The sequence below is a fragment of the Phyllobates terribilis genome, unplaced genomic scaffold (genome assembly GCF_046119375.1).
Source record: "Phyllobates terribilis strain yellow unplaced genomic scaffold, ASM4611937v1 Scaffold_1__5_contigs__length_1240528914, whole genome shotgun sequence".
In the NCBI taxonomy this organism is placed as follows: domain Eukaryota; kingdom Metazoa; phylum Chordata; class Amphibia; order Anura; family Dendrobatidae; genus Phyllobates; species Phyllobates terribilis.
Window position 1 is genome coordinate 549,225,534 of NW_027362761.1, and position 144,179 is coordinate 549,369,712.

The following is a 144,179-nucleotide window of genomic DNA, read 5'->3' on the forward strand; positions in this document are numbered from 1 at the left end:
TAGGCCATCTATACTAAGCTCCACCAGCTTTCAAATTACTAATAATTTTTAGCTGCATCTTGCCTGGAAAATAATTTTGGGCATAGTAGCAGTGTGTGGTACTCATTCTATTAGGCCATCTATACTAAGCTCCACCAGCTTTCAAATTACTAATAATTTTTAGCTGCATCTTGCCTGGAAAATAATTTTGGGCATATTAGCAGTGTGTGGTACTCATTCTATAAGGCCATCTATACTAAGCTCCACCAGCTTTCAAATTTCTAATAATTTTTAGATGCATCTTGCCTGTAAAGTAATTTTTGGGCATAGTAGCAGTGTGGGGTACTCATTCTTTTAGGCCATATATACTAAGCTCCACCTGCTTTCAAATTACTAATAATTTTTAGCTGCATCTTGCCGGGAAATTAATTTTGGGCCTGTAGCAGTGTGTGGTACTCATTCTATTAGGCCATCTATACTAAGCTCCACCAGCTTTCAAGTTACTAATAATTTTTAGCTGCATCTTGCCTGGAAAATAATTTTGGGCGAAGTAGCAGTGTGTGGTACTCATTCTATTAGGCCATCTATACTAAGCTCCACCAGCTTTCAAATTACTAATAATTTTTAGCTGCATCTTGCCTGGAAAATAATTTTGGGCAGAATAGCAGTGTGTGGTACTCATTCTATGAGGCCATCTATACTAAGCTCCACCAGCTTTCAAATTACTAATAATTTTTAGCTGCATCATGCCTGGAAAATAATTTTGGGCCTGTAGCAGTGTGTGGTACTCATTCTATTAGGCCATCTATACTAAGCTCCACCAGCTTTCAAGTTACTAATAATTTTTAACTGCATCTTGCCTGGAAAATAATTTTGGGCATAGTAGCAGTGTGTGGTACTCATTCTATTAGGCCATCTATAGTAAGCTCCACCAGCTTTCAAATTACTAATAATTTTTAGCTGCATCTTGCCTGGAAAATAATTTTGGGCAAAGTAGCAGTGTGTGGTACTCATTCTATTAGGCCATCTATACTAAGCTCCACCAGCTTTCAAATTACTAATAATTTTTAGCTGCATCTTGCCTGGAAAATAATTTTGGGCATAATAGCAGTGTGTGGTACTCATTCTATTAGGCCATCTATACTAAGCTCCACCAGCTTTCAAATTACTAATAATTTTTAGCTGCATCTTGCCTGGAAAATAATTTTGGGCATATTAGCAGTGTGTGGTTCTCATTCTATTAGGCCATCTATACTAAGCTCCACCAGCTTTCAAATTTCTAATAATTTTTAGCTGCATCTTGCCTGTAAAGTAATTTTTGGGCATAGTAGCAGTGTGTGGTACTCATTCTATTAGGCCATCTATACTAAGCTCCACCTGCTTTCAAATTACTAATAATTTTTAGCTGCATCTTGCCGGGAAATTAATTTTGGGCCTGTAGCAGTGTGTGGTACTCATTCTATTAGGCCATCTATACTAAGCTCCACCAGCTTTCAAGTTACTAATAATTTTTAGCTGCATCTTGCCTGGAAAATAATTTTGGGCATAGTAGCAGTGTGTGGTACTCATTCTATTAAGCCATCTATAGAAAGCTCCATCAGCTTTCAAGTTACTAATAAGTTTTAGCTGCATCTTGCCAGCAAAATAATTTTGGGCTTAGTAGGAATGTGTGGTACTCATTCTATTAGGCCATCTATACTAAACTCCATCAGCTTTCAAATTACTAATAGTTTTTAGCAGAATCTTGCCTGGAAAATAATTTTGAGCATAGTAACAGTGTGTGGTACTCATTCTATTAGGCCATCTTTACCAAGCTCCACCACCTGTGTAGTTAATAAAATTGTTTTACTGCTTCTAACCCAGCCAATCCTTTTGGGCTAGTACCACAACTTGGCCACTATGCTCTGCTCGGTTTCCATCCATCGTTTTTTGTGCAAACAACTCCAGAGTTGTCAATTAGTTTACCACCAAAATGAGTGGAAAAAGGCCTGCTGCTGGTGGAATGGGGAATAGGCGTGTTGGGAAGGGAAAAAAAGGTTGTGTCCGTGGGGTAGGTGTTAAAGCAAAAGTAACATCTGCAGAAGAAAGACCATCTTCCAGCCAAACTAAGATGTCTAGTACTTTTAGCGGACAATGTGATACGATCCCTTTCTTACGGCCACGAAAATCGCTACAAATTCCAGATGAGGCACATAAACAGCAGGTGCTTCAACGGATATCAAGTGCTCCTTTAAGTGGGCTCTCCTCCACCTCAACTTCAACATCACAAATACTCCAGTCCTCAAAGGTGTCACCCAAATCGCACTTGCTTCCTCACAGCTCCCAAATCTCCAGCTGCCCGTCTGAGTATGAGGTAGAACAGATGGTTGAGTCTGCAGAGCTGTTTACTCATACTATAGCCTGGGAATCAGAGGTCGACTCCAGCGCTTCTGTGAATCCAGACGAGGAAATGATCTGCACTGATGCCCAGAATCTTTATGAGTCGGATCCAGGACCAGATGAAGAAGGTTCTGAGCATAATGTAGACCCTCATTCCCAAACTGTAACTCCTGTTGGTGGAGAGAATGAGGAAGACGATGATGAGACTCAAATACCTGATTGGAGCTACAACTTGAGTTTTTTGTCAGGGCAGGAAGAGGTTGGCTCTGAGAACGATGGGGTGTGATAACACACAGGGTGATGATGATGAGGTTGCAGATCCCACTTACTGTCAACCCACAGACAGCCAGTCGATGAGGTCAGCAGATTAGGTGGAGGAGGATGCTAGTGACGATGAGGTCAGGTTGCGCCTTCCTGGACAGAAACGTAGTACTGGAAGCACGTCAACAACTGCATCCTCAAACACAACTCTGCCTCTGACCACAAGTCGTGGTGGCTCTTCAGGTCGCATGGGTTCTAAGCGTTGCATAGCCTGGGCATTTTTTCAGATCGATAAGGATGACCCAACTCATGTTATCTGTAACATTTGTCACCAAAAGCTAAGTAGAGGCCAAAAAATCCATAGTTTGAGTACTTCATGCATGAACCGTCACATGGATATGAAGCATAAGTTGCAGTGGGAAGCTCACTGTGCTACAATGCGGCCTAGCGGGCCGGGCCACACACCGTCTGCCCCATCTTGTGCATTCGCGGCTTCTTCAACCTCTGTAACTGGGGGGACAGCAGTCACACCTGTTTTGGGACTCAGACCTGCCACCTCTTTACCCGCAACAGCCAGTGTGATTGGCAGGTCATCATTTCATTTGAAAGTGGAAACACCAGCTGGTGTTGAGCGCTCTCTGACATCGAGAGCACCACCTTTGGATGAAGGCAACCTAACTTTCTGCCTGCATCTTCCTCACAGACCGTCAGTTTGCCGGGGACACCCTGCTCAACCCCGTCTAAGCACAACAGCCAGCCCTCGGTCCCTCAGATGTGGACAAGTAAAAGACCATTTCCTCCTAGCCATGAGAAAGCTAAGAGGTTAAATTTCACCATCTGCAAGCTCTTGGCTACCGAAATGCGGCCTTTCCGCCTGGTGGACACAGAGTATTTTCGAAACCTTATGTCCGTTGCAGTGCCCCAGTACCAGATGCCGAGTCGGCACTACTTCTCAAAGACAGGTGTGCCTGCGCTCCACCAGCATGTCGCACACAACATCACCGCTTCTTTGAGAAACTCTGTGTGTGACAGGGTGCATTTCAACACAGACACTTGGACGAGTAGTCATGGACAGGGGCGTTACATGTCGCTGACGGGGCACTGGGTAACTATGGTGACAGCAGGACAAGGGGCTGCTTTCCAAGTCTTGCAGTCCCCACGAGTATTGCGTCAATCCTCTTTATCTCGAAGTTCCTCAACTGTTTCTGCCTCCTCAACCTCCACTCGGTCCTCCACCTGCACCCAAAGCCTGTCTGGTCATGCCACCCGCTTTCTAACTGCTTAGAAGGGATAATGCACACCTCCTTACTATGCTGGCAGCAGGGCTCAACGTCATCAGGCAGTTTTTACTTTGAAATGTCTGGGAAATGTGAGTCACACAGCTGAGGAGTTGTGGTCAGCTCTGGAGAACCAGTTTCATGACAGGTTGTCTCCACTGGACCTGCAACCAGGGAAGGCCGTGTGCGACAATGCTGCAAACCTGGGTGCGGCCCTTCGCCGGGGTAATGTCACACACGTGCCTTGTATGGCTCATGTGTTGAACCTGGTTGTCCAGCAATTTTTAGCCCACTATCCCGGACTAGATGACCTTCTGCAGAGGGCTCGGTCACTGTGTGCTCACTTCCGCCATTCGCATCCCGCAGCTAAGGACTTACATCTCCACAGAAGTCGTTTTGCCTGCCACTTCACCGGCTAAAATGCGATGTGCCAACATGGTGGAATTCAACTCTGCACATGTTGCAGCGACTGTGGCAGCACCGACAAGCCCTGGTGCAATACGTTCTGACTTATAGCCTCGGCCAGCGAGAAACAGAGGTGGGGCAAATCACGCTGGAGGAGTGGTCTCAGATCAGGGACCTATGCACCCTTCTGCACAGTTTTGAAATGGCTACGAAGATGTTTAGTGCTGACGATGCCATTATCAGCATGACTATTCCGGTGATTTACATGCTGGAGCACATGTTAAACAGAATTCGGTGTCAGGTGGTGGGACAAGAGGAGGTGGAGGAAGTAGAGGAGGAGAAGTTGTATGCGGAAGGGCTAACATCTGCAAGGTCCAGACGGTCGGCAGCACCAAGACGGCAGGCATGGGAGGGTGGGGGAGAGAGATTAACCAGGGCGCATGGTAGCAGCCAAACTAGTGAGGAAGGTGCTGGAGCCCAGGAAAAAGTGGAGGACGAACTGGCAATGGGCATGGCAGACTCATTAGATGAGGGAGACCTTGATCACATTTCCGTTGTGCGAGGTTGGGGGGAGAGGGCAGAGGAAGGAAGCATGATTCTTACCTCGCAACCAACACAACAGGGACTTGGTGCTCCTGGGTGCGCAAGACTCATGATTGCCTTCTTGCTGAACTACCAGCAACATGACTCTCGAATTGCAGGAATTCGAAAAAATCCTGACTACTGGGTTGCCACACTCTTACATCCCCGGTACAAAAGTAAATTTGCCGAAATAATTCCTGCCATAGAAAGGGATTCACGCATGCAGGAGTACCAGCAGAGACAATTGCAGAATCTTACATGTGCTTTTCCACAAAACACCAGTGGTGCACGTAGTGAATCTCACAGTTCTAACTTGCCAACCGTGGGACTGGCGAGTCTTCAGCACTCAAACCATAACAGAAACACAGTATCTGCTGGTAACACCAATTTTGCGGAATCCTTTCACCACTTTTTTAGCCCTTCCTTTGCAAGGCCACAGAAGACAAGAAGTCAGACACATAGTCAACGCCTAGAGACGATGGTACAGGAGTATCTGCAAGTGAACATTGAAGCCATGACTGTGTCACTGGACCCTTGCTCTTTTTGGGCTTCCAATCTTGATAAATGGCCGGAGCTCGCCACTCACGCCTTTGAGATCTTGTCATGCCCCGCAGCCAGCGTTCTCTCTAAACGTGTGTTCAGCGCTGCTGGTGGTGTGCTGACATATAAGCGCACGCGGCTGTCCACTGACAATGCAGACAGACTCACGTTCATAAAGATGAACAAATCATGGATCCGCAAGGACTTTTCTACCCCTGTGTCACCCTGGGGAGAGTAAAAGCTTGAAGATTTGTTAAAATCACCTCACCAACCGTTTTAAGCAACTCTGGGGCAATTGATGCCACTTAAGTGGTGTCTGTGCCCCAAATTTTTAGAAAAAATGGAGACTCTTTTTGGAGTCCCCTTGCTGTGTTTTACGTGATGTTGGCATCGTCAATTACAGGTGGGTTGAGTCTTTCCACCCCCCCCCCCCTTTTAACCGTAAGAAACTACATACACTATGGCTTGGTTTAACACAGATGGTTGAGTCTGAAGAGCTGTTAACTCAGAGGTCTGCTCTAAAGCTTCAGTGTCTGCTAGTCAGCGTAGTAACCCAGCTGCGAAGCAAGCTGCACCGCCTGTGTATCTAATAATGATTTTTAACTGCATCTAGCCTAGGCAGACTGTAGTGACCCCAACCAAACACATACGCTCAGCCCCCTATCGCCCCCCTTTCATTGACAATACAATCATGTAACTCTTACAACTGGATGGGTGAGGATCAGTCACAGCTTTATTAACTGTTTATATTCATTACACTAGAAAGGCATTTTATTTCTAAAATAATTCAGCTTGTTGCAGCATGCACTGTGTCTCCAGTCTCCACAATGGAAAGTTGGCCAACAAGTGTAACTCTCCAACATGTCCTTTCTATTTCCAGGCCACGGAGGATCCTGCGTACTCGTATGCAGGACTCTGACCCCCATCCATCACTCTTAACGCTTGTTCCACTCCGTCCTGGAGTCCTGACAGGAATATGTCCAGTCCAATATCCATTAAGGGAACACAGTCGGCCCGTATGAGGCCTGCTTTATCTCTTTCCAGTTGTCCACCTCTGTCTCTTATAAATTTTGGCATCCAAATATTTATTAGCCGCCTTGTCCGTTCGATGGCCGTGATGTCTCGGGCACCTTAACATACCGCGCTCGGCACAATCTCTGACTATTTTTGTGAAAAATTCTCTGAAGCGCTCAGTGTCTAGTTTCATTATTGCCATTAGTTATGCGCTCTTGTGATAACCTAGGTCATTTCCCCCGGCCTGTATAACTAAGATGACCGGACCTCTTGCCTCTCTCCCTACCTTGATTACCTCCATTAGTACCTGTGGCCATTGCAGGCCTCTAATAACTCTCCAGTTCAAATATGTGTTATGAAACTCTAATTTCCTCTCGCCTGGGCGGACTTTCGCCCTTTTTTCTGCCCAATATATATATACATACGAGTGGCCTATCACCCACACTGTTGGCTTAGCGTCACCTGTAAAAGAAACAAACCATGTTAGATAACAAGTTCGGTCTTATGTATCTCGCCAAACACGTGGATCGCCATCTCCCTATCCTCTGAACTTCCATTTCTGACAGTCCTGCTCTTGCTGCTTCCGTGGCCGTGCCTATGCGGAATGAGTGGGTCCCATAATCTTTGGGGTGGTTCCCTGCCGATGTTATGCATTTATTAAATATAGCTTGGAACTGGTATCTTGATAATGGCGTTCCATCAATGTGTGATAGGAAGAAATTAGTTTGTGATCTGATGGTTATATATGTTTTTACTATTGTTACCCGACTCAGCGTACCATTTGTGGGTTGTAGAAGTACCCAAGTGCCCCTGCCCGCTGGAACCGTTTTCGATTTGCGTATGCGTAGACGTATTGCATTATTGGCTATGACTACGTCCGGTAGTAATAAGCCTCCACTGGAGTTAATTTTGGATTGAGGGACTAATTCGCTTATGCATAGCGCCCCGAAGAAGGCGATCGCAAATACAGTAGACAGTAGTGTTGCTTTGAATTCTGAGTATCATGTTAATGGTGTTAGGGATATGATGTGAGAAATCAGTTTTAGTGACACGGGACGGGACGGGTACACTCCTGACTTGGCTGACCACTTTTCCACCCTTTTATGGATTGTCTGATGATGAATCTCTTTGTCACATCTCCCCAATTCAGTAGTTGGAAGTGAAATGCTACTCCGGTCAGCCACCGCTGCGCTGACGCCCCTGATATGCCCCTCATCATTAGCTGGTGGAGAAATTCTATGTTGACTTGTAATCTGGCTTGTTCACATTGGTCAACCCGTCTGCCTGCTACTAGTCGTGTCCACTGTTTCCATGCCTTACCGTATGCTTGTCACATCGACGGGGCAACTGACGCTCTGATTAATGGCATCAACTATTCTCCACTAGATCCCATAGGGAGGCTGGTCAACTGTTGCCCGATGGGTGGGCGATGGGGAGGAGCGCTGTGAAAATCTGCCAATTGAATTGTGATAAAGCGTTAGCAGCAACGTTAGACCCCTCAGCATCGTGGCTAGCGCGGACCCATACATTGAGTTTTAGGCACAGGAATGCTAGCCGGAGTAGTAGGCCTAGCACTGAGAGAGACGATGATGCCATATTATTAATGAAGTGCGCTAGGCTGGTGTTTTTTGTTATGAAAAGTATATTTTTGTTAGCCAAGCGCGCGCCCCATATTTCTATTGCTACCACTATTGGAAACAGTTCCAGGACTGTCTGTTTTTTTGTCAGCACTTGTTCTGCCCAATACGGAGGCCATAAGCTTGTGCACCATTGGTTATTTAGTATCACTGCATATCTGCCTGATTCTGTCACTCCGGTGAATAATCTTAGTTGAATGTAGAACTGACTGTTCTGCTGACATAAATAACGTGTGACCATTGAATGATTATAAGAAAGTTTTCCACACCTCTAAGTCCGCCCGTAGCTGCCTACTGATTCTGATTGTATGACTCGGTTTAGATGCCCCTTTTGTTGCGGGCGAAAAATGAAGAGAAAAAACCCTTCCGACTGGCATCATCCGGCTCGCAAACACGAGGAGACCTAGTAATACTTGCATCTGCTGTAGTGTTACTTTCCATACTGCGCAAAAAACCTAGATCAGGTGTAATGTTTTGGTATTTTTTCCCATGGGAGGCGGAACAATCTTGCTGTGGTGTCGATTTCGATGCCTAAGAAAGATTTTTTTTAGTTATGGGGCCTATGTTTTTGGTTGGGCATAATAGGACTCCAAACCGACGGGAGATGTTTGTGAATTCATTGAGTAAGGGGCAACGAAAGTGGATGACCAATCGCCACATGGCAGAAAAAGAAAGGAAAAAATCTGCTCACCCACCTAGAAGATCAACAGCACGGAGCCAGGAGTGCTACCAGACGAAGATGAGGAACCTGGAAGATCCAGCTGAACAAATCTTCTAAAATTCACTTTTTATTGGGTCATACAAAAAATATTTTAAAAGTCCACCTTGGAGAAGAACAGCAAACGTGTTTCGAACTAAAGGTTCTTAATCATTGCATAGCAAAAAAACAGCAAGGGAGTGGTATTTATATGTCATGTCCTGCTATGTACCTGTTCAAGGCTGAGTTTATCAGAAATTTAAACACACATACCATCTTAAAATCATATAGCATAGAAACAACGCATATAAATGTAAATAATCCAAAAGAAAAAGAAAAGAAGAAAAAAGGAACATATATAATAATAATCTATAAATGATCATTCATAATGATACATAAAATCATGTCTGATGTTTAAACCCGCTGGTACACGTGTATTTAAAGTATAAATTCACCAACTTTCTCTATTAAGGAGCTTTCTCCTATAATCATCCACCAAATCTCCACCAATCGCCATGGCCCACGGTGGGGCCACCACAGTCAGTGAATCCTTCCTTATTTAGTATAGAGTCTACCAATACTTTGGGCTTATTAGCCAAGCTGCGAAGCAAGCTGCACCGCCTGTGTATCTAATAATAATTTTTAACTGCATCTAGCCTAGGCAAACTGTAGGACCCCCAACCAAACCCAGACGCTCTGCATCTAACCCAGCCAATCATTTGATAGTATTGCTAGTAGCAGAGTCGCATGGGCTCTAAACCTTGCATAGCCTGTGCATTTTTTCAGATCGATAAGGATGACCCAACTCATGTTATCTGTAACATTTGTCACCAAAAGCTAAGTAGAGGCCAAAAAATCCATAGTTTGAGTACTTCATGCATGGACCGTCACATGGATATGAAGCATAAGTTGCAGTGCGAAGCTCACTGTGCTACAATGCGGCCTAGCGGGCCGGGACAACCACCATCTGCCCCACCTGTGTCATTCTGGGGAGACTAAAAGCTTGAGGATTTTGGAAAATCACCTCACCAACCATATTAAGCAACTCTGGGACAATTGATGCTACTTAAGTGGTGTCTGTGCCACAATTTTGGGAAAAAATGGAGACTCTTTTTGGAGTCCCCTTGCTGTGTTTTACATGACATTGCCATCGTCAATTCCAGGTGGGCCGGGTCTCTCCCCCGCTTTTAACCGTAAGAAACTACATACACTATGTCTTGGGGTAACTCAGATGGTTGAGTCTGAAGAGCTGTTTACTCATACTATAGCCTGGGAATCAGAGGTCTGCTCCAAAGCTTCAGTGTCTGCTAGTCAGCGGAGTAGCCACCGCCTGTAGATCTAATTACAATTTTTTTTTCCAAATTCAAGTTTTTTTAAATTTTTTTGATGAAAAAGTACAAGAAAATACAATATACATAGTAAAAGGGGTAGTATAAATATAAATCTATGCATAACGACAGTACATTGGGGGTACAGGGAGGGATTTCCATCAATATCCAGATCAAGCATGTATTTTTCCATATGAAAGATAGAGAGAGAGGGAGTGAACCACGGCAGACCAACAATCAATAGAGTGCGATTATGATCATTGTTGTGCCGACATCACGGATTACTTTAGTTGGGGGATAGATGGTAGGCGTCAGAGTTTTGCAAATCAATCCAATCCCTCCAAATCACACAGTATCTATCAACATCAGCCGGTGAGATGGCAATCAGATGCTCCATCCTATTAAGGAGGGAGATCTCCGCAAACCATTCCTCCACAGTGGGTGGGTCTCTGCTTTTCCAGTGTTGTGGAATGACATTCTTAGCCGCCTGTATTAGGTAGCCTATTGATGACCTTTTATAACTACGTTTACTTATTGGTAACATTGATAAAAGGAGGGCTTCTGGCGTATTAGGGATAGTCAAACCAGTTATTTTCTCAATCATGGGAACCACTTTTCCCCAAAATACATTTATTATAGGGCATGCCCACCATATGTGTGACATTGTCCCTTCCCCCTCCCCACATCTCCAACATCTATCTGAGACCACTGGATACCATCTATGAAGGACTGCTGGTACCCGGTACCATCTAGAGATAATTTTGAAGGAGGTTTCCTGAGCTTTGGACCCTATTGAGGTTTCATGTGTTAGGAAGAAACATTTATTCCTTTGTGAGTCAGAGAAGGACTTCCCCAGTTCCCTTTCCCATGCACCGCAGATTCCTGGCCTATTGTCAGTTACCTGGGCAATGAGGAGATTATACAGTAGGGAGATGGAGTGTTTAGGGGGTGACAATGATAGGCTCAATTTTTCAAAGTTTGTGAGATCTCTATGAAGATGTGTGCGCTTCTTCACAGTTGAATAGTAGTGTTGCAACTGGCCATATTCAAAATTAGCCTTCGGGGAAGTGGATCTTCCCTGTAACAAGTCATTGAGGGGGAGCAGCGAAGTATTGGAGATGACATGAGAAAATAATATCGGATGGGATTTATTTGAACAGAGAAATCTATTTGCAGATAGTCCTGGTGGGAAATCAGGATTATCTGAAATCGGGAGCAAGGGGCCCTGGGGGTCGATTGAGGATAAGCTTTTTTTTGGGGATCTCAAAGCCAAAGCAGTGGCATAAGTACTATATGACATGAGGCCAAGAGAAGGGACAATTAAATGGGCGCACCATGGGAGAGTGGTAAGAGCTTTAGGACAAATGGATTGAGCTATTTTGACCCACAATTTCCCCTCCGAATGATGGAAGAAGTCCAGGATTCTAGCGTGTACTGCTGCCATGTAATACCTTCTACAATCCGGAAGGCTAAGGCCCCCCTTTTGTTTGTGTCTGATCAGAATGTCCCCCCGAATGCGTGGACGCCCACTTGCCCAGATAAATCTGCAAAAGCTACTGCGTAGTCTTTTCCAAAAATTTGAGGGAATTACCACGGGAATGGTTTGGAAGAGGTATAAGAGTTTAGGTAGGACATTCATTTTTAGTATATTTATTCTGCCGAACCAGGAAAAATCCTTCACCGGCCAAGAAGTAAGATCTCTATGGAGTTGTTCAATAAAGGGCCCAAAATTAAGATAAAATAGATGAGAGAGGTCTCTATGAATACAGATTCATAAGTATTTGATACCCTGTGAGGGCCAGGCAATGGGAAAGTTGGACTGGATGGAATCCTGTATGGATTTGGGAAGGGAGACATCGAGGGCCTCAGACTTCACTGCATTGATTTTAAAATTTGACCATGTAACAAAGTGATCTATTTCAGCCATAACAGCAGTGATGGATATATGTGGTTGAGTGATATATACTAGGACATCATCAGCAAATGCAGAGCACTTGTACTCGGTGCCTCCCACCTCAATCCCCCTAATATTGGGGTTATCGTGAATTGATGAGAGCAGGTGCTCCATCACTAGGATGTATAAGAGAGGGGACAGAGGACATCCCTGCCTTGTCCCATTGGTGATTATGAAAGGTGATGATAATGTTCCATTTATCTTCAGCCTAGCTGACGGATTGCGATACAGGGCCGTGATTTTAGCTATAAAAGGGTCCCCTACCCCAAGCTTTTTAAGAGAATAATATATGGCGTGCCAGGAGACTCTATGGAATGCTTTCTCAGCATCCAAAGAGAGTATCTAGTTACAAATTTTTAACTGCATCTAGCCCAAGCAATACTTTGGGCCTAGTAGCAGTGTCTGCTAGTCAGCGGATTAACCCAGCTGTTAAGCAAGCAACACCACCTGTAGTTTGGACACTTAATTTTTTCAAAGGAAATGGTTCAGGCCCCGGGACACTCAGTGAAGAGCATCGGGGAGCACCCCAAGGCACAGGGGCTGGGACTGGCGGTAGGACGCCTTGCAGTGGACCGCCAAGGTCGATCCTTATAAAAGCTTTTTAACTGCAGCAGCTGTAGTGGACACTACTGGAGCTGGAACTCTTTTTTTATTTTATATAAAAGTACAAAAACACAAAAACAAAACACAAATATAAACCACAAATACAAACATTATACAAGAAAAACAAAAAACCCCAGCAAGACATAGCCCAAATCCAAAATTATATAGAGTCCAACAAACTAACACATGACACTTGACACGAAACACAAGACACAAAACGTCTTCGTTGTTTCCAAAAGACCTCCCAGCAAGGGAAGACCTTCCGTACCTACCAGCCAGGCCACGCCCTAAAGCACACAAGACCCCTAACATCCACAACATTCATACCTGCACATTCACACCTAACCCCAAAAAGGAAAACTACATAACTGAACCACCGCCAAAAATAAGAGATGGGCCACCTGGCCAAAACTAACTCTCTACAACACAAAAATGATATTTTTTTTTTTTTCAATTTTTTTTCAAATTTTTTCTTTTATTTTTTTATTTTATTTATTTATTATTTTTTTTCCCCACCACCATTTTTAAACACCCAAGGTCCCACGAAAGTCTGTGGCCTCTTAACACCAACAAGGTCCCACGAAAGTTTGTGGCCATTTATGCGCAAAAAGGGTCCTTTTTCCCGCATCCCGCAGGATGTCCATTTTTCTTTTTTTTTACAAAAACACCCCTTCCCCCTCCCCCCCTGAAACCACCCACCCAACCTAAAACTACACCCCCCCACACGCAATACACATATATATACATACAATACACATATACATACAATACACAACATAAAAAGTCTGTTTTAACACTTAGCAGTAACATGATAATTTCAAACCACAAAGCACCAACCATAAATCAAAAATCAGACCCAAGTTCAGTGCTTGCAAGCCCTATATTCCAATTCCAATACCGCAAAACAAAAAACTACAATGTGAGGGGAGCAGCCCACCACCAGGAAACTGGAGACTACAGAGGCTCTCACCCTAATCTAACACACAACACCCTGTCCCTCCCTATAAAAAAAAAACACCTGTCCCTAACTCCCTACCAATCTTTCCCTACCTGTCCCTACCTGTCCCTCACTGACCCTCACTACCAACCTAATACTAAACTACCTATCCCTGATGACTGTCCCTGTCTGTCCCTCCCTGACCCTACACGACTACCTGACCCTACAAATAAATATAAAGTATAGAAGGAGACTAACTCACCCTATCACAGACACGCATAACCTAACTCTCCCTAGGGCACATTGAATGAGAACCCCCTCCATAGAAGGGAAGCCCTCCCTGCACCCAGCCTCTCATACTCCAGCGAGCGCACTTTTGCCAGGTCACCCAGGATGTTCCTAATCACCTCTTCCCGGGGGAGGGCTTTCTGCTGGGTGGACACTAAGCACCGTGCGTTCCACGTGTAAAACCTGGTCACTAAGCTAACTAAGAAAACAGTGCCCCGATCTCGGCCACCCAGGGACCTGAATGCCCCATAGGCCCACTCCGCATAGGAAAGGCCTGCCAGCCTGGGCCAGCCAATGGAAGCACCCACCCTACTGTAGACCTCTGTATTAAAGGGACACCGAAGCAGGAAGTGCTCCATGCTCTCAAGCATGCCGCCACACTCCTCGCGAGGACAATCCCGGTCATCAGAGTTCCTGTACTTCAGGTTGTCCCTCACATACAGTCTCCCATGGAAGCAGCGCCAAGCCAAGTCCCAAAACTTCAAGGGGATCCTTTTAGAGTTCAATAACCCAAGCCCTACCCCCAGATCCCGGCTTGGGCAATCCTTGAGCACCAGGGGCTTCTGAAAGTGGGTCAACAGGACCCTATTGTCAAGTAACCTCCTTGACAAGGTCCTGATCTCCCACACTCCCAGACCCCACCGATGGATCACCTTCAGAACCGGGGTAGCATAAGCCGGAAGATGCCCATGAGGCGTTCGAAGGTCCTTCACCTGCCCTCCTGTCTCCCATTCCTGGAAGAAAGGCTGAAACCACCCCCTACAGGAGAATACCCACGGAGGAGCCCTATCTAACCAGAGGTTGGCGATGTTTGCCTTAATAAAAGTGTTTACTAGGAGCACCACTGGGTTGACCATACCCAACCCTCCTAGTCTCCTCGTGCGGTACGTGACCTCCCTCTTGATTAGGTTTAGCCTATTCCCCCATAATAGTTGAAAGAACAGGCTGTAGACCCATGTCCAAAGAGGCTCTGGCAAGATGCAGACACTGCCCAGGTATATTAGTAAAGGAAGCAAATACCCTTTGGCCAGGCTAACCCTTTCCCTCAGGGTCAGGGACCAGCCCTTACACTGATCCACCTTCTGGGCGGCAATCTTAAGTCTGCCCTCCCAGTTTTGCTGGGGGTAGTCCCCCGGGCCGAAACTGATGCCTAGTATTTTTGCTGTGGCCTGAGGCCCTGGAAGAGTGTCCGGGAGATCAAAACTAGGATCTCCCCCTCCCAGCCAGAGACTTTCACACTTATCCCGGTTGATCATGGACCCGGATGCCACCGAGGAGCGCTCAACCTCAGACATGACCCAATCTGCCTCCCCTCTTGAGGTTACAAAAAGGGAAAGGTCGTCGGCGTACGCCACTACCCTCAAGGTGGCATCTGGCTCCGCCTGGTCCATCCCGACTCCCACCAACGGTCCGCGCTCCACCCTCCTTAGAAGAGGGTCAATCGCAAACACGTATAACAGTGGGCTCAGAGGATAGCCCTGGCGGACACCAGACTTCACCTCAAAAAGGGGTCCGACCCAACCGTTCACAAGTGGAAAAGTCTCCGCCCCATTGTATAAAACTCTCAACCAATCAACAAACCTCCTGGGCAGACCGTACCTCAGAAGGACGGACCAGAGGTACTCATGGTTAACCCGGTCAAAGGCTTTCGCCTGGTCTAAGGACAGCAAGTACCCCTTCCGTGACCTGCCCTGCTCTGCTCCACTGCCTCTCGGACACCGAGCACAGCACTAAAAGTACTGCGGCCTGGAACAGAGCAGTGCTGGGCCCCCGAAAGGAACCGGGGTGCAAACTTCACCAACCGATTAAAAAGCACCTTTGCCAGAACCTTTCGGTCCGTATTGAGAAGCGCTATGGGATGCCAATTCTCAATACGGGACGAGTCTTTACCCTTTGACAGAATAATCAGGGCTGACTTCCTCATTGAACTGGGCAGAGCGTCCGAGGAGAGACACTCATTAAACACCTCAGTCAAGAGGGGGACCAAGGAGTCCCTAAAAGTCTTGTAAAACTCCGATGTTAAGCCATCCGGACCAGGCGACTTTTTTGGCTGGAGCCCATCAATCGCCCGTCTCACTTCCTCTTCCCTGATTGCTTCTGACAAAACATGAAGAGAGGGGTCATCCCCTGGCTCAGGGATGGTTTCAGCCAGGAAAGTCGACATCTCATCCCGATCAGGTTCCCTCCCCCCCAAGAGGTGCGAGTAGAAGGATCTGACAACCTCCAGGATCCCTGATTTGGATCTGTTCAGGGACCCCGTACTGTCGATCAGTCCTGTTACCACCTTACAACTCACTGACATCCAGCAGTTCCTGTAAGGGTCGGGCGAGCGGTACCTCCCGAAATCCCTCTCAAAAACCAAGGATGTGTGCCTATCATACTGGCACCCCTTGAGCAAGGCCTTCACCCTAGAGATTTCCTCGGGGTCCCCTCCAGTCGAGACGTGCTGCTCGAGTTTCCTCCCCAGATCCCGATACAGGCGGTGCCTGTTCAGGCCCCTGAGGCTCGAGAGCTGACGGAAGAACCTTGCAACCCTTCTTTTGAAGATCTCCCACCACTCAGACTTAGTACTACAAAGACCCAAGAGAGGTACCTGGCTCTGAAGAAATTCCTCAAAGGATTGTCTTACATCAGCTTCTTCCAACTGGGATGAATTCAGCTTCCACAGGCCTCTCCCCATCCGGGGGGTCTCTGTAACATTCAAGGAAAAGAAAATGAAACAGTGATCGGAGAATTCCACCTCAACAGCAGACACTGCAGAAGAGATGGCCTCCTCCTTTAAATAAAACCTATCTATCCTAGACCTACTGCTACCCCTATGAAAGGTGAAACCCCCGTGACCTGGGGTGTGCCGGATGTGGACATCTGTAGCACCCTGAGGATTCGGCTGCTACAGGGGTATTGCACCTCAACCCAGAGGTGTGATATTCCACTCCCGGGTAAGGATGGAGTGTGGAACTGAGCTCGGTAGGCTGCATGCACTACACACATCCCATTTCCGAGGAGCAGACCGACGGTACTCCCACTTAGAAATGTGCAGGTACGACCGAGTCTGTTCCTGGCTGGAGTGGGAGGGGGGTGGTACATCCCAAGTAGTGTAGGGGCAGATAGGGGGAGCAGCCTGGGTAAAGTTAGGAGCTCATTGGGTGCTGGTCACCTGAGCTCACACATAGAGGGTGTATATAAGGTGGGCACCAACTAAGAACAGGGTCAGATGCAGAGAGAAAGTCAGGAGCAGAGGAGAAGAAAGACCCAGAGTGAGAGAGGAGAGAGAGAGAGACCCAGAGGCACAGAAGAAAAGGACTCTAAGACCCCAAACTAAATCCCCGGGTGAAGAGTCGGCACAGGGTACCGGAACCCAAGCTGGTGGGGGTAAAAACATTCCCCAGCCAGAGACCGGAGACCGTGGGCAGCGTTTGCCACGGTCACCCACCACATCCACCCCGAAGGCACACCACATGAAGGGTCAGGGAACCCAAGGCCAAGGGTGTCCCAACAGAAGGCCCGAGGGAGCTGGACCTAGGTGGATCACTGGTGGGGACGGCCAGAGAACGGGACAGAAGGAGAGCTCAGGGCCACGCTCCGGACTTGTTTGGGGGTTGGCTGGATCCAGGACCTGGTGGACGCAGCACGGCTCGGGTGGTCACTCGAAGCTGGAGTGACCAGTACAACATCTGCAGTAAGTAAACACCCTTAACTGCACAACCCGACTCTGTCTTCACTGCCGTCTGCACTGCACCACCACAACCCCCATCCTCTGCACCTGTCCCCTCTGAGGCTATACCCCACCCGTTGGGGGTTATATCACCAAAGCTGCACCTACACCACCAGCCTCAGCGGACCCTGCTGCAGCGGCGGCCACAGTGACCGCATCACAACGGGTGGCGTAGTCGACACAAAAGAACTCTTAATAACATCTGTAGGACTGCCACATAACACTGAGTTTGACGCCCTGGGCACGGGCCGGGTCACAGCCGCTCGGAGACTACAACCCCCCATCTGATCCGGTGCCGGGTATTCCCCTCAAAAAGGAATATGTCCCAGGGGGCGCGTCAACTTTGGCGTAGTCGGCAGGATTACGTGCCCGCAACACCCGGGTACTGCGTGCCTGAAGAAAAGAACGAGTTTACCTCAGAAAGAAGTCTCCCGCCGGTTCCGGAGGGTCCACGCCATCGGACCCCATCACAGGTCGTTTCCCGCCGATTGTCCGCCATTTCCAGCTTGTTCCCGCCATCTGCAGAGTTTCCCGCCACTGGGCGACGCTTCCCGCCAAATCCGAAGATTTCCCGCCTTGGAAGAGCAGCGGACGCCATTATGGGCGTGCCAAAGGAGGGCAAGAGGCCGCCTCCCATCGTGGGCCAGGACAGAAAATGGCGCCAAAAGTGGAAACCGCCCCCACCAACAGAGACTGTGATGCTAGAGGTGTCTGTCAGCGTGAAAGAACTGCCCCTGGAGCTGACAGTCACCGAGTTGCCCCGGGACCGCCCTCGAAGTGGGAGGAGACGAAAGAAAAGAACGAAGATGGGTGCCGCCTGGAGCAGTCTGGAGCGAGCGCACCCGGAGGCAAGAAGCCTGGAGAGGAGTAGCAGAGGAGCTTACCCGGAGATGGAGAGAAAGCAGAACAGCACCGGCCCGCTGGCCAGGAGTCTGCTAGAGACCGAGGAAGGAGAGCGGAGCAGCACCGGCCCGCTGGCCAGGAGCCTGCTGGAAGAAGAGCAGAGCAGCACCGACCCGTTGGTCAGGAGCCTGCTAGACACCACGACCCCACTAGGCCTAGTGGAGGTCCTTGCACAGCTCCCCCGAGACCGGGAGTGTGCACAGACTGCCCTGGAGGGCCTCGCACGGAGGATGGCCCGGGTACAGCGCGAGATATTGGCGGAATGGAGCCGGGAGATGGCCCAGCAAGCTGAGACCAGTCAACGGAGCACGCTACCCTGGAAGAGGAAACAGACCGCCTCTGAGGATGGCGCGGGAGGACCAAAGGCCGGAGACGGCGCCGAGAAGGGAGCCGGACGCAAGGAGGCAGGTAAAGGGGACGCCTATACCGCAAGCCGGGAAACCGCCCACCTGCCCCAGCTCCCCGTCGCAGAGCCCGAAAGTCCCCCTGCTGTGCCCGTAGCCGCCATGTCACCGCTATGGACTAGGCCCCGACCGGAAGCCGCCGCAGCGACCCCTGTGACGTCACGCGCCTCGACCCGGAGCGTGACAAAGCAGGAAATACCACCAGCCTGGTCGCAAGGCCTAGTACCCCCGGGCGCCGCATCACCAACAGCGCCCCCTACCTCCGCGGAGCCTCCGGCCTGGTCGCAAGGCCAGGTAGCCCAGGGCGCCGCCGTATTAACGGTGCCCTTCACCTTCCAGGTGCCCCAGGCCTGGCCGCAAGGCCTGGGCAACCCGGGCGCCACCACCACCGCGCCCGCGCCCGTAAAACCAAGGGTGCCACACCTGGGGGAGGACTTGTTCAGCCAGCTCACATGGCCGGACGGGCGGCCCTTCATCTGGCCCGAAGAATTCCATGAGCTGGAACGGCAGCAGAGACTAGGGCCCTTGTGTGAGCCCCTGATTCCGGCTCCGAAGCCCGTGGCACGGGTCTCGCCTCCTCTGGAAGAAGCCCAATTTGAGTGGGACCCCACCGGAGAAGACCTAATGGGGTTCACTCAGGAAACCAGGGCAGCTGCAGCGGAGCGTGCTGAGTGTTGCCGACAGCAGCTCGAGGAGTTTGCGAGGGAGCGGAGAGAGAGGCGGGTCCGGGAGCAACAGGCCCAAGTACGGAGCGCCGAGCAGAAGAGCCGAACCAGGAGGGACCCCCGTGCAGCGCACAGTCCCCGTACCACCGGGACTGTAGTAAAGTTTAACCTGCAGCATGGGTGGGGCTTCATCAGAGACAACAACACCCCCGGCGACGTCTTTGTCACGCGCAGAGATGTGGAGTCCCATCTGCCGGAGGGGCACAGAGGTCGTGACCTTTATATCGGGGACGAGGTCACCTTTACCCGGCACAAGTGTGCCAAAGGACCTTACGCCCTCCATGTGCATCGCCTGACAGAGGAGGAGCTGCGATGTGAGGAGGAAGAGCAAGAGGATCCGGACGGGTCTGAAGCTGAGATCCCCAAAGAAGGAGCAGGAGGAAGACGTTGTTGAGTACAGCGGAGTAGGTGCTGTAAATAGTTACCCGACCGGGTACCAAAGAAACTGTTGCTACATATATATAGTCCCCGTTGGGACCAGCATGAGTGAACTGTTCACCCGTTTAACCCCTAAATCCCACAGGCTGAGGACTGTGAGCAGCCATTCCCTTTCCCTCCTTACCTGGCTGAGGACTGAGAGCGGCCATATCCCCTGTATATAGTTGCGCTTCCTGAAGCGCCCCCTACCGGTTTTATAGGAAAACCAGTTTTCCAGAGAGACTGTCGCACTTTACCCGGTCACACGTTGCACAGTGACCGGAGGAGGAGCCAGAGGCGACGAGAATGTTTTATATATATATATAATGTTGTTTTATATGTTTTATGTTGTTTATAAAAAAATTTTGTATGTTTTGGTGTTTATGTCTTACAGCCCGAGGACGTGCTGTGATTTACCAGGGGGGAATGTAGCACCCTGAGGATTCGGCTGCTACAGGGGTATTGCACCTCAACCCAGAGGTGTGATATTCCACTCCCGGGTAAGGATGGAGTGTGGAACTGAGCTCGGTAGGCTGCATGCACTACACACATCCCATTTCCGAGGAGCAGACCGACGGTACTCCCACTTAGAAATGTGCAGGTACGACCGAGTCTGTTCCTGGCTGGAGTGGGAGGGGGGTGGTACATCCCAAGTAGTGTAGGGGCAGATAGGGGGAGCAGCCTGGGTAAAGTTAGGAGCTCATTGGGTGCTGGTCACCTGAGCTCACACATAGAGGGTGTATATAAGGTGGGCACCAACTAAGAACAGGGTCAGATGCAGAGAGAAAGTCAGGAGCAGAGGAGAAGAAAGACCCAGAGTGAGAGAGGAGAGAGAGAGAGACCCAGAGGCACAGAAGAAAAGGACTCTAAGACCCCAAACTAAATCCCCGGGTGAAGAGTCGGCACAGGGTACCGGAACCCAAGCTGGTGGGGGTAAAAACATTCCCCAGCCAGAGACCGGAGACCGTGGGCAGCGTTTGCCACGGTCACCCACCACATCCACCCCGAAGGCACACTACATGAAGGGTCAGGGAACCCAAGGCCAAGGGTGTCCCAACAGAAGGCCCGAGGGAGCTGGACCTAGGTGGATCACTGGTGGGGACGGCCAGAGAACGGGACAGAAGGAGAGCTCAGGGCCACGCTCCGGACTTGTTTGGGGGTTGGCTGGATCCAGGACCTGGTGGACGCAGCACGGCTCGGGTGGTCACTCGAAGCTGGAGTGACCAGTACAACATCTGCAGTAAGTAAACACCCTTAACTGCACAACCCGACTCTGTCTTCACTGCCGTCTGCACTGCACCACCACAACCCCCATCCTCTGCACCTGTCCCCTCTGAGGCTATACCCCACCCGTTGGGGGTTATATCACCAAAGCTGCACCTACACCACCAGCCTCAGCGGACCCTGCTGCAGCGGCGGCCACAGTGACCGCATCACAACGGGTGGCGTAGTCGACACAAAAGAACTCTTAATAACATCTGTAGGACTGCCACATAACACTGAGTTTGACGCCCTGGGCACGGGCCGGGTCACAGCCGCTCGGAGACTACAACCCCCCATCTGATCCGGTGCCGGGTATTCCCCTCAAAAAGGAATATGTCCCAGGGGGCGCGTCACATCCACCAGACAAGCTTCACTTGCTATGCTATTCAGGACTATGCTATCATAAGCCAGCCGGTCTCCGGGGCCTCCCCTATCACGGGATCTAGTTACAGTGTTAAAATCCCCACCGAAGACCACCTGCTGGCTTGTAAAAAGATAGAGCTTGACCTTCAGGAAGAGACATTTACGGTCCCACTTAGATTGCGGGCCGAAGATATTAATGAGCCGGAGCTCCTGTCCCCTCATGAAGACGTCAAGAACCAAGCACCTCCCCATTTCTACCTCAATCACCTGTCTGCATTCCACCGAAGCGGCCTTAAAAAGGACCGCTACCCCGCTATACGGCTCGGCCGCAAGAGACCAGTATGAGGGCCCACACCTCCACTCCCTCTTTGCTTTATAAATGGCCCCCATGTCCGTTAGTCTGGTCTCCTTCAAAAATAAAATGTCAGCCTCAACTCGGGTGAAAAAATCAAAGGCCGTAAATCTGGCCGCATCTGACTTTATACTGGCGACATTAATCGACACCAGAGTCAACGGGGTAGGTTCCGCCATCATGGGTGATTGAGTTAGATGGCCTTCTTTTTCCCCGTACCCCCCCTTTTCCTCTCGCCTTCTGAGGAGGAGCCCGAGTCACCCCTCCTCTTTAGGGATACCGAGGTGTCCATGCCCGCCCCTCCAGCATCGGACACCTCCTTCCTAGCACAGGTTTCCTCGCCTCCGGACCCCGGGGCAGTCCCCCCCACAGGGGCAACCGAGTCCCCCGGGGGACAGACCCCGCCGCCCCCTGAAGGCACCCCAGATGTTGTCTCCGGCTCCTTACCCCCGACCTCCGACACAGCAAAGTCATCGAGGGCTTGGAACCGATTGGAGAGGGGGATCAGAGGGGAGCCGGTGAGCCCTTCTGTAGGCACCGTAGCGGTCAGGGGGGGGGGAGCTTTAGGTTTTTTTACCCTTTTCCTGTTCTTTTTCCTCCGACTACTGGTACTTTTGTCACCTGATTTTTTTGGCTGCTCCACCACCTCCTCATCCAGACTTTCATACTGGGAGGAGTTATCGGAAGCAGCCGCCTCCTCCCTCTCCATCCTCCTGATCTCCTCGCTCACCGCTTTTTCCCCCAGGGCCTCAGAGGCTCCGGCTGCAACCTCCGGGGAGGGGACAGTCATCACCCCAGTCGCCTGGGGCTTATCCTGCCCCCTGTCCCTTCGGCGCCTCACCTGTTGCCACTGGTGGGCAGGTGTATTCGCCTCGCCTTTCCTCCCTGACCCCTCAACTCCCCTCCCGCCCCCACCTCCAGTTCCAGCAGAAGATGAACCACTGGGGACCCCCCCACGGCCCTCCTCCACCTGACCAGAGATGGTGTTGGAAAAGGAATGTGGGCAGCGGCTATACGGGTGACCTAGATCACCACACAGGTGACACCTAATGTCACCACAGGCCGCGGCCAGATGACCTACCCCGCCACACAAGGCACATTTCTGCAGCTTGCAGCCCGCGCTGAAGTGGCGGGGGTCACCGCACCTGTGGCAGACCTTCGGCTGCCCCTGGTAGAAGATCAGGATCCTGTCCCTCCCCAGGAATGCCGAGGAGGGGATGTGAGTGACAGTACCACCTGAAACCTTCAATTTCATCATGAAGGTCCAGCCCCCTGACCAAATGCCAAGCTCGTCCCTGTTCTTCTTTGGGACCTCTGTGACTTCCCCATAACGAGAAAGCCACGTCATAATATCGATCCCTGAGAGTGACTCGTTATTTGTTAGAACGGTCACCCTCTTTACGCCATTTTGGCGAGACACCGCCTGTACGGCAAAGTCTCGCCAGCCGGGCTCCCCCTTCACCAGTTCAAAATTCGACCAGAAAAGCTCTAAGCCCTCCGGCCGAACAAAACTGATGTCAAAGATGGAGGTACCAAAAGAATGGATCAGGGCAAAGATGTCAATTGCCCTGAAGTCCATCTTCAGGAGGAGCTCCACGACCCTCGCTCTAGGCGGGCACGCTTCACTGCCCCTCCACCGAAGACGGACCACATTCCTCCTGGCCACCCCCTGCCCGGCTGTCGGGAGGGACCAAACTGTTTCCCCCTCCCTTTTATCTTGGAAGGCAGCCTGGCCATGCCTGGCCAGCCAAAAGGCCAGATCCACCTCTCTTCCCTCTACCGTGATCGTCCGTTCTCCCTTCTTGAGGGCCTCCAGAAAACGGCGTCGCAAGTCACCGTCCCTGAGGTCCAGAGGTGAGGAAACCCCCCGAAAGGACCCCGAGGCCCCGGCCACTACCCCCGCTAAACTCCGGGGGCTCGCGGCCGGAGGAGCAGATGGACCAGTCCTCCTCCCGTGCTCCCCGCTACCAACAGACACTCCATTCACGCACCCTACCGCAGACACCCCACCATTTGCATCCCCAGCCACAGACACATTCGTACCCACACCATCCCCATTTGTGTCCACAATCACCCCACTCGCCCCGCTCCCACTCCCATGTGCATCAGGGTCAATGTTTTTCTTTTTTTGTGTACACTTTCTGGGCACAGTTTCACTACCACCGTCCATATTACTTGTGTTGCCGGTACTGCCGCCTGCTGGTGGCGTCTTCCCTGCCGGGGGGTTCACTTTTAATGCTGCTGGCCTATCAAGCACCACGCTGCAGGACTTAAGCAGTGCAGCACCACTGCTCCCAGCATACCTGGAGCTTCCTGCTTTACTGGCAGGAAGAGAGCCAGGTGTAGCTCCTCCCACTGCACCATCCAGCCCTGCTGCAGCTTTCCTGGATACCCGCAGTGCCGGAGCCCCTGCTCCAGGTAAGCACCCAGACACAGCGGACCCCGGCACACAGGCACCCACATCAGCCACAGCAGCAGCCCCCACACTGGCACTGGCCGCAGCTGTGGTCTCTGTTGCTCCAGGAGCAGCCACCGGCGCTGGCGCTAAGCCCCGCCCCTGGGCGTGGCCACACACACATGGGCAGACCCGGCTCGGGAAGCCACGCCCCCAGCGCCCGGCAGCACAGTACTGCTCACTGTGGCCACTCCTACATGGGCGGCCCCCACCTGGGAAGCCACACCCCCTGCACCCGGCAGCACAGTGCGGCCCTCCGTGGCCACTCCCACATGGGTGTGTGATGCCAGGGAGGCCACGCCACCCGAAAATGGCCGCGACGGGACCCCCAAAACCGGCCCAGAGCCGGGTCTACTCTCGGGGGTCCCCGGTCCAGCGGCACCAATTCCCGGAGGCACAGCACCCCCCACCGTCACTCCCTTAGCCACAAAGAGCTTGGCCACAGCAACTCCGGCGGCCGGCCCCAGGCTAGGCCACTCCCCCTCGGCGTCCACCGGCGGCAGAGCCCTCAGCGCCGATCCCTTACTGGGCCCTGCACCGGGGGCCCCAACTTCGCCACGGACCCCGCCGGGGGAGCAGGCCCCACCACCTTCCTTTTACGAACCGGCTCTGCCGGAGCTGCAAGCCCCACACTTTTTGCCCCGCCAGATGCCTTACCGGGTGCCTGGGTCCCCAAAAGTGATCCAGATTTAACGGATCCGTGAGTGAGGGACCCCGACACTTTCCCAGCACACGCCGCCGGAGATGCGGCCCCGGCTGCCGGTGTGCCGCCAGCAGTGCAGGTGGCAGCGGCAGTTACGCTCGCCGCCCCCCGCACGCCAGCAGGCACACCAGGTGCCAGGCCAGCCCCCTCTCTCACAGGGGACCCAGCCTGAGCACCGCCATGGTTTTTGCCCGCCGCCGGGCCGCCCTCCATGCCATGCTCCATGTCAGACACATCCGACACACCACCTTCATTACTGCAAACAGAGGCGGCGCTCTGCGTGCCATGGCCTATAGTCTCCCTGCCCACTCGCTGCGGACCCACATCAGGGCCCGAGCCGGGGTGGGTGGCGGGTGCCGCACAACGGGACCGGGGGTCCCCAGAGAGGGGGACATACACAAATTTATGTGTTACCGATGTTTTCTTTTTCATATCTCTCTTCGCTTTCCTCTTCATCCCCCTCCCGGTTACCTCGTCCTCGCAGATCTCGTCCCCGAACGTCAGCTGGTTAAAACGTACCGGGGACTCAATCTGCCTGATCTGCTTCATGACGAGGCAGCCCCCCTCACTAGTACTACCACCATCCTCATCATCCCCTTCACTCCCGCTGCCCTCTGAAGGGCTAGAGTCAGATGGGAGAGCCATCTGCTGAGGGGCTATCCCGCTATGCGATGCCTGGAGATCACTTACCAGGCCACCAGATGGCGGGTAGGGCGCAACCTCCTCCTCACAGTCCTCTTCCTCCTCATCCTCCACCGTCACCACCTGGCTGGAGCTCCATGACCCCTCCAGAGATCCACCGGCCATGGCTCTGAACCGGTCGTCGTTCTCTAATTTTTCTCTGAATGGCCCGCTGCCGGCCAGGATGGTACACTGCCGGTTCTCCACCTCCTGGATGGCCTTCTTAATCCTCCTGTCCGTGGCAGATAGCTCAGGCTTCTTGCTGCTAGAGGCCCTGTCGGACCTCTCCTGGGCTACCCTCAACTCCCCCCAGAGGGATTTTAGCTTCCTAGAGGCGTCCTCATACTCACAGAGGTACGCATGAATGCGGGAGCCATAGATGACAGTGGACTCCTTCGCCACCTTGGTGCCCCAATCAGGGGGCACTGCTGCAGCACCCCTGCACATACTCGGCCTACCTCCGGGGGGAGGAGCTGCCGCGGCCGTGGCCTCGGGGGTCCCTCTGGTCTTCATGACGGACCCCTTGCCTTTTCTGGACCTGGTCATCCCAGCCACGATGGTATTCCTCCTGACCCCCGCCGGCTTGGACCGGGGGGCAGGAGCTGGGGGCCCAGCCCCGGAGGCCAATCCCACAGCAAGTCTCCTTTCCTGGGAAGGGGGCAGACAAAAAGTCCCAGATGGAAAAGGCAAAACCTCCCTTCCCAGGAGCTCTCTCCACACACCAAACACAACAGCACACGGCAGGCTCCGCCTCTTCCTCCTCCTGCAACCGTCGCTGCTGGCATGAGACTTGCCCTCCGATAGATCATTGTAAAAGGATTTAAAGTGTACTCATTCAAATTAGAGAGACAATTTAAATTAAAAAGATTAGACCTGCCTCCGCCGCAAGGGGGCTCGCTCGACCCACCAGCGGACAGGCACCAATATTGGGAGAGGGGGGCGGGCCGTCAGGGTCCACCGTAGCTCTGGCACAAACCCGGCGACACGGAGGTCGCATGGGCAGGAACGGATTGGCCGTGTCGGCTTCGCACTTTTTTGGTTTTAGAAGGTCATGACATGCCTATATCTGTGTCTACCCCTCCTTTTACTCCTCCACCTCTTTTCTTTTCGCATGACTATATGTACTTGTCACTTTTCCATGTGTTAGTTGTGTCTTCTGAGCAGTTTGTCAGCTTTTGGACACCTTTGAAGTGTTTTCTATGTGTTTTCTATGTGTTTCTATGTGTTTTTGTTTGCCTGCCATTGGTTTTAACGATGTTTCAAGGTGTTCGACGAACAGTTCGACGAACAGTTTGACGAACATACGGGTGTTCGACGAACCGAACCGAACTCGAACACTACGGGGGTGGCTCAACCCTATTCATAAGCTTTGTCTAGTTCAACCACCCATAGCTGATTGACAACGTTCTGCCTATGCAAAGTGATACAGAAAGCTGTCATTAAACAGCTTGGAAAGGGCTAAGCAAAGTTTATTATTGAGAAAACTAGTTGAGCTTCAAACTGTAATTTCAGCAGAACTATAGAAAACAGAAAAGGCAAGTGAAAAGTAAATCTAAATCATTATTTTATACTACCTTCAGCCTGGAAAGCATAAATCTGTTTACAGGTTCCCTTTAAAAAAAACAAATTTTTTACACTTCAGTGTAACACAGTTTGATGGCAGTTTATCTGATGTTGTAAACATTGTATGTACCAGACAGGACAAGATGGGCAAGCAGTATTTTACTGAATCAAAGTTTCAAAATCTAGTAAGGCCGATGAATAGTTACAGTGGCTTGCCAAAGTATTCCCCCCACCCCCACCCCCCAACCCATTGCCATTTTTTCGTATTTTGCTACCTTGCAGCCAGAAATTCAACTGGTTTATTTGAGAGTTTGCATCAGTTCAGGTAAAGAACCTGCCTACAACTGTTAACATTTTTTTTCTTTTTATTATGAAGCAAACAACAAACAGGACAAAATAGCTGAAAATTTCAGTGTGCATGTGACGCGCCCCTGGGCCTGTGTCGCGCTGCGTTGCACACGAGGGAGCTTACCCGGAGCCGGATCTGTTGAGGGTTGTAGTCTCGTGGCGGTGACCCGGTCCGTGCCCAGGGAGTCAAACTAAGTGGCGCTGTATTAGCGGTAGATGTTGTACGACTACGCCACCCGTTGAATGCAGCAAAGGAGCTGCCGCTGCAGGGCAGACCGCTGAGGCCGGTGGTAGGATTGTGCAGCGTGATAGTATCACCCCCAACGGGAGGGGTATGGCCTCAGGGCAGCCGACGTGGATGATGGGGGTAGCAGGAACCACTCGGAGATGGTACGGTGTAGTTCAGGGTCTTTACTGGTGACAAAGATAGACCCTCCCGGAGTACTGGCTAGCGATTGGGGCCTGGTCAGTCCTTGAGCAGATGAGATCTCCCCTGGCCAGGCGGAGTTGTAGGCCTCCCAAACTAACTGTACTCTTCTGGCTACCTTGCTAGAGGCGGGTATAAGTAGCCCACGTCCCTGAGTGTACCGTGTGGTGCTCACCCGTATGGCCGGTGACTCGGGGCCTTCTAGTAGCTTCCGCTCCACGACGGCGGTGCTGGTCCCATGCGTGTGACCGTGCCTTCGGGTTTCTTGGCCAGAGGACCTGAAATCCCCTGCCTGACGGATTCTGCTGCTGGGTAGGAGTTAGTCCCCACAGCCTCGGACTCCGGGTCCGGTAAGAAATCTTCTCAGTCAGGGCGAGCTCTGCAGCTGCCAGCCCCTGACTCCTTGTAACACTGCTCCCACAGAGCTCCTGTTGTTTCTTCCCATGCTGCTTCTCTTCTCTGTCTCTACTTCTGGCATGGCCCAGGAGCTGGGCCCAGCCGGAGCCACAGCTCCCTGTCAGCCCACCTGGCTGAACTCTCCCTCTGAACTCTCTAACCCTGCCTCAGCCCCAGGTTTATATAGGGGAAGTCCTTCCCCTCCCAGGACTGGGCAGGAGGTGTGGCATGCATAGGATTCCTGACCAAGAGACCTCCCACCTGCTCTCAGACATAACATTGCTGTTACTGTGGAAACCAGACCCCTGGGGTGCCACATTCCCCCCTAGTGAAATTTAGTACTCCGGGACTAAACATATTTTTAAACATAACAAGGTATAAACAATAATAGTACAATAAGAAAAACATATAAAGATGGTCACGGCGTGTCCGCAACCGGGTGCAGTTTTTGAAGAAAAGCAAGGTGTCCATTTCACCAAAACAGGGAGACGTAACCAGGTAGGGGTCTGTCCTGCCCCGAGTCCTTAACAGTCTTTAGTCCATTCCTAGGTTACGCTCCAACCATGTACAAGGATTCCCGGTAAATCCACCAAGGACTCCTATAAATAACTAGAAACACATAATTATTTACAGGATATGGCCGCTCTCAGTCCTCGGCCAGTGGGGATAAGGAATGGCTGCTCACAGTCCTCAGCCTGGTTTAAGATAGGGGCACATGGGGAACAATTCACTAATCCCAACGGGGACCATATTTTATTTAGCAGCAGTCCTTGTACCCTTACGGGTAACTATTTACAGCTCTTTATTCACGCTACTTCCCTTCAGTAGCTATGTCCTCTTTGTGCTCCCTCCTGAGGGTAGTCCTCAGACCCGTCCGGGTCCTCTTGGCTTTCCTCGTATTGGTAGTACTGCAGCTCCTCCTCGGTTAGCTGGGTTAGTATCTCTGCGACAGTCCTCCTCCCAGGTGGCCAGGACTTTACCTCCCTTTGGGCTGCCCCGGTTAATTGGGCCACCAGGATGCTCACTTTTTGCTCCTCTGTGAGGGGGTACACCTGGAAGAGGCTATCCAGCTTTTCTCTAAAGTCATGCAGGGTATGTGACTCCCCTGAGTACTGGGGTAGCCAGGCTGCCCCCGGGATAAAGGGCATGGTGAAAGGCATGACCGCAACAGCGGTGGCACTGGCGGGGGTTGAAGCAGTGAAGCTCTCCTCCATATCCGACATCTTTCTCCCCACTAGTGGACCGTGGCCTACCTTGCGATGATCCTCTTCCGTAGGCCGCGGCTCCGCAGTGGATCGTCAGGGTCGAGGACCTTCCGTCGCGCTCCTGTGACGTCGGCGTCTGCTGGGCTCCTTCCAGGACCTTACGCAACGTCCGGACGTGAGGCGGGGCTTCAGTTTCTCGCGCGCTTTCGGAGTCCACGCCCCTCTTCTTCCCGCGCGGGCGTCCTCAAGATGGCGCCCAATGGCGGGAAAACTCCACGGCTGGCGGGAAGAAGGCCGAAGATGGCGCCGAATGGCGGGAAAACTCCACCGATGGCGGGAAGGAAGCGGAAGATGGCGCCGGATGGCAGGAATCTTCACCACAGGTAAGTTTGAACAGTCTTTTTTCAGGCACGCAGTACCCGGTGGTTGCGGGCACGAAATCCTGCCGACTACGCCAAAAGTTGACGCGCCCCTGGGCCTGTGTCGCGCTGCGTTGCGCACGCGGGAGCTTACCCGGAGCCGGATCTGTTGAGGGTTGTAGTCTCGTGGCGGTGACCCGGTCCGTGCCCAGGGAGTCAGACTAAGTGGCGCTGTATTAGTGGTAGATGTTGTACGACTACGCCACCCGTTGAATGCAGCAAAGGAGCTGCCGCTGCAGGGCAGACCGCTGAGGCCGGTGGTAGGATTGTGCAGCGTGATAGTATCACCCCCAACGGGAGGGGTATGGCCTCAGGGCAGCCGACGTGGATGATGGGGGTAGCAGGAACCACTCGGAGATGGTACGGTGTAGTTCAGGGTCTTTACTGGTGACAAAGATAGACCCTCCCGGAGTACTGGCCAACGATTGTGGCCTGGTCAGTCCTTGAGCAGATGAGATCTCCCCTGGCCAGGCAGAGTTGTAGGCCTCCCAAACTAACTGTACTCTTCTGGCTACCTTGCTAGAGGCGGGTATAAGTAGCCCACGTCCCTGAGTGTACCGTGTGGTGCTCACCCGTATGGCCGGTGACTCGGGGCCTTCTAGTAGCTTCCGCTCCACGACGGCGGTGCTGGTCCCATGCGTGTGACCGTGCCTTCGGGTTTCTTGGCCAGAGGACCTGAAATCCCCTGCCTGTCGGATTCTGCTGCTGGGTAGGAGTTAGTCCCCACAGCCTCGGACTCCGGGTCCGGTAAGAAATCTTCTCAGTCAGGGCGAGCTCTGCAGCTGCCAGCCCCTGACTCCTTGTAACACTGCTCCCACAGAGCTCCTGTTGTTTCTTCCCATGCTGCTTCTCTTCTCTGTCTCTACTTCTGGCATGGCCCAGGAGCTGGGCCCAGCCGGAGCCACAGCTCCCTGTCAGCCCACCTGGCTGAACTCTCCCTCTGAACTCTCTAACCCTGCCTCAGCCCCAGGTTTATATAGGGGAAGTCCTTCCCCTCCCAGGACTGGGCAGGAGGTGTGGCATGCATAGGATTCCTGACCAAGAGACCTCCCACCTGCTCTCAGACATAACATTGCTGTTACTGTGGAAACCAGACCCCTGGGGTGCCACACATGACTATTCACTCCCCTAAAATCAGTACTTTGTAGAGCCTCCTTTTACGACAATTGCAGCTGCAAGTCACTTTGGATAAAGCTCTATGAGCTTTCCACATCTTGCCATTTGGATTTTGCCCCATTCCTCAAAGCAAAACTGCTCCAGCTCCTTCAAGTTAGATGGTTTCCTCTGGTGAACAGCAATTTTTAAGTCTGACCACAGATTTTCAATTGGATTAATGTCTGGGCTTTGACTAGGCCACTGCAAAACATTTACATGTTTCACCTTAAACCACTCAAGTGTTGCTTTAGCAGTATGCTTTAGGTCATTGTCTTGTTGGAAGTGAACCTCAGTACCAGTCTCAAATCACTAACAGACTGAAACAGGTTTTGCTCAAGAATATCTCTGTATTTTCCATCATCCATCGTACCCTCAACTTACTCCATTTTCCTTATCCGGAAAAACATTCCCAAAGCATGATGCTGCCACCACCGTGTTTCACTGTGGGGATGGTGTTTTTGGGGTGATGAGCTGCATTGGATTGGCACCAGACATAATGTTTACCTTGGTGGCCAAAAAGTTCAATTTTGGTCTCATCTGACCATAGTATCTTCCTCTATACATTTGGGGAGTCTCGCACATGTCTTTTGGCAAATTCAAAACGAGCCTTACAATTTTTGTGTGTAAGTAAAGGCATTGTTCTGCCCACTCTTCCATAAAGGCAACCTCTAAGGAATGTATAGCTTATTGTGGTCGTATGGACAGATACTCTAGTCTCTGCTTGGGAACTCTGCATTTCTTTCAGGGCTACCTTTGGTTTTTGTGCTGCCTCTCTGATTAATGCCCTTCTTGCCCTTGCTGAGAGTTTTGGTGAGCTACCCTATCTTGGCAGGTTTCTATGGTACCATGTTCTTTCCATTTGATGATAATGGATTTGATGGTTCTCAGAGGTATCATCAGAGATTGGAATAATTTTTCATAACCCAATCCTGACTCCTGGCTTGTAATTCTCAACAACTTTGTCCCTGACTTGTTTGGAGATCTGCTTGGTCTTCGTGGTGTTGTTTGGTTAGTGGTGCCTCTTGCTTAATGGTGTTGCAGCCTCTGTTGCCTTTCATAGAAGGTGTGTATATACTGACAGACATGTGACAATTAGATTGCACACAGGTGGATTTCCTTTCACTAAGTATGTGACTTATGAAGGTCTTTGCTTGAACCAGAAATCTTTAGGGTCTTCAAAGCAAAGGAGGTGAATACATATTCATATGCCAATTTTTAGTTATTTGTTCTTATACATTAAATTTATGCCTAGATTTTTCTACCTTCACTAACTTAGACTGTTTAGTGCTGATGCATCACACACAAATCAGATTGCAAAAATATTTAAACACAGGTTGTAATGTAACAAACCAGGTAAAAAGCTACAGGGTGGTGAATACTATCGAAAGCTACTTTACGTACTTTTGCATAAACAATATAATTATGCATTCTGTCTACAGGGGCTGGTCCATGAGTGATGTGGCCCACCCTTAGCCTTGGGCTTAATGTAGCACTCTTCACAGCCTCTCTATGCTGTATGATTAGAAATTAATCACAAATGACTTACTTATTGTTAACATTTGCTCAGTCTCTGCAAAGCCATGCTGCCATTTAAAATAAGCAAGCAATCTTCACTTAATTTCTAATTATGCAATGGAAAGATGCTTGAAGTGGAAATCACCCCCATAATAATCACTTTCCCCCTTGCAGTACTAATTCTCTCTAGAGTATAATAATTAATCATTCTCCTACTCCTCCTATTATAATATCTGAACCTTTTGGACTGGTCACCTGAAGTACTATATATCTCCCCACATACGTTATAACATACTCACCCTGCAGTTTTCAGCCACTATTTCACCTCTATTATAATCACACACAACATCTTGCAAAGTTATCAATCCCCATAACTGTAACATATTCTCTTGAAATAATTATTTCCCTCCCCCTGTGATTAAAATCACCCCCCTTTGCATAATAATAACTTCATTTTTGAGGGAATTAACCTTTCAATAATCTCCTATCTAAAGGATTGGGGTAAGGTGCTAATCCTTTGAGGTTTCAACACTGACCACCCTGTGCTCAGTGGAATCCCATCCTCACTGGAGTTCACATGTGTGGCTTCTGCTCTATGCATTGTATAAGGACCTGCCAAGGACAGCACTCAGCTATTTCCATCAGTCCCATAGACAATGAATGGAGCAGCCCAAAAGTGTTAAATTCTGGTGGGTTTCATGAAGAGGTGTGCTGCTGTGATTGTGATGAAGTAGCAGATTAGCTACTCTCTCTACATATTATACAATCCTATGCTGCAGTGCATCCCTGCTTAGTTCCTCTATATATAGTCCATCCAGCTTCTCAAACACCTTTATATACAGTATCACTCTGTAGTACATCATTCGTCTCAACCCTTCTATATACAGGAGATAGCTCCTTTCATGCACACCTATGTACATTCCCATCCTGCAGTACATCACTCCTCTCAGCACCTCTATATGTAGCTATATCCTAATGAATATCACAACTCTATATGCAGCCCCATCTTGTAATACATTGCACCTCTCTGCTTCTCTGTATGCAGCACCATTCTGCATATCATTTCTCTCAGATTGTCACGGGTGTGTAAGAGGTGACAGACAGCCGCCCTGCAGTAGTTTGCAGCAGATATCCATGTTTGGCAATGCAGACAGCTGCCTAGATAGGAGGCTGTGTTTAGGACCCAGAGACTACTTCCTTTTAGTCTGGGTGTATATATACCTGGTGTGTCTAGGTGGGCGTCGCCAGTTATACTCATTTCTACTTGGAACTTGGCTGAAGAAGCATCACGTCCTCTCTGGAGTCTTGAGGCCATGTGCCCTGTTGGAGTTCTTCTAAAACTGAGTTGTTGTTCCCCTGTGCTCTCTTCCCCTTTTGTCTTTAGAGTGCTAGCGGAGGTTGACTAGTGCTCATCTCCTTCCACCCCCAGCTATAGCCTTATGCCTGGGATAGTAGGGCGAGGCACATGATTGGCGACAGCTGCGAAGGCGTTATAGGGACGTTAGGGGGAGACAGGGTGACGCTAGTCCAGATTAGGAGGTCACCTTGTAGAGGACATATTGATACTCATGCTAGAGCAACTCCATTTTGTCTACTCGCTTTAAAATCATGTTATTATCACTCCTTGCATAACATACATTCTTTCTTTCTCTTCCCATAGAACTTATCTCACACTAACTTTTTCTCAAGAGAACATTTTGCCAGACACTGTTATCTAACTTGTTTAGGCCAGGTTTGACCTTGTAAAATTTCCATAGTGCTTCAAACTAACAATGATAATATGACCATATATGTGTTTTCCGTAATAATTAAACTAACATCAGTTAGCCTATAGTATTGTAGTATGGCTGTAGTGTTGATTGGCTATTTGATATACTCAAAACAATATAAAATGCTAAGCAAAATAAACGGGATCAGAGATTCTTTGAATCCTCCCAATACAGAACATTGTTTCCATTTGGTCTTCTGTGGATTGCAATCAACATAATAATTTAATAATTTGACACTCACTTGGTCAACAGTGAAGGGTTATTGCCCTCCCTTAACAGTTGGTGCCCTGACTCAGATCCCTAACCAGGGACGCCCCTCCACCTCTGGACGTCCACAAAGAGAGACCTGCCTTCAGCCTCCCCCACTGGAATTGGGACAGATCATCCCCCACAAAAAGCCACGGTAAGTGCACAAGTTCTTTACTAGTGACACTGACCGTTTGGCGTGGTTTCCACGTGGTGTGTGGTTGTGTGCAGTATCTCCGGATGTCCTGGTTGGATATAGTCAAAGGTGAGACTATAAGGGTTGTAGTCCCATTAGGGGTCGGATATTATTTAACTTCAAAGCAGTATCACCTCAGATTGACAAGTGAATATTGTGTGAATCTTTCTCAGCTTCTGACAAAAATCCTTAGGAGAGACTGAACATTGTTAGTTTCAGTTGCTGTCGCTCCACACGCTCTACGCTCTAAAGAAGAACGCCAGTCATGGAAGGAAGAGGCGGGTGCTAAATTGATAGATGGGCTATGGAAGAAGAAACAACTGTACTGTTTGCCTCGACTCCTGTAAACAGCCGATGCGGCCTGGGCCCATGGACCGGTACATCGAGGGAAGAATCAAGCTTTGTTACTGGTACAGAAACTCTATTGGGCTGCAGGAATTTCCACCGTGTTGAGTGCACAGGACAAAGGTTGCACAATATGCCAAACCTGCAACCCAAGTAGATTACAGAATGTACCGACAAAACACCTTGCCAAACCTTGCAAGTTGATCACATCACTCTCCCTAAAGCAGAACTATATGAATACTGCTTAGTGGTAGTGGATATGTTTTCCAATTGGCCAGAAGCATTCGCCGTTCCAAACATCACTGCCACGACTACCGCCAAGAAGCTGGTCTCTGAAGTTGTTTGCTGGTATGGAGTCCCACAAGTTATCAAAAGTGATCAAGGACCAACCTTTCCCTCATGCGTATATCAAGAAATACTTACCATGATTGGATCAACAGTAGCGTTACATACTCCTTACCATCCACAGTCAAGTGACAAGGTGAAGAGATTGAATGGCACACTGAAAGGGCAATGAACCAAAATTATGCAGGAGACTACGGCCCAGTGGCCTGAGCTCCTTCCCATTGCACCATATCACATACACACCACCCCCATAGGGAAACACAAACTGTCACCCTATGAGATACTGTTTGGGTCAAAACCAGCCATAGCTAGATTTACCCCACAACAATTATCAGAAGAAACAGATTATGTTGTGCAATATGTGATTCAGCTTACCAAAGCCTTAACTAACACCCATGCATTAGTATCATCTTCTATTCCAGATCCAGCTGATGTAGAAGGTTGTCATACCCCCAAGCCTGGAGATTATGTGTATGTGAAGAGGCATGTTCGGAATCACGGACTAGAACCATTGTATGACGGACCGTACCAAGTGCTCCTGACAATCCCAACAGCTGAGATATTTTATGATAATATGTATGATTAAACTAGTCAATACCCGGAATAGCCTACAACAGAGTACTGACCCCTTTAATAATAAGTTCATTACTCACCATCAGATTTTGGTACAAGAATTGAGACAATTAGAAAACAACCAGATCAGTGACTGTTGGATATGTACTCACTCACCAGTTTCAGCCGCTAGTATGCCCTTTCTGGCGGTCCGTCCCAGATCGTCATTATTGGAAAGATACATTCATAATCACTCATGGGTACATGCAAATCTGTTTATAAAAGGCACCAAAGACACATGTTATAAAATATCTGGTAACGTCCCTTGTAATGAATTTTCTGAATATAAGCCTAGTAATCCAACATGTGGTAATCCAAATGTTGGATATTGTAGCCCCCTGGGACAAATGCCTTCATGGTGCATGTTATCAAATAACACCGTTTTTATTGATTTGATACATAAATTAGTATTACAGCACTCTGCTTTATGGGATTTACCATCAGCCACATATTGGGTCTGTGGGAATAATGCATACAAATGGCTCCCAGTCGGAGTAGGGGGGACTTGTACGTTGGCTCGGCTAACTTCAGCCACTTATCTTATTCCCCATAGTAAAGTAGATTTGAGAACCAACCCTCTTCATACCATTTATAAACGTGCCAAGGACAACACCCCATGCCCATCAGGAAGACCTCATTTAGTACAAATGAGTATACCCAATAAGATAGTTAGTACTGTCTTCCTCTATCCTATGGTTACATAAATGTGGGACAAGTTAGTGGAAGTCACTGACTACTTAGATGACCAGATTTGGAATATTTTGAAAGTAATTAATACTACTGTTGCAGTGCAGAATCAACTTATTATAGTGGCTAATCAGCATACGTTAGAACTGGACTATTTGACAGCAGCTCAAGGAGGGATGTGTGTCAGGTTGTAGGCCCAGCCTGTTGTCACTATATTGACCCCGACTCTACCATACAGTTAAAGACTAAAATGGAAGACATTAGGAAACTCAGGGAAGAGTATAACAAACATAACAAATTGACCAAAGAGTGTTGCATATTGTTGCTTGCTTGTTAATATATGTTTTACTAAAACTAGTCTTTTATTGTATCCCATTTTGCATGAGGAAAGCCTGCCAGTCATCAGAGAGCAAGGAGGACGCTGTTAACCGACATCCAGTGCTACTGTACATGGACCTCCCAGATGTAACCAGCATTGAGGACCTGGATGACATGGGAATGATGACCTTTACCCGCTTGCCCCGACCAACCTCAGATCTGAGCTTATGATTATATCAACTACCAAGGGAGGATGGACATGCCGCGACAGCCCCAATTGGTAACAAGGGCACTAATTGGGTGAAGACCAATGTCCCTCAGGCTCAAAGCATGACCCTGGGATAGCACCTCTATTGTTGATAATAACATAATTTTTAGAGGGGAATGTAGCGGACATATTGATACTCATGCTAGAGCAACTCCATTTTGTCTACTCGCTTTAAAATCATGCAATTATCACTCCTTGCATAACATACATTCTTTCTTTCTCTTCTCATAGAACTTATCTCACACTAACTTTATCTCAAGAGAACATTTTGCTAGACACTGTTATCTAACTTGTTTAGACCAGGTTTGACCTTGTAAAATTTCCATAGTGCTTCGAACTAACAATGATAATATGAACATATATGTGTTTTCCGTAATAATTATACTAACATCAGTTAGCCTATAGTATTGTAGTATGGCTTTAGAGTTGATTGGCTATTTGATATACTCAAAACAATATAAAATGCTAAGCAAAATAAACGGGATCAGAAATTCTATGAATCCTCCCAATACAGAACATTGTTTCCGTTTGGTTTTCTGTGGATTGCAATCAACATAATAATTGAATAAATTGACACTCACTTGGTCAACCGTGAAGGGTTATTGCCCTCCCTTAACAACCTCTTCCACCTTTCCCTAGTGTCTGGGCTCCCTTTCCCCTCTATGTTGCACTCACACCTGGCATGACTCTCTGTGTTGCTCTCACACCTGGTGTGACACAGATGCTCTATATACAATATTATTTTGCAGTACATCACTCCTCTTAGACACTTGATGTAGAGCTCCACCGCTTAGTGCATAGCTACTCTCAGATTCTCTATATGCAACCATGTCCTGCAGAACATTACTTCTCTCATCCTCTCTACATGCATGATGGCCCATCCTGCAGTACATCACTTTTCCAAAAATCTCTATAAGAAGTTCCAATCTGTACACCATCACTCTTCAACCTCTTTCTATATGCAGTCCCATCTTACACTACATCACTTTTCTCAGCCTTTGTATATACAGCCCCATCTTTCAGTACATTACTCCTCTCAGCTCCCTTACATACAGTACCATCCTGCAGTATATCACTCCTCTCAGCCCCTTTATATACAACCGCTTCCAGCATTACATCACTCTTTAGCCCCTTCTGATACAGTCCAATCATGAAGTACATTGCTCGGCTCAGGCCCTGTATGTACAGTCCAATCCATCAGTATGTTCAGCTCCTGTAGATACATCCCCATCACTCCAGTTGGGTTTTCAGAGAAACCCATTTTAAAGATGTGCATAGATGTGTGTTTTCAGGCACGCAAGCATGCCACTGCATAGGCACGTACACCAAATCCTATTGTGGCCACAAATTTCAAAGTAGAGCGCCACTAACATTCTGTGATTGGGAGGCTCTAAACATTTTTTAGTCTTATAATTGATTAGGGATACCACTGCTTTAGTGGTCCTGTACCTTTATATCTGCAGCCACAATCTGTAAGAAGTGCCCCACCTGTCACATGTCACATATTGTGTTGTGACCTTAGATTATTTAAAGCACTCCGAGGCCTGGCAGTTAAAAGGGGACCGACTTGATGGCACATGCAGCTCTGCTCAGTGGCATGGCCCACCATTGTGGCATGTCTATAAAACTAAAATGCAACTAAAGCATCTTTGCAAATAGTCTAAATTAAAAGTCTATAGGTAATTTTTACTGCTAATATACAAACTAGGGTAAGATTAGAATTATTGTAATTTTTATTTTGGAGAGTTATTTATTTATTTTTTTAAAATTCTGTCTATTTTCAAAACTATTGTGTCCGCTCTTTCCAATTTCCAATTAGAATAACCTCTATTTTTGAATTTAGAAAATATGTTATTTTACTCTCTAGCTAAGTCTTTATAATGGGCACAGCTCCTTTTAGCTCTGATAAGCTCTCCCACAGGAATATTTTTGATAACATGTGAGGCATGGCAAGATTGTGCTTTTAGAATGGAATTGGTTGCTTTAGATTTAGTATATGGTAAAACAGTGACTGACTATATGAATATGCTTGTAGCATAATATCTAAAAAAAATATTTTAGTTTGGTCACAAAATTAGTACATTTTAGGTTAAAAAAATTAATATTACTATATTTAAGAAAATTATCCAGTTTCTATTTCACTTTCACAAACTAAGAGGAAATCGTTGATAAAGCGTCCATGCCATTTAATGGAAAGGGTTAGACTCTATATTTGCCAGTGAGGGGGAAACTTTGGCAACAATACTTAGACCTCAATTTAAAAAAAAAAAATTGTGTCAAAAGAAAAATAATTAGAAGAAATCTCAAGAATATATGTGCTAAATTTATCCAGAAAATAAGTGAGAATTTCAATGGCAACATTATGGGGAATTGACGGATTTAAGCTGATGAGTGATGACATCACAACATTTATATGTAGATTTCCAACTAAATTTGTCAAAAATGGAAACAACATATTTAGTGTCTCTAATATATCCAAGTATATTTTGTACCAAGGGCTTGAGATAATGATCAACCCAGGCTCCAAGTTTTTCTCGAAGAAACCGAATACCCTTTAATCCACTAGAAGAAGTAGTGGATTAAAGGTTGAAGACAGGGCGATGAATGGAATCTGGTAAATGCAATGGCCAGAGCTAAGCCTGTGTCACGGGTGTGTCAGGTGACAGACAGTCATTCTGGATCCAGCTGTAGAACGTCATTGTGCTTGGCTCTGCAGACACCTTCTTTACCTTTTCATCTCTGGTAGTGTAGTGATATCCTTCTCCCTCTAGGATCTAGCAGTCACCTCCACCTTCTGCTGTTAATTGACATACCCTTGCTTGATGTTTAAATACCTTCAGTCTCTCCAGAGAGTCGCCGGTGATAGCTCTATTTTCCTCTGTTCAGGCTTGAAGTACTAGTAGTCGGCTAGCATCTTCTTGGAGTTCCCTTGGAGGATAGTTGGCGTGATCTCTCTGATGTCTTCTCAAGCTAAGTGTTTCCCTTGTCTGTTTACCTGTTTGTCTTTAGTTGCAGTGGGGGCTGACTAGTGCTCACCCCGTCCTCTCCCTACCTAGGGCCGATTGCTAGGGACAGTCAGGGATTAGGTTTCCTGCTTGGCAATAGGTGTGGAACCTATTTAGGGATGATAGGGGAGTCAGGGTGACTGTCAGATCTGGATAGGGGTCTCTACTCCCCCTTTCCCTAGAGTTTGGGCTTCCTCCCCCTCTTCTCATTGTTGTGCACTTAGTGTTTCCCTCACCTTGCTTGACAGCCTGTTCATAGAAGTTCTTTTCACAGCTGCCATGCTTCCCCCACTACCATGACTAAGGTGCTATGCCTTAGAAATTGACATTTCATGCTGGATCTATTCTAGTCTTTTAACCTATTTAGTTAGGGTAAAGTTTTATACTCACCTGTTCATCACTGGAGAATTCCTTCTCTTCACATTGTCGAACACAACTTAATCTATAGAAAAGTTAAAAAAAAAACGATTTTAAGAGATTTGCTTTGCACAAAAGCACAAAACATAAAAAGATCGGTGTACATTTTATTGATGTATTATTTTTTATTTGTTAGTCCAGCGTGGGTGAGGCAGGATGTTGATTCAAGTGAATTTTCCTGTTTCAGAAAAACCCTTGTCCCAAGGAACAGTTTAAAACAAAAAAAACAAAAAAAACCTTTTCTTTACTCACCCTCCCTGGGTCCAGCACTGAATCTCAGCCTTTTCACCCAGTGAATGTAATCAGCCATGCTGACATTTTGTCCATAGCATTGCAGCCAATTGGTTAGCTCAGTAGTTCTTAATGGTTTACATCGTAATCTTGGACACACTCATTGAGCTCAGTTATTGGCTGCAGTTCTGTCCACATTACATCAGCGCTGCAGACAATAACAGACACTGAGAGCAGTGGCAGAGACAATGAGAAGGACAGGATGAAGGTAGGTAAAGCAAAGTTTGATTGTTTTCTTAAACAAACTGTGCCTGGGAAAAGAAATGTTCTGAACCCAGAAAACCCATTTAATTGAATGTTATGCTTCATTCACCCTGAAAAAAACAGAATTCACTTTGTTCAGTACCACCTATACCTTGGGATTCCTGCACAGAGTTAATCCAGGAAACAAAACTTTCCTCCAAGTCCTAATCCCTCCAAAACTCCCTACAAGTACTTTACAGTGTTAAAGACCCTCATGGCATTAAAAGACAAAAGGTCTCCTTTACCAAAGTGTGGTGTTGCATTTTTTTAAGTTAGTAAACGCTTTCTAAAGATCAATCATCTATATTTGTATGAAACTTTTAGCAGCGTAACATGAAAGTTTCATCAACTTATTAATTTTATAGATGCTATGAATCTCCTAATTGTATCTTAGGTAATCGAGGATACTCAAAGGATAGAATCACCCCATCTACTAAGCATGGGCTTGTACATTAATAGGCTCACTATACAGGGCAAGTTTGCAAGACTGTTCCTAAGGGCTTTTGCACACAATCGTAAAAATCGGACAAGTGGCTATCTGTAGTTTTGACGGATAGCACTTGTCCCCATGTTCTTCTGTGGGGCTGTGCACATGTCCCATCTTTTCCTCAGACAAAGTTGGTCCAAGGAAAAAGTTGCTGCATGCATGATTTGCCTTTGCGAATCAGATGTCACTCACCCATACAACTCTCCGGGTCTGCGGGAAAAAACAGACTGCACTCGGATGAAATCCCTCTGTGGTCCGATTTTCATGGACTGATAAAATAGAAAAGGTGGAGAAACTTTTCGTTTCTTCACCTACGAAAATCAAATCACACTCTGATAATTCTCTGATCAGAGTCTGATCAGATTGTCTTTAGCATAATTGGACAGATTTTATCGGATGAGAAAAAAAACGATTGTAGGACCCTAGCCTAAAAGGAATTAATTAGATGAGAAATCGCCCAACCAATTTCTTTGCCTGAAAGGGTTTATCAACCTGGTGGCTAACCTTTTCTAGTAGCAATACATTCAAGACAACAATGTTGGTGGTTGTAACCATGAGATTACACTGTAATTGTAGACCAGCACATCGTCACGCCTATGAAACATTCTTGCCGGGGTTCGATAAATGTTCATCTGAAAGAAGGAATTAAAAAATCAGATGTGTTGTGATTAACAAAGATGAAAACCAGGACTGTGAAACATTTAAAAGAAACTCATTACAAGCTTCAGTACACAATTAGCAAAAAGCATGTGAGCAAGTATTTGCATGACCCGTGTCTCTTGGGAAATATATGGGGATATATGAAGCATAAAAAATGCTATGCTTAATTTAAAAATTACCAGAGCCGAACAATTTACCTGGTCCCACTCACATTTTATTTTACTAAAAATAATAAATTTAGGGTCAATGATTGAAATACAAGAAAATGTGTTAAAAAAAGATACACTGGTGCAGTATAATCCTGACCTTTCCAGATTCTATCTGATTGCTCCACTAACTGTGATTGCATCAATCTCAAAGGCTCTACTGCTCAATCAGTTGTATCATAAATTAATAGGATTGGTCATTTTACCATTAAGGCAGAATACAGAACATTTTGTTACAAAAAGAAAAGTTTGAAGTAGGAGAAAACACAAGTTTTAGTAACTTCTATAATATTTGTCATACAGTCAAATATTATGAGAATATCGTTAACAATGTCTACAGCGTTGCAAAGACACATTTCTTAGATTTGAAGATTTATTTTTCATATTTCTATGGAATGCATAGGTTATTGCTTCCCAAAAAAACTACTAGGGATTAGGTGACGTGCAGTCATGACAAGGCAAGGCGATCAGGGTTAAACTACCTAGGGTGTTGGGAAAGAGATGGTAGATGTGGAGCTGGGAATGTAATAAGTGGGTAATAAAATTGGTTGGTGTAGCCATAGTAGAATTTATATAATGTCACTCATGTGGCTTCCAAGGAGGAAGAAGAAAATTGGATATGCATTTTAGCTGATGTTGGTCTTGATGTTCTTAAGGTTATTTCTTTATTTATGGTATATTGGATGTTTATATGTGGGTGTTTTGACAGTCAAGTATAGAATGGTATAAAAAAATCTAAGTAAGAATTAAATGGCAGAGTTCTTTTATGGAGAATTTGGCTTCTCCAAGAGTAAGAGAGTTATGGTTCTGATGTTACTATACCCTGGTAAAGCCACTTTAGCTTATAGATTTGTGGCTAATGGTCTTATGGGTAATTGAATGGCTACTTGTTAGAGATGGACAAATTTATTCAAGTAAAACTGAATTCTTCTTGAATTTTCTCAAAAATGCACATTCTGGAGAATTTGAATTTCTTGTTATTTGCTCCACACTTTTACAGCAAAATAGTGGAAATCTGTAATTGCCATCTTGCTGATCAATAGAGGGCTGGTAAAAGATTAAAAAGGAAATAAAACATACTCACTGCTCATCTCCCCTACTGACTCCATTGCTCCCCTTGTCCACTGTCCATTACTCCATGCCTCCATTGTGTTCACTGTGCATGCTTTGGGGCCTAATCATGTCTGGAAGCCCTGGTCTAAAATGAACATTAGGCCAGAGATATGACATAACGGAGGCGCAGAAGACTTGATAGCGAACAGGGAGCAACAGGGACAGTCGGAAAAGTGAGGTGAAGTGAGCATATTTTTTTTCTTTTTTAACTTTTGTCAATCGTTTAGCTCTCCAGCTACCCCTACAAGGCCATCCATAACCTTTCTCCTCCATACATCTCTGAACTAATCTCCCGATATATTCACTTATGTAATCTCCGGTCCTCCCAAGACCTCCTTCTCTCCTTCACACTTATTCGTTCCTCACCCAATCGCCTCCAAGATTTCTCCTGAATAACTCTCATTCTATGGAATTCAGTGCCTCAACACATCTGATTATCCGCCACATTTGGATCCTTCTGACGGAACCTGAAAACCCATCTCTTCAAACAAGCTTACAACCTGTCATGACCTTGTTTGCTGCCACCTCAACAACACCGGAACTACTGCAACCCCCCAACCTACTGTCTACTTCCTGGTTCCTGTAGAATGTAAGCCCACAAGAGCAGGGTCCTCTTCCCTCTGTACTGGTCTATCATTGCTAGTTTTGTTTACTGTAAGTGATATCTGTATTTGGTATGTAACCCCTCCTCATGTACAGCACCATGGAATCAATGGCGCTATATAAATGAATAAAAATAATAATACCCCATTACACCCTGTTTGCTGTCTGGGCCTATATGTTTCTCTCTGATGGCATCTTCTGCCAAGGTGAAGATCAGACATCTGGGCGCCTACAACGCCTTTAAACTCCAAGAATGAATTTAAAGGGGTTGCCCACTACTCAGACAACCCTTTTTGAATTCCAGTGTTCCCCCCCTGTAAAATGATAACACATATACTCTCTTCCAGTGCCAGAGCCATTCCAGTGGTGCTGGAACTGGTTCTTCTTTTGGGGCTCGTGTGACATTGTTACGTCATGTGATCCTTGCTGCCAATCAGTGTTGGCTTCACTCCCCTCTCCTATGAACATAATTGCCATTTGGAGGAATTGAGAGCAGTGTCTGCTTTCTCACTTCCTCCTGATATCTTGATTTTTCCAAAATAGCGGAGAATAAAGCCAGCGCTGATTGGCCACAGTGATTGCATGATATAGCAATGTCATGCGATCCCTGGGAGAGCCTGTGCCGACACTGCTGGATCAGCACTGGCTTCAGAGGTGAGTATAAGTGTTATTATTTTACTGGAAAGGAACATAGAGATTCAGAAGGGGATATCCGAGTACTGTAACCCCTTTGATTACATGTGGATCCTACCTGCTCTTTAAATTTGTAGATCAAGATCCAGTAAGTTTGCAAGTAGTTTCCCATCCTGAAAGGATACTTTGTTGCTGACAGATGGGCTTACACATTTGAATCAAAACACACAAAAAAACCCTCAAATTTTTAGGTATAGTCTCTATAGCATAACTGGAATGTTTAAAAGTGAAACATATTCAATGTGAAAAATAAATGTATAGAAAATTTCACAAAATGAGGGTTATTAATATTATTATCATTAGTAATATTAGTTTCAATGGAGTTGTTAAATGATCTACTAACCTTAGTTTGGGGTTTTATTAAAAAAAAATCTGATCCAGTTGGGTGTAACACAGGCTAAAGTGTACCACAGCTTTCATTGTAATGACCCTCCTTGAGTCATTTTCTTGGTTTGCTTGAAATGTGAAGCATTCTAGCTTATCTTGCAACATTTTGTTACCCTAAACAATGAAGCAGGAAATACTAAAGTGGATTACAATTCTACTGAAAGCAGTAGCAACTGCTGGAGGCGGCAGACATAATTCGTTATGTGTTTCTTCTCATTCTCTTTCATCTTTATACATAGGAGGTTGCAGACTGGTGGCACGGAAAATACATTTTGCACATTTTAATAGTCTATAAAAACAGAGCAGAACCTTCTGGCAATTAGGATATTTAGATATTTTATTGGAAAGATTTTATTATTTAAGACAGTGTTTTTTTAACTAGGTTGTGAGAAAAGGAGTTTTTCAGTGGGTAAGTTTCAAGGCACCCATGAGCATCATAGTGCTGATTTATGATATTGGCCTTTTCTGCTTTGGCACCAACTGCATCCAATTAAGGTCAAGAGTTTTACTTGGTCTATTTCAAAATGTTCAATGTCTGCCTTGCAAAATAAGAATTGTAATATGTTTTTTTATATACAAGCTCTTGTTTTTAGCTGCTGAACACAGTGCCATGCACATGCATGACCTCTTCCTCTTTACGGCTTTTTCACATAGTTTTTGACGAGGATTTCAAATAAGATTTTACTGCATATCTATGTTAAAACTGCTTCAAATACTGTTTGAATAAACTTAATTTTAGTTTTACAGCAAAATTTTCAAAATAACGTGAAATAAACAGAATTGTGTGCAAAAGCTTTTCCCATCAAAGTAAGTTAGAAACTTATTCAAATATTTTTTTTATGTGGATTTAGGAGCAGAATTTTTTTTTAAATCCTCGTCAAAAACTCAATATCAACATGCCATTAAAGGACTGATTTTGGAGATAAGAGTCTTCTAAGTAGAATTTGTAAATATCAGATATTTATAAGAAGTAGTAAGGATCAGCTCACCCAATTATGAAGGAACAACGCAGAGGAAGTTGCTGTGCCACAAGGGAAATAAAATCAAAAATGGAAAAAGGGGTTCCAGTATCCGAATCTTCATTAAACACATTCTTTATTACAACAATAAATTAAAAAAGTTGCATATCCAGAGCCAAATTTTGACAAATGTGTTTCAGACAGGTGTCTTTAATTATTGCATGATGCAATGATGAAATACACTTGTCTGAAACGCATTTGCTAACCAAAATTTGTCTCTGAATTTGTGACTTTTTTAATTTATTGTTTTAATAAAGAGTGTTGCTAATGAAGATTCGGATGCTGGAACTCTTTTTTCCATATCAGATATTTATGGTATATACTTTCAATGTGCAACAACTGTCAAAGAAGGTAATACCCTTTAATTTTTAGAGAGGCCTCCGGATTGGTTCAGTATGACAATGTGGTTCTATGAGCAAGAAAGGTTGCGCACCCCTGTGTTAGACTCTCTAAAGTATTGATGAAAGAAATGGCATGAATATATAATTGGTCAAACATATTATCAAAGGATAGGATTTTTTTGGAAAATATTTAAGATAATGAATCCAATTATCTCACTCCCATGACACACAGTTGTTTTCAATGCTTAGGTTATATTTTACATCAAAAAAGTTAAAGAAATAAGGTTAAAGAAACAAGCAAAATGTCACAAATGTGGTGCTGACAATGCGAATTTTGAATACATATGGTGGAATTGTACAAGGGTTCCACAGTATTGGAGCATGGGATTTAAAAAGGTCAGAGATAGTTTGGAGGTAAATTTTGAGAATTCATTTTCAAGTGGAATATTTAGAGACATGAAAGGTGTAAAAGGAGATAAGGAACAATAAAAATTGTTTACAATTAGTTAAAGCTAGAAAATATGCATCACCACAAATACCCACTGTGCTGGATTGGAAGAAAACAGTAAATAACATAAAAAATACTAAATAAAAAAGTTTGGTATTTGGTGAAAAAAGTCTAAATACATTTCTAAAACAAAAAATTCCACCTTACAGTGACAAATAGTATTTCAATATATTGCGCATAAAATACTGTAACACTTTGAATGATAACAGCTATATAATTAAAACCTCTGGCAGATTTAACAAATATCTGTTGACAATGACACCTATTAGGGGTGGTATATACTGTACATTATTACGCAGATGTCACTGGTGTGTCAGAAGTGACAGACAGTCGCCCTGCAGTTGGTTGCAGGAGGTCTCTATGTTTGGCATTACAGACACCTTCTTAGAGGCTGTCTCTAGGACCTAATGACTACCTTCCTCCATGGTGCTTTACATGTGAAAAAGGGGTATACATAGCCAAAACAATTACAATAATCTTGAACAAAGTGTGACGGCGACTGGTACAGAAGGAGCAAGGACCTTGCCCACAGGTTCACAGTCTATAAGGGATGGGTGAGGATATAGTAGGTGAGGGTAGGGCTGGTCGTGGAGCGGCATGGTGGAGCAATGGTTAATGCAGGTTGTAGGCTTGTCAGAAGAGGTGGGTCTTCAGGTTCCTTTTAAAGATTTCCATGGTTGGCAAGAGTCTGATATGTTGGGGCAGAGAGTTCCAGAGTAGGGGGGATGCAAGGGAGAAATCTTTTATGTGATTGTGGGAGGAGGAGATAAGAGGGGAGTAGAGAAGGAGATCTTGTGAGGATCGGAGGTTGCGTGCGGGTATCTAACTGGACACTAGGTCAGAAATATATGGAGGAGACAGGTTGTGAATGGCTTTGTATGCCAAGGTTAGGGTTTTGAACTGAAATCTCTGAGCAATGGGGAGCCAGTGGAGAGATTGACAGAGAGGAGAGGCCGGGGAATAGCAAGGGGACAGGTGGATTAGTCGGGCAGCAGAGTTTAGGATAGATTGGAGTGGAGCAAGAGTGTTGGAAGGGAGGCCACAGAGCAGGAGGTTGCAGTAGTCGAGGCGGGAGATGATGAGGGCGTGCACTAGTGTTTTTGCAGATTCATGGCTGAGGAATATGCGAATCTGGGAGATATTTTTAAGTTGGAGTCGGCAGCTGTGGAATGGGCTTGGATATGTGGCTTGAAGGAGATTTCAGAGTCCAGGGTTACCCCAAGGCAGCGAGCTTGCGGGACTGGGGAGATTGGATAGCCATTGACGTTGATAGATAGATGGGTCAGTTGAGGGGTTGACTGAGATGGCGAAAAGATGATGAATTCTGGTTTGTCCATGTTAAGTTTTAGAAATCTAGCAGAGAAGAAGGATGAAATAGCGGACAGATATTGTGGGATTTTGGTTAGTAGGGAGGAGATATTGGGTCCAGAGAGGTAGATCTGTGTGTCGTCTGCTTAGGGGTGATAATGAAAGCCATGAGACTCTATGAGCTGTCCCAAGCATAAGGTGTATATGGAGAAGAGTAGGGGTCCTAGAACTGAACCTTGGTGGACACCGACAAATAGTGGGTGAGATGAGGAGGTGGTGTGTGAGTGGGAGACAGTGAATGTCCAGTCTGTTAGGTAGGAGATCCAGGATAGGGCCAAGTCTGTGATGCCAAGAGATGAGAGAGTCTGGAGTAAGAGGGAATGGTCCACTGTGCCGAAAGCAGATGACGGGTCCAGGAGGAGGAGGACCGAGTAGTGTTGCTTGGATTTGGCGGTTAGTAGGTCGTTGGTGACATTAGTCAGTGCAGTTTCTGTTGAATGATGTGGTCGGAAACCAGATTGTAGCCGGTCGAAGAGGGAGCAGGAGAAGAGGTGGGAGGACAGTTCAGAATGGATGTGTTGTTCCAGTAGTTTTGAGGCATAGGGGAGAAGTGATATGGGGCAATAGCTAGTCAGAGAGGAAGGGTCAAGGAAGGGCTTTTTGAGGATGGATGTGATCGAGGCATGTTTGAAGCATGAGGTGAAGATGCCAGTTGTTAGTAAAAGGTTGAAAACGTGGGCTAGGGTTGGGACGAAGATAGTGATAAGGTAGGATGGGATTGGGTCAAGTTCACAGGTGGTGAGGTGTGGCTTTGTCTGATGGTGTCAATCTTCTGCTTGAAGAATGTGGCAAAGTATTCGGCTGAAATAAGAGGAGAAGGAGGAGGCACTGGGGGACGTAGGAGAGAATTGAAGGTGTTGAATAGCTGTTTGGGGTTGTGAGACAGGGAGGATATGAGAGATGAGAAGTATGTGTGTTTTGTTGCAGTGAGTGTGAACTTGAAGGTAGTGAGGGACTGTTTCAATTTGATGAAGTACTCATTGGAGTGGGACCTTTTCCATCTCCGCTCAGCAACCCTGGAGGCCCATCTCAGTTTTTTAGTTAGGCTGGTGTGCCAGGGTTATCAGTTGATTGTGCGAGCTTTGGTATGTGTGAGGGGGGGGGAACCGAATTGAGAGCTGAAGCTGTTGTGGTGTTGCATAAAGTGGCACCAACATCTGCATTATGTAAGGAACTAATGTCTGTAAGAGGGAGAAGGGATTCAGAGAGTGAGTGTAGGTCAAGGTGTTTAAGATTTCTGCGAGGGTGTGCAAGTTTGTGGAGTGAGGATTGTTGCCCTGGAAAGGAGAGGGTAGAGAATGTAAGTAGGTTGTGGTCAGAAAGAGGGAGAGATGAGTTAGAAAGGTTAGATAGGGAACACAGGCGGGTGAACATGAGGTCCAGTGTGTGGCCGTCTTTGTGGGTGGCTGCGGAAGACCATTGAGTAAGGCCTAAGGAGGAAGTGAGGGATAGAAGCTTAGAGACAGATGAGTGGGAAGTGTCAATGGGGATGTTAAAGTCACCCATGAGGTTAGTGGGGATGTCAACAGAGAGCAAATGAAGTAATCAGGCGGTGAAGTGGTCAAAGAAGGTGGTGGTTGATCTTGGGGAGCGATAAATGACAGCTAGTTAGAGGTTGGAAGTGGAATAGATGCCCACGCAATGCAAAAGAGGGGATATTAACGGAGGATGGCAGTGGGATTTGGGTGAAGGATCAGTTATCGGATAGGAGGAAACCTATTCCTCCACCATGCTTGCCGGTGGGGTGGGTGTTGTGGGAGAGGTGGAAACCACTGTATGAAAGTGCAGCAGGAGAGGCCGTGTTCGAGGGGGTGAGCCAGGTTTCAGTGATGCCGAGGAAGGAAAGCTTGTTAGTTATAAAGAGATCGTGAATGTAGGAAAGTTTGTTGTAGACAGAACGAGTGTTCCATAGAGCTTCAGTTAGAGGGACTGGGGAAGCGGGGGCTGGGCGGATGGGTATAAGATTAGAAGGGTTACGAGAGTTTGGGATAGATCGTGGATAGGAAATGAAAGTGATTGTAGGGATGTGGTAAGGAGGGCCAGGATTTGGAGAAATGTCGCCGGAAGTGAGGAAGCGCAGAGAAAGCTTTAGTAAGTGGGAGCAGGAGAGAGCATGAGGTGGCTGTCTGTGTTTGGAGACACAGGATTGAATGTTGAGGAATAGTTCTGAGGAGGAAGTGAGATGAATGGGGAGGATGGAGGGAGAGATGAAGAGTTCATTACTAGGTGTAGGCATTAGGAGTGGTTGGAAAAGGTAAAGGATTAAGGGGGTGAAAGTGAAAACAAAGACAAACATTGTTTACTGTGACTTAGAATCCAGTTCACTCCTCCCTCTCCTAGCCTCCTCCTTCTCCTAGCCTTCTAAATGCTGTGATCACTACTCATTTAGGTATTTAGGGGGTTAAACAACCAGGGGCAGTGCAGTTACCACCCCTGGCTGTGACAGCTGGAGCTCTCTACTACCATTTAAGCTGAGAGCTCCTTGCGGCATAGCATACACCATGGTCGGAAAGGGGCTCCAACAGATTGAGGTACAGTTACGTGATAAGTCGTGAAGTCATGGCATGACCACTGTGTATGTATGCAGCCTAAAATGTTTGTTAAAAATGGAAAAAAAACTTGAAGAAAATCAAAAAGTTATATAAAGTTATAAACTAAAGAAGACATAAAACAATGCAACAAAGAGAAATGCAATCAAAGCATTACATGTTAATTGAACAGCATTACCCATGAATGTAGTGGAGACGTGTAAACAAAACACTTGTAAATTACTCTTTGATTTTTGTCTGAATTCCTTGGAAGGAAGATCAATGGCCAGGCTTAGATTTATTCAGGTCGGAGTATTCTGCAGTATTGACTCAGTTCTATAAGGGTGCTCCTTCGAGATATTGTTCTTCCAACTCTTTTGAACTTTAAACCTTTTACAGATATAACTGGATCAACAAAGTGAGATCAAATCTGGAAATCACAGCTTGAATCGCCCATCCGAGTGAAGTCATGCAGAAAATGAAAGGTATCTGACAGAACAAGACTGTGGTCAGAGAGACATGACAAAGCAACGGTAAAGGGCAAAAAGATGAGCAGAAAAAAAGAAGCAGCAGACAGGGGATGGCCTCATGGTGAGATCCCAAGATAAGAGCCTTGTATGCATAGACAATGGAAAGCTCAGACTTTCAATAGACACTTTGATTGGAGCAAAGAAATCTGACAGAATTTTTCGATTCCCAGATAAACTTTTTTTTTTGCAATTTACATTTGCAAAAAGCAAAAAGAATAAAAGAAAAAGAAAAGAAAACTTCAACTGTTTTATTTGTTACATTGGATTTATTTTTAAGGAAACAAATGATAGATAATAAAGAGCCAGTACTAATATTGATTGATGGTAGGTGGGGGGCTTGGTTAGATTGGGGTCCAGGAGCTTCAAGTTCTGGATATTGAGGCTGTTTCTTTAAAATCAATAGATCAATATTCCAAGCTACTTAAAAGCGTTTTATCTTCCAAATAAAGAGGTCATTATGCTCTTAGCATGTTTTTTTTACGGCTTTGTCTTTCCACTGCAAGATTTATGATTTCGAAGCATCGCACGCACACTTAAATACACGAATGCTATTGATTTCCTTGCTACTTTGTTGTGCACTGATCTGTGGATTGCTGTTAATTGGTATTTTCAGTGAATGGATGATATTTATAAATGAACTTTCTATGTGACATCCTGAAATGAGATCCTGTCAAGATAAGAGGAGAGCCCGATCCCCAGCCGCTGTACACCTGCTGCTTTACTCTGCACAGATCTGCCGGTGCTCACACTCTTGTCTTTTTCCACAGACAGACAGGCTGCAGGTCTTCAAAATCAAAAGGGTTGAAAGAAGAGAAATTCACCTTTAATTAAGTTAAAACAAAAAGATTTTTCATATTTGCAATTTATGTAATGCAATAAAATGTAAGCAAATTAAATGAAATTAACTAACCTTTTCAAGAATGAAAGTACAGATAAATATTTTCCAATCCAATTATTTTCTTACATCTTTTAAATTTTAATTCCTTCTTAGTACTGGTGCAGAAGTCCATAGTATCATTCTGAGTGTGATCTGTCAAAACATTGGATCGCACTCGAACCATAGTTATTCAATGACGCAGTGCATCTGTGCAAATTTTTCCTTGGATTGAGTTGTCCGAGGAAAAAAATCGCAGCTTGCACGATTTGCCTCCAATAATCAGATAGCATTTGCCCATTTATCTCTATGGATCTATGGAAAATATTGGATGGATGACATCTGATTGCGGTCCGATTTTCAAGGACAGACTAAATGGTGAAGATAGAGAAACTTTTTTTTTTATTCTCCACATCCGAGAAAAACATATCCCACTCTGATCACACTTTGATCAAACTGGGAGTCTGATCAGAGTCTGATTAGCACAATTGGACCATTTTTTTTCTGATGGAGAACATACAGTCCTGCGACCATAGCCTTAGAGCGAGTCTCCTGAATTCAATTAATTTGGCAGACAGAATTGATTCGATCTGAGTAAAATCAAGGTACCATACTGTATATTATGTCATATATTTTGCTGTGAGGTATCTCCAAGCCCCAAGGCTTAAAAAATGGAAGAGAAGGAATGACTTAAAAATAACCAAATATGTTATATTTACATGTTCTAGGGCCTTATCTCTCCTTGAGTCACTTCTACCAGTTTCCTGGTCAACGGAGATAGTCCTCGGTTATCAGGTATTCTATTATGACTCTCAGGGCTCGCTCACACTGGTGTAAAACAAGGCTAAGGGCTATCTGATGTTTTATCGGATAGCACTTGGCCCAATGTTTTACTATGGGGGCAGTGCAGAGATGCAATTTTTTTTCTCTTGCCGATTCGGCGTGAGAGAACAATCGCATCCGACAATAGAATCGCACTCACCGATTCAAGTATATGGATTCATGTGAAACATTGGACTGCAATTGGATGTCATCCATGTGCAATCAGATTTGCACGCACAGAGACAATGGAGAAGATGGAGGAATTGGAGGAATTAAATTCTTCGTCTTCTTCACATCGGTGCTGAAATTCTCTCATGAGAGAGGATGACAGTACAGTCAGGTGACACTCAGGCCAAGCTCTGACAGAGTTTGACCCAAATTACATTAGCATAATTGGTCCAATTCTCTCACATGAGAGAATCGAAGGCCGTGTGACCCCAACCTAAGGTTAGTGATTGACTTGACATAGTCACACACTTTTTGTTTTATAGCCTAGGAATAGGAGGTCAGAGCTCACAACATGTTATTACAGATAGATATAGAAAGATACAGAAGGATACATTTTAATTATTGAATACTATAATAATAGTACAACTTAGCAACTGTACAACCCACAACAGCACCGCATGTTCCGCATGTTCCTTTCTAGATTTGAACCTACATGTAGCTACTCAGCAACATTGTAGAATTTTTGAATCAAAGTGCATTTTAGGTTGCGAGGAGATAATTTCAACCAAAAAATCAATAAAGTAAAAAAAAGGTTAAAGATTTCAACTGTTCTACAAGTTCAATTTTGTAACCCTACATGTCACAATAATATTGCTGGCTGTTAACGCAACCTCCTTTGTGCGTGTTTAGCTACTTTGCATTGTGACTTTTAAGATTTGGAGACTTTTTAAGAAAGTGGGGAGAAGTTAAAAAAAATCTCTATAAAAAAATACAAAAAAAGTTAAGGTTTTGAATAAGGGTTTCTGCTCTGTAATTTAAAAGTCACACGTGCCACAACAATACTACTTGCTGTTAAACATCTTCCTTTCCGTGAGTGTACCTACCGTGCAATGTTTTTTATGATTGCAGAATTTTGGTAGAGGGAAACCCTTTTATGTTTTTTCTTAAGTGTTTTAGTAATACAATTTAACAAGCATACGTGCTACAACAATACTGCTAAGTTTTGCCGCTAATTGGTTTCCATGCATGTACCCATCAAACAAAATATCAGTCTTGGTTATATTTTTTTATCTGGCAATGTAGGGTCATCAACAGCAGGCCCAGCAACCGCAGCACAGGGTAGCGCTATAAAACACAGAGTACAGTATAGATGACATAATAGACAGGGCAGGTTTTAGATTCCAGGCCATGCGTGGACCATCTGCACTGGCAGCAGGAGAGCAGTGTAGAAGACAATAGACTGGCAGGCAAATAGTTTGGCTGATGTAATCATTGCATCAGTCATAGGTGAATGAAAGTCAGTAATTATCCATGCCTGATTCATTTTGTGAAATGTATGTTTTTCCACACTTGCGTCTGATAACCTAGTCCTCTTGGGTGTGACACAACCACTGGCTGTGCTGAATAGCCACTCTAACAGTACAATTGAGGCTGGAAATTAGAGTATACCCATATGAGACTGGGCAAGTTCTTGCCACTGAATCTAAAGTAAAAAAACGAAGACAAAAAAGGTGGTCCTTAGTATAGAGTTTTTGAGAAGATAAAGTGACTATGAGAGTAAGCCGTGCTGCTCACTTATGCGAAATATGCTTATAACATGCACAACTCTGTCTGAGAACTTGTAAAGAGTAAGCCAGCTGCTGCTGTTCCTCCTTTTGCTGGTTATGCATGAAGGCAACTGCAATAAGTGCTGAAGGATGTAGATAAACAAGGAACCACAAGGTGCTGCTAGAAAAAATGGCTGCTCATGGGAAGAGGTGTGGTCACTTTATTGAGGCCAATAAATTAACAATACCTCTTCCCATGAGCAGTCATTTTTTTTAGCAGCACCTTGTGGTTCCTTGTTTTTCTTCTACACCCTGTAGTTCTTGCCACTGGTCCAATCTGCTGACCCTATTCTACTTGATGCCTAATTTCAGTGGATCTATCTATTCATCTCTAATTATTATTCCATTATTCAGTTGAACTAAGAGTTCAAAGTTCCTGTTTGGAGGAATAAATTGTCAGTTCCATAGGTTTTGTTGCTTTAGTTTACCCAGCATCTATATGCTTGAGTTATAAAGGTGAAAAATGAGGGACACCAGGCATAATTGGGTCTTATTCGATAGGTAATTAAGTGAAGGGTATGAGAACTGCTCACTAGTGATGAGCGAGCATGTTCTGATATCCCTTTCAGCGAGTATGCTTGGGTGCTCGCTGAGTATTTGCGGTGTGCTCGAATGTTACGTCACAGTCACTGTGTGCGCATAATTTGCAACTGTTTGACAGCTTTAATACATATGAAGAATGCCTATCAAACAGGCATTCCTCACATGTATTAAAGCTGTCAAACAGTCCCAAATCATGTGCACAGAGTGACTCAAACATAACACCGAGCACGCTGAAGATATTCGGAAAACACCAAGCATGCTTGTAAATCTCGAGTAATGAGCATGTTCGCTCATCACTATTGCTGACCTTTTGGGGTTGTGTGACCTACAAGTAGGAATAAAATGAAAGGACAGCAGTTGCAGCACTCTCATGTCGGAAAAACTCACTGTATGGAGCAAAAATGGTTCAATTTTTTTTTTAATTTTAAACTATTTAAGTAGTAATACTCTACAGTATTCTAATACTTTACAGTACTCTGTATTATTGTTGGTTCTCTTCAAAAAGAAGTTAGTCCAATTTCGAAATGCGATGAGAACTAACTGAATTGTCTTTCCCTCACAACATCTTCTTGATTATTATCAGAATTACATTCCCAGCAGTGCAGATCACCACTCCACTGGTGTAAAACAAGGCCAAGAGCTATCTGATGTTTTATCGGATAGCACTTGGCCCAATGTTTTACTATGGGGGTAGTGCAGAGATGCAATTTTTTTTCTCTTGCTGATTCGGCATGAGAAAACAATCGTAGCATGCTTCAAGTGCATCCGACAATAGAATCGCACTCACTGATTCAAGTATATGGGTGCATGTGAAACATTGGACTGCAATCGGATGTCATCCATGTGCACAAAGATTTATGCGCACAGAGACAATGGAGAAGATGGAGGAATTAAATTCTTTATCTTCTTCACACCTGTGCTTAAATTCTCTTATGAGAGAGGATCACAGCACAGTAAGGTGACACTTGGACAAGCTCTGACAGAAATTGATCCAAATGACTTTAGCATAATTGGCCTAATTCTCTCGCATGATAAAGGTTTCTGCTTTCCAATTTAAAAGTCACTCGTGCCACAACAATATTACTGGCTATCAAACATCTTCCTTTCCGTGAGTGTACCTACCTTGCAATGTTTTGTTTGATTGCGGTCTAAGGGGTAACATTTCTCCTTATGGAGAGTGACACACCAGCTCTGGCACGTCAAGGTAAGGAGGCTTATTCGCCATGCAATGCTCCTCTGGGAAATTTAATATGCAAATTGCCTCTTCAGAGAAAAGGAGGACTTGTACTGTATAGCGCCCCCTATTGGAAGCAGCAATCCTACAAGTCACAATCAACCCTTTAACGAGTCGTGCAATATGACTTAGGATAAAAGCCAAATCAGAAGCTCTATTTGCAGACACGGTGTATCGGGCTGTTGGCCCTCATCAGTGCAAAGTATGAGAACTGATTTGGCTAGGTGAGAATCTCTGGACTGAGGTCTAAGAAGAAATTTGTGTATTAAATTTCCCAGAGGAGCATTGCATGGCGAATAAGCCTCCTTACCTTGGCATGCCAGAGCCAGAATGTTACTCTCCACATGGAGAAACGTTACCCCTTAGACCTCAGTCCAGAGCCTCTCACCTAGCCAAATTTTTAGTAATACAATTTAACAAGCATACGTGTTACAACAATACTGCTAAGTGTTGCCGCTGGTTCTCCTCACAAAGAAGTTAGTCCAATTTCGAAATGCGATGAGGACTAACCGAATTGTCTTTCCCTCACAACGTCTTCTGGATTTTTATCAGAATTACATTCCCAGCAGCTCAGATCACCTCTCCAATCCTCCAAACACTTGTTCCATGAGTAATAAAGGTCCCACTACTTTGATGTGTTGCACAAATAATTGTTATTATTCCACTATGAGTAAACTTGGTAAAGTATTGTATCCAAACTGCAATTTGCAAGAAAGAAGGATTTTTTCTTTTTTTTTTGCATGAAGCAAGTTGGTAAAGTGGACGGCAAGAGTTATACAGTATCTCTATATCTTTGGTATAAAGTAAAACTTCTATTATTATTGTAATGCCTATGTAATGTAAGAACTCTAATGCATTAACTAATGTAAATATTCACTTCAATTTCACTTACAGTGAATGTTTAAAAGCAGAAGTTGGCAGTCTTTGTATAATACACTATATACTCACTAGGATTTCAGTTTCATCCTTCAGTGAAATTGGCAGAAGCCTGTTTCATTTGGAATTTTAAATGAGAAATATCATGCAAGTCTGCTTCAGCAATTTAAACTTTAAATAAAAACCCGCAACCACAGATGGCATTGGAAATTGACACCTGCATAGATGATAACTTTCTGTCTCATTTTTTAAGGTTTTCTAGCAAGGAAAATGAGCCGAATCTGGTAAAGAATTCTTCAAAATAAGGCTACGAAACAAGCTTGAAAAAGAAAACATAATGAATGGTTTGTTCTTTTTTTTTGGACAATTATGTCATAATTTGTTACTTTAAAAATGTTTATGTGTAGTTATAGACTGTAGAGAGAAATTTCCATATGAAAATATACAATATGTTCGGGAAAAGAGCACTTGGATTTTCAAGAAAATTATTTTAATAAGAGATTTTTTAATGTGCACACAATACAAATTGAACTAAATATATCCTTCCTCGGGACCAACAATCTTAAGTAACTGTTTATTTTCCAATTAATTTCATATATTTATACATATATATATATGTTACATTTTATTTTCTATTTTAAACCACAGACAGAACTTGAAGTTGTCTTATCCTCAAGGTCATTTACACAAGGAGGCCTTTAGAAATTATCATTAAAAAAATTCTGAAATCGATTGCACAATTTTTTTAATGAAAATTTAGCTAAATTCGGGATATGTTTCATTTTTAAGCATTTCCACCTCAGTTAAAAAGAATATTTCACTCATGACCTTTGCTCTTTCAAAACTGTTTCTCTCTGTCTGAACTAGTTACTGGGTAACTATGATTGGATAATTTTGGTAATAATTAGTGATGAGCGGACCTGCTCGCCAATGCTTGGTACTCGGCGCTCGGCGACTTCTTCCGGGTTGCTCGGGTGGGAACTTGGGTCCCCTCCCTGCATGTTTGACACTCTTTAGAGAGCCAATGAACATGCAGGGATTGTCCGCCATGCACTGTAATGCTTACAAAAAGCAATCCAGAGTACTCCATTTTTCTGCTCCATTTGCTTGTTCTCACTGCAGAATAAAGCCAGATCTGATCCATATTTCAGCGATAAAAATCCAGAAATTTAAACTGAACATGGAAAATATTGGCCTCCTTTTCCATTCTTTTGCAGTGTGCCGGTCAAACTATACACACTAGGTGTCTGTGAAGAATAGTATTAGTAAATTACAGGCCTGCTATTTAATACCATGGTTCTCTGTCAGATGTAACACCTAAAGAGTGTTCCAAAATCAGACATTTCTTCCATGTCATTTCATTGCAGTGTGTTGGTCAAGCTATTCACACTAGTTGTCTGTGAAGAAAAGTATTAGCAAATTCGAAGCCTGCTATTTAATATTGTGGTTCTATGTCAGACGTATCACATATAACTGTGTTCCAAAATCAGCCATTTATTGTGAACGTGGAAAATATTGTCTTCCATTAAAAATGGGCAAGGTGTGTGGCAAGGGACAGGGAAGTGGACGTGATGATGATGGTGTATGCAGAGGCCGAGGTCGAGGACGTGGCCATGTGCAAGTTGAAATTGTGCCACAACAAACACCCACAATTTGTTTAATGACCTTCCTGTCTCAATTACTAGGCGACCACAGAACACCACTATTGAACACACAGCAATGTCAAAAGGTTGTTGGTTGGATAGCGGATAATGCTTCCAGTCACTTAGCCACCACCACCCTATCTTCCACACGGTCAAGTCTCAGTAGCCATGAATATGGACCGCATATTCCTCACCCTGATCCTCCTTCCTCCCACCATGCCGAGTGCCCGGATACAACTGATCCTACACTTGGACACTCAGAAGAGCTGTTCACTTTTCCATTTGTAGATTTGGGCCTCTCGTCCGGCCAGCTTCAAGCAAGTCAAGAGAAGATCGCATGTAGTGATGCCCAAATATTGGAGCAGCCACAATCACACAAAGGCAATGGTGGGAAAATGCAATTACTGTCGCAAGAAGTGGATGATGATGAGACACAATTGCCAGAAGTCAGGAGAAGGACCAGGGTGCAGAAGTGGAAGACAAAGTGGTGGATGATATAGTAATTGACCCAACCTGGCAGGGGGACATACAGAGTGAGGTCAGCAGCACAAAGGGGGAGAGAGGTGTAGCACCACAACTGGCAGGAAGAAGCAGTGTGGTGGCCGCAGACACAAGGCAGGAAAGCATTCCTCGTAACGCCAACACGATGGAAGTTGCAAGTACAACTGTTAGGTCTTCCTGAGTCTGGTTGTTTTTTAAGGACTCTGTAGATAACCCCAAAAAGGCCATTTGCAACACTTGCCAGGCCAGCATCATCAGAGGTAGCAAAACTAGCAGCCTGACCACCACCAGCATGATCAGGCACATGGCAGCAAAGCACCCGACTAAGTGGGCCGAACCCCAGGGTCCAGCAACAATGTCTGCGGGTGACTCCACTGCTTGTTCTGCTGAAATATTACAAATTTGTAATATTGCCTGAAGAAGGAGCCTCTGTGCTCTGAAAGCTTGCATATACTGTGGGTACGGGAAGTATTTAGACCCCTTTAAATTTTTCACTGCAGCCATTTGGTAAATTCTAAAAAGTTTTATAAAAGTACACTCTGCACCCCATCTTGACTGAAAAAAAGAAATGTAGAAATTTTTGCAAATTTATTAAAAAAGAAAAACTGAAATATCACATGGTCATAAGTATTCAGACCCTTTACTCAGTATTGAGTAGAAGCACCCTTTTGAGCTAGTACAGCCATGAGTCTTCCTGGGAAAGATGCAACAAGTTTTTCACACCTGGATTTAGGGATCCTCTGCCATTCTTCCTTGCAGATCCTCTCCAGTTCCGTCAAGTTGGATGGTGAGCGCTGAAGAACAGCAATTTTCAGGTCTCTCCAGAGATGCTCAATTGGGTTTAGGTCAGGGCTCAGGCTGGACCAGTCAAGAATGGTCACAGAGTTGTTCTGAAGCCACTTCTTTGTTATTTTAGCTGTGTGCTTAGGGTCATTGTAATGTTGAAAGGTGAATCTTCGGCCAAATCTGAGGTCCAGAGCACTCTAGAAGAGGATTTCATTCAGGATATCTCTGTACTTGGCCGCATTCATGTTTCCTTCAATTGCAACCATTCATCCTGTTCCTGCAGCTGAAAAACACCCCCATAGCAGGATGCTGCCATCACTATGTTTCATGTTGGGATTGTATTAGGCAGGTGATGAGCAGTGCCTGGTTTTCTCCACACATACTGCTTAGAATTATCACCAAAAAGTTCTATCTTCGTCTCATCAGACGAGAGAATCTTATTTCTCATAGTCTGGGATTCCTTCATGTGTTTTTGAGTAAACTCTATGCCGGCTTTCATATGTCTTGCACTGAGGAGAGGCTTCTGTCGGGCCACTCTGCCATAAAGGCCCGACCAGTGGAGGGCTGCAGTGATAGTTGACTTTGTGGATCTTTCTCCCATCTCCCTACTGCATCTTTGGAACTCAGCCACAGGGATCTTGGGGTTCTTCTTTACCTCTCTCACCAAGGCTCTTCTCCCACGATTGCTCAGTTTGGCTGGATGACCTGGTCTAGGAAGACTTCTGGTGGTCCTAAACTTCTTCCATTTAAGGATTTTGGAGACCACTGTGCTCTTAGGAACCTTGAGTAATGCAGAAATTATTTTACAACCTTGGCCAGATTTGTGCCTTGCCACAAATCTCTCTCTGAGAACCTTGGGCGGTTCCTTTGAGCTCATAATTCTCATTTGGTCTGACATGCACTGTGAGCTGTGAGGTCTTATATAGATAGGTGTATGCCTTTCCAAATTAAGTCCTATCAGTTTAATTAAACACAGCTGGACTACAATGAAGGAGTAGAACCATCTCAAGGAGGATCACAAGGAAATGGACAGCATGTTACTTACAGTGCTGGCCAAAAGTATTGGCACCCCTGTAATTCTGTCAGATAATGCTCAGTTTCTTCCTGAAAATGATTGCAATCACAAATTCTTTGGTCTTATTCTCTTCATTTAATTTGTCTTCAATGAAAAAAACACAAAAAGAATTGTCCTAAAGCCAAATTGGATACAATTCCACACCAAACCTAAAAAAGGGGGTGGACAAAAAGTATTGGCACCGTTTGAAAAATCATGTGATGCTTCTGTAATTGGTGTAATTAACAGCACCTGTAACTTATCTGTGGCACCTAACAGGTGTTGGCAATAACTAAATCACACTTGCAGCCAGTTAACATGGATTAAAGTTGACTCAACCTCTGTCCTGTGTCCTTGTGTGTACCACATTGAGCATGGAGAAAAGAAGGAAGACCAAAGAACTGTCTGAGGACTTGAGAAACCAAATTGTGAGGAAGCATGAGCAATCTCAAGGCTACAAGTCCATCTCCAAAGACCTGAATGTCCTTGTGTCTTCCGTGCGCAGTGTCATCAAGAAGTTTAAAGCCCATGGCACTGTGGCTAACCTCCCTAGATGTGGACGGAAAAGAAAAATTGACGAGAGATTTCAACGCAAGATTGTGCGGATGATGGATAAAGAACCTCAACTAACATCCAAACAAGTTCAAGCTGCCCTGCACTCCGAGGGTACAACAGTGTCAACCCGTACTATCTGTCGGCATCTGAATGAAAAGGGACTGTACGGTAAGATACCCAGGAAGACCCCACTTCTTACCCCGAGATATAAAAAAGCCAGGCTGGAGTTTGCCAAAACTTACCTGAGAAAGCATAAAACGTTTTGGAAGAATGTTCTCTGGTCAGATGAGACAAAAGTAGAGCTTTTTGGGAGAAAGCATCAACATAGAGTGTACAGGAAAAAAAAAGAGGCATTCAAAGAAAAGAACACGGTCCCTACAGTCAAACATGGCGGAGGTTCCCTGATGTTTTGGGGTTGCTTTGCTGCCTCTGGCACTGGACTGCTTGACCGTGTGCATGGCATTATGAAGTCTGAAGACTACCAAAAAATTTTGCAGCATAATGTAGGGCCCAGTGTGAGAAAGCTGGGTATCCCTCAGAGGTCATGAGTCTTCCAGCAGGACCATGACCCAAAACACACTTCCAAAAGCACTATAAAATGGTTTGAGAGAAAGCACTGGAGACTTCTAAGGTGGCCAGCAATGAGTCCAGACCTGAATCCCATAGAACACCTGTGGAGAGATCTCAAAATGGCAGTTTGGAGAAGGCACCCTTCAAATATCAGGGACCTGGAGCAGTTTGCCAAAGAAGAAAGGTCTACAATTCCAGCAGAGCATTGTAAGAAACTCATTGATGGTTACCGGAAGCGGTTGTTCCCAGTTATTTTGGCTAAAGGTTGTGCAACCAAGTATTAGGCTGAGGGTGCCAATACTTTTGTCCGGCCCTTTTTTAGAGTTTTGTGTGAAATGATCAATGATTTGATTTTTGCTTCATTCTCTTTTGTGTTTTTTCCTTGCAAGCAAATTACATGAAGATAATAAGACCAAAGAATTTGTGATTGCAATCATTTTCAGGAAGAAACTGAGTATTATGTGACAGAATTGCAGGGGTGCCAATACTTTTGGCCAGCACTGTAAATATGAGAGTCTGAGCAAAGGGTCTGAACACTTATGACCATGTGATATTCCAGTTTTTATTTTTTAAAAAGTTGCAAAAATTTCTACATTTCTGGTTATTTTCAGTATAGATGGGGTGCAGAGTGTACTTTCATGAGAAAAAAATGAATTTTTTAGAATTTACCAAATGGCTGCAATGAAACAAAGAGTGAAAAATTTAAAGGGGTCTGAATACTTTCCGTACCCACTGTATATATTTTTTTTCTGATTAGCTAATAAAGGTATCACTAAGAAAATGATTTTGTCATTTTTGAGTATAAAAGTATTTACATAAATCTGACCTGCATACTCTTGGCTGGAAACCACTAATAGGTTACTGTGTGTTGCATGCCTGTGACCTTTAGACATGTGAGCTGCAGTGACCTCACCTCCTATGTCTTGCTAGCCAAGACCAGAAGTCTCAGCTTAGAAAGAGCAGGCCAGAAGATGTGGGCAGGAAAGAAGAGGCTGCTTTGAGTTTAGGAACAGGACAGCAGGCAGTATATGGGCCAGAGAGATAAGCATTTTTTTCTTTGGTTATTTTTTACATCTTATGTTTATTATCCTCTGAGACCTCAGAACATAATAAATGATATTACATTGAATAACTTTGCTGCAAATTGAATTTCACTGGAAAATCTTTGCAATTTGGCCATTTTAAATTTTAGCAGAATTGCTCATTTCTACTATTTTTTAGAGAGATACAACAACTGAAAATCTCATGTGTCTAGTGTTAACTGTTGTATACATCTTCCACAAACTCTTTTTTTTTAAAGCTAACCATCTCATGTCAACCATCTGGAGACATCTCTGCTAAGAGGAAAGTTACAGTAGGACACATCTTTTCAGTGGCAAGAGATTATTATTATTATTATTATTTGTTATTATAGCCCCATTTATTCCATGGCGCTTTACATGTGAAAAAGGGGTATAATACAAGAACAATTACAATAATCTTGAACACAATGTGACAGCGACTGGTACAGGAGGAGCGAGGACCCTGTCCGCGAGGGCTCACAATCTACGAGGTGTCCTGTATTACAAATACCTATGAAACGCTATATTGGAAGAAATGCTTTCAAATAATACCATACTATAATTATTTTCTTACAGATTTGGTATGTATCAGCTATTGACAAGAGTAACAAGTATCAATAGGGGTCCTATATTATTTTCAGGTCACATATTTGGGATGATAATAGTGTATCTGAGATTCAATTCTATTTCTATGGATTTTTCATAAATAACTTGCATTTGTAGAATATAAATTCAAGAATATTGTACCCGCTAAAACATTGTCCATTACAGTTATTCACGAGCCTGTGGCTTTCCTGACGGTGCAAAACTACAGTACGACTCCCAACCAGAGCTTATAAGGTCATGCAAAGGGCTTCCAGCTGGGAATATATGAGTTTTGCTCATCATATTATTGCCTAGTGCTCTATTATATTTAATATCTCACATATCTCCTTACCATTGGTTATGTTGATCAACTCTTTATTAACAACATTATTATCTCCAGTTGATGCATGTAGGAGAGGTAAAAATTATATAAAAAAGATGATGGCAAAACTGGAAGTGGGATCCCATTTGTTCTAGATGGTGCCATCCTTGTTGCCTAATTAAATGGGTAAAAATAATAATTTAGGCCCAAAAATTGGGCTTTGCTAGTGCATACAAAATGTTGCAACATTTTTGCCAATCTCACATTTTTCTCCTCCTTAATCATGCATTGCACTGATCGGTGAATACAGTGTAAATTGTGCACACAGGGCTGTTTTTTTCAGTAAAAAAGCAAGATCGTGAAAGCTCTCATGGACAAATTCTAAGAGCTTCTAACTTACTGTAACTTGCTAAAAGTATGTTCCAGACAGTTTTGTTGGCCTCATAGAGCAATAACCTTAGAAACATGTTTATTCATAAAAAAAAGATAAAAACATAATAAACAAATACCCTGCAGTAAATAAATAAACAGCAATAGTGCATTAAAATAATATAGGGTACTTAGTTAAAATAATTTAGCTAACAAAAAAATGCAAAAGCCATCTCACCACTTCACAGTGACCCTAAGGCTAAGTGCCCATGATGCAGAAATGCTGCTGATTTTTTTCTGCATCTTCCTGGCAGGAAAAATGCATGCGGATTTTACATGTGTAGCACCCCGAGGGCTCGGCTGCTACAGGGGTATTGCACCTCAAACCAGAGGTGTGATATTCCACTCCCGGGTAAGGATGGAGTGTGGACCAGGACTCGTTTAGCTGCATGCACCACACACACCCCATTTCCGAGGGACAGGTCAACGGTGCTCCCACTAGACAGAAGTGCAGGCACGACAGCATCTGTCCCTGGCTGGAGTGGGGCGGGGGTGGAGTACCCAGTGGTGTAGGAGCAGATAGCGGTGGGTTTCTGGGCATAGATAGGAGCCCATTGGTTGCTAGTCACCTGGGCTCGGGTGTTAGAAGGAGGTATATAAGGTGGGCACCATCTTAGAACAGTAGTCAGTTCGAGCCAGTTCAGAGAGGAGTTCAGCCAGAGAGGGCTGACAGGGAGCTGTGGCTCAGTCTGGGCCCAGCTCCAGAGGCAGGCCTGGAGTGGAGGCCAGAAACAGCAGAAAGAGAGAGAAGGAACGGAAAGGAAAGTAAGAAAGGAACTGGAACAGAGGAGAAAGGAAGCAAGGAACACAGAGAAAGGCCCAGAGACACCAGGACAGAAGGAACCCCATATGCCCAGGAGATACAGGGTGAAGGGTTGGCAGAACAGGGTACCGGAACCAAAATTGGTGGAGGCAACAGATTCCTCAGCCAAAGACCGGAGGTTGTTACCACATCTTGGTGCGACCCCTCACTACATCCACCAGGAAAGCATACCGCATAGGGTCAGGGAAACCGGAGATAGGTTCCGCCAAGAGAAGGCCCGAGGGAGCTGGACAATGGTGGGTCACTGGTGGGGACGGCCAGAGAAAGAAAAGGAAGGGAGCCCTGTGCCACACTCTGGAATTGCCTGGGAGTTGGTTGAGTCCCTTGCCTGGTGAACGCAGCACGGCTCCGGTGGTCCCTCATGTGCACAAGTGACCAGAATAACAACTGTGAGTAAAGCATTGGAAACTGCAATTACAAGTCTCTGTGTTTCATCGCCGCACCAGCACCATCAGTACTGGGACGCTCACATCATCACTCCCAACATTCACTCTAGCTGCCCTGAGGCAACACTTCTCCCGTGGGGAGTCATCCCATTCCTGGCTGCGCATATAACATCAGCCTCAGCGGTCTGCAGTGCAGCGGCAGTCCCCACTGACCGCAATCCACGGGTTGCGTAGTCGGACAATTACAATACCAATAGACTGCCACTGGTTTGACCACCCTGGGCACGGACCGGGTCGCCGCCACACAGAGACTACAACCCCCAGCATCTTACAGAAGGCCCGGCTCCGGGTATCCCCTGCGCAGCACAGGCCCAGGGGGCGCGTCACATGCGTTTTTTCCTACCAGGTAGAAGCGTTTGTCAAGCGTTTTTCATGCATTTCTGTATGTGGGTTATCAAGCGCTTTTCCAAGCGATTTTAGCATTACTTGGAAAAGTGCTTGACAACTTGGTTATGCTATATAAATTCATGCAATCGGCATGGATTTATAAAGTGTGACCAAGTTAATAGTTAAAAAAAGAATAAAAATGGTAAAAAATAAAAAAAACATTATACTTACCTTCTGATGGCACCCCGGTCTCCTTCTCCGGTGCGTCTGGTCTCTTGTATGGCTCAGAGTGGTGTAAAAGGACCTTCCATGACGTCATTTAGTCATGTGACAGGTCACGAGGCCACCTACCTCAGCGGTTGCGTGACCTGTCACAGGACTAAATGTCGTCATGGCAGGTCCTTTTAGACCATCGCGAGCTGCCGGGGAGCCAGGACGCATCGTACAGGAGACAGAGAGCCTTCAGAAGGTGAGTATAATGTATATTTTTTATTTTAAATTCTTTTTTTTAACATGTACTATGATACCCGTGTCTGGAGGAGAGTCTCCTCTTCTCCAGACTAGAGATGAGCGGTGTTCGACTCGCCAATCTCAAATTCGAGCTGTTTTGGGCAGTGTTCGAGCCGTTCGGCGAACACGAACAATTTGAAAAAAATTCGGCTGTTTGAGGATATGTTCAATAACTGTTCGTGCACCAAAATCATAACTGGATTTTTTCTCAGTAATGCTGAAAATTAATGTTAATACGCAGTTTGAGTGTATAGCGGGGCGGGGGGAGGGGTAGGGGATGGATCTCTGAGGAAATAATGAAGATCTCCATTTTTTTTTCTCTTTCCCGCATTTACAGTGGGGAGGTGCAATCTGTCAGCCTATTAGCAGCGCACACGGAGTGAACTGCTTTTTTTCACACAAGCAAGGGCATGTGTCATTGGCAGTGTATGTCACATGTTCTTGCCCTATAAGACCCAGCCATTTTGCCCGTCGCCATCATTTTCTCACTACTGCAGCTGCGTGTTAGATGGCACCGCTGTTGCTGTGTGCGCTATACTTTCAGTGTTAATTTCAAGCCAATTTTCGCACAAATCTACAGATAGCTTGGGAGTAGGGAATAGTTGTGATTGCAGTCCTTTTGAGGACTAGGTTACATCATTTCCTACGACTTTTAGCAGGCAGGTCTGTGCTCTTAAATAGATAGGTTGGAAGTAAAGACTAATTGTAATTGCAGTCCTTTTCACGGCTAGGTTACATCAGTTCCTATCACTTTTATCAGGCAGGTCTGTGCTCTTAAATAGATAGCTTAGGAGTAAAGACTAATTGTAATTGCAGTCCTTTTGAGGGCTAGGTTACATCAGTTCCAATCACTTTTTGCCAGGCAGGTCTGTGCCAGTGCTGTGCAAGTTTTTTTCACAGCATTTGCCTAAATCTAGCGAAGCAAATCCTTTTTGGCCTCTTGCAGTGTGTGTTAGTCAGTGGAGTAGACTATCTGTGTTGCAAGCTACACCACCTGTGTATAGAATACAATTTTTTTTACTGCACCTAGTGAAGTAAAACCTTTTGGGCATAGCATCATTCTATTAGTCCATCTATACTAACCTCCACCAGGTTGGAATTTCAAAATAATTTTTATCTGCATCTATCTCTGAAAAAATATTTTGGCTTTGGCTTGTAGCAGTGTGTGGGACTTGTTCTATTGGTCCATCTATGCTAACCTCCACCAGGTTGCAAATTCAAAATAATTTTTATCTGCATCTAGCTCTGAAAAAATTTTTGGGCTTCGGCTTATAGCAGTGTGTGGGACTTGTTCTATTAGTCCATCTATGCTAACATCCACCAGGTTGCAAATTCAAAATAATTTTTATCTGCATCTAGCTCTGAAAAAATATTTTGGCTTTGGCTTGCAGCAGTGTGTGGGACTTGTTCTATTAGTCCATCTTTACTAACTTCCACCAGGTTGCATATTCAAAAAAATTTTTTGCTACATCTAGCTCTGAAAAAATATTTTGGCTTCGGCTTGTAGCAGTGTGTGGGACTTGTTCTATTAGTCCATCTATACTAACCTCCACCAGGTTGGAAATTCAAAATAATTTTTATCTGCATCTAGCTCTGAAAAAATATTTGGGCTTCGGCTTGTAGCAGTGTGTGGGACTTGTTCTATTAGTCCATCTATACTAACATCCACCAGGTTGCAAATTCAAAATAATTTTTATCTGCCTCTAGCTCTGAAAAAATATTTTGCCTTCGGCTTGTAGCAGTGTGTGGGACTTGTTCTATTAGTCCATCTATCCTAACCTCCACCAGGTTTAAAATTCAAAAAAAAAAATTTTCTGCATCTAGCTCTGAAAAAATATTTGGGCTTCGGCTTGTAGCAGTGTGTGGAACTTGTTCTATTAGTCCATCTATACTAACCTCCACCAGGTTGCAAATTCAAAATAATTTTTATCTGCATCTAGCTCTGAAAAAATATTTGGGCTTCGGCTTGTAGCAGAGTGTGGGACTTGTTCTATTAGTCCATCTATACTAACCTCCACCAGGTTGCAAATTCAAAATAATTTTTATCTGCATCTAGCTCTGATAAAATATTTGGGCTTCGGCTTGTAGCAGTGTGTGGGACTTGTTCTATTAGTACATCTATACTAACCTCCACCAGGTTGCAAATTCAAAATAATTTTTATTTGCATCTAGCTCTGAAAAAATATTTGGGCTTCGGCTTGTAGCAGTGTGTGGAACTTGTTCTATTAGTCCATCTATACTAACCTCCACCAGGTTGCAAATTCAAAATAATTTTTATCTGCATCTAGCTCTGAAAAAATATTTGGGCTTCGGCTTGTAGCAGAGTGTGGGACTTGTTCTATTAGTCCATCTATACTAACCTCCACCAGGTTGCAAATTCAAAATAATTTTTATCTGCATCTAGCTCTGAAAAAATATTTGGGCTTCGGCTTGTAGCAGTGTGTGGGACTTGTTCTATTAGTCCATCTATACTAACCTCCAGCAGGTTGCAAATTCAAAATAATTTTTATCTGCATCTAGCTCTATAAAAATATTTTTTCTTCGGCTTGTAGCAGTGTGTGGGACTTGTTCTATTAGTCTATCTATACTAACCTCCACCAGGTTGCAAATTCAAAATAATCTTTATCTGCATCTAGCTCTGAAAAAATATTTGGGCTTCGGCTTGTAGCAGTGTGTGGGACTTGTTCTATTAGTCCATCTATACTAACCTCCACCAGGTTGCAAATTCAAAATAATTTTTATCTGCATCTAGCTCTGCAAAAATATTTTGACTTCGGTTTGTAGCAGTGTGTGGGACTTGTTCTATTAGTCCATCTATACTAACCTCCACCAGGTTGCAAATTCAAAATAATTTTTATCTGCATCTAACTCTGAAAAAATATTTTGGCTTTGGCTTGTAGCAGTGTGTGGGACTTGTTCTATTAGTCCATCTATACTAACCTCCACCAGGTAGCAAATTCAAAATAATTTTTATCTGCATCTAGCTCTGAAAAAATATTTGGGCTGCGGCTTGTAGCAGTGTGTGGGACTTGTTCTATTAGTCCATCTATACTAACGTCCACCATGTTGCAAATTCAAAATAATTTTTATCTACATCTAGCTCTAAAAAAATATTTTGGCTTCGGCTTGTAGCAGTGTGTGTTACTTGTTCTATTAGTCCATCTATACTAACCTCCACCAGGTTGCAAATTCAAAATAATTTTTATCTGCATCTAGCTCTGAAAAAATATTTTGGCTTCGGCTTGTAGCAGTGTGTGGACTTGCTCTATTAGTCCATCTATACTAACCTCCACCAGGTTGCAAATTCAAAATAATTTTTATCTGCATCTAGCCCAGCCAATACTTTTGGGCTAATAACACAGTTTGGCCACTCAGCTCTGCTCGGTTCCCATCCATTATTTTTGTGCAAACATCTCCAGAGTTGTCAATTAGTTAACCACCAAATTGAGTGGAAAAAGGCCTGCTGCTGGTGGAAAGGGGAATAGGCGTGTTGGGAAGGGAATAAAAGGTTGTGTCCGTGGGGTAGGTGTTAAAGCAACAGTAACAACTGCAGAAGAAAGACCATCTTCCAGCTAAACTAAGATGTCTACTTCTTTTAGCGGACAATGTGATAAGATCCCTTTCTTACGGCCACGCCAATCGCTTCAAATTCCAGATGAGGCACAAAAACAGCAGGTGCTTCAACGGATATCAAGTGCTCCTTTAAGTGGGCTCTCCTCCACCTCAACTTCAACATCACAAATACTCCAGTCCTCAGAGGTGTCACCCCAATCGCAATTGCTTCCTCACAGCTCCCAAGTCTCCAGCCGCCCATCTGAGTATGGGGTAGAACAGATGGTTGAGTCTGCAGAGCTGTTTACTCATACTATAGCCTGGGAATCAGAGGTCGGCTCCAGAGCTTCTGTGAATCCAGACGAGGAAATGATCTGCACTGATGCCCAGAATCTTTATGAGTCAGATCCAGGACTAGACGCAGAAGGTTCTGACCATAATGTAGACCCTCGTTCCCAAACTGTAACTCCTGTTGGTGGAGACAATTAGGAAGACGATGATGAGACTCAAATACCTGATTGGAGCGACAACTTTAGTTTTTTGTCAGGGCAGGAAGAGGTTGGCTCTGAGGACGACGGGTGTGATAACGCACAGGGTGATGATGAAGAGGTTGCTGATCCCACTTACTGTCAACCCACAGCCAGCCAGTCGATGAGGTCAGCAGAGGAGGTGGAGGAGGATGCTAGTGTCGACGAGGACAGGTTGCGCCTTCCTGGACAGAGACGTAGTACTAGAAGCACGTCAAAAACTGCATCCTCAAACACAACTCTGCCTCTGACCACAAGTCGTGGTGGCTCTTCAGGTCGCATGGGTGCTAAGCCTTGCACAGCCTGGATCAGATCGATAAGGATGACCCAACTCATGTTATCTGTAACATTTGTCAGAAAAAGCTAAGTAGAGGCCAAAAAATACATAGTTTGAGTACTTCATGCATGAAACGGCACATGGATATGACGCATAAGTTGCAGTGGGAAGCTCACTGTGCTACAATGCGGCCTAGCCAGCCGGGCCAACCACCGTCTGCAACATCTTGTGCATCCGCAGCCTCTTCATCCTCTGTGACTGGGGGGACAGCAGTCACACCTGTTTTGGGACGCAGACCTGCCACCTCTTTACCCACAACAGCCAGAGTGATTGGCAGGTCTCATTTTCTTTGGAGGTGGAAACACCAGCTGGTGTTCAGCGCTGTCCGACATCGATTGCACCACCTTTGGATCAAGGCAACCTAACATGTCCGCCTGCATCTTCCTCACAGACCGGCAGTTTGCCGGGGACACCCTTCTCAACCCCGTCTAAGCACAACAGCCAACCCTCGATCCCTCAGATGTGGACAAGTAAAAGACCATTTCCTCCTAGCCATGAGAAAGCTAAGAGGTTGAATTTCACCATCTGCAAGCTCTTGACTACAGAAATGCTGCCTTTCCGCCTGGTGGACACAGAAGATTTTCGAGACCTTATGTCCGTCGCAGTGTCCCAGTACCAGATGCCCAGTCGTCACTACTTCTCAAAGAAAGGTGTGCCTGCGCTCCACCAGCATGTCGCACACAACATCACCGCTTCTTTGAGAAACTCTGTGTGTGACAGGGTGCATTTCACCACAGACACTTGTACAAGTAGGCATGGACAGGGGCGTTACATGTCGCTGACTGGGCACTGGGTAACTATGGTGACAGCAGGACAAGGCGCTGCTGTCCAAGTCTTGCCGTCCCCACGAGTTGTGCGTCAATCCTCTTTATCTCGAAGTTCCTCCACTGCTTCTGCCTCCTCAACCTCCTCTCGGTCCTCCACCTGCACCCAAAGCCTCTCTGGTCATGCCACAAGCTTTCTAACTGCGCAGAAGGGATCCTGCACACCTCCTTACTATGCTGGCAGCAGGGCTCAACGTCATCAGATGGTTTTTACTTTGAAATGTCTGGGAAATGTGAGTCACACAGCTGAGGAGTTGTGGTCACCTCTGGAGAACCAGTTATATGACAGGTTGTCTCCACTGGACCTGAAACCAGGGAAGGCCGTGTGCGACAATGCTGCAAACCTGGGTGCGGCCCTTCGCCGGGGCAATGTCACACACGTGCCTTGTATGGCTCACGTGTTGAACCTGGTTGTCCAGCAATTTTTAGCCCACTATCCCGGACTAGATGGATTTCTGCAGAGGGCACAGTCGCTGTGTGCTCACTTACGCCGTTCGCATCCCGCAGCTCAGTGACTTACATCTCTACACAAGTCGTTGGGCCTGCCACTTCACTGGCTAAAATGCGATGTGCCTACCCAGTGGAATTCAACTCTGCACATGTTGCAGCGACTGTGGCAGCACCAACTAGCCCTGGTGCAATACGTTGTGACGTATATCCTGGGCCAACGAGATCCGGAGGTGGGGCAAATCACACTGGAGGAGTGGTCTCAGATCAGGGACCTATGCACCCTTCTGCACAGTTTTGAAATGGCGACGAAGATGTTTAGTGCTGACGATGCCATTATCAGCATGACTATTTCGGTGATTTACATGATGGAGCACATGTTAAACAGAATTCGGAGTCAGGTGGTGGCACAAGAGGAGGTGGAGGAAGTAGAGGAGGAGGAGTTGTAGGTGGAAGGGCTAACATCTGCAAGGTCCAGACGGTCGGCAGCACCAAAGCGGCAGGCATGTGAGGGTGTGGGAGATGGTTTTGCCAGGGCGCATGGTAGCAGCCAAACTAGTGAGAAAGGTGCAGGAGCCCAGGAAGAAGTGGAGGACAAACTGATGGAAGACTCATCAGATGAGGGAGACATTGATCACATTTCTGTTGTGCGAGGTTGGGGGGAGAGGGCAGAGGAAGGAAGCATGATTGTTACCTACCACCAACACAACAGGGACTTGGTGCTCCTGGATGCGCAAGACACATGAGTGCCTTCTTGCTGCACTACCTGCAACATGACCCTCGAATTGTGAGAATTAGAAATAATCCTGACTACTGGGTTGCCACACTCTTAGATCCCCGGTACAAAAGTAAATTTGCAGAAATTATTCCTGCCATAGAAAGAGATGCACGCATGCAGAAGTATCAGTAGAGACTGTTGCAGAATCTTACATGTGCTTTTCCACAAAACACTAGTGGTGCACGTAGTGAATCTCACAGTTCCAACTTGCCAACCGTGGGACCGTCGAGTGTTCAGCACTCAAAACGTAACAGAAACACATTATCTGCTGGTAACATCAATTTTGCGGAATCATTTCACCACTTTTTTAGCCTATCCTTTGCAAGGCCACAGGAGACAAGAAGTCTGACACATAGTCAATGCCTAGAGACGATGGTACAGGAGTATCGCCAAGTAAACATTGAAGCCATGACTGTGTCACTGGACCCTTGCTCTTTTTGGGCTTCCAATCTGGAAAAATTGCTGGAGCTCGCCACTTACGCCTTGGAGATCTTGTCATGCTCCGCAGCCAGCGTTCTGTCTGAACATGTGTTCAGTGCTGCTGGAGGTGTGCTGAAAGATAAGTGCACGCGGCTCTCCACTGATAATGTAGACAGACTCACGTTCATAAAGATGAACAAATCATGGATCCGAAATGACTTTTCTACCCCTGTGTCATCCTGGGGAGAGTAAAAGCTTGATGATTTGTTAAAATCACCTCACCAACCGTTTTAAGCTTTCAAATTACTAATCATGTTTATCTGTATCTTGGCTGGAAAGTAATTTGGGCCTTTTAGCAGTGTGCAGTACTGATTCTATTAGGCCATCTATACTAAACTCCACCAGATTTAAAATTACTAATCATATTTATCTGTATCTTGGCTGGAAAATAATTTGGGCCTTTTAGCAGTTTGCAGTACTGATTCTATTAGGCCATCTATACTAAACTCCACCAGCTTTCAAATTAATTATAATTTTTAGCTGCATCTAGCCCGGAAAATAATTTTGGGGCTCATAGATGCGCAAGACACATGAGTGCCTTCTTGCTGCACTACCGGCAACATGACCTTCAGATTGTCAGAATTCGAAATAATCCTGACTACTGGGTTGTCAGACTCTTAGATTCCCCACACTCTTCGATCAACCTTTTCATTTTAATAAAGAACAAAAAAATTGTCATTTTTGAAATTATAAGCATTAGCAGGTTATTAGAAACTGAAATCAAACAGTTTTCAACTCAAAGCTTTATTCTAGGTGATGTTACATTTGCACATAAGACCCCTTGTTCGAAAAGGAGCTTCTGAACTCTCTCGTCCATTGAATTTGTCAGACTTTGGATGGTTTCTGCTTCAATTGTTTTGCATGAGGACATAATACCCTCCCAGAGCTGTTGCTTACATGTGAACTGCCTCCCGCCATCATAGACACTCCTTTTGATGATGCTCCAGAGGTTCTCAATGGGGTTGAGGTCAGGGGAGCATGGGGGTCACACCATAAGTTTGTCCCCTTTTATGACCATATCAGCCACAGATGCAGATGTGTTATGTGCAGCATGAGACGGTGCATTATCATGCATGAAAATGATCTTGCTGCGGAATACACGGATCTTCTTCTTGAACCATGGCAGAAAGTGCTGTTTGAGACACTCCACATACATTATGGAGTTCATCTTTACCCCTTCAGGGATCCTAAAGGGGCCGACAATCTCTCTCCCCATGATTCCAGCCCAAAACATTACTCCACCTATTCCTTGTTGGCGCCGTAGCCGTGTTTGCATGGGGTGTCCATCAACCAGCCATCCTCCACTCCATCCATCTGGACTATCGAGCGTTGCACGGCACTCATCGGTGAACAAAACAGTTTTGAAGTCAGTCTTCATGTATTGTTTGGCCCACTGGAGCCGTTTCTGCTTGTGTACAGTGGATAGAGAAGGTCGACAGGATGGCTTACGCACAGCTGCAAACCTCTGAAGGACCCTGCATCTTGTAGTTCGGGTGATGTTGGAGGCACAAGCAGCTTCAAAAACTTGTCTGCTGCTATGACAAGGCTTTTTTGCCGCTGCTCTTTTAACCTGACGTAATTTACTGTAGGAAAGAGTCCTCAATTTTCCCTTATCAGCACTCACACGTGTGTACTGTGAATAAGCTACATACTTCTTGATTGTGCGATGATCAGGATGAAGTGTCTTGGCAATGTTGATTGTAGTCATGCCTTGATCTAAACACTCCACAATTTGTTGCTTCTCAGCAGCCGACACATCCTTTTTCTTTCCCATTTTGGCAGAAAATGTGGGCTGCTTAATAATGTGGGACAGCCTTCTGAAGTAGTCTTGCCTTTCATTGGACACACCTGTCAAACTAATTAGCACAGGTGTCTGCAATTGCTTACAGTGATATAAAGAGCCCTGACACACATCACCATCAATGAGTTTAACTGACAAACAAAAAAATTCTTACCTTATCACTCCTAAACACTTTTTGCATAATAATTTGGAACACAGTGTACATGTGTTTTCCACAAAACACCAGTGGTTCACGTAGTGAATCTTATAGTTCTAACTTGCCAACCGTGGTCTGTATGGAGTTGTTCAATAAAGGGCCCAAAATTAAGATAACATAGACGGGAGAGGTTTCTATGAATACGAATTCCTAAGTATTTGATACCCTGTGAGGGCCAGGCAAAGGGAAAGTTGGACTGGATGGAATTCTGTATGGATTTGGGGTGGGAGACATCGAGGGCCTCAGACTTCGCCGCTTTGATTTTAAAATTTGACCATGTAACAAAGTGATCTATTTCAGCCACAACAGCAGGGATGGATTGTAACGGGTCTGGGAGGCGGAACCTCTGAGCTACTATACAAGGGGGCGGTCCTTGTAAGGGAGCGGGTGGTGACCAGGGAAGACGGGCAGGCAGTCACAGCAGGTGACCGGGACTGTCTCTGGATGAAGGGCAGGAGGTCATGGCAAGTGACCGGGGCAGTCTCTGGGTAAAGGGTAGGTACGACCTGTGATGGCTGAGCCTCCAGGTAGGCTAGCAGGCAGAGGGTGGATGTGTGCTCCCAGGTGAGCAAGCGAGAGTCTCTGGATAAACGGGTGGTCACAGCATGTGACGGCGGAGCCTCCAGGTAGGCCAACAGACAGGCAGCAGATGAGCGCTCCCAGGTGAGCGGGCAGGAGTCTCTGGAATGGCAGGTGGTCACAGCACGTGACGGCGGAGCCTCCAGGTAGGCCAACAGACAGGCAGCAGATGAGCGCTCCCAGGTGAGCGGGCAGGAGTCTCTGGAATGGCAGGTGGTCACAGCACGTGACGGCAGAGCCTCCAGGTAGGCTAGCAGGCAGGTAGCAGATGTGCGCTCCCAGGTGAGCGGGCAGGAGTCTCTGGAATGGCAGGTGGTCACAGCACGTGACGGCGGAGCCTCCAGGTAGGCTAGCAGGCAAGTAGCAGATGTGCGCTCCCAGGTGAGCGGGCAGGAGTCTCTGGAATGGCAGGTGGTCACAGCACGTGACGGCGGAGCCTCCAGGTAGGCTAGCAGGCAGGTAGCAGATGTGCGCTCCCAGGTGAGCGGGCAAGCTGGTCCATAGACAGACTGACAGGAGTAGGAAGGCAGACCGTCGGACCTCAGGCTAGCAAGCAGGTAGGAGGAATGTCAGGCAGGAAACAGACAGCAAACTGGCAGGTTTCTGGCAGGTAACTGGCAGGTAACTGGCAACTGGACCTGAGGGCTGAAGCAGAGTAGTGAACAGTGCAACAACATTGCTCGGGCACCTCCATTTTGGAGGAGGTGCCTTATATATGGTGAAGTCCTCCGGCCATTGGCCGGGGACTCCTTAGGACGGCGCGCGCGGCCCCTTTAAGAGGGAGGGCGCGCGCGCGCGCCCTAAGCACAGTGGCCGGGAAGGAGCGCGCGCTGCCAGCAGAGCGGGAGGAGGACGCCGGGCTCGGAGCAGAGGGGTGAGGGGAACAGCGTCCCTGCCTAGCAGAGGGCAGGGACGCCGGCGCTACATGGATATATATGATTGAGTGATATATACTAGGACATCATCAGCAAATGCAGAGCACTTGTACTAGGTGCCTCCCACCTCAATCCACCTAATATTGGGGTTATGGCGAATTGATGAGAGCAGGTGCTCCGTCACTAGGATGTATAAGAGAGGGGACAGAGGACATCCCTGCCTTGTCCCATTGGTGATTATGAAAGGTGATGAAAATGTTCCATTTATCTTCAGCCTAGGTGACGTATTGCGATACAGGGCCGTGATTTTGCCTATAAAAGGGTCCCCTAGACCCCTACCCCAAGATTTTTAAGAGAATAATATATGGCGCGCCAGGAGACTCTATGGAATGCTTTGTCAGCATCCATCGAGAGTATCTAAGTACAAATTTTTAACTGCATCTAGCCCAGGAAATACTTTGTGCCTAGTAGCATTGTCTGCTAGTCAGCGGATTATCCCAGCTGTTAAGCAAGCTACACCACCTGTAGTTTGGACACTTAATTTTTTCAAAGGAAATGGTTCGGGCCCCCGGGACACTCAGTGAAGAGCATTGGGGAGGAACCCCAAGGCACAGGGGCTGAGACTGGCGGTAGGACGCCTTGCGGTGGACCGCCAAGCTCGATCCTAATAAAAGCTTTTTAACTGCAGCAGCTTTAGTGGACGCTACTGGAGCTGTAATTACGCGGCTGCTGTTCGACGAACCGAACCGAACTTGAACACTATGGGGGTGGATCAACACTACTCCAGACCCGGGTACCATCCGCACATTGAATCGCTTAATATCCGCATGTGCACATGTAGTCATGCGGACATTAAGCGATTCAATGCAAGTCAATGGCGGCAATTATGCTGCAAGTCCGCAAAATTAATGGACATGCTGCGTATTTCCCCGCAATGATAATCCGCAGCAGAAATTTCCGCAGCATGTGCACAGCACATGCGGACTATCATTGGGGACCATGGGGCACATATTACCAAGCATTTTTTAGAAAAACACATAGTGGGCATGCAGCCTAATCAGGATGGTCCTCACCTCTAATATTAAAACTTTACCGTTTGTCTAGTGACATGCATGTGGATAAGGGCTGAAAAGGACTGAATCTCACTAATAGACACAGAGTCATGGGAAACCACATGAATATAATGTCCAGCTCAAGGAAAAGGCAGGCCACACCTTTATATGCACAGGGTGCAAACAAACTGAAAAAAAAACCTGAAGAAATGAACTGAGATATAAGTTGATGTGCATGCGGCATGTAAGTTTATTCACAGCTGGTATCCACCACATGTGCTAGAGCACGTCAGTAATGTTATCATAATTGCATTATACAAAACTGTAGAAAGTTTGGAGAGCACTTTGTTGCCAGCACCACAATACAATTAGTCCCACTTGCATCAGTGCCCCATTATGTATGTATATATATATACAGTATATATATACAGTGTGTATATATATATAGACCATTGCAAAATTTTCATTTTCTCTGAGTTTTCTCTTTATAGGTATATTTTTGAGTAAAATGTACATTGTTGTTTTATTCTATAAACCACTGAAAACATGTTTCCGAAATTCAAAGCTAAAAATTTTGTACTTATTTGTAACAAATGAGAAATCGCCAAAATAATAAAAAAAAAAACCTGTGCTTTCAGACCTTAAATAATGCAAAGAAAACAAGTTCTTATTCATTTAGAAACAACAATACTCACGTTTTAACTCAGGAAGAGTTCAGAAATCAATATTTGGTGGAATAACCATGATTTTTAAACACAGCTTTCATGCTTCTTGGCATGCTTTCCACCAGTCTTTCACACTGCTTTTGGGTGACCTTATGCCACTCCTGGCACAAAAATTTAAGCAGTTCTTCTTTGTTTGATGGCTTGTGACTATCCATCTTCCTCTTGATTACAAACCAGAGGTTTTCAGTGGGGTTCAGGTCTGGAGATTGGGCTGGCCATGACAGGGTCTTGATGTGGTGCTCCGTCATCCACAAATTGATTGACCTAGCTGTGTGGCATGGGGCATTGCCCTGCTGGAAAAAACAGTCCTCAGAGTGGGGGAACATTGCCTGAGCAGAAGGAAGCAAGTGTTTTTCAAGGATAACCTTGTATGCGGCTTGATTCATACGTCTTTCGCAAAGATTAACCTGCCCAATTCCAGCCTTGCTGAACCATTACCAGATCATCACCGATCCTCCACCAAATTTAACAGTGGGTGCAAAACACTGTGGCTCGTATGCTACTCCAGGTCTCCACCTAACCATTAGATGACAAGGTGTTGGGCAAAGCTGAAAATTAGACTCATCAGAGAAGATTACCTTACTCCAGTCCTCTATGGTCCAATACTTATGGTCTTTGACAAACTTCAGCCTGGCTCTTCTTTGCTTCTCATTGATGAAAGGCTTTTTTCTAGCTTTACATGACTTGAGGCCTGCCTCTAGGAGCCTGTTGCGAACTGTTCTTGCCATTCACTTCACCCCAGCTGCCATTTGCCATTCCTTTTGTAAGTCACTTGATGTCAACCTGCGGTTGCTGAGTGACATTCGAATAAGATGACGGTCATCCCGGTCTGTGGAGAGTCGCTTTCGCCCTCTGCCAGTCTGTAGCTTTGTTGTCCTTAATGTCTGCTGCTTGACCCTGTTGTAATGGATTGTCATCTTCGAAATTTTAAGTTTCTTTTCGACTCCTTTGGCATGGTAAAAAGTTATTTTTTAATTCAAATTACTTTTGGGCTATTCCGGGCACATTTTTTGCCATCCAGCTTGTCCCATTGCAAGAGGATTGTGAAGACCACAGCAGTGTTTTTTATACTTTCCCTTGTTACATAAGATTTGGTTCAGGTGATCACCTAATCAGAAGCACATTAAGTAGAATGAGGTGTACTATGGTTGGAATTCAACTGACACTGGAATGGAATGGCTGTCAGACATGTAGAGATGGTGATTTTTAGAAAACTGTGCAATGATCTCTTAATTTTTGCCAAAGATGTATATACTGTATACAGTTGGGCTCAAAAGTTTACATACAGGGCAGAATTTTTCCATTCTTGGCCTTGTTTCAGAAAATATGAATGATAACAAAAAAACTTTTTCTCCACTCATGTTTATTGGTTGGGTGAAGCCATTTATTGTCAGACTACTGTGTTTTCTCTTTTTAAATCTTAATGACAACCAAAAACATCCAAATGATTCTGATCAAAAGTTCACATACCCCAGTTGTTAATACCATGTGTTGTTACCTTTAACATCAATGACAGCTTGAAGTCTTTTCTGCTGATTGTGGATGAGATTCTTTAATTTCTCAGATGGTAAAGCTGCCCATTCTTCTTGGCAAAAAGACTCCAGTTCCTGTAAATTTCTGGACTGTCTAGCATGAACTGATATCTCCCCAGAGTGGGTCAATGATATTGAGGTCAGGAGACTGAGATGTTCACTCCAGAACCTTCACTTTGCTCTACTGTAGCCAATGACAAGTCGACTTAGCCATGTGTTTTGGATGGATGTCATTTTGGAACATCCAAATACGTCCCATGAGCAGCTTCTGTGCTGATGAGTAGAGATGAGCAGTGTTCGACTAGAACTGTTCGCCAATCTCAAATTCGAGCTGTTTTGGGTGGTGTTCTAGTAGTTCGACGAACGCGAACGATTTGCAAAAAAATTCAGCTGTTCGAGCGAGGTTATGTTCGATAACTGTTCGTGCACCAAAAGCGCGTCCTGCATGTCTGGCGCTATTTAGAGCAGCAATCATGGAGGGATTGTCTGCCACTCACTGTAATGCCACAGCCATGGTGGTTGTGGCATTACAGTGGTTGCCCAAATCGATGGGAACAGTGCTCACAGTGAAACATGAAAAGACGGCAATTCAGCAGCGGCATACACCGGTACCTGACAATTTAGAACCGAAAGAATAGAGTATCACACATAGATTAGATACATAGAAACATGTCAGTCACATATATAAGAAGTGCAGTGACAGTGTTGGTTACTGTACTTGTCATTTAGTGTTAAAGGATTTATTAAAAAAAATAATAGTGTTTTCATGCAACGTCTCTTTAAAAAAGCCGGCCGGCAATTCAGCAACGGTACCCGACAATTTATAACAGAAAGAATAGAGCATCACACATAGATTAGATAGATAGAAACATGTCAGTCACATATATAAGAAGTACAGTGATAGTGTTGATTACTGTACTTGTCATTTAGTGTTAAAATAGGCTGTGCCTTTGTAGCTCACACATCCCCAAAACATCAGTTATCCACCTCCATGCTTTACAGTACGAATGGTGTAAATTACCTTGTTCCAGAAATTTTGAGGCTTGTCTCTGTGCTGTTTGGTGTACTGTAGGTGAGATACTTGGTGGCATTTGCTCAGTAATGTCTTTCTTCTGGCAACTCAACCACACAGCCCATTTTTCTTCAAGTGCCTCCTTATTGTGCATCTTGAAACAACCACACCGCTAGTTTTCAGAGAGTCCTGAATTTCAGCTGATGTTATTTGTGGGTTTTTCTTTGCATTCCGAACAATTTTCCTGGCAGTTGTGGCCGAAATTCTTGTTGGTCTACCTGACCGTGGTTTGGTTTTTACAGAGCCCCTGATTTTCCATTTGTTTGTTCACAGTTTGAACGCTGCTGACTGTCATTATCAATTCCTTGGATATCTTTTTGTATCCCTTTCCTTATACAGTTACATAGTTACATGGTTACATAGTTTATAAGGCCGAAAAAAGACAAGCGTCCATCCAGTTCAGCCTATTTCTTGTGCACTGCAGCTATTCCGCAGCGTTGATCCAGGGGAATGCAAAAAAAACCAAAACAAAACAAAAAAAAACATGCGGTATAGGCCAATTGACATCATTGAGGAAAAAATTCACTTCCAGACACCAATCTGGATTAATTAACTATCACTAAGCATAAGATGTAATTTTATTGTTCTCAAGAAAGGCGTCCAGGCCTCTCTTGAACTCATTAAGTGAGTTGGACATCACCACTTCCTCTCCCAGAGAGTTCCAGAGTCTCAAGGCTCTGACCGTAAAGAATCCCCTTCTATGCTGGTGCAGGAACCTCCTTTCCTCCAGACGCATAGTGTGCCCCCTCGTCTTTGTCACCATCCTTGGTATAAACAGGTCATGGGAGAGATCTCTGTACTGCCCCCTGATGTATTTATACATGTTTATGAGGTCTCCCCTAAGCCTTCTCTTTTCCAACGTAAATAAGCCTAAATTTGACAACCTCTCTGGGTATTCTAGTCCCTCCATTCCCTTTATTACCTTAGTCGCCCTCCTTTGTACCCTCTCTAGCTCCAATATGTCTTTCCTGAGCACCGGAGCCCAGAACTGTGCACAATATTCTAAGTGCGGCCTTACCAGCGCTTTATACAGAGGAAGAACAATGTTCAACTACCTTTTCCCATAGATCCGTTGACAACTCTTTTTCTTTCCCCATGACTCACAATCCAGAAATGTCAGAGGCTAGATGAAAGATGCAAGAGTCTGTCTGGATCCCAGAAACTCACTCAGCTTTTATGCACACACACTGATTACAAGCAAACATGTCACAGGTGAGGATGTTACCTTTAGTAGCCATTCAAACCTATTTATGTAAAATTCTGTGCATGTTATCAGGCCAAAATCACCAGGGTATGTGAACTTTTGATCATGGTCATTTGGATGTTTTTGGTTGTCATTAAGATTTCAAAAGAGAAAACACAGTAGTTTGACAATAAATGGCTTCACCCAACCAATAACCATGAGTGGAGAAAAAGTTTTTTGTTATCATTCATATTCTCTGAAACAAGGGCAAGAAATTAAAAATTCTGCCGGGGTATGTAAACTTTTGAGCACAACTGTATATACACACACACAGTTGGGAAGATAAGTATTTGATACACTGGCAATTTTACAAGTTTTCTCCCCTACAAAGAATGGAGAGGTCTGTAATCTTTATCTTAGGCACACTTCAACTGTGAGATACAATATCTAAAAATAAAAACTCACATTGCATGATTTTTAAATAATTAAATTGCATGTTATTGCATGAAATAAGTATTTGATCACCTACAAGCCAGAAAGAATTCTGGCTCTCACAGACCTGTAAGGATTTTCTTTAAGAAGCCCTCCTACTCTGGACTCATTACCTGCATTAATTGCACCTGTTTGAACTTGTTACCTGTCTAAGACACCGGTCCACACACTCAATCACACTCCAACCTCTCCACCATGGCCAAGACTAAAGAGCTGTCAAAGGACACCAGGGACAAAATTGAAGACCTGCACAAGGCTAGATACAGGACAATAGGCAAGTAGCTTCGTGATAAGGCAACAACTATTGGCACAATTATTAGAAAATGAAAGAAACACAAGATGACTGTCAATTTTCCTCAGTTTTGGGCTCCATGCAAGCTCTTGCCTCGTGGGGTAAGGATGATTCTGATAAAGGTCAGGAATCAGCCCAGAACTACATGGGAGGACCTAGTCAATGACATGAAGAGAGCTGGGACCACAGTCTCAAACATTACCATTAGTAACACACAATGCCATCATGGATTAAAATCCTGCAGGGCAAGCAAGGTACCCCTGCTCACACCAGCACTTGCCCAGGGCCATTTGAAGTTCACCAATGACCATCTGGTCCATCCAGAGGAGGCATGGGAGAAGGTCATGTGGTCAGATGAGACCAAAAAATAAGTTTTTGGTATCAACTATCAACTCTCGTATTTGGAGGAAGAAGAAGGATGAGAACAACCCCAAGAACACAGTCCAAATGTGAAGCATGGTGGGAAAACATCATACTTTGGGGGTGATTTTCTGAAAATGGGAGAGGACGACTGCACCGTATTGAAGGGAGGATAGATGGGGTCCTGTATCGTGAGATTTTGGCCAACAACCTACTTCTCTCAGTAAGAGTATTAAATATGGGTCATGGCTGGGTCTTTCAGCATGACAATGACCCAAAATACACAGCCAGGGCAACTAAGGAGTGGCTACTTAAGAGGCATTTCAAGGTCCTGTCCTGGAGTGGTCTAGCCAGTCTCCAAACCTAAACCCAACACAAAATCTTTGGAGGGAGCTAAAACTCTATGTTGCCTAGCGACAGCTTCGAAACCTGAAAGATCTGGAGAAGATCTGAATGGAGGAATGGGCCAAAATCCCTGCGACAGTGTGGGCAAACCTGGTCAAGAACTACAAGAAACATCTGACCTCTGTAATTGCAAACAAAGGTTTCAATACCAAATATTAAGTTCTGTTTTACTATTGTATCAAATACTTATTTCATGCAATAAAATGCAAATTAATTACGTCAAAATCATAGATTGTAATTTTCTGGATTTTCTGAGATTTTGTCTCTCACAGTTGAAGTGTACTTACGATAAAAATTACAGACCTTTCTATTTTTTTAAGGTGGGAAAACTTGCAAAATTGCCAATGTGTCAAATACTTATTTACCCCACTGTGTATGATCTATTTCTTCATTGGCTTTAATTATATCAAAGCAGCCAAAGAGACCTAGAATAATCAACCAGACACAAGTCTTTGCTTTGCCGAATGCTGTCAAAACTTCTACCATCACAAGCCTAGCTTAATACTCATAGGCTCCCATGTAAAATCTATGAAAGGATCCACAACTGCTAAGCGCCATTTATAATACTGGTGTCTGTGATAGAGCAAATCTCTTGAAATTCAATTTGTGCAGATTAAATAAATTCAGTGCAAATTGAATTTAATCAAATCAAAACTATCATACTCACCCCTCCCTGTCCTCTAATCATTGCTCTTCAAACTTTTTCCTGTTTCCAGTCTCCCAGCATTGCCACTGAATAACTCATACTTGTTCACATGGAGAACATCCTTGTCATTGACATCACTGATGTGAGCCGTGCCCAACATAACCAAGTGGTACCTAATTAGCGGAAACAACTGAAGTCCTGGAATAATAGGAAGGTCAAAAAGCATTTTTTAGAGAACCTTTAGCAACGGACAGGCATAGATGGGGCTCTGGAGAGAAGAATATAATAATTTGTTGTTTTTAAACCCCTTCCCAGCCCTGAGAATCCAGAATCCAAATTCCTAGTGAAATCTCCTATTTTAGAATTGCTTTGCTTATCTCTACTGGTGAATTCTCTGGTGGCATTGGGGTCTTTGGGCTCCTTACGCACTATGTTACAGGTATGACTAAGACCTCTGCATTTTTCATAGTTATGATTGTGTAAGCCCCCCACAGTGAGTAGACACCACAGCACCAGCTAGGGCTCGTTTGTTGGTAAGATATGAAATGCAAACATCTTTATCATCTGAACCCACTGAGAGTTGCTTACAAAACTCATTTATTTTGGAATGAAATAAAATGGTTATTTGTTTATCCTTGCTTCCTCTACGCACTCTATTAAAATGTTTTGCTGCGTTACCCATCAAATAACCTGGCTCTCCAATAACCACAGAAGAGTCAACGGTCTGTTTCCTTTTTTCTCCAGCAATGTACTGACATCAATGGGAGCTTCCGTGCAGCAACTCCAATCAAACACTGAAAACAGCGATGCATAAATCAAATTATATTCAGTTTTTCCAAAAGCATAAATGTTAGTTCAATATTGCAAAAAACTGACAAGGCAAATTAAATCTGTAATTTAATTTGATTGAATTTGCTAATGGAGTCTACAGAATAAATGAATTGCGGAAGATTACGTCATGAAAAAGACATTCAGGCAAATTTACACTGTTGTAGCAAAACTTGATTTGAATGGAGCGATAAATGACAAGGAAAGCAAATGGAGACTGGTAAGAAAACATTAACACTTAGGCGCTCCATGACAGAAAAAGTTCACTGATTTCTTTGTAGTAGCCCTTAGATATTAATTTAACTATTTGACTGTCAGGTTATTACATTAGGATAATTTATTACATAATATAGCAGCTAAACTTCTAGTAACTTCAAATAAATTTTGTTAAAAATTGTCATCTCCTTTGGGTATGCAGTTCCTATGAAGAGCTATTTGCCTCATAGTTACAGACTAAAAAAATCAACCATGTCTATAGCCTACGTGTATTACTATTATTCTACACATTAAAGTGGTATCCCCATCTCCAATATCATATCCCAATATGTAGTAAGTGTAATAATAATAATATTAGCAAATATCTCCAATTAGAAATATAGTATAGTTCTTCTGATTCGCTATGTCACTTACCTCATGTGCAGGGCATTGCAGTAGCTTAGGTATTCATGGTTATGACCACTCATATAGTGACGGTTAGTTAGTTAGCTGTTAGTGGTCGTAACTAGTGATGGGCGAACCCGAACACTAAAGTTCGAGGTCCATATCTAACACCTACTGTTAGTGCACGGATCCCGATCATGAACTCCCTCAGCCAGTCCGTGTTAATGTTCGGGTTCAGGTTCTGGTGTTTACCGCACTGTCACTTGCGTGACAGCACAGGAAACGCAGCCTCTGATTGGCAGTAATAGCATTACCGCGGTCAGAGCACTGTGGCCATCATTTTACAATGTGGCCGTTCTCTTCATGGGATCATTGTGGGACCCTCGATATTTGCACGGCATCGGAAAGGTAAGGATGAGGTTGGTTTATTATTTTACCTTTATTACAGGTGATCATTGGCTTCAGCTGGAATGTGCGTGACGATTTAATTTAGAACATTGAAGGTGTCGTCTTTATTTCAAATAAAGTATTTTATTCACGGTGTAGGTGTCTTTATTTTACATTTCACTTCCACTCTGGGGTTAGTAATGGGGGCGTCTTATAGATGCCTCTCCATTACTAACCTGGGCTTGATGTCAGCTGGCATTATAAGCTGACATCAACCCCAACCCAATAACCCCACTGACATTGCTACAGGGCAGTGGGTAGAGCGAGGCCAAGTGCCAGAATTGGCGCATCCTATGATAGATAGATATAAAGATAGATATATGGATATATAGATATATTGATAGATAGATAATAGATATATGTATAGATAATAGATTGATAAACAGATAATAGATCAATATATATATATATATATATATATATATATATATAGATTTATAGATAGATAATAGTTAGATATATGAATATATTGATAGATAATGTTACGCTCATGCCCGGACTAACTGGCGAGAGCGTGGTTAGTGATCCCACTGGACCATGAACCGAGGAGTGCCTGGAGTGGCATGACTAAGTATCAACTCGGTGCGACCAGGGTCGCACGGCGGCTCAGTCGACTCCGTGAACCAGGTAGGAACCAAGCAGAGGGACCAGGTGCTACTCCAGGTCAGACCCCAGTCACAGCTGTTGACCCACACCGGGGAATGCAGGAATGGGCATGCACAGCTGGTATGCAGACAGGTGGGTACTGGCAGGCACAGCTGGTATGCAGACAGGCGGGTAACGGCAGACACGGCTGGTATGCTGACAGGCGGGTACTGGCAATCATGACTGGTATGCAGACAGGCGGGTGCTGGCAGGCACGGCTGGTATGCAGACAGGCGTTTACTGGCAGGCATGGCTGGTATACAGACAAGCGGGTGCTGGCAGGCACGGCTGGTATACAGACTGGCAGATACTGGCAGGTATGAACGCAGGCTGGATAGGGACCAGTACAGACTGGGATACAGGAACAGAGCCGGGGGCGCAGTGGACTAGCAGAGCAGAACCGCAGGCGCGGAGGACAAGCGGAGCAGAGCAGAGTGAAACCACAGGTTCGGTGAACAAGCAGGGCAGAGCGAAACCGCAGAGGCGGTGAACAAGCAGAGCAGAGCGAAACTGCAGATGCGGTGAACAGGCAGAGCAGAGCAAAACCGCAGGTGCGGTAGACAAGCAGAGCGGAGCAAAACCGCAGGTGCGGTGAACAAGCAGAGCAAAACCGCAAGTGCTGTGGACAAGCAGAGCAGAGCGAAACCGCAGGTGCAGTGAACAAGCAGAGCAGAGCGAAACCGCAGGTGCGGTGAACAAGCAGAGCAGAGCGAAACCGCATGTGCGGTGAACAAGCAAAGCAGAGCGAAACCGCAGATGCAGTAGACAAGTAGAGCAGAGAGAAACCGCAGGCGCGGTGAACAAGCAGAGCAGAGACAAACCGCAGGTTCGGTGAACAAGCAACAGCGAAACAGCAGGTGCGGTGAACAAGCAGAGCAGAGCGAAACTGCAGGTGCGGTGAACAAGCAGAGCAGAGCGAAAACGCAGTTGCGGTGAACAAGCAGAGCAGAGCAAAACCGCAGATGCAGTAGACAAGCAGAGTAGAGCGAAACCGCAGGTGCAGTGGACAAGCAGAGCAGAACAGAGCAGAAGGTGCAGGCAGACAGGACAGGGCTCTGTTCACATGGAACAAACTGGAAAATACAGGAGGATAGTTAGAACACAGGAGGTAGATACGGAGGCAGCGAAAGGGGTCAAGCAGAACCAGATACACACAAGGTACTTACAATGAAGTAGCGAGTGGACACAAAATTCACAAACAGAAGTAGAGAGACAATGAGTTGGAGTTAAGTGCAGGTTCAGACACTCCAGGAAAAGGGAAGGTACGGACATAGAGACAAACAGGTAAAGGGATAGGCAACAGGATACAGGGACTGAACCCGGAACAGGATACAGGACCGAGCCTGGGAACTTAGCCCCCAGGGTGGCGGAAACAGACTAGAAGTCACAGATACAGATAATGGGCCTGGGTATACAGCACCCAGGCAGGCAGAACAGACTATAAGTCACAGATACAGGTAACAGGCCTGGGTATACGGCCCCAGGGTGGCGGAAACAGACAAGATACAGGACAGGACCTGGCAACTCAGTTGCACAAAACACACTGAAAGAAAGTGTTGCTCAGGCACCTCCTACTGGGTGGAGGGGGTTTAAGTATCCAGTGACTCACAGCAATAGGCTGGGGAGGCATTAGGAGTGCGCACACAGTAACTATAAGAATTAGGTAGTAACCACGTTGCCGCCCTAAGCAATCAGACAAGAGACACAGCAGGTACTGGAGCAAAGTGTGCAGCCTGGACTTATAGGCAAGATGGCGGACTTGCAAGGTGGGAGGTGGTAAGCCATGCCAGCTTGCCGCCAGGGATGTTACAGTACCCCCCCACCCCTTTACGCCCCCTCTTCGTCAAGCCTGCAAGGATTTTCTGCAGAGAATTTGGAGGCCGATCCTTTTCTTCAAGAAGATTACCTCTTCTGTCCCCTAGAGGGAATGAAACTGGTCTCACCATCTTGGTGACTAGGATGCTTCCTCCCATCAAGCCATCCTCAGCAACAGATGAAGTGAGTGAAGCACCAGGAACAGGACACAGGAAAGTCTCTCTCCATTTGATAATATCGGGTAGCACCCCAAAGGATTCACGGGAAAACTGGAGATCCTCCACCGGGTTGGAGGGGTGCAGAGACTCGTGGGTAACCACCGCCTTGATGTTCAATTTGCTAAGCTTACTGGATTAAGTGGGCGAAGTACCAGGTACAAAGTTCAGAAAAGTCTCTCTCCATTTGTTATCAGGAAACACCCTGGAGGATTCAGGAGACAACTGGAAGTCCTCCGCCTGGTTGGAGGGGTGCAGAGACTCGGAGGTAACCACTGCCTTCACGTACACTTTGCCAAGCTTACTGGATGAGGTGGGTGAAGTACCAGGTACAGGGTGCAGAAAAGTCTCTCTCCATTTGTAATCAGGTAGCACCCCGGAGGATTCTGGAGACAACTGGAGGTGCTCTGCCTGGTTGGAGGGGTGCAGAGACTTGGAGGTAGCCACCGCCTTGATGGACTTATTGCCAGATTTATTAGAGATGGAGGATCCTTGCTTAGGGACCAACTTCAGTCTCGTTTCTGAGATGACACGTCTGCGAGGCGGGGTGGTATCTGAAGCCAGATCATTGGTACAATCGTCGAGACAGAGTGGGGACAATGCCTCCGCTTCCCTTCCTTCGGAGACTTCATAGCACAGTGAGTAAGCGACTAGCAGATCTGGTGAAGAAGAAGAAGAAGACACTGCTGACTGTCCTGAAGATATGGGGACTGGACACCCCTTGTACCTCAGCAGTCCCCCAGGAAACACCATGCAGGATTTCCAGACCTGAGCGGGCACTAGATCTCTTGGCTCTGGACGACCTGTGGGTAAACTAGACAGCACCTGGAATGTGAACATCTTCATGTGTAATGCTCCAATCTGGAGCTTAATTTGTACAGACATATTTTGACTGTTTCTGAGTAGGGCTTGTCCTTCTGCTGACAATTCCCAATCCGGCTTCTGGAGTTTTCGGACGGGAATCAGACACCGACTCTTCAAGGCTTTCAGCCCGAAACTTCCGGTTAATCCGAGGCCTTCACTTGCCACGGAGACAGTCACGGTCATCTGTGGAGAGGAAACACTAATGCCAAGGGCAGCTTCTCCTATAGGCCTAATGTCTTGGGATTCTCCAACCTTCACTGGACAAAGACCGTCAGGGTGTCCCAAACAACCGCAGCGGTACCGCAATCCGATTTTGTGACTGAGTTCTGGCCTCTGCTTTGCCTGATGAACATGGTCATCCTTCATGGATTCTGTACGGGTAGCTGCCTCTACAGGCGGGGGAACAGGAGGTCTTTGGGAGGACAGAACCTGGCATGACGGTTTACCTCTACGCCTAGCACGTCTGGTTGCCTCTTGAGGTTTGGAAGAGAAGTATTCTGTGGAGCATTGTCATCCTGTGTGGATTCTGCGTGGCAACAGCCTCTTCTGGCTGGGGAACTGGTGGGCTACCGACACGCATCACCCATCGGGACTGCTCCAGGATATTGGGATGGGAAGCTTTAGCAGAAGCTTCAGGGTTAGGGTCATCAAAGACCATTAGAAAGGCCATCAGGAAGGCCTGCAAGTCAGAGACGATAGGATCCCATGCTTCCCATAGGGGGGTGATCCAATTCAAGGCATCACCCACTTGGTAGGACATAAGAAATGCTACTTTAACCTGATCAGTGGGAAAATAGTGAGCATAGAATTTGTAATGCAGCATGCATTGCTCCACAAATGCATGGCTTTGTTTTGGATCCCCATAGTACAGTGGTGGATCCGCAGGAACGAGTGCTGATAGTTCCATTTGGGCTGGTGCGTAAATCGACTGGACTTCGGCTTGAGAAAAAATTCTTCCTTGGTGCACGTATTCGCCAGACAAAGATTCAATTGTCTCCGACAGCGAAGGGCTGTGGGGCTCAACGGGGAGCATGGCCTGAGCAAACTGTTACGCTCACGCCCGGACAAACTGGCGAGAGCGTGGTTAGTGATCCCACTGGACCATGAAAAGAGGAGTGCCAGAAGTGGTGTGACTAAGTATAAACTAGGTCCGACCAAGGTCGCATGGCGGCTCAGTCAACTCAGTGAACTAGGGAGGAACTGAGCAGAGGGACCAGGTGCTACTCCAGGTCAGACCCTGGTCACAGCTGTTGACCCACACCGGGAAATGCAGGAACGGGCAGACACAGCTGGTATGCAGACGGTGGGTACTGGCAGGCATGGCTGGTATGCAGACAGGCGGGTACTGGCACGCACGGCTGGTATGCAGACAGGTGGGTACTGGCAGGCATGGCTGGTATGCAGACAGGCGGGTACTGGCAGGCACGGCTGGTATGCAGACAGGCGGGTACTGACAGGGACAGCTGGTATACAGACAGGCGGGTGCTGGCAGGCACGGCTGGTATGCAGACTGGCAGATACTGGCAGGTATGAACGCAGGCTGGATAGGGACCAGTACAGACTGGGATGCAGGAACTGAGCCGCGGGTGCAGTGGACCAGCTGAGCAGAACTGCAGGCGCGGAGGACAAGCGGAGCAGAGCAGAGCGAAACAGCAGGTGCGGTGGACAAGCAGAGCAGAGCGAAACCTCAGATGCGGTGAACAAGTAGAGCAGAGCGAAACCGCAGGTGCGTTGGACAAGCAGAGCAGAGCAAAACCGCAGGTGCGGTGGACAAGCAGAGCAGAGCAAAACCGCAGGTGCGGTGAACAAGCAGAGCAGAGACAAACCGCAGGTTCGGTGAACAAGCAGAGCACAGAGAAACCACAGGTGCGGTGAACAAGCAGAGCACAGCGAAACTGCAGGTGCGGTGAACAAGCAGAGCAGAGGGAAACTGCAGGTGCGGTGAACAAGCAGAGCAGAGGGAAACTGCAGGTGCGGTGAACAAGCAGAGCAGAGCAAAACCGCAGATGCAGTAGACAAGCAGAGTAGAGCAAAACCACAGGTGCAGTGGACAAGCAGAGCAGAACAGAGCAGAAGGTGCAGGCAGACAGGACAGGGCTCTGTTCACATGGAACAGACTGGAAAATACAGGAGGATAGTTAGAACACAGGAGGTAGATACGGAGGCAGGGAAACGGGACAAGCAGAACCAGATACACACAAGGTACTTACAATGAAGTAGCGAGTGGAAACAAAACTCACAAACAGAAGTACAGAGACGAGTTGGAGTTAGGTGCAGGTTTGGACACTGCAGGAAAAGGGAAGGTATGGACATAGAGACAAACAGGTAATGGGTGTAACATACCTGGCGGCGTCCTTGCATGGTGGTCCATCTCCCACTGTGCAAGAGCGCGCACTTGATCTCCAGTCCAGAATGTCTCTCTGGCTTCCCTCCATGCTGTCTGTTTGTGTCTGTTTCTGCTGCTTAAGGGCGGCGCCCGATCACTTCCTGCTTTTTGTACCTGCTGTGGGTCACACCCCTTGTGCGTCCTCAGCCTATTGCTGTCTGTCACCTGGTATATAGCTCAGCTGCTCCCATCTATCCCTGCCTGAGCATAGTGTTTCATTCAGTGTGTGCTTGCACTCTGAAGGTGCCAGGTCCCGTTCTCTTGTCTGGCTATCCTGGAGGCTGTATTTCCAGGCCTGTCTGAACACGCTCCTAGCCTGTTCCTCCCGCCTTCTAGGGGCCGATTACCTAGACCCGCTCCTGTATCTTGTCTGTCCTGTCTGAACACGCTCCTAGCCTGTTCCTCCCGCCTTCTAGGGACCGATTACCTAGATCCGTTCCTGTATCTTGTCTGTCCTGTCTGAACACGCTCCTAGCCTGTTCCTCCCGCCTTCTAGGGGCCGATTACCTAGATCCGTTCCTGTATCTTGTCTGTCCTGTCTGAACACGCTCCTTGCCTGTTTGTCCCGCCTCTCTGGGGGCCGATTACCCAGACCTGCTCCTGTATCTTGTCTGTTCTGTCTGAACACGCTCCTTGCCTGTTCGTCCCGCCTCTCTGGGGGCCGTATTCCCAGACCCGCTCCTGTGTCCCGCTCCTGTGTCTGTCTCGTCCGTACACTCAGTTCCAGTCTGTACTCTCTCTCCTATCTTTCATCTGTCTTTTCTCTATGTCCGTTCCTTTCCTTTTTCTGCAGAGTCTGAACTCGTACCCAACTCCTGCCTGTTGTCTCTGTACTCCCGTTTGTGGGTTTGTGGTCCACTCGCTACTTCACTGCAAGTACCCTGTTGGTGTCTGGCTCTGACTTTCCCTTCCTGTCTGTTCCGTGTGAACAGAGACCTGTCCCCCCTACTCAGCCTTGCCTGCTCTGACTCCTTTGCTCACCGCTCCGGTGGTTCTAGCCTGCTCTGACTCCTTTGCTCACCGCTCTGGCGGTTCTAGCCTGCTCTGACTCCTTTGCTCACCGCTCCGGCGGTTCTAGCCTGCTCTGACTCCTTTGCTCACCGCTCCGGCGGTTCTAGTCTGCTCTGACTCCTTTGCTTACCGCTCCGGCGGTTCTAGCCTGCTCTGACTCCTTTGCTCGCTGCTCCGGCAGCCTTGCTCCGCTCTGACCCTTTTGCTCGCTGCTCCGGCAGTCTCGCTCCACTCTTGCTCACCGCTCCAGGCGGCCTCGTCCTGCTTTACTCTTGCTCACTGCTCCAGCAGTCTCGCTCAGCTTTGATCCTTTGTTCACCGCACCTGGCGGCCTTGTCCTGCTCTACTCTTGCTCACCGCTCCAGGCGGCCTTGTCCTGCCCTGTTCTCGCTCACCTCTCTGGGCGGCCTCACTCTGCTGTGTTTGTCCGCCACATCTGTGGCTCTGTTCCTGAGTCCCAGTGTGTACTGGGTCCTATCCCGCCAGTGTCCCTACCTGCTAGTGCCTTCCCTGTCTGCACTCTAGCTGTGCTTGCCTGTACCCCTCTGCCTGTATTGTTCCTGAGTCCCAGTGTGTACTGGGTCCTATCCCGCCTGTGTTCCTACCTGCTAGTGCCTCCCTGTCTGCACTCTAGCTGTGCTTGCCTGTACCCCCCTGCCTGCTTACCTGCCTGCCTGCATACCAGTCGTGCCTGCCTATACCCACCAGTCTGTGTGCCAGCCTACCAGTCTGTTCCTGTATTCCCCTGTGTGGGTCAACAGCCGTGTCCGGGGTCTGTCCTGGAGTAGCACCTGGTCCCTTTGCTCGGTTCCTCCTTGGTGCACTGGCGTCGTATGCCGTCGTGCGACCCTGGTCAGATCGGGTGAATACCTAGTTAAGCCCCTCCAGGCATTCACTCTCCGGCACGGTCCAGTGGAATCACTACAATCACACGCACACACCGCTCAGCCCGGGCGTGTGCATAACAGCATGCTCAGGCCATGGTTCCCGTTGAGCCCCACGGCCTTCGCTCTCTGAGAAGTTTTCCAGCGAATACATGCATTAAAATAAATAAATAATTTTTTTTTTTTTTTTTCCTTAGCTGAGTTCCAGGCGAATTACGCACCGTCCAGATGGATCTATCAGCTCTCGTTCCTGCGGATCCGCCACGTTACTATGGGGATCCAAGACAGTGTCGTGCATTTGTGGAGCAATGCATGCTACACTTTAAGGCCTACCCTCTCTATTTTCCTTCCGATTGGGCTAAAGTGGCCTTTATGATTGACTACCTAGCGGGTGATGCCTTGAAATGGGTCACCCCCCTATGGGAAGCATGGGATCCTGTCGTCCTTGACCTGCAGGCCTTCCTGGTGGCTTTTCGTATGGTCTTCGAGGACCCTAACCCTGAAGCCCCTGCTGAAGCTTCACTTCCCAATATCCCGGAGCAGCCCCGACGGGTAATGTGTGTGGTTAGCGCAATAGTCCTCCAGCCCAATGAGACTGCTGCCCACCCAGAATCCTCACAGGGTGACTACGCTTTCCGGAATACTTCTCCCAACCTCAAGAGGCAGTCCAGACGTGCTAGACGTAGAGGCAAGCCGTCACGCCAGGGTCTGTCCTCCCTGAGACCTCCTGACCCCAACCTTGAAGTCCCTACTGAAGCTTCATCTCCCTGTATCCCGGAGAAGCCCCAACGGGTAATGTGCGTGGGTAGTGCACCAGTTCTCCTGCCCGAAGAGACTTCTGCCCATCCAGACTCCACACAGGAGAACTTCCTGCACCCGGCATCAGATGCTTCACCCACTTTAACCGGTGTGCATGTCCAAGGATGCTCCAAAGCTGTGGTTACCTCAGAGTCTGTGCACCTCTACTACCTGGTGGAGGACCCCCTGTTGCCTCCTGAATCCTCCGGGATTCCACTCGATGACAAATGGAGAGAGACTTCTCTACACCCGGTACTCGATACTTTGTCCGCTTCGTCCTGTGAGCCTGACAATGGGTACCCCAAAGTGGTAGTTACCCCCGAGTCTCTACACCCCTCCGACCAGGCGGAGGACCTCCAGTTGTCTCCTGAACCCTTCAGGGTGCTACCTGGTAGCGAAAGGACAGAGACTCTCCTATACTCTGTACCTGATACCTCGCTCGCTTCGTCCAGTGAGTCCAACCTAGTGTACTCCGAAGCAGAGGTTACTCCCGAGTCTCTACACCCCTCCGACCAGGCAGAGGACCTCCAGTTGTCTCCAGAACCCTTCTGGGTGCCACCTGGTGGTGAATGGACAGAGCCTCTCCTATATCCTAGATCTGATACCTCGCTTGCTTCGTCCAGTGAGTCCGACCTAGTGTACTCTGAAGCAGAGGTTACCCGTGAGTCTCTACACCCCTCTGACCAGGCGGAGGACCGCCAGTTGTCTCCAGAACCCTTCGGGGTGCCACCTGGTGGTGAATGGACAGAGACTTTCCTATACTCGGTACCCGATACCTCGCCTGCTTCGTCCAGTGAGTCCGACCTAGTGTACTCTGAAGCAGATGTTTTCTCTGAGCCTCTGCACTCTTCTGACCCGGCGGAGGACCTCCAGTTGTTTCCTGAATCCTCCGGGGTACCACCAGATAACAAAGAGACAGTGACTTTTCCTCATTATGTACCTGATAACCCGTCTATTTCTTCCTGTGAGCTTGACAAGATGTACCTCGAAGCAGAGATTACCCCCAAGTCTCTGTCCCCCTCCAACCCGGTGAAAGACTTCCAGTTGTCTCCTGTACCCTCTGGGGTGCCACCTGAAAATATGTGGAGAGAGACTTCCTTGTGTGCTGTTCCTGGTACTCCACCCGTTTCGTCTGTTGCTGAGGATGGCTGGATAGGAGGTAGCATCCTAGCTAACCAGATGAGATCAGTTTTTCCTGTGGACAGTGGAAGTGATCTCCTTGGAGTGAACGACTGGTCCTCGAATTCCCTGCGGAAGATTCTGGCAGGCCTGAAGAAGAGGGGGCGTAAGGGGGGGGTACTGTAACATACCTGGCGGCGTCCTTGCATGGTGGTCCATCTCCCACTGTGCAAGAGCGCGCACTTGATCTCCAGTCCAGAATGTCTCTCTGGCTTCCCTCCATGCTGTCTGTTTGTGTCTGTTTCTGCTGCTTAAGGGCGGCGCCCGATCACTTCCTGCTTTTTGTACCTGCTGTGGGTCACACCCCTTGTGCGTCCTCAGCCTATTGCTGTCTGTCACCTGGTATATAGCTCAGCTGCTCCCATCTATCCCTGCCTGAGCATAGTGTTTCATTCAGTGTGTGCTTGCACTCTGAAGGTGCCAGGTCCCGTTCTCTTGTCTGCCTATCCTGGAGGCTGTATTTCCAGGCCTGTCTGAACACGCTCCTAGCCTGTTCCTCCCGCCTTCTAGGGGCCGATTACCTAGACCCGCTCCTGTATCTTGTCTGTCCTGTCTGAGCACGCTCCTAGCCTGTTCCTCCCGCCTTCTAGGGACCGATTACCTAGATCCGTTCCTGTATCTTGTCTGTCCTGTCTGAACACGCTCCTAGCCTGTTCCTCCCGCCTTCTAGGGGCCGATTACCTAGATCCGTTCCTGTATCTTGTCTGTCCTGTCTGAACACGCTCCTTGCCTGTTTGTCCCGCCTCTCTGGGGGCCGATTACCCAGACCTGCTCCTGTATCTTGTCTGTTCTGTCTGAACACGCTCCTTGCCTGTTCGTCCCGCCTCTCTGGGGGCCGTATTCCCAGACCCGCTCCTGTGTCCCGCTCCTGTGGCTGTCTCGTCCGTACACTCAGTTCCAGTCTGTACTCTCTCTCCTATCTTTCATCTGTCTTTTCTCTATGTCCGTTCCTTTCCTTTTTCTGCAGAGTCTGAACTCGTACCTAACTCCTGCCTGTTGTCTCTGTACTCCTGTTTGTGGGTTTGTGGTCCACTCGCTACTTCACTGCAAGTACCCTGTGGGTGTCTGGCTCTGCCTTTCCCTTCCTGTCTGTTCCGTGTGAACAGAGACCTGTCCCCCCTACTCAGCCTTGCCTGCTCTGACTCCTTTGCTCACCGCTCCGGTGGTTCTAGCCTGCTCTGACTCCTTTGCTCACCGCTCCGGCGGTTCTAGCCTGCTCTGACTCCTTTGCTCACCGCTCCGGCGGTTCTAGCCTGCTCTGACTCCTTTGCTCACCGCTCCGGCGGTTCTAGTCTGCTCTGACTCCTTTGCTTACCGCTCCGGCGGTTCTAGCCTGCTCTGACTCCTTTGCTCGCTGCTCCGGCAGCCTTGCTCCGCTCTGACCCTTTTGCTCGCTGCTCCGGCAGTCTCGCTCCACTCTTGCTCACCGCTCCAGGCGGCCTCGTCCTGCTTTACTCTTGCTCACTGCTCCAGCAGTCTCGCTCAGCTTTGATCCTTTGTTCACCGCACCTGGCGGCCTTGTCCTGCTCTACTCTTGCTCACCGCTCCAGGCGGCCTTGTCCTGCCCTGTTCTCGCTCACCTCTCTGGGCGGCCTCACTCTGCTGTGTTTGTCCGCCACATCTGTGGCTCTGTTCCTGAGTCCCAGTGTGTACTGGGTCCTATCCCGCCAGTGTCCCTACCTGCTAGTGCCTTCCCTGTCTGCACTCTAGCTGTGCTTGCCTGTACCCCTCTGCCTGTATTGTTCCTGAGTCCCAGTGTGTACTGGGTCCTATCCCGCCTGTGTTCCTACCTGCTAGTGCCTCCCTGTCTGCACTCTAGCTGTGCTTGCCTGTACCCCCCTGCCTGCTTACCTGCCTGCCTGCATACCAGTCGTGCCTGCCTATACCCACCAGTCTGTGTGCCAGCCTACCAGTCTGTTCCTGTATTCCCCTGTGTGGGTCAACAGCCGTGTCCGGGGTCTGTCCTGGAGTAGCACCTGGTCCCTTTGCTCGGTTCCTCCTTGGTGCACTGGCGTCGTATGCCGTCGTGCGACCCTGGTCAGATCGGGTGAATACCTAGTTAAGCCCCTCCAGGCATTCACTCTCCGGCACGGTCCAGTGGAATCACTACAATCACACGCACACGCCGCTCAGCCCGGGCGTGTGCATAACAATGGGCTAGGGTACAGTTCTGAAAGGAACTGAACCCGGAACAGGATACAGGAATGAGCCTGGGAACTCAGCCCCCAGGGTGGCAGAAACAGACTAGAAGTCACAGATACAGGTAACAGGCCTGGGCATACAGCCACCAGGGTGGCGGAACAGACTAGAAGTCACAGATACAGGTAACAGGCCTGGGTATACGGCCCCCAGGGTGGCGGAAACAGACAAGATACAGGATAGGACCTGACAACTCAGTTGCACAAAACACACTGAAAGAAAGTGTTGCTCAGGCACCTCCTACTGGGTGGAGGGAGTTTAAGCATCCAGTGACTCACAGCAATAGGCTGGGGAGGCATTAGGAGTGCGCACACAGTAACTTTCATAATCAGGCAGTAACCGCGTTGCCGCCCTAAGCAATCAGACAAGAGACACAGCAGGTACTGGAGCAAAGTGTGCAGCCTGGACTGATAGGTAAGATGGCGGTCTTGCAATGTGGGAGGTGGTAAGCAGTGCCAGCATGCCGCTAGGGATGTTACAGATAATGGATATATGGATAGACAGTAGAGTTGAGCCACCTCCGTAGTGTTCGAGTTCGGTTCGTCAAACTGTTCGTCGAACACCGTAGAACACCATTAAAACAAATGGCAGGCAAACAAAAACACATAGAAACACATAGAAAACACTTCAAAGGTGTCCAAAAGCTGACAAACTGCTCAGAAGACACAACTAACACATGGAAAAGTGGCAAGTACATAGAGTCATGCGAAAAGAAAAGAGGTGGAGGAGTAAAAGGAGGGGGAGACACAGATATAGGCATGTCATGCCCTTCTAAAATCAAGAAAGGCTGGAGTAAAAATCTAAAATCAGCCTACCAACACCCAGATGTTGTGACAAGAAAATTAAAAAAAGAAATATCTTTAGGTAGAATGGTGGTTCCATTCACAACACTTTCCTTACAAGACGTAGTGGTATCCCCGTTGTGAGTAGTGCCAAAAACGGAACCCAATACATTCGGACTAATCCACCATTTATCATATCCAAGGGGCAGGTCAGTAAACGACAACATTGACGCGGAACCAAGTACAGTAGTATATACTGTACATCCTTTGACAAGGCAATCAGGCGGACCAAGAAGTTGGGAAGGGTCACCCTAATGGCCAAAACAGACATTGATGCGGCGTTCCGGTTACTTACTACCTGTGCCTCCGAATAGTGTCCACCTATTGGGCTGCTTCTGGGAAGGAGCATACTATAGAGATCGCTGTTTGCCCATGGGGTGGTCCAGATCCTGCTCACTATTTGAGGCATTTAGTTGCTTCCTCAAATGGGTTGTAATGGACTTTTCTAAGGGGGCACATATAATCCATTACCTCAACAACTTCTTATGCCTGGGCCCAAAAGATTTGCCACAGTGTGAATAGACGTGGTAGTCCACCTGTGAGAAGTAGAGAGCTGGAGGGAGAGCGGACACAACAGAGGCGAGGGTTTAGATGGAGAACGCAAGAAGGAAAGAGGGCGAGGGAGGTAAGGGAGTACAGTGGAAGGCCGACCTGAGCTCCCCCACGTTCCTGCTGGGCGGGGAACAGCCATGGGAGAAAAGCCGCTTGCGCATCTCTTTGGGGTTACGGGTGAGAGTGGGCAGAGGGACTACGCTGGAGTGCGAAGCCGACACGTCCAGTCCGTTCCTGCCCGTGCGACCTCCGTGTCGCCAGGTTTGTGCTAGAGCTGCGGTGGACCCTGACGGCCAGCCCCCTTTTCCCAATACTGGTGCCTGTCCGCTGGTGGGTGGAGCCCCCCCACAGTGGGGGGGGGAGTAACATCTGCATAAGAAAGACCATCTTCCAGCCAAACTAACGTCTACTTCTTTTGGTGGACAATGTGATACGATCCCTTTCTTACGGACACGCCCATCGCTACAAATTCCAGATGAGGCACAAAAACAGCAGGTGCTTCAACGGATATCAAGTGCTCCTTCAATTGGGCTCTCCTCCACCTCAACTTCAACATCACAAATACTCCAGTCCTCAGAGGTGTCACCCCAATCGCACTTTCTTCCTCGCAGCTCCCAAGTCTCCAGCTGCCAGTCTGAGTATGGGGTAACACAGATGGTTGAGTCTGCACAGCTGTTTACTCATACTATAGCCTGGGAAACAGAGGTGTACTCCAGAGCTTCTGTTAATCCAGACGAGAAAATGATCTGCACTGATGCCCAGAATCTTTATGAGTCGGATCCAGGAACAGATGAAGAAGGTTCTGAGCATAATGTATACCCTCGTTCCTAAACTGTAACTCCTGTTGGTGGAGACAATGATGAAGACGATGATGAGACTCAAATACCTGATTGGAGCGACAACTTGACTTTTAGGTCAGGGCAGGAAGAGGTTGGCTCTGAGGACTGTGGGTGTGAGAACACACAGGGTGATGATGACGAGGTTGCAGATCCCACAGTCCCACAGTCAGCCAGTCGATGAGGTCAGCAGAGGAGGTGGAGGAAGATGCTATTGACGACGAGGTTAGGTTGCGCCTTCCTGGACAGAGACAGAGTACTGGAAGCACGTCAACAACTGCATCCTCAAACACAACTCTGCCTCTGACCACAAGTCATGGTGGCTCGTCAGGTCGCATGGGCCAACTCGTGTTATCTGTAATATTTGTCACCAAAAGCTAAGTAGAGGCCAAAAAATCCATAGTTTGAGTACTTCATGCATGAACCGTCAGATGGATATGAAGAATAAGTTGCAATGGGAAGCTCACTGTGCTACAATGCGGCCTAGCGGGCCGGGCCAACCACCGTCTGCCCCATCTTGTGCATCAATGGCCTCTTCATCCTCTGTGACTGGGGGGACAGCGGTCACACATGTTTTTGGACGCAGACCTGCCACCTCTTTACCCTCAAAAGCCAGAGTGATTGGCAGGTCATCATTTCATTTGGAAGTGGAAACACCAGCTGGTGTTGAGCGCTCTCCGACATCGAGAACACCACCTTTGGATCAAGGCAACCTAACTTTTCCTCCTGCATCTTCCTCACAGACCGGCAGTTTGCCGGGGACACCCTACTCAACCCCGTCAAAGCACAACAGCCAGCCCTCGGTCCCTCAGATGTGGACAAGTAAAAGACCATTTCCTCCTAGCCATGACAAAGCTAAGAGGTTGAATTTCACCATCTGCAAGCTGTTGGCTACAGAAATGCTGCCTTTCTGCCTGTTGGACACAGAGGATTTTCGAGACCTTATGTCCGTCGCAGTGCCCCAGTACCAGATGCCCTGTCGGCACTACTTCTCAAAGAAAGGTGTGCCTGCGCTCCACCAGCATGTCGCACACAACAATACCGCTTCTTTTGGAAACTCTGTGTGTGACAGGGTGCATTTCACCACAGACACTTGGACGAGTAGGCATGGACAGGGGCGTTACATGTCGCTGACTGGGCACTTGGTAACTATGGTGACAGCAGGACAAGGGGCTGCTGTCCAAGTCTTGCCGTCCCCACGAGTTGTGCGTCAATCCTCTTTATCTAGAAGTTCCTCCACTGCTTCTGCCTCCTCAAGGTCCTCTAGGTCCTCCACCTGCACCCAAAGCCTGTCTGGTAATGGCACCCGCTCTCTAACTGCGCAGAAGGAATCCTGCACATCTCCTTACTATGCTGGCAGCAGGACTCAACGGCATCAGGTGGGGTTTACTTTGAAATGTCTTGGAAATGTGAGTCACACAGCTGAGGAGCTGTGGTCAGCTCTGGAGACCCAGTTTCATGAATGGTTGTCTCCACTGGACCTGCAACCAGGGAAGGCCGTGTGCGACAATGCTGTAAACCTGGGTGCGGCCCTTCGCCGGGGCAATGTCACACACTTGCCTTGTATGGCTCACGTGTTGAACCTGTTTGTCCAGCAATTTTTAGCCCACTATCCCGGACTAGATGGCCTTCTGCAGAGGGCACGGTCGCTGTGTGCTCACTTCCGCTGTTCGCATCACGCAGCTCAACGACTTAAATCTCTACAGAAGTCGTTGGGCCTGCCAGTTCACCGGCTGAAATGCGATGTGCCGACATGGTGGAATTCAACTCTGCACATGTTGCAGCGACTGTGGCAGCACCAACAAGCCCTGGTGCAATACGTTCTGATGTAAAGCCTGGGCAAACGAGATCCAGAGGTGGGGCAAATCATGCTGCAGGAGTGGTCTCAGATCAGGGACCTATGCACCCTTCTGCACAGTTTTGAAATGGCGACGAATATGTTAAGTGCTGATGATGTCATTATCAGCATAACTATTCCGGTGATTTACATGCTGGAGCACACTTTAAACAGAATTCGGAGTCAGGTGGTGGGACAAGAGGAGGTGGAGGAAGTAGAGGAGGAGTTGTATGCGGAAGGGATAACATCTCCAAAGTCCAGACAGTCGGCAGCACCAAGGTGGCAGGCATGGGAGGGTGGGGGAGAGGGATTAACCAGGGCGCATGGTAGCAGCCAAACTGTTGAGGAAGGTGCAGGAGCCAAGGAAGAAGTGGAGGACGAACTTGCGATGGGCATGGAAGACTCATCAGATGAGGGAGACCTTGATCACATTTCTGTTGTGCGAGGTTGGGGGGAGAAGACAGAGGAAGAAAGCATGATACTTACCTCGCTACCAACACAACAAGGACTTGGTCCTCCTGGATGCGCAAGACACATGAGTGCCTTCTTGCTGCACTACCAGCAACATGACCCTCGGATTGTCAGAATTTCAAGTAATCCCGACTACTGGGTTGCCACACTCTTAGATCCCCGGTACAAAAGTAAATTTGCCAAAATAATTCCTGCCATAGAAAGGGATTCACGCATGCAGGAGTATCATCAGAGGCTGTTGCAGAATCTTCCATGTGCTTTTCCACAAAACACCAGTGGTGCACGTAGTGAATCTCACAGTTCTAACTTGCCAACCATGGGACTGCCGAGTCTTCATCACTCAAACCGTAACAGTAACACTGTATCTGCTGGTAACAGCAATTTTGTGGAATCATTTCACCACTTTTTTAGACCATCCTTTGCAAGGCCACAGGAGACAAGAAGTCTGACACCTAGTCAACGCCTAGAGAGGATGGTACAGGAGTATCTCCAAGTGAACATCGAAGCCATGACTGTGTCACTGGACCCTTGCACATTTTGGGCTTCCAATCTGGAAAAATGTCCAGAGCTCACCACTCACACCTTGGAGATCTTGTCATGCCCTGCAGCCAGTGTTCTCTCTGAATGTGTGTCCAGCACTGCTGGTGGTGTGCTGACAGATAAGCCCACGTGGCTGTCCACTGACAATGTAGACAGACTCACTTTCATAAAGATGAACAAATCATGGATCCGCAAGGACTTTTCTACCCCTGTGTCATCCTGGGAAGATTAAAAGCTTGAGGATTTGGTAAAATCACCTCACCAACCATTTTAAGCAACTCTGGGGCAATTGATGCCACTTAAGTGTTGTCTGTGCCTCAATTTTTGGAAAAAATGAAGACTCTTTTTGGAGTCCCCTTGCTGTGTTTTACGTGACGTTGGCATCGTCAATTCCAGGTGGGTTGGGTCGCTCCTCCTCCCCTTTTAACCGTAAGAAACTACATACACTATGGCTTGGGGTAACACAGATGGTTTAGTCTGAAGAGCAGTTTACTCAGAGGTTTGCTCCAAAGCTTCAGTGTCTGCTAGTCAGCGTAGTAGCCCAGCTCTGATGCAAGCTTCACCGCCTGTGTATCTAATAAGAATTTTGAACAGCGTCTAGCCTAGGCAGACTCTGGGGACCCCCAACCAAACACAGACGTTCACCTCCCCTACCGCCCCCCTTTCCTTGACAATACAATAATGAAACTCTTACAACTGGATGGGTGAGGATCGGTCACAGCTTTATTAACTCTTTATACTCATTCCATTAGAAAGGCATTTTATTTCTAAAATAATTCAACTTGTTGTAGCATGCCCTGTGTCTCATCACCGGCAAGTTGGCTAACAAGAATAACTCTCCACCATGTCCTTTCTATTTCCAGGCCACGGAGGATCCTGCGTACTCGTATGCAGGACTCTGACCCCCATCCATCACTCTTAACGCTTGTTCCACTCCGTCCTGGAGTCCTGACACGAATATGTCCAGTCCAATATCCATTAAGTGAACACCGTCGGGCCGTATGAGGCATGCTTTTACTCCTTCCAGTTGTCGGTGTCGTATCACTACACCCCCTCTGTCTCTTTTAAATTTTGCCATCCGAATATTTATTACCTGCCTTGTCCGTTCGATGGCCGTGATGTCTCGCTCACCTTGCCATACCGCTATCGGCACAATCTCTGACCATACTATAGTTAGTTTTGTGAAAAATTCTCTGAAGCGCTCAGTGTCTAGTTTCATTATTGCCATTAGTTATGCGCTCTTGTGATGACCTAGGTCGTTTCCCCCGGCCTGTATAACTAAGATGACCGTACCTCTTGCCTCTCTCCCTACCTTGATTACCTCCATTAGTACCTGTGGCCATAGCAGGCCTCTAATACCTCTCCAGTTGAAATATGTGTTATGAAACTCTAATTTCCTCGCGCCTGGGCGGACTTTCACCCTTTATTCTGCCCAATATATATACGATTGGCCTATCACCCACACTGTTGGCTTAGCGTCACCTGTAAAAGAAACAAAACACGTTAGGATAACATGTCCTGTCTAATGTATCTCGCCAAACATGTGGATCGCCATCTCCCTATCCTCTGAACTTCCGTTTCTTACAATCCTGCACTTGCTGCTTGCGTGGCCGCGCCTATGCGGAATGAGTGTGTCCAGTAATCTTTGGGGTCGTTCCCTGCTGATGTTAGGCATTTATTAAATATAGCTTGGAACTGGTATCTTGATAATGGCGTTCCATCAATGTGTGATAGGAAGAAATTACTTTGTGATCTGATGGTTATATATGTTTTTACTATTGTTACCCGACTCAGTGTACCGTTTGTGGGTTGTAGAAATACCCAAGTGCCCCTGCCCGCTGGAACCGTTTTCGATTTGCGTATGCGTAGACGTATTGCATTATTGGCTATGACTATGCCCTGGTGTAATAAGCCTCCACTGGTTGTAATTTTGGATTGAGGGACTAATTCGCTTATGCATAGCACCCCGAAGAAGGTGATCGCAAATGTAGTAGACAGCAGTGTTGCTTCAAATTGTGAGTGTCATGTTAATGGTGTTAGGGATATGATGTGAGAAATCAGTTTTAGCCGGTGAAGAAATTCTATGGTGACTTGTAATCTGGCTTGTTCACATTGGTCAACCCGTCTGCCTGCTACAAGTCGTGTCCACTCTTCCCATGCCTTACCGTTGTTAGAACCCTCCTGTTAGTTTTTTCTATTTTGCTGGTCACATGACTTTTTGCCTATTTGGTCCAGCTCCGCCCTCCTGGCCTTGCTGGACTTCAGTGTTACTTTTACTCTTAAGCTAGCCAGGTGCCTTGTACCTTACTCTGTAGTTTGCTTGGTCTTTTGACCACTAGTACTTCTGTTTGTTTGTTTGTCTTTTCTCTGCTACAATCTCTGCTAGGAGGTGCCCAACTATATCCCAGTCCTTAGTTCTTTTAGGGACCCCTCCATTTTATCTATAGGTCTGCGTTCAGACTAGCCGAGGACTTAGGCGGGTCTGTTCACAAGGAACAGGTCCCCCGCTGCATCGTAGGGAATCAGCTTAGTCCTATTGTAGGGACAGTTTTCCTATCTTTCCTTAGTGTTTGTAGCAGTTCATAACAACCGTATGCTTGCCAAGTCGATGGGGCAACTGACGCTCTGATTAATGGCATCAACTATTCGCCACTAGATCCCATAGGGAGGGTGGGCATTGCAACTGTTGCCCGATGGGTGGGCGTTGGGGAGGAGCTCTGTGAAAATCTGCCAATTGAATAGTGATAAAGCATTAGCAGCAGCGTTAGACCCCTCAGCATCGTGGCTAGCGCGGACGCTTACATTGTGTTTTATGCACAGGAATGCTAGCCGGCGTAGTAGGCCTAGCACTGGGAGAGACAATGATGCCATCTTATTAATGCAGTGCGCTAGGCTGGTGTTTTTTGTTATGAAGTGTATATTTTTGTTAGCCAGGCACGCGCCCCATAAGTCTATTGCTACCACTATTGAGAAGAGTTCCAGGAGTGTCTGTTTTTTGTCAGCACTTGTTCTGCCCAATACGGAGGCCATAAGCTTGGGCACCATTGGTTATTTAGTATCGCTGCATATCCATATAGATGAGCTACTCCAATGATTAACAGACTCTGCTACAGGCCCAAAAGGTTTTACTTGGCTAGATACAGTAAAAAATTGTTATTAAATACAAAGGTGGTGTAGCTTGGTACAGATCGGCTACTCCAATGAGTAACAGACACTGCTACAGGCCCAAAAGTATTTACTGGGCTAGATGCAGTAAAAAATTGTTATTAAAGACAAAGGTGGTGTAGCTTGGTACAGATGGGCTACTACAATGAGTAACAGACTCTGCTACAGGCCCAAAAGGTTTTACTTGGCTAGATGCAGTAAAAAATTGCTATTAAATACAAAGGTGGTGTAGCTTGGTACAGATGGGCTACTACAATGAGTAACAGACACTGCTACAGGCCCAAAAGGATTTACTTGGCTAGATGCAGTAAAAATTGTTATTAAATACAAAGGTGGAGTAGCTTGGTACAGATGGCCTACTACAATGAGTAACAGACACTGCTACTATGCCCAAAAGGTTTTACTTGGCAAGATGCAGTAAAAAATTGTTATTAAATACAAAGGTGGGGTGGCTTGGTACAGATGGGCTACTACAATGAGTAACAGACACTGCTACAGGCCCAAAAGTATTTACTGGGCTAGATGCAGTAAAAAACTGTTATTAAATACAAAGGTGGTGTAGCTTGGTACAGATGGGCTACTACAATGAGTAACAGACACTGCTACAGGCCCAAAAGTATTTACTGGGCTAGATGCAGTAAAAAATTGTTATTAAATACAAAGGTGGTGTAGCTTGGTACAGATGAGCTGCTACAATGAGTAACTGACACTGCTACTATGCCCAAAAGGTTTTACTTGGCTAGATGCAGTAAAAAAATGTTATTAAATACAAAGGTGGTGTAGCTTGGTACAGATGGGCTACTCCACTGACTACCAGACACTGCTACTATGCCCAAAAGGTTTTACTTGGCTAGATGCAGTAAAAAATTGTTATTAAATACAAAGGTTGGTGTTGCTTGGTACAGATGGGCTACTCCAATGAGTAACAGACACTGCTACAGGCCCAAAAGTATTTACTGGGCTAGATGAAGTAAAAATTTTTTATTAAATACAAAGGTGGTGTAGCTTGGTACAGATGGGCTACTACAATGAGTAACAGACACTGCTACTGTGCCCAAAAGGTTTTACTTGGCTAGATGCAGTAAAAAATTGTTATTAAATACAAAGGTGGTGTAGCTTGGTACAGATGGGCTACTCCACTGACTACCAGACACTGCTACTATGCCCAAAAGGTTTTACTTGGCTAGATGCAGTAAAAAATTGTTATTAAATACAAAGGTGGTGTAGCTTGGTACAGATGGGCTACTCCAATGAGTAACAGACACTGCTACTATGCCCAAAAGGTTTTACTTGGCTACGTGCAGTAAAAAATTGGTATTAGATACACAGATGGTGTAGCTTGCAACACAGATAGGCTACTCCACTGACTAACACACACTGCTTGAGGCCCAAAAGGATTGGCTTAGCTAGATTTAGCCAAATGCTATGAATTACACTTGCACAGCACTGGCACAGACCTGCCTGGCAAAAAGTGCTAGGAACTGCTGTAACCTAGCCCTCAAAAGGGCTGCAATTACAACTAATCCCTACTCCCTAAACCTATCTGTCTATTTAAGAGCAAATTCGCTTGCAATTCACACAGTTACAAAGTATAGCGCCCACAGCAGCAGCGGTGCCGTCTAACACTCAGCTGCCGCGGTGAGAAAATGGTGGCGATGGGGAAAATGGCTGGGTCTTATAGGGAAAGGACATGTGATATACACAGCCAATGACACATGCCCTTGCTTGTGGGACAAAAAAGCACTTCGCTGCGTGTGTGCGCTGCTGATATGCTGACAGACTGCACCTCCCCACTGTAAATGCGGGAAAGAAAAAAAAATGGAGATTGGCATTATTTCTGCAGAGATCCATTCCCTGCCCCTCCCCCCGCCCACTCTACACTGAAACTGTCTATTAACATTGATTAACAGTATTACTGTGAAAAAATCCAGTTACGATTTTGGTGCACGAACAGTTATCGAACATAACCTCGAACAGCCGGATTTTTTGCAAATCATTCGGGTTCGTCGAACGGCTCGAACACCGCCCAAAACAGCTCGAATTTGAGATTGGCGAACAGTTCGAGTCGAACACCGCTCATCTCTAATAGACAGATAAATAGATTAATAGATATATGGATAGATATATAGATAAATATATATATGGATAGATAAATATATGGGTAGATAATGGATAGATAATAATTAGATATATGGATATATAGATATATTGATAGATAGATAATAGATATAAATAAATAAATAAATAAAATAAGTAAAATAGATATAAATAAATAAATAAAATAAGTAAATAAATAGATATATGGATAGACAGATTAATAGATACATTGATATATAGACAGATATATAGATAAATAGATAATATAAAGTAGTTAGATATATGGATAGATAGACAATAGATATATGGATAGGTAGATATATGGATAGATAATAAACACATGGAAAGATATTTGGATAGATAGGTAAATAGATAATAGATCGATACATATATATATATATATATATATATATTTACGTTTATAAATACAGTATATATATATATATAGATAGCTAGATATATACAGTAGATAATACATAGATGTATAGATAGATATAAATTGTGTGTACCTTACTGTTCATGTAATTTATTAATAAGTGAGTACATTTATGTAAAAAAAGTGGTGTGGGGTCCCACCTAATTTTATTAACCAGCAGAGGTAAAGCGGACAGCTGGGGCGGATGTTATTAGCCTGGGAAGGGGGTAATTCCCATGGAGCTTCCCAGGCTACTAATATCAACTCCCGAGCTGTATACTTAGCCTTTACTGGCTATTAAAATGGAGGACCTCCAAAAAAAAAAAATGACGTGGGGTCTCCCTATTTTAACAACTAGCAAAGGCTGCAGACAGCTTGGGGCTTATATTAATAGCCTAGGAAGGGGCCATGAATATTGGCCCCCTCCAAGGCAACAAACAGCAGCCCCCAGGCACCCCAAAAATGGCGCATCCATAGGATGTGCCAATTCTGGCACTTAGCCTTGCTCTGCCCACTGCCCTGTAGCGGAAGCAGTGGGGTTATAGGATTGGGGTTAATGTTAGCTTATAATGGCAAATGTCTATCCATATATCAATTATCTATCAATATATCTATCTATCCATATATCTATTATCTATCTATCTATCCATATATCTAACTATTTTCTATTATCTATATATCTATATAGCTATCCATATATCTATCTACCCATATATATATTAATCTATTTATCTATCTATCCATATATCTATTATCTATCTATCTATCTATCTATCCATATATCTATTATCTATCTAGATATCTATCCATATATCTCTATCTATATATGTATAAAAAATCTATCCATATATCTATTAATCTATTTATCTATCTATGCATATATCTATTATTTATCAATATATCTAACTATTATCTATCTAGAAATCTATTTATCCATATATATATCCAAATATCTATCTATTGATATATTATCTATCCATATATCTATCTATCTATCTATGCATCTATCCATCTATCCATTGTAGTGCGGCGGTGTTCACACTGTACGGTAATGAGGCAGTGAACCAAGGAAAGTCCAACTTAAACGGCTTTATTTGGCAAAACTCACAGCTCAAAAGCAAAGGCTGTCCTCCTGATCGCAGCCGGGATATCCACACAGTCCATGTAAACCTGTTGCTTTGGGAGACGGCTGCGCGGTGTCACTTAGGGTGCTTAGCTTAACACCAGTTTGCAGAGCTTCCTGCTATGCTCCTAGCAGTCCCAACACTGACACACCAAAACCTTTGCTTCAGGTTTTTAAAAGAAATCTGTGGCCATGAGCCACTTGTAAGACCCGGGCTGGAGTGAGTGGACCACCCCACCGCCATCCTGTAGTCCACTCCAAGAATAAAAGCCCATGGCGGGTTTTCTTTAATCCAACTTAGACAAATAGCTTGACTAAGTTCAAACTTTACTTTTACTCTGCACTGCAATCACAGCTGTGTCTGTGCACTCCAGCAGGATTAATATACCTCTCTGCACATCTTAGGAGACACATATCATCCCTCACATATGATCCCTCTCACTGCCTCACATATCCCCCCCCCACCTCTGTTCAAACTTGTGGGGTTAAACATTTGTCATCATACAAGGTGCCCGTGACAGCAGGGTATCTGCATTTCCAAGCAACTTCCCAGCCCGATGTTCCACCGAAAAACTAAAATTTTGTAGGGACAGGAACCATCTGGTGACCCGAGCTTTCCTCTCCTTTGCGTTTCTCATCCAGACAAGGGGCGAATGGTACATTACCAAAAGAAACGGTCGCCCGAGCCAATAATAGCGTAGCGACTCCAAGGCCCACTTAATAGCCAAGCACTCCTCCACTACGCTATAATTTTTCTCTGCCGGGGTAAGTTTCCTGCTCAAGTAGGTGACTGGATGTTCCTCTCTATTCACCTCTTGCGGCAGTACCGCTCCTAGGCCTACCTAGAGGAATCCGTTTGCACAACAAAGTTTTTCTTGAAGTTAGGGCTGATGAGGACCGTCTGTCCACACAACGCCGACTTCATGGACTGGAACACTTCCTCTGCCTGAGGGTTCCACCGAACCATGACTGACTTCTTCCTCTTTAACAGATTGGTTAGGGATGCCAATTTCCCAGCAAAATTATGTATGAACCGACGGTAGTACCCAATGATGCTGAGGAACGCTCTCACCTGTTTCGTACTCAAAGGCCTGAGCCAGTTTTGAATGGCTTCAATCTTGTTAATTTGGGGTTTGATAACCCCACGGTCAATCACATACCCTAAGTACCTGGCTTCCTTGAGACCTATCGCACATTGTTTTTGGTTCGTTGTTAACCCCGCCTTTCTGAGTGAATCCAGCACCGCTTGTATCTGGGACAGGTGGGTATGCCAGTCAGTACTAAAGATGATGATATCATCTAAATATGCTATGCATACTTATAATGAGGCTCTAAAACACTGTCCGTTAATCTCTGGAAGGTGGCCGGAGCCCCATGTAATCCAAAAGGCAAGACGACATAGTGATAGAGGCCCTCCGGTGTTACAAAGGCGGTCTTCTCCTTTGCTGATTCTGTCAGAGGCACCTGCCAGTAACCTTTGGTGAGATCGAGCGTGGTGAAGTACTGGGCCTGTCCCAGTCTCTCAATTAGCTCGTCTACCCGGGACATTGGATAAAGGACAAACTTTGGCACCTCATTCAATTTTCGGAAATCGTTACAGAATCGTAATGATCCGTCTGGCTTTGGAATCAGCACAATGGGGCCCACTCACTCCTGGATTCCTTTATGACTCCTCACTGGGGCATTTGCTTCACTTCATTTGCACACAGTACGGTTTCATTTGTACCCTTACTCTAGGCTCGGTGACAATGTCATGTCGGATCACCGAGGCCCGGCCAGACAGTTCTGAGAATACGTCGGTATTCTGTTGCACCAGATTCTGAGCCTCCCCTCGCTGCTGATTCGTGAGAGCATCACTTATCCTAACCACACCCCCGGCCACGTCCCTGGCCGGAGACAACGGGTTCCTCAACGGTACGACCGGAGTCACATCCATAACCAATAATTCCCGGTCTTTCGAGGCTTTTAGCAGGTTCACATGATACAGTTTTTCCGGTTTTCTCTTTCCGGGTTGGTACACTCTGTAATTCACCTCCCCCACCTTTTCCCATGCTTCATATGCCTTGCCACTAGGCCATGAGTTTACTCTGTTCTGTGGGCACTAACACTAACACCCAATCCTCTTCTTTAAAGGACCTGACCATGGCTCTTTTATTATACATGCAACTCTGCTCTGCCTGGGCATCCATTAGCTGCTCTTTTACTATAGGCATGACCGCCGTGATCCAAACCTGCATGCTTGCCACGTGTTCAATTTACTCCTATGCGGAGTTGGCTCCTGTTCCCTTGTCTCCTTGGCTACATCCAGCAACCCCCTAGGATGCCTGCCGTACAATAGCTCCAAGGGTGAGAGACCTGTGGAAGCCTGTGGTACCTCGCGGACAGCAAACATCAAGTAGGGCGCTAACATGCCCCAATCCCTCCCATCCTTGGAGACCACTTTTTTTAGCATAGATTTAAGTGTCTAATTAAATCTCTCCACGAACCCATCGGTCTGTGGGTGGTACATCGATTTGCGCAACTGTTTAATCCGGAGCAGATTACATAGCTCCCTTGTCACCTTGGACTATAATGGACAGAGGTACCAATGGACTCCGTAAATTTGCAGTGGGTGTGGAAAGTTGACACTAGGGACATGACTCACAATACCTCTGCACCTCGGCATAAATCCTGGGCTAAAAGAACTGCTGCAGAATACGTTCTTGTGTTTTCTTTACGCCTAAATGTCCACCCAGCAGGTGTGTGTGGGCCATCTCTAGCACCGCCCGACGTTACGACTGGAGCACTACCAGCTGTCCTACTACTTCATCCCAGATTTTATCAACCCTATATAATAACTCCTGGTTGACAGCCATGCGGGGAAAAACCGCCTTTGCACCCGATGGCTGAGGTACCCCATTTATTTCTACCACCCTTTCTCGTACCCGGGCTAGAGTATGATGCTGAGCTGTCCCAAACATACCAGGAGACACTTCCAGCTCTGGAATCTACGGGGTCTTCTCGACCTTTCCTGCCAACACCTCTAGGGGAAACCTATCAGGGTTACACTCTGTCCTTAGGTTGGCGACCCCTACGGCAGGTATCCCTGACTCGGGATCTTCGGGTTCTGCGCCCGGAATGACATTTACCCTGGGAGGGTTAATTTTGTTCTCCCACAGGGACCAGAAAAGAAGCAAGTTTCTTATCAACATAGTCCCATAAGGAAGGGTCTTTACCACTCCCACCACATGTTTCACCTCCCCACACGGAGTAGAAAAAGTAACCCCTCTGCGGTTGGGTTTTCTCGGAGGTCCCCATGTATGCAAACAACCCCAACTTTCTGACCATTGGGGCTGTCCTCGGCAACTAACAATGCATGGACAAGTGTCAACAGGCTCCCTGAGTCCAAGAGGGCCTCCGTCAGGTACCCGTTGACGTGTACCTGGCACAGTTGGGGTTCACTGCGTGTCGTGTCTGCATTCGCGGTGCAGACTGTCTGGGCATACATGGACACCCAGCGAGTAAACCCGCAGTACATGAGTTCTACAGTTAGGGGGCAGTTAGCAGCCACATGTCCAGGCCCTTGGCAACGCCAGCACCTAATAGTGGAGGCACTGTTAGTCCTTGAGACCATTTTAGAGGAAACAGGTCTCCTGCCACCCTCACTCCAGGGTACCCCCTCTGTATGGGTTTGGTGCTGACTTCCCCGGCAGAGGAACGCGACCCTTTTCCTGGCTGCTGGGCTTGCATGGTGTGACAGCTGCAATGGGGCAGAGTCCCGTATAAAGTCCTGTGTGGCCGTATACCGCTCGATCAGGCCAACCACCTTGTCTAGAGTGCCCGGGTCCCCTTGCCCCTAGATATACAGATATATATAAATATGTTATTTATATAATCTAATCTTTGCGTGTGTACCTTACTGTTCATGTAATTTATTAATAAATGAGTACATTTCTGTAAAAAAAATGGCTTGGGGTCCCCCGTAATTTTATTAACCAGCAGAGGAAAAGCGGACAGCTGGGGCGGATATTTTTAGTCTGGGAAGGGGGTAATAATTAATATCAACCCCAGCTGTATACTTAGCCTGTACTGGCTATTAAAATGGGGGACCACCAAAAAAAAAAAGACATGGGGACCCCCTTATTTAAACAGCTAGCGAAGGCTATGCAGACAGCTTGGGGCTGATATTAATAGCCTAGGAAGGGGCCATGAATATTGGCCCCCTCCGAGGCTAGAAACAGCCACTCTCAGCCACCCCAGAAATGGCACATTCTTAAGATGCGCCAATTCTGGCACTTAGCCTTGCTCTGCCCACTGCCCTGTAGCAGTGTCCGTGGGGTTATAGGATTGGGGTTGATGTCAGCTTATAATGCCAGCTGACATAAAGCCCAGGTTAGTAATGGAGAGGCGTCTATAAGACGCCCCCCATTACTAATCCCAGAGTGGAAGTGAAATGTAAAATAAAGACACCTACACCGTGAATAAAATACTTTATTTGAAATAAAAACAGACATCTTTAATATCCTAAATTAAACCATAGTTACCATCACACCAATTCCAGCTGAAGCCAATGATCACCTGTAATAAAGGTAAAATAATAAACGGACCTCATCCTTACCTTTCCGATGCAGTCCAAATATCGAGGGTCCCACGATGATCCCATGAACAGAATGGCCACATTGTAAAATGTGACCGCTCTGTTCATTTGCCGACAATACACTAACGCTCAGTGTATTGCCGGCAAATGAGGTCAGAGCATGCAGGGTGAGTATTTTCCCATGCTTGCCAATGAGTTGAACTCAGTTGCCGGCAATACAATGAGCATCAGTATCTTGCCGGCTGCTGAACAGAGCGGTCACATTTTACAATGAGGCGATTCTGTTCATGGGATTTTCATGAGACCCTCGCTATTTGGACTGTGGCAGACAGGTGAGGATGAGGCTGCTTTATTATTTTATTACAGGTGATCATGGGCTTCGGGGATTAGCTGTAAGGTGAGTATACAGTGTTTTTTTATTTTTTGCAGGGGCGGAAAACATTGGGGACAAGTTGTAGGTGAGTATAATGTGATTTATTTTTATTTGAACATTTTTTTATTAATTTAAAAAAAAAAATTTTACTTTCAGCACAGCACAGACGCCGGTGGATGAGAGACTACTGCTCCCATCCAGCGGTGCCTGTGCTCGCTCTTTCCTATGGCAGTAGGCACTGGCTGATGGTGGTAGTAGTACCATCAGCCAGCACCTATGACCCGCGGTAATGCTATTACCGCCGATCAGAGCCTGTGTTTCCTGCGCTCTGAGGTTCGTGTTCGGGATTCGGGTACTGTTCTGGTACCTGAATCCGAACTTTTAATAAACTATTCGGCGCTCAGCTCAATTAGCTGAACCCGAACAGTCACGGGTTCGCCCATCACTAGTCGTCACCATGAAGATCTTAGCTACTGTATTGCACTGGCCATGGGGTAAGTGAAATAGCTAATCAGAAAAACCATACTACATTTCTAATTTGAGGTATTTGCTAATATAATTATTATTACACCTCCTACATATTGGGATAGGATCTTGGAGATGGGAATAACCCTATAAGTTCTTTATGCACTCTGTAGTGTATTCAGTGGTGAGAGCAGCAGCAGGTTTATTTTTAGGGCTCATTCAAATGTTCGATTTTTCCACGTACAAGAAAAATGGACCCATTATTCTGATCAGTTTTTGATCAAAGCTTGATCAATGTGTGGTCCAAGGGTCATCCATTTTTCTCGTGTGTAGACAAATTAAAAAAAAAAAGTTTCTCCACCTTCTCCATTGTGACACTCCTTGAAAATCAGATTGCACTTGGATGGCATTGAATTACATGCCAATTTTGTTCTGACCCTCAGATCATAATCAAACATGTCTCTGGTATTTTCTGCGGACCATTTGGTCCAAAGAAAAAATCAGACATGTGCACAGCTCAATATAATATAATAATCCAGATTGCACTCATATGGGAAAACCGGACGTGTGAATGAGCCCTTAGATATCCAGCTTTTCTGTATGAGAGAGGGGGAAGGTAGGAGACACAGGCACATATGGTTTAATATATTAAAAAGGAGTCAACTTTAAAGGTAAGGCCAACTCTAGTCTGGAATTGCAGCTCCACAAGCAGACATGGCAGAAAAAGTCAATCTAGAAAAAGGGAACCAATACCTAAAATTGTTAACAAGAGAAGCACGGACATACATATCTAGAAGTCACTTTTTTTCCTTATTGCTTCAATACATAGCAGTCATTGGAATAATTGTTTGGCTTTGTCTTCTGACTACCCCACACACAAGAATGGTCTCCTGGAAAAACTGCTGCCTAACTCCTCTGGCAGCGGCATTGCTGCAGAACAAATGAATCTTCGGATGAAATTCATCAGGCAAGATACATCTTGGGTGGTCCCCTTGCACCTTAGACTGACTGCCAATACTGATGTGTTCAAGCATCTTTAATCTTCTTGGTTGTCTGTGTAGAAATTATTAGAAAAACACTGCTTTTTTTATTGCAATACCAGCTGCTTTTTTGCGACTTTTTTCATTTTTTTATTTTAAAATGCAACATTGTATATTTGCGACTTTTTCAGTAATTTCTTCAAAGGCTTCTCTTTACGAATGAAAATGGTTCTTAAAAACACATCTGAATTTAGAAAAATAATTAAAGAAAAGTGTTTAAAAGGTGCTGGAAATTGGTTTTTTATATTAAAACAAATTGCTTTGTATGAAGCAATAAGTGACGTGTGCCTCTTAAGGAATTTGGCAGAAATTATTGCTGAACACCTTTTTTGCCCTGATCTTTATAATTGCAATCACAAAATAAAAAATGCAAAACAAAGTTATAATAGTTCACAAGAAAGAAAGGTGAATGAAGAATCCTGCTCTGCTGTATCCGTGTACACGCTCAATCATAAAAATCTAAGGGAAAAATGATTAATGATAGTAAAATATGAATTGCAAATCTCCTTAATTGAAAATGGGAAGACTTACAATTTTTTGACGTAAATGTCTCTTACAATTTGTACAAGAGGATTATCCAGCAAATGTCCTAAATGCCACTGGAACGGCAACTGAGAAGAGCCGGCATCCACTGGCTAATGAAAGCCACATTCCAGCCAGAAAAAGTTGACTCTTTCCCATGACTTGATCTGACAAACTGAAACGCACAAACCAAGCAGCGAAATGAATAATTCCCGGAACTCAATCTTGATGTTCGTTGTGTGGCATCACTGCAGATGTATTCCATTATTAATGTTTCAGGGCTTCTATGTCTTTGTCTAGAAACCTGTCATATTTTATTACATCAGTCATTTTACTCACTTTCTACTATAGGTGGTCGATGGCTTTTGCATTGTTTATTAAAATTTAGATTTGTAATGTATTCAATTTATCAAAATCGATGCTTCACATCAAATAGATTTATTTTCATTTCACCCTGTCACTAAATAGAATTCTAAATAAATATTCGTCAGCAAACCTGTAAATGAACATATCTTACGCACAGTCTAACTCTTGTTTTTACAATCCACATTGCTTTTTTTTTGTAGTATCTGGTCACAAAAGAGAGCAGAAGTATCCACAAAAGAGCAGCAAAATATTTTAAACTAGAATAAAATGCAAGAAAAAATATAGTAAAATGTAGAGAAAAAAAAAGAATATTTTAAATACAGCATTAATGGGATTTAAATGTTGTATCACATATGATCATGACTAGGGTTGAGTGAGTATGTTCTGTCCGAGTATGCTCGGGCCGAGCTCCGAGTATTTATAGCTGCTCGGTGATATGGTTGAATCGCTCTCGTGTGCATGATTTGCAACTGTTTGGCAGCTTTAATACATGTGAGGAATGTGTAAAAAATAGACATTCCTCACATGTAATAAAACTGTCAAACAGTCTCAAATTATGCACATGGGAGCGATTCAACCATATCACCGAGCAGCTGTAAATACTCGGAGCTCGGCCCGAGCATACTCGACGAAAGGGTTAATAGAACATACTCGCTCAACACTGCTCATGACATTAGAAAAAGTGTCAAAACTAACTTGAAAAAGTAGATTACTTTTTATACATATAAAAATGTGATCAAACATAGAAAAGAAAAAAATATTTTATAACGTGTTTTTATTTACATTAAATTTCACTTGTCTCTTTGCTATTATTTGCAAGTTTGCTTAGTTTTAGGTCTCATTCACACGTCCGCATAAAACACGTACGTGAAAAAATGGTATTGGTGTCATCATTTTTTTCAATCAGTGTGTCATCAGCGTTTGGTCCGTTTGTCCATTTTTACCATCAGTGTTTTTCACGAATGGATAAATAAATAAATTACAGAGCTTCTATACTTTACAATGTTAAATATGGACAAACACGGATGGCACATGGAAATACGTCCTAGAGTGATTACCTAGACAGAATGGGAGAAGCCAGCGAGATGAGTGGTGAGGTGAGTATTTTTACTTTTATTTTTACAAATTACATTTATTATGTTCTGGGGTCTAAAGAGACTTCATAATAATATAATAGGAAACATTTAATAACTTTCCTCATGATTTAGTGAAATTGAATTGTGCCCAATCAACTCATTTCTAATTGACACACTTAATATTTCATTTCATAAATATAAAAATATATTATATACCAGCATTTGGCACTGATCAGATGTCAGAAATCCACTTTTTAAATATTTTTTATATATACTTTTTTTATTTTAAGAAGGATGACAGTTCTTAGTTCTTGCTTGCAATGATGAACACCAATCACTTTTTTCTGTTGAGCTCAGTTTCTTCCATCTCATTAAGTCACTCCTAATCCCCATCCACCCTCAACTGCTACTAACTGTCCCCTTACAAACCCCTTCAAACCCAGTCATGTCTGACCCTACCCTATACTTTGCCATTTTACATTTACAATTGTTTTTTTTGCAAAAATAAGATAATAACACGTGTATCAAAGTACCACTCCAAAGTGTATTTTTTCTGTTACAAGAGCTTGTTGCACAATTATGCCTCCTGATTTGCATATTGTGGTCCATCCCCCGCTTATAATTGATAGAGCTCAATTCCCAGAGAGAGCAGTGTCTGAATGATGCTGTCGTGTGTGAAGCGACAGGCGTACTCAGTGGCCACTCTAGTTCTTTTCCCTGTCTCCTTTTTTCTGATGCCGATCTCTACATTAATTCACCTGGAGAACGAGCCCAGCCACTGTTTCCACATGTGGCTGCACAGACGTTGACAGCATTCAGGCAGTTGTAGCTTTCCAGAGTGAGCACTGTCAATCAGAAGCAGGGGAATGACCCTAATATGGAAATGAGGAGGTGTAACGGTGTATCAAACTCTAGGTGATGCCAAGGGTGCACCGGAGACTCCTCATTTGCATAAGAATTAAAAATTATTTTCTCAGGCAATGTACAAATAACAGGTACAATGCTAGTATGGTTGTTATAGGGGCAAAGTTTCCTACAACATTGTATAACCCATTTAAAATGCCTTTTTGGGAATGATGGACTCCATCCAATGATTTCTGTTGTTGCCATCACTCGTGGTGACGTGATAAAGTTGAGCAAGGTTCATATCCAATGTACTCCTTTCACCTTACTGACGTCACCGCTAGTGCAGTAAGAAATTTCCCATGGCGCTCGCGCTGACGTAATTGTGGTGAAAGGTGTTCATTGGCTCTGAACTCTGCTGACCTTTCTGATGGCACTGCGAGTGTGAGAACATTCTTAGGTATAGCTACACTTTTAGGCCATGTTCACATGTTCAGTGTTGGTCAGTATTTTAGATCAGTATTTGTAAGCCAAAACCAGGAGTGGGTGAAAAATGTAGAAAGTGGTGCATGTGTGTCTCTTATACTTTTCCTCTGGTTGTTCCACTCCTAGTTTAAGCTTACAAATACTGATGTAAAATACTGACCAAATACTGAATGTGTGAACTTGGCTGTAGCGCCGGCGTCCCTGCCCTCTGCTAGGCAGGGACGCTGTTCGCCTCACCTCTCTGCTCCGTGCCCGGCGTCCTCCTCCCGCTCTGCTGGCAGCGCGCGCTCCTTCCCGGCCACTGTGCTTAGGGCGCGCGCGTGCGCTCTCCCTCCCTCTTAAAGGGGCCGCGCGCGCCATCCTAAGGAGTCCCCGGCCAATGGCCGGAGGACTTCACCATATATTAGGCACCTCCTCCAAAATGGAGGTGCCCGAGCAATGTTGTTGCACTGTTCACTACTCTGCTTCAGCCCTCAGGTCCCGTTGCCAGTTACCTGCCAGATACCTGCCAGATTCCTGCCAGCTTGCTGTCTTATTCCTGCCTGATTATCTGCTACCTGCCTGCTAGTCTGAGGTCCGACGGTCTGCCTTACTACTCCTGTCAGTCTGTCTAAGGACCAGCCTGTCCGCTCACCTGGGAGCGCACTTCAGCCACCTGCCTGCTTGCCTGAGGTCCGACGGTCTGCCTTCCAACTCCTGTCAGTCTGTCTATGGACCAGCTTGCCCGCTCACCTGGGAGCGCTCACCTGCTACCTGCCTGCTAGTCTACCTGGAGGCTCCGCCGTCACATGCTGTGACCACCTGCCTGTCCAGTGACTCCTGCTCGCTCACCTGGGAGCGCTCATCTGCTGCCTGTCTGCTAGCCTACCTGGAGGCTCTGCCGTCACGTGCTGTGACCACCCGCCTGTCCAGAGACTTCTGCCCGCTCACCTGGGAGCGCTCATCTGCCGCCTGTCTGTTGGTCTTCCTGGAGGCTCCGCCGTCACATGCTGTGACCACCCGTTCATCCAAAGACTCTCGCCTGCTCACCTGGGAGCTCACGTCTATCATCAGCCGCCACAGGTCGTACCAACCCTTTACCCAGAGACTGCCCCGGTCACTTGCCGTGACCATCTGCCCGTTCATTCAGAGACTGCCCCGGTCACTTGCTGTGACCATCTGCCCGTTCATCCAGAGGCTGCCCCGGTCACTTGCCGTGACCTCCAGCCCGTTCACTCAGAGACTGTCCCGGTCACCTGCTGTGACTTCCTGCCCGTCTTCCCTGGTCGCCACCCGCTCCCTTACAAGGACCGCCCCCTTGTATAGTAGCTCAGAGGTTCCGCCTCCCAGACCCGTTACATTGGCCTTATTTTGAGCAGCTCTGTTACTTGGGTTCTAATCATTGCAGAGGCAAACACACCTAGATGTGCAATCTTTAAAGCTACATTCTTTCAGCAGTAATCTTGGGATTCAATATGCACCGTATAAAATATATAAAAAACTAAAAATATGAATACAAAAAATAAATAAATTTAAATAATTAAATAATACAAAAATATGATATTTATGCATCACCAGTGATACATATGACTGGTATTTCAAAACTGTAAAAAGTAAATTTGTATAAGTTTATATTTTATCCATAATATTGAAATTTTTTGTTAGCTTGGCAGACATTAGAACAGAGCAGTCGCATGTAGCCACAAATGAGATTTACAGTACTTCTGTATCATTGAATGCTTCCTCCGTCGCTCCTCTGCATACAGAGACACAATTTTTACTTGTCTCATTAAGATCTCAATTTTCACAGGGCTTATCTCCAGCTCACAGAAAAGGGTGTCAGACACTGTACTCTTTGGAGCAGTTCAAAGACGGGCTCCTTTTATTTTTGTTGATTTTTGTTCAACATAAATGAAATCAGAAAGGGCATGCGGTTTTGATTAGCATTTAAAATGTTGTCAATTTTTAATGAAAGCATAACCTCCAAGCCATTAACTTTTCACAAGTAGAGAAAAGGTTTCCCGTGTATATATTTATTAACACGTTCATTTTCAGCTGTCATGAACAAGAAGGATCATTTTATGGCGCTGATGAGATTTTAATGTCAAGAACAGAGACTTGATTTGTCCTTTTCTTTAAATTAAAAAGATGATAAAACAGCAATTTAGTAATAATCTCCAGTTATACAATAGATTATATTAACTTTTTTAACCCTTTGCTGACATAGCTATTTTTTTTTTCTTTTTGCTTTTTACTTTTTTTCTTTCAAGAGCCATAACGTTTTTTATTTTGCCGTTGACATAGCTGTTTGAGAGCTTGTTTTTTGCAGGATGAGTTGTACTTTTGAATGACACCATTCATTTCATCACGTGATGCACTAGAAAGCAGAAAAAAAAATCCAAATTCAGCAAAATTGCAAAAAAGTGCAATTTCACAATTTTTATTTATTTCTTTTATTTTTTTTTATTTACCTTGTACCCTATATGGTAAAAATGACCTGGCAATATGAATTTCCAGGTGATTATGATTTTGGAAATACCAAACATGCATATTTTTTTCAGTGGCAAAAAAAAGAAAAACATTTCACTTGTATTGCTATTTTTCCAAGAACACTAACCTCTTTAAATTATGGTCGATGGGGCTGTGTGAGGTCTTGTTTTTTGCGCCCTGAGCCAACATTTTTATTGATTCCATTTTGAGGTAGATTCAATGTTTTGATTTCCTCGGATCGCATCTCCACTGCAGTGTTGCGACAGCTGAAAAGAACAGAATTCTAGCTTATAGATTTTTTATCTCATCATGCAGCTTAGCGATCAGGTTAATTAATTTTATATTTTCATAGATAGGACTTTTATGCACGTAGCGATACTAGATATGTATTTTTTTATTTTTTAATGGAGGGAAAGGGGTTGATTTGTACTGTTCTATATTTTTTTTTCATATTTTTAAAACTTTTTTTCACTTTTCATTGTTTTTATTTTGCTCCTTAGTGGACTTGAATCTACGCACACCTGATCGCTTGTACTATATACAACAATACCACAGTATTTCTGTACATAGCAAAAATCATGGTCTACTATGAACACCAGCCAGAAGCTGGCATACATAGGAAAACCGTCATGACAGGCATGGCGATCTTTGGCTGATGGTCAGCTGTTATACCAACTTATCGGTGCCCCGCGATTGTGTCATGGGGGCGCTGATGGGTGCATAGAAATATGTGCCCTGCTGTCAGCATGCTATAAAAGTCTCTTTCAGAAATTGACAGGAGCATTTAACAGGTTAACAGCGACTGGAGGAGCTTAGCTCCATGAGTGGCTGTTAGGGGTAGATGATGGCTGAATGACACAGCCATCATGTGCCGGGAAAGATACAGGCTCAGGAACTGAGCCCGCGTCAAAGTCAAGCATCCAGTATATGACATAACTCATCGTCATATATCAGTAAATGGTTAAGAGTTTTCCATCACAAAGGAAACTTTTAGCAAGCAGTGCAGTTCGCAGAATACTAATGATGTTCACACTTGCTTTTCATATGTTCAGACTTTTGAGATCATGTTATACCTGTGCTTCAGGTTTTCAAAAGATTCCAAGTTTTGAAAAGAAGTTATAGTCTATTCTTTAGCTATTTTATGTTAACCACTTCGCGCCAGAGCCTGGTTTCGCCTTCGTGACCAGGCCAATTTTTTAAATTCTGACCACTGTCAGTAATTACTCTGGAACGCTTCAACGGATTCCCCTGATTCTGAGATTGTTTTTTGTGACATATTGTACTTCATGATAGTGGTAAAATTTCTTCGATATCACTTGCGTTTATTTGTGAAAAAATCGGAAATTTGGTGAAAATTTGAATTTTCATGCCCTTAAATCAGAGAGATATGTCACACAAAATAGTTAATAAATAACATTTCCCACATGTCTACTTTACATCAGCATGATTTTGGAACCAACATTTTTTTTTGGTAGGAAGTTCTAAGGGTTAAAAGCTGACCAGCGATTTCTCATTTTTCCAACAAAATTTACAAAAACATTTTTTTAGGGACCACATCTTATTTGAAGTGACTTTGAGCGGACTTTATGACAGAAAATACCCAAAAGTGACAACATTCTAAACACTGCACCCCTCAAGGTGCTCAAAACCACATTCAAGAAGTTTATTAACCCTTCAGGTGCTTCACGGGAATTTTTGGAATGTGAAAGAAAACAATGAACATTTAACTTTTTTTCACAAAAATGTTACTTTAGAACCAATTTTTTTATTTTTCTAAGGGTAGCAGGAAAAAATGGACTACATAATTTGTAGTGCAATTTCTCCTGAGCATGCTGAGACCCCATATGTGAGGGAAAACCACTGTTTGGGCACACTGCATGGTTCAGAAGGGAAGGAGTGCCATTAGACTTTTTGAATGTAAAATTTGTTTGAATAATTAGCGGACGCCATGTCGCATTTGGGGAGCCCCTGATGTGCCTAAGCAGTAGAAAGCCCCCACAACTGACACCATTTTGGAAACTAGACCCCTTAGGGAACTTATCTAGATGTGTGGTGAGCACCTTGCACCCTCTGGTGCTTCACAGAAGTTTATAATACTGAGCCGTAAAAATAAAATTTTCACATTTTCCCCACAAAAAATGTTTTTCATCCCCTAATTTTGTATTATCATAAGGATAACAAGAGAAATTGCACTATGAAATTTGTTGTGAAATTTCTCCTGAGTACGCCGATACCCCATATGTGGGGGAAAACCACTGCTTTGGTGTACAGCAGGGTTTGGAAAAGAAAGGAGCGCTATGTTGGCTGGATAGGTTGCAGACACCATGTCACATTTGAAGAGTCGCTGACATGCCGAAACAGCAGAAACCCCCACAAGTGACACCATTTTGTAAACTACACCTCTCAAGGAATTCATCTAGTGAAGTAGTGAGTATTTTTTCATTTTTAAATTTATACCATTGGGTAGTGAAGAAAACATAATTATATTTTTACCACAAAAAAATGTTTTACCCTCAGATTTTACATTTTCACACAGGGAAATGGGTAAAAATGGAGCCAAAATGTGTCACACAATTTCTTCTAAACGTGGCAATACCCCATATATGGCTGTACCATACCACTTAGCCATACTTAGCCATACGGTGAGATCTGGGAGGGACGGAGCGCTATTTGACAATTGGAGAACAAATTATTGTAGAATAGTTTGCAGACTCCCTATACACAGCCCCTAAGTGCTAGAAGAGCAGAATCCCCCCTCAAGTGACCCCATTTTGGAAATTATACCCATTTGGGAATTTACCTGCAAGTGTAGTGATGATTTTGACTCCATGGGTCTTTTCTAGAAACAAGCAGCAGTGGATGTTGCTGAGTGAAAATTTCAAACTGCCGTTGAAGTGACCAGTACGCTGTAGTGACCAGTACATTGTGCCCAGCTTGTGCCTCTGGAGACATGCACCTGTAAATTAGGCAAGCTCTCATCGCTATAGGAATGCCAAACATGTGGACCCTAAATGTAGTTTAGGCACATAGTTGGCCTCAGAAGGGAGGGAGGCATTTGGATTTGGGAGCACAAAATTTTCTGTATTTCTTTAGGGGGGCAAGGGCCATTTTGCTTTTCCAGAGCCTTTCTGCTATCAGTAACTTGGAAGTCCCTTACATTGATAACAGATAATGGACCTGAGTGGGGACAAGCTTTTGTTGAGGACTGAGTTGAAGCTTTTATTGGGAACCTTTTACATAACATTTATCCGGCGCTCTAGGCTGAGCACTTACATCGGGGTTTCCATCTATATTTCCAAGTGATGTAATTCAGATGAAACCCCTGTGGGATCCATTCACTATAATGAGGCAGCAGAGTTACTCTGGACTCCGTTTGGCCTCTGTTTAGCGGTATCCTTTTTTTCAGAAGTGCACAAAATTGTGGCCAACCGCACTTTTATGCATGCCTAAAAAAACTGACACAGTGGGAACACAGGCCAGACGGCATCCACAGTGCCTATATCTGCCTCATTACAGGTAATCTTCCGTCATGGGTTTCGTCTGAATCACGTATTTCAGATATTTACACGGAAAATCTGGCTTAAGTGCTCAGCGCAGAGCGCAGGATAAATGTGAGCAGAGCCTTACTGCGATCTTTGTGAGACATAATAAACAAATCAGTAGCAAGTGAAGAATTGGTTTTATTTATTTTTTTACGCCATTCCTCGTGTGGTATAACTGATTAGATTACTTTATTCCTCGGGTCGGTGCAATTACAGTGATACCAGATTCATATCGGGTTTTTATAATTGACAGCTGTCACACAATAAAAGACACTTTATTTTGCAAAATCTAGTTTTTGCATCTCCATATTTTGAGAGCTATAATTTTTCCATATTTCGGCCGACAGAGTCATGTGAGGGCTTGTTTTTTGCGGGACGAGTTGACATTTTTATTGGTGCCATTTTTGGTACGTGACATTTTTTGATCGCTTTCTGTTCCGTTTTTTGGGAGGTAAAATGAACAAAAACCAACAATTCAGGAATTGTTTTTTGAGGTTTTTTTTTATGCCGTTCTGCATGTGGTAAAAGTGATAAGACAGTGTTATTCTTCGGGACAGTACGTTTACAGCGATACTACACTTACCGTATATTTTTTTTTATGTTTTGGCACTTTTACACAATAAAACAATTTTATTGAAAAAATATTTTTTTTACATCGCTTTATTCTGAGAGCTATAACATTTTTATTTTTTGGCTGATGGAGCTGTATGGAGTTTTTTTTTGCGGAAGAAGATGACATTTTTAGTGTTACCATTTTTATTTCCATTTTGCTTTTTGATCACATTTTATGCCACTTTTTGCTTGGCGATATGATGAAAAAGCATAGTTTTTTGCTCTGTTTTTTTAATTATTTTTTTATGGTGTGCACAGCAGGAGTTAATTAGTGAGACAGTTTTATAGATCGGGTTGTTTCGAATGCGGCGATACCAAATATGTGTACTTTTTTTGTTTTTGCATAAATATACGAATTTATTGGTTTAATATTTTATTTATTTATTTTTATTTATTTTGTGATTTTTTTTTAACAGTTTGAAAACATTTTTTAGACTTTTTTTTTACATTTTTACTTAGTCCCTGTATGGGACATTAATTTTTATTTTTCTAATCACTGTTCTCATGCAATGCAATAGACATGTATTGCATTGCATGAGAGCTCTGCTGACAGTTTTACACTGTCATTATCTCCTGCTAGACTCAGCTGCAGGCTGAGCCTAGCAGGACACCATACATGGCAGACCCAGAGGCGGTCATGTGACCTCCGGCTGCCATGACAACGCCAGACATCAGGGGGCCGTCGGAGAGGTAAGTGGACGACCCCCTCTCCTCTCACTATCTTATAAATGCCGCGATCGCTATAGATCGCGGCAACTAGGAGATAGCAAAGGGTTAACATCATTGGGACCTGATCCAATCAGGTCCCGATGATGTCCCCTGTCAGAGCTATCGCTCTGCACCGGAACAGTAGCGCTTGCAGGACCCTGGGGAAGCGTTTAAAAAGACTCTCACTACTTACCATGCAGGTTAATTGAAAGGCTAAAAAGACACCAGGAAGTCGTGCGTGCATTCCCAAAGCATTTTATTTTCAACATCAAAAAAGTTTGTCTTCTGTTAACTGCTTATTGGAGTTAAAAAATGCCTGGAGAATATAAAAGATTCTAAAAAAAATGCCCACAGCAAAACACTAAGGACATGTTCTAACCAAAAATAATGCAAACATTTTAGGCTTACAAAACTCCAGAGAGAAGGAGAATTTCCTAAATCATCTTCTGCTGGAAAATAGGAAGTTTTTAAATTGACTGAAAAAAATGCAGTGGGAACACACCCTATGGGTATTGTTGCACACAACGTCTTTTATCCACTGAGTTTTCCAAGGTTTCCAAGGACATGTCAGGGATTTTTGTCCTGAAGCATCTTATTTGTGTCTTTTTGGACATTTTCTAAATACAAGCTATGTTGCTTTTGACCATTGGCATTTTTTTATATTTTTGGGCCATCTTTTACTGGCATTTTGTAGCCGTTTTGTTTTCTTCATTTAACAATAAAGAAACCACTAATGATTTCAGAAGTGAAAACTCACAAAAAGATGCAACTTTTGAGCCCTCCTATTGACATGGTAATGTAAAGAGTGTCATCTGAGCAGAATATGCCTGATGAATGGTCCGCTCACTTCTTTTAGTGGCCTTACATCGTTTGAAACCTGAAGCGGTCAAAAGCCTGAGCATTAACAGCAAGTCGATTTTACATAGAAATGCATATGTTCTTTTGAGAATTTTCTGAGTGCTTTTTCAGGTGGATTTCAGGTGAAATCCACCATAAAAAGGCATTGTGTGCTCATGCCTTAAAGGGATTCTGTCAGCAGTACATGTGCTCTGTGCTTCATGGCGGGGTCAATCATTTTAATTCAACTTCTCACCTTGCTGGTTTCTGTTAATCTACATCAACTCTCTTTTTTGATTGACAGCTCTGGCTTCATAGAGCCAGAGAAGGGCGGAGATAGATGGACAGCAAGCAGTTTGAAAGCAAGCATATTGGCCCCTCCATGATTTACCGAGTGCCTGCATTTGGTTTGAACAGTCATTCTGTAAACAGCTGCTTGGATGCAATGGCACAGAAGATGCAGAGGTAACTTGAACCAAATATTATTTATTAACTTAACACAAACAGATTCGGTGACAAGGGTACAATGTTAGAGGGTTAGCAAATTATTAGAATACAGCAAAATATCTTACAATATGAATATATATATATATATATATATATATATATATATATATATACACTGCTCAAAAAAATAAAGGGAACACTCAAATAACACATCCTAGATCTGAATGAGTGAAATATTCTCATTGAATACTTTGTTCTGTGCAAAGTTGAATGTGCTGACAACAAAATCACACAAAAATCATCAATGGAAATCAAATTTATTAACCAATGGAGGCCTGGATTTGGAGTCACACCCAAAATTAAAGTGGAAAAACACACTACAGGCTGATCCAACTTTCATGTAATGTCCTTAAAACAAGTCAAAATGAGGCTCAGTATTGTGTGTGGCCTCCACGTGCCTGTATGACCTCCATACAACGCCTGGGCATGCTCCTGATGAGGTTGCGGATGGCCTCCTGTGGGATTTCCTCCCAGACCTGGACTAAAGCATCAGCCAACTCCTGGACAGTCTGTGGTGCAATGTGACATTGGTGGATGGAGCGAGACATGATGTCCCAGATGTGCTCAATCGGATTCAGGTCTGGGGAACGGGCGGGCCAGTCCATAGCTTCAATGCCTTCATCTTGCAGGAACTGCTGACACACTCCAGCCACATGAGGTCTGGCATTGTCCTGCATTAGGAAGATCCCAGGGCCAACCGGACCAGCATATGGTCTCACAAGGGGTCTGAGGATCTCATCACGGTACCTAATGGCTATCAGGCTACCTCTGGTGAGCACATGGAGGGCTGTGCGGCCCTCCAAAGAAATGCCACCCCACACCATTTCTGACCCACTGCCAAACCGGTCATGCTAAAGGATGTTGCAGGCAGCATATCGCTCTCCACGGCCTCTCCAGAGTTTGTCACATCTGTCACATTTGCTCAGTGTGAATAGCACAGGGTGCCAGTGGCAACTTTGCCAATCCTCGTGTTCTGTGGCAAATGTCAAGTGTTCTGCACGGTGTTGAGCTGTGAGCACAACCCCCATCTGTGGACGTTGGACCCTCATACCACCCTCATGGAGTCGGTTTCTAACCGTTTGTGCAGACACCTGCACATTTGTGGCCTGCTGGAGGTCATTTTGCAGGGCTCTGGCAGTGCTCTTCCTGTTCCTTCTTGCATAAAGGCGGAGGTAGCGGTCCTGCTGCTGGGCTGTTGCCCTCCTACGGCCCCCTCCACCTCTCCTGGTGTACTGGCCTGTCTCCTGGTAGCGCCTCCAGCCTCTGGACACTACGCTGGCAGACACAGCAATCCTCCTTGCCACAGCTCGCATTGATGTGCCATCCTGGATGAGCTGCACTAGCTGAGCAACTTCTGTGGGTTGTAAAGTCAGTCTCATGCTACCACGAGTGTGAAAGCACAACCAACATTCAAAAGTGACCAAAACATCAGCCAGAAAGCATTAGTACTGAGATATGGTCTGTGGTCCCCACCTGCAGAACCACTCCTTTATTGAGTGTGTCTTGATAATTGCCAATAATTTCCATGTATTGTCTATTCCATTTGCACGTGAAATTGATTGTCAATCAGTGTTGCTTCCTAAGTAGACAGTTTGATTTCACAGAAGTTTGATTTACTTGGAGTTGTATTCTGTTATTTAAGTGTTAAGTTATTTTTTTGAGCAGTGTATATTCTGAATATGTTAGTTGTTATAACAATTCTAACAATACAACTCTATTATGCAAACAAATAAATGATTACTGTAAGAAATAATGTCTCGATCTATAATACATCAGAGTTCATCTTGTGATCATTACCAATGTCGCTTTGTCACTACGTCTGCAATAATAATCATAGTACAGGCCCAAACGGGAGTTAGTGATGTTACAGCGATAGGCTGCAAGTCTCTTGTTCATGAGTCGCTTTAACGATGCAGTCCTCTAGCCGCCTCCATCTCTTGAAGCATGGCCCTGTTCCCCTCTGCATCATAATACACACCTCAAGTCACAGCTTACATGATTGTCCATTATCCCTCTATCTGGTCTCGGAGTCATTTAGTTTCCGTTTGTCTGCTCTCACAGTCGTCTCAATCTCTCTGGTCAGGCCGGTCATCTCAGTCCCTCTGGTCAGCTCTCTTCTTTTGGTCACTCTTTTTTACTCAAGACTGAGTCTCCTTTTCAATGATTTGTCTCATGCTGGTGGTTTCTGCTATAAGCTAGCTCAGATGCTTCCATACGTCTGTCCTGATACAGGTTCAGTCATCAACTCCTCCCCTTCTTTGCTCTCCTGGGCTTTTTATTACTGCGACACAGCTATCACATGACCTGGTGTCTCCTGCAAATTTTCCTACCTGAGAAAAGGCGCTTTGCTTCATGGTTCCTGTTGATACAATTCCATTCTGCTTTCCTCTCTTATAACCTTTGGCCCATAGATAGGGGTGTAAGTTCATTCACAGAAGCTCAGTTAGGTATCTAACTGTGTGATTCTCTCACTTTGCATCTCCTTACACATGTGTGCAGAGTTTTTTTTAAGGTCTTAAAAAATGAAAGTTTTCTAGTGGAAACTGGCTCAGGCAATGTTGCTTCTTTGGGCAATTTTTATATCAATTTTCTTTTCATAAAACTTGCTAGAATAGTTTTTCAAGCAATCTTTAAGATTTTTTTTTTTTTTATCATAAGTATTTTTTGCAGTCTTCTGATTGGACAGCTGAAATGGCAGCTGGTTGGCTTCCATAAAGGGCTATCAAAAGGTTAAAAATCAAAAAAGCAATAAGTCCCTGATCTTTTTGCAGGCCAGGACTTTAGTCTATTATGAGGCCTAGGATATTTTCCAAGCATGAAGGTGAAAGGTCGCAGTGCACATCATAATGATGTCACGACCTTACATGTTCTTGGGCAGAAACTTCCCCTTTCGCACCAGAGCTTTATGGCAAGAAGAGGCCAAGAGAATCAAAACTCAATGGCGACAATAAAAAAATGCTGCAAATACTGGACAGGGAACAATAAGAGCAAAGGGGCCGGAGAGATGAGCAGTCTTATAATATAATAAATTCATATCACTACTATGATAATGATTATAATTAGAGTGAATCTGTTTAAAGTGATTTGAATTTTCCTCAAACGTTTTGCAATTCGCATCACAAAAATTCAGCAAAAGTCAGACCATTAGTTGTAGCTTTCAAAAGGAAGAAAAAATACCTCACCACTTACCTGTTCTGCTGCCGCAGCCTGGCGCTCCACGCCTTCTCTCAAATCTTCTTCTTAATCTTGGCACAGCACTGGGTTTATGGCACTGAGTGGGTCTCAATTGTGAAGATACATGTCATGATGCTACAATGCAAGTCATGAGGTCCTGACGCTCGTCGACTCCAGCTGATGTCTTGCACAATGTGCATCATGATGTCAAGTCGCCATGACCGCGGAGTCTGACGCTGCACCAGAATCATTGCGCTGTTACGTCCTGAACATGTACGAGCAGTGAAGTGAGTTTTTTTTTTCCATACCCATGTGTATTGTGCCCTAAGGTCTCAAAAGACTCTACAATTAATTTGGTGAACATTTACAGTGTTACAGTGCAATTATAAGGCTGCAAATGGGTTATCAGTGGATCAAGGAGAATAATGCAAGCCCTCAGGTCTTCCTTCTTTGTACATCAATTACTCCTGCCCATACTATACAACTATCAAATTATTTTTCAATTACCGTTTTTCTGGTTACCTCAACTCTTAAAATGTGGAGTAAATGTTTACAAAAGGTAAGGGTACCCCAAAATGGTGACAATGGTTCACCCGTAGAGGTTTTTGTTTTTAATATTACCTATTTTTGGGTCACCTCAACTATAAAATGAAATATAATGGTATGTGCACACAACATTTGTTTCAGACAGGTATGTTCAGCAACCCACCTTAAAAAGTGTTAAATAAATGCTAAAAAAATTAACATGGGCACTGCAATATAAAAATGACTGTTGTTCACTAGTGATGGGCGAGCAATAAAATGTTCGTGTGCTCGATGCTCGGGTCGAGCAAATTGGAATACTCGGGTGCTCGACCCAAGCAACGAGCCCAATGTAAGTCTATGGGAAACTCGAGCATTTTTCAGGCGGCTCCCCCAGGCAGTCTGCAAAGGGTCTAAAAATTGCCAAATCGATGGGAACAGTGCTCAAATGACACGTGGACAGCATGGGGAAGACCCCTGGAAGCATTTCTGACTCCCAGGTCACTGCTGTCAACAATGTTGTCAGAGGTATTACGCCACTTTTACGGACTCACAATAAAACATACAAAAACGAAACCAAAATGGATTTTACTGGGAAATATGTTATGGAACAACCTTTCCAGGGTAATGACTCGTATATAAGGCAAAATAAGTAACCAAAACCAAACATACTCCTCCACACCTTTGGCTATGTTAACAGGTAGCGTTTTTGATGTATTTTTTCACTTTTGCATTGCTTTCAACCGTGACAAATGCATTCACCGGGAGATGTCAATTTAACATTTTACAACCTTATCTGGCCATGTGGTGTGTTAGGCATGATCAGACACATCCTGTTTCATTTATGAAAGATGGACTCTAAAAGTCACAAAGACTATTTTTATAGGGCCATCAGGCAGCCTTTACAATCCTTAAAGGGCCAGCAGTCGGCCCTCACTATTCTTAGAGAGCCATTAGCCGGCTATGCTGTGTTGTTCCCATTACTAAAGAGTGGGTCTCCTATACTGTTATTGCGTATGCAATGAGTGGCAGGGCTGGCCAAAATTTGGACGCACAACAATGCCACTTTGAAAATTTGGACGCACCTCAATACCCCTTTGTAGAGACTTAGATAAGGGCCTCCTGAAAACAATGTTCCCATTATTAGGAAGTGGGTCTCCCATACTGTTTGCCTATGCAGTGAATGCAAGGGCTGCCAAAAATTTGGACCTACTCTAATGCCCCTAGGAAGAGGCGTAGAGGAGGGCATCCTGAAAAAAAATGTTCCCATTATTAGGAAGTGGGTCTCCCATTGTGTTTGCCTATGCAGTGAATGCAAGGGTTGCCAAAAAATTGGAGGCACTCCAATGCCCCTTGGAAGAGACATGGAGGTCAGAGGGCCTCCTAAAAACAATGTTCCCATTATTAGGAAGTGGGTCTCCCATTGTGTTTGCCTGTGCAGTGAATGCAAGGGTTGCCAAAAATTTGGAGGCACTCCAATGCCCCTTGGAAGAGACGTGGAGGTCAGAGGGCCTCCTGAAAACAATGTTCCCATTATTTGGAAGTGGGTCTCCATATTGTTGGCCTATTCAGTGAATGCAAGGACTGCCAAATATTGGGAGGCACTCCAATGCCCCTTGGAAGAGATGTAGAAGGCGTCATGAAAAAATGTTCCCATTATTAGGAAGTGGGTCTCCCATAGTGTTGGCCTATGCAGTAAATGCAAGGGCTGCCAAAAATTGGGAGGCACTGCTATGCCTTTTGGAAGAGACATGGAGGTCAGAGGGCCTCCTGAAAACAATGTTCCCATAATTAGGAAGTGGGTCTCCCATTGTGTTTGCCTATGAAGTGAATGCAAAGGTTGCCAAAAATTTGGAGGCACTCCAATGCCCCATAGAAAAGACGTGGAGATCAGAGTGCCTCCTAAAAACAATGTTCCCATTATTAGGAAGTGGGTCTCCCATAGTGTTGGCCTATGCAGTGAATGCAAAGGTTGCCAAAAATTGGGAGGCACTCCAATGCCCCTTGGAAGCGATGTAGAGGGCCTCATGAAAAAATGTTCCCATTATTAGAAAGTGGGTCTCCCATAGTGTTGGCCTATGCACTGAATGCAAGGGCTGCCAAAAATTGGGAGGCACTCCAATGCCCCTTGGAAGAGACTTAGAGGGCCTCATGAAAAAATGTTCCTGTTATTAGGAAGTGGGTCTCCTATAGTGTTGGCCTATGCAGTGAATGCAAGGGCTGCCAAAATTTGGGAGGAACTCCAATGCCCCTTGGAAGAGACGTAGAGGGCCTCATGAAAAAATGTTCCCATTATTAGGAAGTGGGTCTCCCATAGTGTTGGCCTATGCAGTGAATTCAAGGCCTGCCAAAAAACGGTGATATGGTGGTGGAGGATGAGAATGAGGAGATGGAGGAGCAAATAGCCAAAATTAGGAAGCGCTCACCCATGTGTGGGTGTGAAGAGGTGCATGGGAATACACCTCCCAAAAAAAGACACTGGATTTGAGTTTATGTTATGCTGCTATCATTCGGTGTGCTCTGGGAATGCGTCATTTCTGTCTCCGGTGGGGCCTGTTACTTGTGTGTTCAAGAGTGGAACGCATGGCTCATTCTTATGCGATTCTCGCCTTTGGTCCACGTTAGTGATGAGCGAACATGCTCGTCACTACTCAGTACTCGCCCGAGCATCATGGTGCTTGACAAGCTCGGCGAGTGTTTCCGGGTTGCTCGGACGGGAACTTGGGTCCCCTCCCTGCATGTTTGGCGCTCTTTAGAGAGCCAATGAACATGCAGGGATTGCCTGCCATGCACTGTAATGCCGTAGCCATGTTGGTTGTGGGCAATACAGTGATTGGCTGGCCGCACAGCGTCATCAGGTGTATATAAGACCTGGCGCCGCCATGCTCGTCACAGTCACTCCGGATCAGACAGTGTAGGGAGAGGTGCTGCTGCATCAGGGAGAGATTTGCTTGTGTATAAGGTAGTGTAGGGAGAAAAAACGTACATTACACATATCCATCTTAACAAACAGTCCTCTTGAGGACTAACTAATCCATCTGCAGAGATATGAGGCAGGCAATGTATATAGTCAGGCAGTCAGTGTATATTGCAGACTGCAGTGCACATAGCACAAGAGGCTCCATTCCAGTTCTGTCGGCTGCTGCTGTTAGATATTTCTAGAAATAGGCCCAGGTCTCAGGAGCCATGAATAATTTTTTTACATATTAATCCTCATTATTTGCTTAAAATGCAATCCAGAGAACACAGTTTTTCTGCGCCATTTGCTTGCTGGCACAGCAGAATACAGCCAGGTCCTTTCCATATTACAGCGCTAAAATACATCTATCTAAATTGTTGTTTTCTCCATCACACAGATCACATATACGTTTTCAGAAAATATTGTCATTTCTGGCCTCCATTAAATTTTTTTTTCAGTGTGTCAGCAAAGTTTTTGACACTGGTTTTCTGTTCAAAACAGTTACCTACAGGCCAGGTGTTTAAAACTGTGTTTTCTCTGTCACACGGATCACATATATGTTTCCAGAAAATACTGCCTTTTCTGGCCTCCATTAAAAAAAAATTTCAGTATGTCAGCAAAGTTTTTGACACTGGTTTGCTGTTCAAAACAGTTACCTACATGCCAGGTGTTTTAAACTGTGTTTTCTCCGTCACACGGCTCACATATATGTTGTCAGAAATACTGCCATTTCTGGCCTCCATTAAAAAAAAAATTTCAGTGTGTCAGTGAAGCAATTGACACCAGATTGCTGTTCAAAACAGTTACCTACCGGCCAGGTATTTAAAACTGTGTTTTTTCCATCACACGGATCACATATACGTTTTCAGAAAAAACTGCCATTTCTGGCCTCCATTAAAAAATTTCTTCAGTGTGTCAGCAAATTTGTTGACACTGGTTTGCTGTTCAAAACAGTTACCTACAGGCCAGGTATTTAAAACTGTGTTATCTCCGTCACACGGATCACATATACATTGTCAGCAAATACTGCCATTTCTGGCCTCCATTAAAAGTTTCCTTCAGTGTGTCAGTGAAGCAATTCACAGCAGTTTGCTGTTCAAACTACTTACTTACAGGCCAGGTATTTAAAACTCTGTCACACGGATCACATATAAATTCGCTCCAAACTCATTCATTTGTAGTGAGCGTGGAAGATACTGTCCTCCATTTAAAAGGGCAAGGCAAGTGGCAAGGGATGGGGAACTTGACGTGATGGTAATGGTGCATGCAGAGGCCGAGGACAAGGCCGTGGGCAAGCTGAAATTGTGACACAACAAACACTCACATCTTCTCGCCTGACCTTCCTGTCCCAATTTCAAGGGGACCGCAGCACACCACTATTGAACCCAGAGCAGTATCAAAAGGTTGTTGGTTGGATAGTGGATAATGCTTCCAGTCACTTAGCCACCACCACCACCACCACCCTGTCTTCCACATGGTCAAGTCCCAGTAGCTGTGAGTCTGGACCGCATATTCCTCACCCTGATCCTCCTTCCTCCCACCATGCCGAGTACCCAGAGACAACTGATCCCAAACTTGGACACTCTGAAGAGCTGTTCACTTTTCCATTTATAGATTCGGGCCTCTCGCCGGGTCCACTTGAAGCGGGGCAAGAGGAGATCGCGTGTAGCGATGCCCAAATATTTGAGCAGCCTCAGTCATACGAAGGCGACGGTGGGAAAGTGTCACAAGAGGTGGACGATGATGAGACACAATTGCCAGGAAGACAGGAGGAGGACCAGGGTGCGGAAGTGGAAAACGAGGTGGTGGATGATATAGTAACTGACCCAACCTGGGAGGAGGACATGCAGAGCTAGGACAGCAGCACACAGGGGGAGGGAGGCAGAGCACCCCAACAGGCAGGAAGAAGCAGTGTGGTGGCCGCAGACAGAAGGCAGGCAACCGTTCCCTGTAACACCATCACGAAGGAAGTTGCCAGTACAACTGTTAGGTCTTCGCGAGTCTGGTTGTTTTTTAAAGACTCTGCCGATAACCCCAAAAAGGCCATTTCCAACACCGGCCAGGCCAGCATCAGCAGGGGTGGCAAAACGACCAGCCTGACCACCACCAGCATGATCAGGGACATGGCAGCAAAGCACCCGACTTTGTGGGCCGAACACCAGGGTCCAGGAACAGTGTCTGCGGGTGGCACCATTGCTTCTTCCGCTGTTGTGCATGCAAGCCAATCTCCTGTCCATGGTGCATGCGAAGATGCCTCCTGCCCTGCACCTGTCGTTGCACACTCTGAAGTAGCAGCATCAGGAAGCACGTCCATGTCTTTGTCCCAGCGCAGCTTTCAGTTGTCCATACCCCAGTCCTTGGAATGCAAGTGCAAATATGCAGCCGACGCCCCACAGGCCACACTACTAAATTCTCAAATTTCACGACTGCTTGCGATATAAATGTTGCCTTTTAGGCTCGTGGAGAAGGAAGCATTCCATGACCTGATGGCGGCCGCCATCCCTCGGTACTCGGACCCCAGCCTCCACTAGTTCTCCTGGTGTGCCGTCCCCGCACTACACAAGCACGTGTCCCAAAACATTAGCCGTGCTCTCAACAACGCAGTTACTGGTAACGTCCACCTAACCATGGACTCATGGACTAGTGCTTGTGGGCAGGGACGGTACATCTCGCTGATGGCACACTGGGTTAACATAGTGGAAGCCAGGACCCAGTTGGATCTTGGGACGGAACACGTCCTCCCGACGCCAAGGATTGCAGGCCCTAGGTCAATCAGGGTTGCTCCCACAGTCTACAGCTCCTGCACCTCATCCTCCTCAGCCTCCTCCTCCTATTCAGCCTCTATCTCCGAAATAACCACATCAGTCACAAGTTGGAAGTACTGCAGCATTGCCTCGGCCAATTGGCATCAGGCTTTGCTGAAGCTAATATGCTTAGGTGAAAAACCGCACAATGCTGAAGAGTTGTGTACAGCTCTGAAAGAGTAGGCAGATCTGTGATCACATTGTTCAGCTCATGCACCTCCTCCTCCATCTCCGAAATGATGACATCAGTCACAAGCTGACATCACTGCAGCACTGCCTTGGCCAAGCGGCAACAGGCTGTGCTGAAGATAACATGCTTAATGCTTAATTGACAAACCGCCCAGCGCTGCAGAGTTGTTGAAAGCTGTAACACAGCAGCCTGATCTGTGGCTCTCACCGCTGAACCTACAGCCAGGCATGGTCGTGTGTAACAATGGCAGGAACCTGGTGGCGGCTCTGAGGCGAGGTGAGCTCACACACGTACCATGCCTGGCCCATGTGCTTAACCTCGTGGTTCAGCGATTTCTCAAATCCTTCCTGGAGCGGCCGGGTCTGCTTGTTAAAGTACGCCGCCTGTGTGCCCATTTTAGAAAGTCAGCTACAGCTTCCGCCACCCTTGCAGTCTTTCAGCAGCATTTGAAGCTTCCGGCTCACAGACTAGTGTCTGATGTCCCCACTAGTGTTGAGCCACCCCCGTAGTGTTCGAGTTCGGTTCGGTTTGTCGAACACCCGTGTGTTCGCCGAACTGTTCGTCGAACTGTTCGTCGAACACCTTCGAACACCGTTAAAACCAATGGCAGGCAAACAAAAACACATAGAAACACATAGAAAACACCTTCAAAGGTGTCCAAAAGCTGACAAACTGCTCAGAAAACATAACTAACACATGGAAAAGTGACAAGTACATATAGTCATGCGAAAATAAAAGAGGTGGAGGAGTAAAAGGAGGGGGAGACACAGATATAGGCATGTCATGCCCTTCTAAAATCCAAAAAGTGAGAAGCCGACACGGCCAGTCCGCTCCTGCCCGTGCCACCTCCGTGTCGCCGGGTTTGTGCCAGAGCCGCGGTGAACCCTGATGGCCAGCCCCCCTCTCCCAATACTGGTGCCTGTCCGCTGGTGGGTCGAGCGAGCCCCTCTGTGGTGGAGGCAGCTCTAAGCTTTTTAATTTAAATTGTCTCTCTAATTTGAATGAATACACTTTAAATCCATTTACAAGGATCTATTGGAGGGCAAGTCTCATGCCAGCAGCCGCGTAATTCCAGCTCCAGTAGCGTCCACTAAAGCTGCTGCAGTTAAAAAGCTTTTATAAGGATCGAGCTCGGCTGTCCACCGCAAGGCATCCTACTGCCAGTCCCAGCCCCTATGCCTTGGGGTGCCTCCTGATGCTCTTCACTGAGTATCCCGTGGTCCCGAAGCATTTCCTTTGAAAAAATGAAGTGTCCAAACTACAGGTGGTGTAGCTTGCTTAACAGCCGGGATAATCCGCTGACTAGCAGACCCTGCTATTAGGCACAAAGTATTTCCTGGGCTAGATGCAGTTAAAAATTTGTAATTAGATACTCTCGTTGGATGCTGAGAAAGCATTCCATAGAGTCTCCTGGCACGCCATATATGATTCTCTTAAAAAGCTTGGGGTAGGGGTCTAGGGGACCCTTTTATAGCCAAAATCACGGCCCTGTATCGCAATACGTCACCTAGGCTGAAGATAAATGGAACTGTAGCACCCTGAGGGCTCGGTTGCTACAGAGGTATTGCACCTCACCCAGAGGTGTGATATCTCACTCTCAGGTAAGGATGTAGTGTGGATCAGGACCCGACACCTGCATGCATTACACCACATTGCCGTGGGGCAGGGCGACCAATATGCCCTTGAGATGGGCACGACAGTCCCTGTCCCTGGCTGGAGTGGGGGGAGGGAACACTGAGGAAGGGGAACCCTGTAGTGCAGGAGCAGGGAGGAAGCAGTTCCTGGGTGCATTGAGAAGGGAGTATAAAAGGTGGGCACCATCTTAGTTCAGTGCAGAGAAGTCTGAGCAGAAGTGGCAGGGAGCAGGGGCTCTGCATGAGCTCTGCTCCGGAGGCGAGCCTAGTAACAGAGGCCCAGGCCTGGAAGAGGGAGAAGGAAGGAAGAGGAGCGGAGAAGGCTCCAGGAATGAGGAACGAAGGGATCTCAGGGGTGCGGACGGGCGAGTCGCCACCGCACGCCAGAATCCACCTGCGTGGAGGGGTCAGGCCAAAGGGGGAGACCGGTCCCCGAAACTAGTGGAGGCAGGAAACGACCCTCAGCTAGAAACAGGAGGCTGTGACATATTATGTGGTGCAGCCCCTCGCTACACCCGCTAGGAAGGCACCACATAGGGTCAGGGAAACTGGCGCCAAGTTTACCAAGAGGAGGCCCGAGGCAGCCGGACAGAAGGGTTGGTAAGAAAGGCCAGACAAAGGACACACAAAGGGGGTCCTGTGAAGCACTCCAAAGTTATCTGGGAGTTGTCTGAGCCCCTCACCTGGTGAGCACAGTACGACGTGGGCAGCCGTTACCTGCAGACGTGGTCTGGATAATAAGAACTGTGAGTAAAGGGCCTGGACTGGATCACTGACTCCGTGTCATTACTGCTGCTGCCCTGCACCATCACCCCCATCCTCCGCATACACTGCCCTGAGGCTATACTCCTCCCGTGGGGAGTTATGCTACGCTCTGCTGCACCCACAACACCAGCCTCAGCGGTCTGCCCTGGAGCGGCGGTTCACTCTGACCGCAATCCACGGGTGGCGTAGTCGGACATTTAAACATCAAAACCACATAAATAGTTCCGCCACTGGTTTGACCGCCCTGAGCCACGGAACCGGGTTGCCGCCACGGAGACTACAACCACCAGCATCCACCAAAAAGGGTCCGGCTCCGGGTGTCCCAAGGCCCAGGGGGCGCGTCAGAACATTTTCATCACCTTTCACAATCACCAATGGGACAAGGCAGGGATGTTCTCTGACCCCTCTCTTATACATCCTAGTGACGGAGCACCTGCTCTCATCAATTCGCCATAACCCCAATATTAGGTGGATTGAGGTGGGAGGCACCGAGTACAAGTGCTCTCTATTTGCTGATGATGTCCTAGTATATATCACTCAATCACATATATCCATCCATGCTGTTATGGCTGAAATAGATCACTTTGTTACATGGTCAAATTTTAAAATCAATGCAGCGAAGTCTGAGGCCCTCGATGTCTCCCTCCCCAAATCCATATAGGATTCCATCCAGTCCAACTTTCCCTTTGCCTGGCCCTCACAGGGTATCAAATACTTAGGAATTCCTATTCATAGAGACCTCTCCCATCTATGTTATCTTAATTTTGGGCCCTTTATTGAACAACTCCATACAGACCACGGTTGGCAGGTTAGAACTGTAAGATTCACTACGTGAACCACTGGTGTTTTGTGGAAAAGCACATGTACACTGTGTTCCAAATTATTATGCAAAAAGTGTTTAGGAGTGATAAGGGAAGAATTTGTTTGTTTGTCAGTTAAACTCATTGATGGTGATGTGTGTCAGGGCTCTTTATATCACTGTAAGCAATTGCAGACACCAGTGCTAATTAGTTTGGCAGGTGTGTCCAATGAAAGGCAAGACTACTTAAGAAGGCTCTCTCACATTATTCAGCAGCCTACATTTTCTGCCAAAATGGGAGAGAAAAAGGATGTGTCGGCTGCTGAGAAGCAACAAATTGCGGAGTGTTTAGGTCAAGGCATGACTACAATCAACATTGTGCGATGATCAGGATGAAGTGTCTTGGCAATCAAGAAGTATGTAGCTGATTCACAGTACACACGTGTGCGTGCTGATAAGGGCAAATTGAGGACTCTTTCCTACAGGCAATTACGTCAGGTTGAAAGAGCAGCGGCAAAAAAGCCTTGTCATAGCAGCAGACAAGTTTTTGAAGCTGCTTGTGCCTCCAACGTCCCCCGAACAACAAGATGCAGGGTCCTTCAGAGGTTTGCAGCTGTGCATACGCCATCCTGTCGACCTCCTCTATCCACTTCACACAAGCAGAAACGGCTCCAGTGGGCCAAACATTACATGAAGACTGATTTCAAAACTGTTTTGTTCACGAATGAGTGCCGTGCAGCGCTCGACGGTCCAGATGGATGGAGTGGAGGATGGCTGGTTGATGGACACCCCACGCAAACACGGCTACAGCGCCAACAAGGAGGAGTTGGAGTAATGTTTTGGGCTGGAATCATGGGGAGAGAGATTGTCGGCCCCTTTAGGATCCCTAAAGGCACTAAAGATGAACTCCATAATGTATGTGGATTTTCTCAAACAGCACTTCCTGCCATGGTTCAAGAGGAAGAACCGTGTATTTCACAGCAAGATCATTTTTCTGCATGATAATGCACCATCTCATGCTGCACATAAAACATCTGCATCTCTGGCTGATATGGGCATAAAAGGGGACAAACTTATGGTGTGACCCCCATGCTCCCCTGACCTCTACCCCATTCAGAACCTTTGGAGCATCATTAAAAGGAGTGTCCATGATGGCGGGAGGCAGTTCACATCTAAGCAACAGCTCTGGGAGGGT